This window comes from Odocoileus virginianus, chromosome 5 (genome assembly GCF_023699985.2).
Source record: "Odocoileus virginianus isolate 20LAN1187 ecotype Illinois chromosome 5, Ovbor_1.2, whole genome shotgun sequence".
NCBI lineage: Eukaryota > Metazoa > Chordata > Mammalia > Artiodactyla > Cervidae > Odocoileus > Odocoileus virginianus.
The window spans coordinates 88319445-88460575 of record NC_069678.1 but is presented as its reverse complement, the minus strand read 5'-3'; the positions used below and the strand labels follow the sequence as shown (position 1 = coordinate 88460575).

At 50.0% G+C, this 141131-nt stretch overlaps 4 protein-coding genes across 5 annotated transcripts; 1 reads left to right on the top strand and 3 right to left on the bottom strand.

Annotated features, from left to right (window-relative positions):
* Positions 1–1963: 1963 nt before the first annotated feature.
* RSPO1 (R-spondin 1) lies at positions 1964–23395 on the bottom strand. The gene is made up of 6 exons (XM_070467172.1): positions 23087–23395; positions 18054–18450; positions 5955–6146; positions 3880–4029; positions 3423–3611; positions 1964–2712 (listed from the first exon to the last, which is right to left on the bottom strand). The coding sequence occupies exons 2-6, from the start codon at positions 18145–18147 to the stop codon at positions 2552–2554; spliced, it is 786 nt and encodes a 261-aa protein (XP_070323273.1). The 5' UTR covers positions 18148–18450; positions 23087–23395; the 3' UTR covers positions 1964–2551.
* A 44761-nt stretch (positions 23396–68156) lies between these two features.
* Positions 68157–76412, bottom strand: AIRIM (AFG2 interacting ribosome maturation factor). Of its 2 annotated transcripts, XM_070468384.1 has the most exons (6): positions 76113–76412; positions 75649–75926; positions 73742–73757; positions 73578–73651; positions 71412–71530; positions 68157–71242 (listed from the first exon to the last, which is right to left on the bottom strand). In XM_070468384.1, exons 2-6 carry the CDS (start codon positions 75921–75923, stop codon positions 71205–71207), a joined length of 522 nt encoding a protein of 173 aa, XP_070324485.1. In that variant the 5' UTR covers positions 75924–75926; positions 76113–76412; the 3' UTR covers positions 68157–71204. The 2 variants fall into 2 exon arrangements, with proteins under 2 accessions (XP_070324485.1, XP_020735916.2); XM_020880257.2 differs by having other exon boundaries at positions 73578–73757; positions 76113–76410.
* A 112-nt stretch (positions 76413–76524) lies between these two features.
* On the top strand, positions 76525–92484 carry CDCA8 (cell division cycle associated 8). Its single transcript, XM_020880255.2, has 11 exons — positions 76525–76634; positions 76787–76899; positions 77039–77167; positions 79787–79827; positions 81851–81923; positions 84181–84263; positions 86898–86962; positions 87831–87926; positions 89035–89161; positions 89925–90011; positions 91232–92484. Exons 2-11 carry the CDS (start codon positions 76803–76805, stop codon positions 91274–91276), a joined length of 843 nt encoding a protein of 280 aa, XP_020735914.2. The 5' UTR covers positions 76525–76634; positions 76787–76802; the 3' UTR covers positions 91277–92484.
* Positions 92485–94543: 2059 nt separating this feature from the next.
* EPHA10 (EPH receptor A10) lies at positions 94544–140603 on the bottom strand. Its single transcript, XM_070468382.1, has 17 exons — positions 140202–140603; positions 138005–138069; positions 136633–137311; positions 130307–130462; positions 129391–129741; positions 112002–112135; positions 109441–109612; positions 105188–105296; positions 101614–101675; positions 100929–101054; positions 99697–99882; positions 99180–99241; positions 98742–98945; positions 98357–98506; positions 97917–98110; positions 97137–97292; positions 94544–96960 (listed from the first exon to the last, which is right to left on the bottom strand). The coding sequence occupies exons 1-17, from the start codon at positions 140305–140307 to the stop codon at positions 96846–96848; spliced, it is 3027 nt and encodes a 1008-aa protein (XP_070324483.1). The 5' UTR covers positions 140308–140603; the 3' UTR covers positions 94544–96845.
* Between the last annotated feature and the right edge of the window lie 528 nt (positions 140604–141131).

Genomic DNA, 141131 nt, shown 5'->3' with positions numbered 1-141131 from the left:
TTCACCAACAACACGTCACCTGGATGACGAGGGCCTCCCAAACAGCTTTTTGAAAACCTGTCTTCTATACCACAGCCAACATGCTCAGTCTTTCAAAATTTGCAAAACTTCACATCTGATTATGCTGGCTTGCTGCTTAAGTCTTCAGCAGCTTCCTTTGGCTCTGAGAATAGAGTCCCTACTCTAGGTGGACCTTTCTGGAAACATCTCACCTCCCTTGCCCTCCAGGCCTCCCAGCTATATTGGTTTTCTTTCAGTTCATTGAACACCAAGCTCCTTTCTGCCACAGGACATTTGCATGTTCTGTGTCCTCAATATAGGACTATGCTGTCCACTATGGCTAGCAAGCACTTGAAATGTGGCCAGCACAACTGAAGAATGTAATTGTTAATATAATTTCAGTTAGTTAAATTTAAAAATGTTAAATGTATTCAATTCAGCTATCAGAAAATATTAATCTACTCTTTAAACAACTTGGGTATGTGGTAGGTGAATCTACTTTTTAAAAATTTTTTATTTCGGCTGTGTTGGGTCTTTGTTGCAATGCACAGGCTTCTCATTGTGGTGGCTTCTCTTGTTGTGGAGCACAGGCTCTAGGGTGTGAGGGCTTCAGGAGTTGCAGTGCATGGGTTCAGTTGCCCCATGGCATGTGGGATCTTCCTGGAACAGGATTGAAACCATATCCCCTGCATTGGCAGGCAGATTCTCAACCGCTGGACCACTAGGGAAGTCCTGAATCTACTCTTTAATTTGAATTTTTATTCAATCTAAATACATATCATATATTTCTGGTGAAAATTTAGTGTCTGAATTGATATGCTGTAAAGGGTAAATATATACACAGAATGTTGAAGACAGTTTAAAAAAAGAACATAAAGAGCTCACTAATAATTTTTTATGTTGATTACATGTTAAAAAGACAACAGCTTGCATACATTTGGTTAAATATAAGATAAAATGAACTGCACCTGTTTCTTTTTACTCTTTAAATGTGGCTACTAGAAAAGTATTAAATTAGATAAGTGGCTCACTTTGTATTTCTATTAGACAGCACTGGTCTAAACACCATTCCTTGTCTTTGCGTTAACTCCTCTTCATCCTTCAGAGCTTAGCTCAAATGTTACCTCTTCTGAAAAACTTCCCTGAGATAGCTTTTATTTTTATTTATTTTTATTTACTTTCATAGCTATGTGTGTGTTTCAGTGGTTGTCTGCCTTTAACTACACCCATCTATAACTACACATTTATTGGAAGGATTGCTTGATTCACGCCTGTCCCCCACCAACCCCTAAGCTCCATGAGAGCAAGGCTCCTGTCCAGCTCCCCCCTGGAAACCAAACATCCTTCCAGAGCTTGGTGACCAGATGGCTGCCAGTGGACACTTCAGAATGACAAGAAAGGATTCCATCTACTCTTCTGACATCTACCCCACCACTGGGGTCCATTGGTCCCCAGCCATCTCAGGGTCCTGGACACTCCCTCCCACTAAAGTGCCATGATAACCCTTCAGTATATAGATTCTACCACTCCCAGATGGGAAGTCTTCTTTAGAGCTGACCAGGATCTTTCCTGCTGCAATCTGGCCAAGACCTCTATTCCATCCTTCGAGGGAATGAGAGTGGTTCTTCTCAGGCTTGAATGTACATGCCAGTTACCTGGAACCTTGTTAAAATGCAGGCTCTGGTTCATCAGGTCTGGGATGGGACCTGTAAATTCTCATTTCTAACAAGCTGCCTGCTTATAATGTTGATGCTGGTCCGCAGGCCACCCTCTGAGTAACAAAGATGTAAAGAATCTGGTTACTGCCCCGCATATCGCCCCCCCCCCCCCCAATTTTCCTGCTGTTCCAGACCCTCTGTGGAGGAGGCCAGCAGGGGTCTCTTAAAATTCAGCCCTGTCTCTTCTGCTTTCCTACGCACTCCACCAAACCCTGTACCCAGAAAAGAAACATAGTACCTGTGGCTACTGTGGTCAGTTGGTTTTCATTTTTAATTTGAAATAAACCTTTAAGCAGTTTTCAGAGTCAGGAAAGTCCTGATATGAATGTGTAACAGTACTCTCCAAGGATAAAGTCATACAGCTGGAGATGCTGACCAGTCCTCAAGCTTTGGCTGCTGTCTGCCACGCAGGCTGGTCCTAGGAACTCCTCCAGAAGGTTCCACTCTGCAGAGTCTGGGCTTGGATGCTGGTCAACATTCTCTCTGATGCGTCCACTGGTTGCATCACAAACCAAGTGTGTGCCTCTTGGACCTCTGAGGGGCAGAGATGACCCCTCTGCCTCCCCGCCCTGCTCACACAGTGATGTCCGAGGGACAGAAGTGTCTTCCAGTAGCCTCGATGTGTGTGTGCGCGTGCGTGCATGCATGCACACCTTTGCACGTATGTCAGTTACCTGTTTGGACATGGGGTCTGTGTGCATGTGTCTGTGTGTTCCTGTATGTATGGAGAGGGTGTGTATGCATTGCCCCCAGTGCTCAAGTTCAGTGAAGCTCTCATCACACACAGCGGCACTGGACTCCTTCTGCATGGACTGGGAGGCTGAACAGGGTCCCTAGGTGGGCCCCGTGGAGGTGACCGGCCCCACTGTCCCTTGCTGCTGCTGCTGGCCTTTGCGTCTCCGAGTGCCGGCACCCGCCTCCTTGCTCTCCTTGCGGCCGGGGTTCCTGTTGGCGTTCTCCCGCCGGCCCTGGCCGCCCTTCCTCCTCTTCTGCCCTGGAACCCCAACAGCAGGAAGAGTCAACCAAGGGCGTCCTGACCCAGCAGGAGGCCCTGGGCAAGGCCAAGAGCGGGAGGAGGAATGCGGTCAGGAAGTGGGGCAGGGGGGCTGGGGAGGAGGCCCAGAGGCGGTCGGGGTACCCTCCAGGCCTCCTCGGACCAGCGGGCACTGCACCAGGGCTCTACAACATGGGTACTGAGGGGGGTCCCACATGAACCTTTTCACTCTCCACCTGAACAGAACCAGCTCCTCTTTCCTCACGTTTCCTCAGACCTTGGATCCCAATGGCCCGAGGCATCTCCCAACCAGTCACTGCAGCTCTGGGGACAGGCAGGACGGCTCCCCACGCCTCCATCCCACACCACTGCCACATCATTGCCACGGGCGGGCTGTGTGACCTCGGCTAAATCACTGCCCCTCCCTGGGCCTTCGCACTCCACTTCCAAGCTCCCCTTCTAAGGGCCGGTCCGGTGCCAACATCCCCTGAATCAGAAGCAGTGGGGAGGGATGGGACCACACAAGCTTCCCGCCACCCCACGCAGCTGCGGGCATCCCTGTCTGCCTGGCACGGGTTTGCACAGCATGGGGTCCTGAGTTGAGGATGCCTCATCTGGCCCTGGCCCGAGCACTCTTCTGGGTCACAGGTAGGAAACAGAGGCGATCAGACCTCCCGTAGCTGACCCCTGACCCCCAGGCCGCAGCTCACCCTCCGGACAGGGCGTCCTCCGCACCGTGCACCTCCGCGTCTCCTTGGTGTCGGAGCATAAGGCGTGGTCTCCCCCGGGGGCGTGGAGCACCCTCCGTGTCCGCTCCTCCAAGCCCCTCCTGAAGCCACAGAGCTTCTTCTTCTTGGAGCAAGGCCCCCACAGAGACCACTCACTCATTTCACATTGTGCTGGTGGGAGGGGAAGGAAGCAAGGGGAGGAAGGGGTCACGGTTCCTCACCTGGCCCCGGGGTGCGCCCCGGGGAGCCTCTCCCACCTGCTCTCGGTCTCAGCCCCAGGTCAGAGGCACCCTGATAGTCCAGAGGGCGTAAAAGTCCCCAGAGAAACTCAGGGGGTGATGGTCATGAGCTTTCTCTGCGCGGAGCCCAGCCCACGCTCTCCCTGGGGGCCGCTCCCACCCGGGCCGCCCCTTCTCCGGCCCAGACCCCGCCGGCTTACCCGGGCTGCCGCACTCCATGGCGCCGTCCGCAGGCGCAGAGCCCTCGGGACAGGCGGGGTAGCAGCGGCCTTTGTGCAGGTACAAGCTCTCCTGACACTTGGTGCAGAAGTTGTGGCTGAAGCAGGCCTCGCAGTGCTCAATCTTGCATTCTGAGGGGAGGGCCAGACCGGCGTGGGGCGTGGGGTGGGGCTCTGTCTCAGCCCCAGACGGACCCCTCCCCTCATCCCCGTGCCCACCCACCCACACACGGCAGGACAGTGGCCTGGAGCTGCCACTACCGCAGTGGAGTCTTGGCAGGGAGAGAAATGAAAGCAAGAGGCGGGGAGAGAGGAGGCCAAAACAGCCCCTCCTGAGGGCCGGCTGGGACTCTTCCCACCCCCCAGCTGCCCAACCCAGCACCCCCCCTGCAGGCCCGGGAACCCAAGGGGAGGCCCAAGAGAGCTGGATTCAGAGCACAGGAGATTGGTGGGGGCGAGAGGAGGGTCCTAGCATCTCAGGGCACCCTAAGGACCACCTAATCAGAGCCAAACTGAGGGATACAATGACACCCTGAGAGTGACTGTGTGGTCTCCTCTTCCCCTACTGCTGGAAAGCCTGGTTTTCCTCCTGCCCAGGGAAGCAAGAATCTGCCTGGAGGATGGGGAGCCATCCCGGGGAAAATTCCTCTGCCTCTGCAAGGTCGAGTTCCAGGAACCACCTTGGTCAGACTCCTGGGTCCCTCCCTGATGCCCTCCTGCCAGCTCTCCCTCCTGCGGGGAGGTGGGGGGTGAGGGTGGCTGGGCTAGGCTGGAAGCCGGAGGGGTCTTTCACAATCTCTCCCCTCCCGGACTGTGGGCGGAGCTGACTTCCTCCCAGTCTCCTCCCCTGAAGCCCGGGCTGCCAGTTTCCCAGGAGCAGGCATAGCAAGGAATGCCCTACCCAGATCCCCAAGGACCGAGAGGGCAGTCCTGGGGTCCCACCTCCATCCTCATAAGCTCCTCACCCCCACCCCCACCCCCTCCTCTGTGCCTCCTGGCCTCTGAGTCCTGGGTTTGGTGGCAGGCAAAACACAAACAAAAATAAGAATAAGAGCTGCTCCATTTATTTTGTGCCAGACACTCAGGACTGACATACGCCTCTCACAACAGTCCTGGGGGTAAAAACAAACACCCACATTTTGAAGATGAGGTTTGGAGAGGCTACAACTTGCCCAAGGTCACACAGTGAGCAAGCAGCAGAGTTGGGATTCAGAACCCAAGTCGGCTGAACTCCCCTCAGGCATTTCCCTGGGACCTTGATGTTATCAGCTATGAAAAGGGTACCATCACTTAGGTCTGTCTCCCTCACAAGGTGCTCGTGTGGCTGAACTGATAGAAGGTCTGGACATGCATGCTAAACTCCAAGGCTCTGAACAAAATGAGAGGGTCACTGGCATTGTTTACAGGAGAGGGTTCACCACGTGGCCCCCAGCACGTGTGAAACTGTAGCTGGTGTGAGAGAGCAGAGCAGAGTGAGATGGGGGTGGGGAGGATGGGGAGAGAAGGCTGACCGGGGCTTGAATTTCCCTGCAGTCAGTGGAGCCAGCAGCGGTTTTTTTAGGTTATATGTCTCAGAAGCATCTTTCTGGCTGCAGGGCAGAGGGAGGGTCGAAGGGAACCAGATGAGGGTTGGGGGACAGATGGAGGTTATTGCAGTGGTCCAGGGAAGAGGGGATGGGAACCTGGATAGAACAATGGCAGTGAGGATGCAAAGGAGCTGGAGGAGGCCCAGTTTGGTTATTGAATGGCTAAGGTGGGGGCACAGATGAGAGGCTGGCTCTTAGGTCTGTGCCTGGGGTGATGGGTTGGGACACTGAGAGTCACCTGTGGGAACACAAGTCAGTGCAGGTTTGGAGGGAGGAGATACAGCTACGTTACGGGCTAGAAATGTGGGTGGGATGTCTGAGGAAATGTCTGGCCAGTAGTTGGATATTTGAATCAGGAACTCCCCTCCTCAATATCTCCTCCACTCCTCTTGCAGCCCATCAACAGTTCCAAGCACTTCCGCCCCATATCCAGAGTTTCCAGCACCCTTCCCCAGCCCTGCCCACACTCACTGATGCACTTGTTCATGTCAGGGTTGCGGGCATCAAAGTATCCAGGTGGGCAGGACGGCAAGCAGACACCCACTTGGCGGATGTCGTTCCTCTCCAGCAGGATGAACAGCTTGGGCGAGCACTTGAGGCAGCCGTTGACCTCCGAGCAGAGCTCACAGCCTTTGGCACAGGCCTGGCTTCCCTCGGTGCTGACTGCAAGGATGGAGCAAGGGTGAGAGGCAGCTCTGGGAGAGGTCTCTGTCTTTCCCAGGCTCCCACAAGGATGGAAAGTGAGTAGACAGGAGTTTCAGCCTACAGAACGAATGTGCTTCTCAGAAACTGCAGGCCAGGCTAGCAGCTCTCTGCAAGGCTCCTTTATAGACCTTCCCAGCATCTGCTTTCAAGGGAACTAGCACAGCAAGAGCTGCCATCCACCCTAAATGCCCCCTCAGCTCCAGGAGCAACACAGGCTCACCCCCCAGACTTGCTCCACCATCCTCAGAGAAGGTGCTGAAGCCTGAAATTTACACAACCCTGAGAAAATTTTAAGGACAAGAGGGATAATGAGAAAAAGGCCACCTACCCTGAGACAGGAAGACAACTGGAATAACCTATGTCTAGAACAGTGGTCTCAACCAGAGATGAGTCTGCTCCTCAGGGCAGCAGACTTTTTGGCAAAGTCTGGAGGCATTTTGGTGATCACACCGGGGAGGGGGTTGCTAGTGGCCTCTGGGAGACAGAAGCCAGGGATGCTGCTAAACATCCTACAATGTGTGGGGCAGCCCCCACAACAGCAATCTGGTCCAAGATGTCAAAGGTGCTGAGGTTGGAACCATCCTTTGAGCCAGTGAGGTCCCCTACCCCAGGGTTGAGTTTCAGACCTACGATCTCGTTTCCTCCTTCACTTGTTCAACCAACACTCACCTGGCCCCACCCAGGTACCACAAGCGGTGCCAAGTGCTAGGGACATGGAAGCAAAGACCCCTGGCTATCCTGAACTGATCTCTCCAAGGTACAGACAGACCTACAAACAGACACATGCTGGCAGCCACGAGGATCAAGAGAATCCAGAAAGAAGGAAGGAGTCACAGAAGAGGGGCCATTTGGGTCAACTCTTCAAGAATGAATAACAATTTGTCCATCGGCAAGTAGAGACTAGGGTCCTCTAGGGGCAAGACCACAGAGGTGTAAAGTGACCTGAAGGAAACAGGAAGACTGGGGGTACAGGAGAGGTGGGGAGGGGAGTGGTGAAAGATAAGTAGTCTTATTTTTAAGCACCTTTTATGTCATGGCAATGGACTTGAATTCTATCTTGCAGCATTTCCCAAAGAATATTTCTTGGAACAGGATTCCCCTAAATGTTCATAGGAAGATGTGGAGAAAAGGCCATTGCATTAGATATATCTGAGAATATATCTGAGAACCACCGAGTCCAACAAGTCTAAACTGGATTTTTTTTCTACTCCAGGGCTTTTTGCAGCCTTTGTGGATCCCCTGGAGAAGGGAATGGCAACTCACTCCAGTATTCTTGCCTGGAGAATCCCATGGACAGAGGACACTGACTGGCTATGGTCCATGGGATCGCAAAGAGTCGAACACGACTGGGAGTGATTAACATTTCATTTCATTTCATTATGCTTCTGTGACTTTAAGTGACTTTCTAAGAGGGAGACAGCATGAGCTCCACTTCCAAGACATTCTGGCCACAGAACCCTTGTTTCACAATGTTTTAGGGGGACCTTTCTCAGAACTGATGAAATAAAAAAGTCATCAGCAAGTTTTAAGCAGGAGCAAGATCCGGTCTGATTTACAGGTTGGGAAGCACCCTCTGCAGCCTGGGGAGAGACCAGAGACTGGAGGACCACTTGGGAGGAAGCTGAGCGGATCATCCAGGTGAGAAAGATGAGAGAGTCTAAAACCAAGTTCTATTCAGTGCAGATGGAGAGAAAATGATTTGAGAGATACTTAGGAAATACAATCAGTATGGCCATTGTGACCAATCAGAGGCTGGGGTACTTCCCAGGGTTCTGGCTTAGGGGATGGGTGGGACCAGTCATTAAAAGAGGAACCAGGCAGTGAGGAGTTGTACACAGGTTGGAGGCAGACAGCCAGCAGAATCAGAGCAGAGATCACAGAAGATTGTGCAGCAATGGAGGACGCATGGCTTAGACTTCGCTGGTTGGACCTGAAGTCAAATGCCTGGCCTATGACCCTGGGCAAAACTCTGCATCCTGTGGGCCTCTCTTCCCACCACCTAAAAAAAGGGAGATGAAGATGCTTGCTCTGGAGGGCTGTGGGGGAGAGCTCCACCTCTAGGAATGATCCCTGATTTCAGAACAAGAGAATGAGTATGAGATAGGTGAACAGAGGAGAAAAGGGGAATAGCAAACACAATAATGATAAACAACAAAAACAAAATCTTAACCATAACCTCTGTAGCTTACTCCTAAAGGTTGAACACTTATTCTGTTGCAGGCACTGCTCTCAGTGCTTTATAAGTATTAGCTCATTTGATCCTTAAAGCCCATGAAGTGGGTGATACTACTCTTTTTTCCCCCTCTTTTTCACAGATGAGGAAATAAGAAAGGCTGAACTACTTAAACAAGGCTTCACAGCCAGTATGAATTCCAGGCAGTGAGAAAAAGTTTATGAAAACCAGGGGTGACAGGGAAACTGAAGGTTTGACCAGACTGATTTTTCAAATAAAGAACTTATTTACATAGAGTCAGTGTTACCATTTAGCTAATCAACAAATTTAAAACTTAATATCACTCTTGTTGGTTGGGTCATTGTAAGAGGAAAGGACTCCAAATGTGGTATCAGAGTTACGAGGGAGCCTGCTTGGGACTGATTTTCTACTTTGGGCTGTTATTCAGCTATAACATGAATAAGTCACTGTAGATTTTAGGTACCACTTCCACTCCAAAGATATTAAGTTGTCTATGACTCAAGGTTTTTATTCAATATGTGGCTGAAATGAAGGCTCCCTCTAGGTTTTTGGCTTGCCCTGATGCTGGAAAAGATGGAAGGCAGGAGGAGAAGGGGATGACAGAGAATGAGGTGGTTGGATGGCATCTCTGACTCAATGGACATGGGTTTGAGCAAACTCTGGGAGATGGTGAAGGACAGAGAAGCCTGGCATGCTGCAGTCCATGGGGTCACAGAGTCAGACACAAATGAGAAACTGAACAACAACAAGAACCAAAGTCATCCCGGTGTCCCATTTGTAGGTGTCTATGGTTATATTCCCATAACTCATATATTCCTTCCTTATCACTTTAGTGAAGGGCCCATTTGCAAAGGGCCTTCTTAGAATCCTGCTGTCTGCCTCGCACTCAACCAACAACAAATCTCTGTGTGCATTTCCCTGCAGAGGCCTTAATGACACGTAAGAGAAAGTGCAGCCCATGGGGCATCTGAAATTCATTCAGCATGGCTGGTGCGTGGAGTGAGTGGAGAGGAAAGCAGGGGGCAGAGGAGGAAAGGCCTTGCACCCCTAAAAAAAGGAGTACAGATATTATTCCAAAGGCCATAAGGAGTCCCAAGGGGCTTTAAAACAGGAGACAAGGCCAGGGTTCCGTTTTAGAAAGATCCCTCTGTAGTGTGGAGAATGCATTGAACAGATGGCAAACCTGGAGGGAGGGGGACTTCCAGGTTCCAAGAGATGGAGCTGAACCAGGAGGATGGAAAGGTAGAAAGGTATAGACGCACATAAGATATTCAAGCGGTAGAATCAAGGAGACTAGGTGATGGACTGGACATGCGGGTGAGGGCTGGGGGAAAGCACAGGTCAAGGATGATACCCAGATGTTGGGCTTGGATAATGGGATAGCTACTGCTCTTCACCAAGAGAGGGCCCACAGGAGAAGGAGCAGATTCAAGTGGAGGAAATGATGAGTTGGGTTGAGTTTGTGGTTCTTGTGGGATGCCCTTGGGAAGGTATCTAGTAGGCAGCAGAACCTGTGGGTCTGGAACTCAAGAGAAACATTTTGGCTGGAGACTGACACGTGGAGTCCTTAATATAAAACAGTCATCAAAGGCCAGGACATCGACGAGATGGCTAGGGAAGTGGGAGCAGACAGTGAGAAGAGGCATTAGACATTGAAGAGGACAGAAGAAGAAGGGTCAGCTAAGAGGTCGAGGAGAAGCACCCAGACAGGTAGGGACACTCAGAGCATGCTGCATCATGGAAGTCAAGAGAAGAGGACACCCAAGGGAGGAGAGGGGAGCCCAACGCCAGGTGCTGCTGAGATGTCATGTAAGGACCCAGCCACAAACAGGCTGTTGGCATCCCTGGTTGAGGTGGAGAGGGGAGGGCAGTGGTTAAGGAGTAAAGGAAGGGGGAGAACCATCTCATTTAAGAGGCAGGCTGTGGAAAGGGGGAGAGAACTCAGGGATCCATGCTGGGAGCTGTCATTGGGGATTAAATCTGTGGGAGGGGAAAGCATCCTGGGGAAGAAGGGGTGCAGCTTGAGAAGAGGACCAAGAGCTGAGTCCTGGGCAATACTCGCATTCAACACACAAGCAGAGGAAGGGCCTGGAAAGAAGCTGAGAAGGAATTGTTGGGGAGATGGGAGGACACTGAGGTGGGAGATGGAAACTGAGTGGAAGAGGGTGAGATCTGCAGGGCCCAAGGCTGGGAGGAGACCACGGCCAGGACCTCTGGGAAAACCTATGACACATGCAGGAAGAGGTGATTGGGTGACCTCAAGAAGGGCATTTCTGGTGGAGTGGTGGGATGCAGGCCAAACCACAGGGGGCTGAACAGTTAGTGGAGGGGATGGAGGTGAGGGATAAAGTGAGGAGAAGGTCAAAGAACACAGAAAGAGACAGAAAGGAGAGACCTGCTGGGAGCGGGGACTGTGATCACAAGACAGAGGCAGGGAGTGATGGTGAAGACCCAAGGATACGAGAGGGTCAAGACACAGAACTCAGCCAGTAGGACCAACCTTGAGGCTTGAGACTGGGGCCAGGGACAGGGGACTAGAAGCTGAGCTCCGTGAGGTTTGGGGGTTCAGGAAGGAGATGGGGTGCTGAGCAAGGAGGAGGGGGCTCCAGGATGGGCAGGGGCAGTTCAATGAGGAAAGGAACACTTATCTAGAGGGATGGGAATCAAAGAGAGTTCTCAGCTTAGTAAGGCAAAAAGATGAGCAGTGAGGGGGAGAGCCCGAGGGAAGGGGGCTGTGTGTGCTGGGAGAGGGGGTGTCCAAGGAGATGCTGGGTGTGGGCAGAGGTTACATAATGATTCAAAGGGAGAAACTGAGGCTCATTCATTCCACAGACGTTCACTGCACACCTAACGTGTGTCCAGAATTGCTAGGAACTGGGGATGTGGAGGAACAGCAACAGATGCCCACCTAGGGCTGGCTGCACATTTTGGGGAATGGAGGAGCACTGGAGGATGAACCCTTACCAAGCAGGCTAGGTGAAGAGGGTGTGCAGACCAGAGAAATAGCCTGGGCAAAAGCTCTGAGGCCCCAACCATCCTAGTGCATCCGTGAAATGGAAAATAGAGCTTTATTCTAACTGGCAACGAAAGGACCTCAGAAGGGCATGGTTGGCTCACAGTTTGAAACACTCCCTCTGGCTTCTGTGCCTATGATGGGAAGGCGCCTGCCTTGCAGGGCCGGAGCCTGGTTGAGGATGGGTGGGCTCAGTGATGGGGAGGGTGCTCAAAGAGCTCATGGGGCCTCCTTCCAACTTCTTCACAAAACTCACTCATTAAAGTTCTGCTCTTCTTACCCCCCATACTCTCTACTCCTCACTGCCTCCCGCCTCCTAAGCATTCCATGGAGCCCACTGCACTGAGCCAGGAAGTCAAGGATGTGTCTCCTCCATTCCCTGCTGTTTCTTGCCTCCTTCATCCTTGTGCAAACCCCTTTCAAGCTGATTTTTCTGTAATCAGGCATTGCCCCAGGGTGACTCAGCCCTGCCCCTTGAAGAATGGCTTCTGGCCACAGAGCCTCTTCTCTGGGGACTTCACTTGTTTCAAGTCCCCGAATTTCTCATCTTGGATCTTTCCAAAACTCAAATTCATGGTGTTGTGCCCCTGCCTGTTGGTGGTTGGTGGTTTAATCACTAAGTTGTGTCCAGCTCTTTGCAAGCCCAAGGACTGTAGCCTCCCAGGCTCCTCTGTCCATGGGATTCTCCAGGCAAGAATACTGGAGTGGGTTGCAATTTCCTTCTCCAGGGTATCTTCCTGACCCAGGGATCAAACCCAGGTCTCCTGAATTGCAGGCAGATTCTTTACCAACTAAGCTATGAGGGAAGCCCACAACCCATCAATAGCTCCCTATCTGCTGCAGAATTAAGACTCAGCTCTTCCACCTGGCCTAAAAACTTTCATGAGCTGATCCCACCCACTTTATCTCTTAACACTACCTCTAAGCAATAGGGAACTATTTTTGTTTCTCTGAACACATCACACTACTTCACATCTCTGTGTCTTTTTTCTCAAGTTGGTCCTTCTGTCTGGAACACCCTCTATCTCTTCCTAAACCTAACTCTTTCAAGCCTCAGAACTAAAGTCACCTCCTCCAGGAAATCTCCCTTGATCTTGCCTTCTGGTAAAATCTGGATACAGAGTATTTCTCTGTGTTCCCTGCTCCCAGTACTTGAATCCATCAGAGTAGACACTGCCTTGCTTCATTATTATCAGCTAATATGTCTTTTTCTCCCATTGGATAGAGTTTTTGGAGAGTGCAGCCTGCCTTGTTTCTAAATGGGAGCCCAGTAAGGGGTGAGGCTCCACGAAAGGATAGGACTCTTCCAGAATGTAGGGCTGAGGATGTGGCAAGTGAGACAGAGGCTCAGGGAAGTGGCTATATGAGCAGAGCTTACTGGGTGTTTGATAAAGTATGGGGAGTGGGACACGATAGAAATGAGTGGTTGGGGGTTGGGTGAGGATCAACGGCAGAGGAGAGGAAGGCTCCAGGACACCGAGGGCTGACTGTGGTTTAGGGTGGTATCTAGTCTTGGAGGAATTAGTTTCCAGGAGAGACCCCTGAGTTAAGTGGGTGGGGGTGAAGTGAAGTCGGGGATGACAGGACCCAGGGCCTCACTGAGCAGGCAGAGGCCGCATGCTCTCCATTCCTGGTGCCCTGGTGCCCTGGGCACATCCCCCTGGGAAGACTGGCATTCTTCAACTCAACTGTTGAAGAATGAGCTAAGTTTCCCTGCACTTTTTTCTCACCTGAGTCCAAACAGCCTTTAACTGGTCTGTTGGTCTCCCACCTCAAGCTCCCTCCCCTCGCACCATACTACAGCTGGATCAAGCGCTACTCCTCTGATTCAAACCTCTCAGGGGGTGTCCTCATTACCCGCAGCTCAAATCAGGGTCAAGGGCCAACTCCCAGCCTGGCAGGTACCAAGAGCTCCACCCTCTGACCTCTGCCCGTTTCTGCAGCATGGCCCGCAGCACTCCCCCAGCTCCCGGGCAGCTTTCATTGCTCTACCCCCTTGGGTGTTGAGCTTTTTGTTTTAAGAGCACAACCCTTCTTTTCCGTAGACAAGAGCCTCCATGTATAAAGCAAAACAAGCAGAGCAGTTCCAGTGAAAACCCCAGGGCTCCCGAGAACTGCACCCAGAAACCACTTCTCCAGCTCTCCCCGCAGCTACACCCGATTTCCTGCACAGTCCTAGCTCCTCACCTTGGGATACGCTGGTGCTGGTCCACTGCTGCCTGGGTTCCCCGTCACCTCCCCCCACCCCCACTCCCTGGCCTGCAGATCACCCGTGCTGTGCTTAGTCGCTCAGTCGTCTGACTCTTTGTGACCCCATGGGCTGTAGCCCACTGGGCTCCTCTGTCCATGAGGATTCTCCAGGCAAGAATACTGGAGTGGGTTGGCATGCCCTGCTTCAGAGGATCTTCCCAACCCAGGGATCAAACCCAGGTCTCCCACATTTCAGGCAGATTTCTTACTATCTCATCGTTAAAATTACATCTCAAGAGTCACTCTTGGGGCTCTCACAGCACACTAGGTTGAAACTGTCTGCTCCCCATCACCTGTGGGTGCTTCAAGATCCATCTCTGCACCCAGGACCAGGCTCTGTGGGTTCGAAACGGACGCATGAGGAAGGGCCCAAGACATATATACACGACTCCATACAAAATGCATAACTAATGAGAACCTACTTTATACCATAGGAAACTCTATTCAGTGCTCTGTGGTGACCCAGATGGGAAGGAAGTCTAAAGAGGAGGGGATACGTGTATTCAAAAAACCGATTCACTTTGCTGAGTAGCGGAGACTAACACAACAGTGTAAAGCAACTATACTCCAATAGAAATGAATGAAGAGAGGAGTGAATGAGGCTTCAGCCACGGAAGAGAGACTCTACAGACCCTCTTCTGGGGGAGGAGGTGAAGGAGTCAGATGCAGGACCGGGCAGTGAGAAGGAGCCAAAAAAGGGGAGTCCAGAGAAAGACAAATATCATATGATATCATTTATATGTGGAAGCTAAAAACATGGTACAAACGAACTTATTTACAAAACAGAAATAGAGTCACAGATGTAGAAAACAAGCTTATGGTTACCAAGAAGGACAGTGGAGAGGGATAAATTGGGAGGTTGGGACTGACATATACACATGACAATATATAGCACAGATGACGAACAATGACCTACTCTATCGCACAGGAGACTCCATTCAGCGCCCTGCGGTGACCTGTATGGGAAGAGAGTCTGGAAAAGAGTGGATCTACGTATACATGCGGTTGGTGCCCTTTGCTATGCAGCGGAAGCTTACAGCATTGTAGATCAACTATGCTCCAATAAAAGTTAGAGAAACGGGAGAAGAGTCAGGATTCAGTGAAGGAATGCAGGCTTCATGGGGAGGTGGGGGCAGGACTGGGTAAAAAGGCCCAGGAATCAGATGGGAGAAGGGTCTCAGTAGGAGGGGCACTCAGCATGAGGCGTGGTGAGAGCAAGTGGGATCCCCATGAAGGGCAGGAAGTCCAGGGGGAAAGGGGGTCAGGAGAGGACGAGGGGCAGGGAGGGTGAGTGGAGAGAGGGCTCGGGAAGGGGAGGGGTCCTCGTGAGTGGGACGGGGTGGGGAATGCTCTGCCAGGGCTCAGGACTCACCGCTGCACGTCTCACCTCCTGCAGGGACACCATCACTCACAGCTGAGACCATACGCTTCTGGACTCAAAACTGGTGTGTGGTTCTAGATCAGAGCTCTATCAGGTGACTTCTGGTGGTCCCACCAGCATGCAGTCACACAATGACAGAGTCGACAGACCCGAGGCTTGAATATACAGCAAGCGTACCCCTGCCCCCCAGGCTGCCCACTACCCTTGCATGTGGTGGGGACCAGAGCAGCCACACACGCTGTCTCCATCCTTCCATCCCTCCCCTAACTCCCCTGGAAACTCTGGGGCAAAATGGCCCACACGTTGTTTATACAATGACATGCATCTAAAAAAGAATGGATGTATGTACATGTATAACTGATTCATTTTGCTGTACCCCTGAAACTAACCCAACATTGTAAATCAACTATATTCCAATAAAAATTGTTTTAAATGACATGCATCCCACTATAACCCTATATGCAAAACAGAAAAAGAGACTCAGATGTATAGAACAGACTTGTGGACTCTGTGGGAGAAGGCGAGGGTGGGATGTTTCAAGAGAACAGCATCGAAACATGTATATTATCTAGGGTGAAACAGATCACCAGCCCAGGTTGGGTGCATGAGACAAGTGCTCGGACCTGGTGCACTGGGAAGACCCAGAGGGATCGGGTGGAGAGGGAGGTGGGAGGGGGGACCGGGATGGGGAATACATGTAAATCCATGGCTAATTCATTTCAATGTATGACAAGAACTACTGCAATGATGTAAAGTAATTAGCCTCCAACTAATAAAAATAAATGGAAAAAAAAAAATAAAAAAAATAAATAAATGATATGCACCCCAGCCATACAGAGCTTCATATTTCACAAATGTTTCACAGTATGTCTATTATCTCATGTAACCCTCACTGTATTCCTGAACAATCATACTTGCAGTTTTATGGTTACAATTTCACGAGTATTGCCTAGCAACGTCTAGGTTCCCAAGAGCGTTACCAAGAGGGACAGTGGGGAGAGGGATAAATTGGGAGATTGGGATTAACATATACACATGACTATATATAGCATAGATGACAAATTATGACCTACTCTATAGCACAGGGAACTCTATTGAGTGCTCTGTGGTGACCTGTATGGGAACAGAATCTGGAAAAGAGTGGATCTGTGTATACATGTGGTTGGTGCACTTTGCCATGCAGTGGAAGCTTACAGCATTGTAGATCAACTATACTCCAATAAAAATTAATTTAAAGAAAAGAAGAGAAGAGTCACCCCTCTCTGAGCCTCTGTCCATTTTGGACCCCCGTTGCACCCTGAGTCTTACCCACCTCTCCCCCTGTCCTTGCATCTCACCATTAAGGATGTCTGTCACTCATACTGCTTGGTAATAAACACTGGGCTACCTGCTACCAAGGCTGTGGGATGTGGCTGTGCCAAAAGTGGAAACATCGAAATGACTGCATTTGATTGGCTGTTGCTGGGACCGGCCCATTCTGATGGCCAGGCCAGTACTTTTTTTTCCCTAAGTACAAAAGATGAACCCAGGTCTCCTGACCCTCTGGTGTAGGTGAGTGTGTGGCTCAGCAGTGGAAGTGTGACCATTAATGCATATCACATGATGGTGAGTGGCCTCTCTCGTTTTCTCTCTCCTCTCGGAAATAGAGGAGACTGATTATAAATCGCTAAACCGCATCTGGCCGGTGGAGACCAAAATACTGGCCGCAATAGACGAGAAGGGAGGAAAATCAAGGCCTCGCTGCTGATTAAACCTAACCATCTCTAATTGTTTGTTAAGCCGGGGATTTTCAGCTTCACCAGTTCCCTGAGCATCTCTCTCTGGGTTGGATTCTGGCCTCGGCCACTCCCGTGGAGACCCGACAGAACTCCATTGCTTTTCAGCCCTTCCTGGTGGGCCTTGGGCTGAAGGCCTCAGAAGTGAAGCAAGAGGTGGTGGCCAGACGTGAGAGAAGCTGCCCATCTCGGGGCATGACATCTATTCCGGTGGATGCTGAGAGACAGGCAGACTTGGGTCGGGCCTCCACCACACACCCAGGGGCCACTCCCATGACATGATGGCAGGTCCTGAACCTCCATCCCTGAAGGCGCTGAGGGAAGGATGGGGGACCTGCTCTCAGGACGGCCTAGGGCAGGATCCTGGGAGAGACGGCGAGAACGGTGAGGACAGGTAAATACTCGATCAGGCTCTGTTGTCAAGAAGACTGGACTCACAGGAACCAGCAGACCTGGGTTCCAACACTGACTGTGTGTCTTCTAAACTGCCATCTCTTCCCTGTTCGTAGCTTCAGTTTTCCTATTTGCACAATGATGGGATTTGTTTTTAGGCTGTGAGAACCCTCTTCTTCCAATGACACCTCATGTGGAATCTTCCCGAGAGCAAGGAAGAGTGCAGCTGCTCTGGTTTGGAGGGAGGTGGGGCCAGCCTTGTGCCTGCTGCCTCCCCATCACCCCTCAGGGTGGCTTCCTGAATCCCACTGGGCGGGGTTAAAAGCCACAGTGGTGGACAGTCCCACGGACACTCGGCTCCACCGTCCCTGCCCCACGACCTGGGCAGTCTGTTGCCCACTGCCTGTCTGTGTGGGTTTCCTGACCCCCAAGGAGTTGAGGGCTGTATTTCAGACCTCTAAATGAAAGGAACCCTGAACTCCTGTCTGTGAAAGAGGGACACTGAGGATCCCAGGGGCACTGGGCTGGGAAGCATCTCCATGGATACCACACAAAGCTGGTGTGATATCAAAGGGCATAATCCACAAACTGGATCCTCACAGGAGAGGGGTTAATCTAGAAAACAGCGTCTACAAAGGGGAAAACAGACAAAGTGAGTTATCTACAGGATGGGTAATCTCAATAAATTAATCCACAAACTGGATAATCTACTGAGTGACGTACAAAGCTGTAATAGACAAAGCAGAAATCTGCAATGGTCATCACAGAATGAAACAGCCAAAGGTCGCAGTCCCCAGACAGTGCCCTCCCCACCACCACTCCCAAGGGCCACGGTGGTCCAGCCCCATCCGTTACTCACTCCGCCTCTGCCTCTTCCCCTTGATCCCCCGGCTGCCGGCGGCCAAATGCATCCAGCTCAGAACCAGGGCCACCACACACAGTCCAAGCCGCATAGTCACTCGCCGGCTCCAGGCCCCTGGTAGGAGGGGTGGTCTCTGCGGGGGTGGACGGCGCAGGGCTCTTGCTAACGCCTCCGGGGCTGGGTCAGCAGCAGGATGTCCAGGCCTGGGCTGTATCCCAAATCTGCCCTGTATTCCAAATCCACCATAATCTCAGCTGGGGACAGAGAGGGTGTGGGGAGCCTACTTCTCCATCAGCCCATAAAGAGATCCAGAGAGCTTTCCTCAAAGGCACCTCGGGGTGTCACATGGGAAGAACTCTTTGTCACTTCAGCCAGGACACCTCCAAAAACCAACCTGTTGGGGGAGGAGAGAGAAGGGTTAATTCTGGGGTACCAGTGGGCCCCCTTGCCCTCCCATCTGGTGCACTAACCAGGAGACAACTCAGAATGTTTGACCATTACAAGTCACCCACCTGGCACCCCTGTAGAAGAGACTGACTCCTTTTCCTATCTGGCAAAAGTCCCTGATGTGGGATGGGAGTTGGCTACCCAAGTAGTTGGAATATGGTGGACACTCAAATCAAAGTTGTGGATCACTGGAAACTGGCTGCCTGGCTTTCGCCCTGCCCAAAGTGAGCCAGCTCTATCTGGAAGTCCTTCATTAGGTCTAGCCTACAGACTTCATGCTGCAGTAATATCATGACTCTTAAAGAGCAGCTCTCTCTATCCTTCAGCAAGTGACCCCTCAGCCTTCTCTCCCCAGTGCTGAGTCACCCCTGTGCCTTTCACCTGTCTGGAGCTAGAGCAGTGGCCCCCAACAAGCTGGCAGACCCAGCGTGGCCCTCTGGGCTTGGCGGGAGAAAAGGAAGTAAGGCTTCCCCCAGCCACAGAAACTCTGACACAGCAGGCCCGGCGGGCCTGGCCTTTGTGAGAGGATAAAAGAGGCAGCGATGCCCGCCCTGGCCAGAGACACAGAGAATGGGGATAATCCCCCAGCCCAGCGAGAGCCAGGTCTCTGGACCCGCTGGCCCGGGCAATGGGGGCAGGGGAAACCGATCCCTCCCCAGTGAAATGTGTCTGGGAAGTTGGAACCCAACCTGGGAGTCAGGAGATGAAAGCCCACTTCCCACTCACAGCTTGCTTCACACTTTCACAATGAGGCCTGCACATGCACTGGCCTACACGCTTGCTGCACACGCACCCATACTCATACAGGGATGGGAGGAAACAGCAAGTCTTCAGGAAGCTTTGGAGACGCCAGGGCAGCGTCGCTCTCCCACTGGCTGGATAAGATACCTTTGAAAGAATCCTTTAGCCTCTCCATTTCCCCATCTATTAAATGGGGATAAATATGTCTACTTCACAGGTTTGCTCTGAGAGTTGTCTGCCTTTCGGCCTAACTAATGAGAAAGTTGAAATGCTTGAGTGAAAGTGCCCCTCCCAACCGTGTCCCAGTCTTTCCCCCTTCGCCTCCAGGGAGGCCCCAGGGGAGCCCACCTGCATGGGAGATAAATCATTATCCCACGAGGGAGTTCAGCAACCCCTCCTCGGTCTCTCCCACTGGCTTTGAAGGCCAGACACACTCAAGTGGTTAAGCTGCCTGTGAGAAGTGTTTACACGAGACTGATGGATCCCACCTGGAGCCGTGGCCGGAGCCTGTGGAGATGCCCCCAGCCACCCCCCAGTGCCCCGTCAGCTGCCAGCCCCCACCTGCCCCTCTAGTACTCCTTGCGTGACCTGCCAGAACCTTCCCATCTGCCCCAGCCCCCACCACACTCTTCCACCACCCACAGATTACAGACATCCGGCCGAGTGCATCAAACTGGGGTCTTCAGCCCCCAGTCCCAGAGTCTGGCCGTAGACCATGATGGTTAAGGGCGTAAACTTCAGAGTCAGGCTGCCTGGCTTTGAATGTTGCCTCTGCTACTTATTAGCTGTTACTTTAGCCTAGTCGCTTAGCTGGTTTGAGCCTCAGTTTCTTTATCTACAGGAGAGTGGTGGTTGTTTTTATAGCTTAAATGAGTTAATATATGAAACTGCTTAGAAAGGTGCCTGGCACACTAGGACTCAATAAATGTTGCAATTTCTTCGATCAAAACTATATTTTGTGTCTACATTCCAGTGGTCATCTAGAAAGCAATAAGACAGTTTTCATACCATCTGGATACCAATCGTAACACTGAGCACTATGATGCAATTTCCATATTTGCATTTATCTTTATGGTTGATTGCCTTGGCCCCAGGGATTGCTCAGAGTGATACGGTTAACCTCTAATGCTGGCCTTTCTCACACTAAGGTCTGAGGACCCCTGGCAGATACATTCTCAGGGTGCCCTGAGTCTTTCCACCTGACAAACACTGAAGGAGAAGACCACATTGGACAAAGCTGGTGTTAAATCCTGGGTCTGTGAGGCCTTGGTCTCACTGTATGCCTGGGGTCCTGGGCCAGAACAGATCTATGCGTCTCTGCACTCCATGTGCCTTCAGGGCAAGGCGCCTAGCACTTCCGAGTCAATTCAATTGAGTTCAGTTCAGTTGCTCAGTTGTGTCCAACTCTTTGTGACCCCATGGACTGCAGCATGCCAGGCTTCAGGGCTCAGCAAAGGCTAGCACCCTTCCTCCCCTACCCTCTACTTCCCTCTGAATTCCCCCTCAGTCCTCCCCGGTCTTAGCTTTCAGTCTGGCCCCTGCCAGGCCACCCAACCCTTGCCAGGGAGGCTCTTCAGACCCACTCCCACCTGTATCCCCACCTATCTCAGCGGGGAAGTGGAGAGGAGGCTCCAGATCTGAATTCCACTGGAAAAGTGGCTCTGGCCTTCCTCGACCATCACGGGATGGGATGAGTTTCAATACAGAATCAACTCTCCAAAGGGGTTGTGTTCACTCTGTTAGGGATACAAGCAACAGATGGGAGGGACGCAGAGTGTGGAGGGGGCAAACTGGAAGACAAACGCCCCATCTAAAGGGAGCATCTGCTATTCCATTCCAGCTTATTGTTGATGGGCGCAAAGACTGGCTCCACATAACTAGATCTTCTGTTTTTTTTTTAAGTTGAAAACTCTGGATTGCATGTGATATCTGATTTTAAAAGCAGGACAGGTCTCAGACTAGAAACATCGCAGTAGCAAGGCTCAGAAGATCCCAGGTCTGACTCCACGTCCCTCCAGAGAAGAGGTTCCCACCCTCTTCACCCCCACCCACACACGTGCAGTGGTACACACACAGACACCCGCAGCGGGGCCACAGCTGAAAGAGGGGATAGGAGCTAATGACTTTCTTTTAAGCAGCCGGCCTCATTTCTATTGGTTCCTCTGATTGATTTCCTCTGCCCCCTGGGCTACAAGGCACAGGCAGGTTCTTTTGGGAGGCCCATCACTCTACACCGGCAGAGCCAGCAATGGGAACTGCTGGCAGTGATCACGGTCTCAGGCATCCGTGGGGGTGAGGAAGGGCACTTTGTCTCTGCCAGGGTTGGGGTGAGGGATCCACATTCATGGCATGCTTGCACCACCTGCCACGCGGGAGGTTCTCATTGACTCCTCACCACCACGCTAGGAGGAAAGTACAGTTAGTCCCACTTTATGGAGACAGAAAGGTTAGGGTCTCGGGGTGATAAACACAGTCAGTGAGCTGCTCAGGATTTGCTGCTCAGACTGGGACTCTGGAGGGCAGAGCAAGAGGCAGGGAGCTGAGAGGTGTAGGGCATGACCCAGCTTGAGGAAGGAGTGGGAGGCAGGGGCAGAGCTGGGGCCAAGGAGAGAGGCCCGCCTACTAGGTGGTCCAGGAGGGGAGGACACACGGGAGAGGGGGACACAGCCGTGGGGGTGGGGCGCAGGGCGGAGCCTCAATGCCCCCAGAAGTTTGCAATAACTTTCACCTTCTTCCCTGCAACACTATTTGGATAAATTGGTACTCGGTCCGGGGCCGGATACAGACCCAAAAATGTAAACCATTCCGATAATTTCTCATTAGCTTTCCCCGGGATCAGCTGCGGGTGGAGAGGACCGGCCAACGGGGGCAGAAGAATTGCTGGGCTGGGGGCGGGCCCAAGTATGTGCCCGCCCGACATGTCGGGATTCGTGTGTCCGCCAGAGCCTGGCCAGGTGTGGGGGTCGAGCCAACCCCCGCCCCCCAACACCAAGAGGCAGCGGGGAAGGGTTCCTTCACGTCCCTGCAACACGACTCCAAGCGCTCAAAGTCTTCCTCTCTATCATCTAGAGAGGTCCAGCAGGTGCAGGGGGGCGGGGAGGGGGAGGTGGACCTGAAGTCCCCCAGCTGACCCCTCCCCCCCGCCCCAAATCCAAGAGGACTCTCCAATTCTGAGAGGCGGACTTCACTAGAAAACCCTTGCCCCAACCGCGCGACCTAGCCCTCCTGGGAGCCCTGGGTTAACACACAGCGGCCACCTCTCCCCAGCCAAGCAAGACCGTCCCTCGGCGCCCGAACCCTCGGGACAGTGAACCGCGCCGCCTCGCAGCGCCCCGAGGGGCGCAGCACACACTGTCTGCCACGTCGGACCCGGGCCCGGGCTGCGGCACTGGGGGTTATGGGGATGGTAACCGGGAGCCGTGGGATTCGGGGGAGTCCAAGGCGAAGACACCAGGAATCAAGAGCTTCTGCTTCGGGGGTTTGGTGTAGGGGCCGGTGGAGAATAGGTCTGGCGAATTTGGGGGGTTCGGAACTCCGAGCGAGGACGATCGCAGGGGGTTGCGGGGTTGAGGGCAAACCGGTGGCGGCATCGCCAGGAGGCTGCCTCCTAGCTTGAGGGATGCTAAGGGTGGGGGCGGCAGGACTTGCAGAAGGGGCCCCAAAAGGTGCCCTCTTCCGCTCTCGCTGATTCGAGAGCAGTCAGAAGTCCCCTGCCTCTCACGGTCTCCCCCTACCCCGGCACTCATCTCGGCCAAGCCCGGATAAGAGGGCCCAAGGCGCCCCAGGTCCCAGGGGAAGGGGGCGCTAAGGAGGAGGACGGGGCAGCTCCCGGGGGGACTCACCTCCGCGCTGCCAGCCGCGGCGGGGGCAGGCCCGGGAGGGGTGAGGGCGCGGCCGGCTCACCCGCCCGCCGCGGAACTGTCCTGGGCGCCCAGCGCGCTCGCGCTCCGCCCGCCGGTTTCCAAGTTGCTCAATCTGCGGGCGGCTCACGCCCTCCGGGGCCAGCGCCCCACCCGGCGCATCGGTCCTCTGGGGCAGCCCGGTTCGGCCCTCCTCTCCACAGTCCCCAGTCGGGCGATCCGCGCCGGGCTCTCCGCCCGCGCTGGGGCTCTCCGTTGCGCTTCGGCTCCGCCGGAGCTCCCAGCCGGGAGAGGGGCTAGTCCTCCGCGCGCACGAGGGAGGGAATCCCCCCCCTTTTTCAGTCCCACCCCCGAGCCGGCCCCCCTTCCCGGGATCCGCAGCAAAAAACGGACTGGAGCGCCAGGCCTGGGAGTTCGTCGCCCCCCTCCCGCACGCCCTTGCCTCCGCTGGGGCGCTGCGCTCGGAGCGCAGGGCTGGCAATTGCACCCTTGGTCTGGACTCTGGGGCAGAGCCTCTGTCCTCCCTCCTCTCCTTCCCCAACCCTGCATTCCCAGCGATTCCAAGCTGCCAGAGCACTGGCGCTGCTGCAGGCATCCTGGGGTCAGAACAGGCCCGTGAGCCTAGCAAGATCTCAGTTTCCCCATCAGGAACCTGAAAAGTGACAAGAACAGGCTCCGAAGGAGTCTGGGGTCCCGTCCACACTCTCCTCTTAGCAGTCAACTCTTCAGAGCATTTTCCCAGTTCAGACGAAATGTGAGGCTCTAACCTCCAGGGAACCCAGCTGAGGACCCTCCACTGGGAGCTGGTGCAGGATAGCCAGGTAGATCTTGAAGCAAAGCCGAGATACCAAATCCCTGCTCCAACACTTACCAGCTGTGTGGCCATTCCTAAATTACTTAACCTCTCTGAGCTTCAGCGCTCTCATCTGTTTTGAGAGGTGGTGAAATGAAGGATGCAAATGCCAGGTAGAATGGTAGGGACCCTGCTAATGTTTGTGGAATGGGTCTTGAAGGGCAGCTGACACCTGTAGTGACCCAGATGCTGTTGAAGTCAAGCCTGAAGGGGAGAAGGAGGGAGACTCACTTCTTGGGGGTGGCAAACAGCTGTTCTTCAGCGTCACTTCAGATTGGGTAAAGGGAACTGGGCTTAAACTATAGTTAGCAGGAGTTAAGTTAGAGCAGAAAAGCTATACTGATGCGGGGAGTGGGGTGGGGGTGGTGGTGAGTAATCAAGACAGGCTGTGGACTCTCCTTCTCTGGAGAGGAAGGGGGAGCTCTGACTATGGAGACAAGGGCACAGGGCCGTTCACAGTGACAGGGGGATGGATGGAATGACCTCTGGTGTATTATGATGGGCAGAAAGCAGAGATGGTGGATGGATGGCCAGAGAAAGCAGAGCAGTACCAGGGTCTGGGCTCATTCGATCAGATCCTTGCCAACTTTGCAGGGGGCAAACAGCCATTTCTGAGTTTGGTCCTGGGTCCCATCCACCACCACCCCAAGCCCCACGCCCTCCCCCCTACCCTCAGCCTCTCCCCCATCTCACCGGCCCTTGGCCCTGCTCTGTGCCTAATCAAACAGCCCCAAATGCTGAAAACTCAATGTTTATTTTATTTTATTTTTTTACACACTTGCATAACTCCCTGACAAGCCACGCCAGGCGTTGGGCTTTTTGTTTGGTTTTATTTTGTTGCATTTAGGGGGAAAAAAAAGAGAGAGAGAGAGAGAATGAATAACACAAACCACCCAGCCCTAGAAGCTGTCCCAGGCCAGGCAGTGGGTCGGGTTTCCTGCCTGAGGAAAAGTCTGTGGGAGTTGGGGAGGGGGGGCTTGCTACTAGGCTCAGGAATGAGCAAGAAAGGGAAGAAAGCCACCTGGGTCAGAGAAGATAATGAATTAGAACCATGTGACAAAAATGGATGAATAATAAAGACCATTTCTTGTGCACCTAATATATGCCAAGCACTGTGCTTTGCATCTAAATTCTGTTACCTAATTTTGCAACCATTTTACTTTCTTTCTTTTTTATTTTTCTCACAAATGTGAATTCGAAACCTCAGAGACATCAAGTAATTTGCTCAGAGACAAACAGCCTGTAAGTGGCCAGTCCAGTTTTCACTATGTTAAATGACTTGTAATTTCCCTGGAAGTGTCATATTGCCCTGAGTTTGTCTATGCTGGTCTTTGCCTAGAAAGGCCTTCTCTGACCTTTCTCTTACCAGCCTTCAAAATGCCTACGTGAAGTTTCACCCAGCCACCTTGCACGTCCACCTCAGGACCTCACGCAGAGCTTTTCGTCACTCATCACTGGCCTGCAATTATCTCTCTCCCACTGCAGTGTGAGCCCTATAAGGACAAATGTTGCATCTGATTCAGCCTTATGATCCCAGCACCACAAGCATACTTAACTAATGTTTGGTATGGCCATGATTGCATCTTTTACAGTTCCTACAAGCTTATTCAGATGATCTCCCAGGTCATTATTGCTATTAACCCAGGCCAAGGTCATCATTCTTATTAGAAGACCTAAGGTCAGTGGGCTCAGGTTAGGGCAGTAGCTCCTAGAGATTAGTGAAGTTCTTCATAATTCATGTCATCCTCTGCCAGGCAAGAACTGTTCTACCACCTGCAGTGTCGTTATCAATATTCTTTCAGCTACAAGTAATAGACAACCAACTCACAATGTTAGACAGCAGGGTGGTGTATTATCTCATGTATCAGGAAGAGCTGAGGCGGGAATGATCGAGCAGTTGAGGAGCCACACACATCAGATTCTGTCCTCTAGTCTCATTCCACCACCCTCAGTATCTTGGCTACTATCCTCATGATCCCAAGATGGCTGCAGCAGCTCCAGACACTGCATCTTCAGCCAAGTCCAGCAATCACTTAAAGAGTTATGTGGCATTGAAAGTGATTAAAAGGATAATATTTGAGTTGTTTTATCCCAATTAAAAAAAGTTAAAGGAGCTAACTGGATCACATGCCCACCACTGAACCAACCACAGACCAGAGGGATGATTTTACTAACGTTAGCATAGACCCATCAGAATTTACTTGAACTATGAGGAAAACAGTGCTCACAGACAAAAGCAAAACTGACAGCTCTGAAGAAGGGGAGATAGGCTTTTGGGTAGGCAACCAACCTACACAGTGTGATCACACTGTGACTCAAAGAAAAGATGACTTTGTTATTGTCAATTTATTGCAGACTTTCTTGCAAACCTTAGTCTCTGTGACCCCATTGTTCTCCGAGATTGTGTCTTCTGTCTCTCTTTCATGGAAGCAATATAGGATAGTGCTTAAGTGCACAGACACTGGAATTAACCTTATTGGAGTTCAAAACCTACCTCTACCACCAACTAGCCCAATGTCCTTGGGCCAGTCACTTCAACTCCCTGAGCCTCAATGTCCTCATCTGTAAAATGGGTATAGAAACACTATGCCCCATCACAGTTGTTATGGGCCTAATATAAGGTGATGCATTTAAATAAAGAGCTCATGGCAGGACTTCCCAGGTGGCCCAGTGGCTAAGACTCTGCACTCCAAACTAAGACATGGCACAGCCAAATAAATAAATCAGTTCAGTTCAGTTCAGTTGCTCAGTCGTGTCCAACTCTTTGTGACCCCATGGACCACAGCATGCCAGGCCTCCCTGTCTATCACCAACTCCTGGAATTTACCCAAACTCATGTCCATTGAGTCGGTGATGCCATCCAACCATCTCATCCTCTGCCGTCCCCTTCTCCTCCTGCCTTCAATCTTTCCTAGCATCAGAGTCTTTTCCAATAAATTGGCTCTTTGCATCAAGTGGCCAAAGTATTGGAGTTTCAGCTTCAACATCAGTCCTTCCAATGAAGACTCATGACTAATCTCATTTAGGATGGACAGGTTGGATTTCTGCAGTCCAAGGGACTCTCAAGAGTCTTCTCCAATACCACAGTTCAAAAGCATCAATTCTTCGGCACTCAGCTTTCTTTATAGTCCAACTCTCACATTCATACATGTCTACTGGAAAAACCATAGCCTTGACTATACAGAACTTTGTTGGCAAAGTAAGCTCTCTGCTTTTTAATATGCTATCTAGGTTGGTCATAACTTTCCTTCCAAGGAGTAAGCATCTTTTAATTTCATGGCTGCAGTCAATATATAAAATACAGAGCTCACACAATGCTAGGAATCATACTGACTACTTAGTAATGCTAGTTTTTATAATTAGCTGTAATTTTGTCCTGTCATTTATAAGTATTAACTATTTTATCTCAGGCATTGGGCTGGGAATGGAGAACAGATAAATGAAGATCAAGGAATTCCCTGCTGGTCCAGAGATTAGGACTCAGCACTTTCACTACAGTGGTTCCGGGTTCAATCCCTGGTCAGGGAACTAAGATCCCACAATCTGCATGGTGCAACCAAAAAGAGAGAGGGAAACAGGTTTTATACTATCTTTCTAAGGTGCTTCTGGTCTAGTTGGGGATAAATTTATGAGACCAGGTAGATGAGAAAGACAGATGGCACAATGAAAGGGGCAATCGTGACTCCTTGAGGGCGTCAGAGAAGCTTCTCCAAAGAGGAGATTCTTGCTTGAAAGACTTGGCATTTTCTAATCATGTGAGAACGTGAGATTAAAAAGGTGTTCTAGGCAGAGGGAATGGTGTGTGCCAAGGCCCAAAGACCTGATGGATCATGGTGCCCTTAGAGGCATAAGTCATCCTGCTTTGTAGGGATTTAGGGTGAGAGAGGTGAGAAGTAGGGTAGCAGGTAAGATCCTTCCAGAAGGGCCTTGTGTACCAGGCTAAAGAGCAGGGACTTCAGCTCAAGGGCAGTGGGGCTTATGACATGGATAAGAGGCAGGATGGAGTTGTACTTTAGAAGTGCCTGGCAGCTCTTTTGTAAAAAAAAATATTTATTTTTTGGCTGCATGGGTCTTAGTGGCAGCACACAGGATCTATAGTTGTGGCATTCAAATCCTTCGTTGCAGCTTGTGTGATCTAGCTCCTGGCCGGAAATCGAACCTGAGCCCCTTGCATTGGAAGCTCGGAGGCTTAGCCACTGAACCACCAGGGAAGTCTCTGGCAGCTCTGGTGAAGGCTGGATTTGAAGCTGAGAGCCTGGAGGGGGTTAGCAGCCCCAGTGAGAGAGGGTAAGGAGGGAAATGCCCGAGAACACGGCTCTGCTCCTCCTCTTTCCTTGCTCAGCCCTCCCTGCCTGAGGGCCAGTGTGTCCTCTGGAAGCCCGCTCCCAGCACAGGCCCACCCTCCCAGAGTCTCTGACTTGTAGGGAGCTTGGGCTCCCCTAGCAAATCCCTTGGGATGCCGCATCTCTCACCCCTTGGGGTCTGGAAAACCCACTCCTTCATTCTGCCCCTCGGCTGCCCTTTGTGGTCCTCGCTCTACCGTCCTGGGAACTTCCTGCTCTTCATTCTTGCTGTTCTGCCTCCCTCCTCTCCTCACTGGGGTTTCCCGCCCTCCAGTGACATCTTTGGTTACCCAGGACTTTGATGTCTATCTCAAGGTGCTCTTTTTCATCACAGACACAACCAGCATCTCGGGGACCTCATGCTCCATGTCAATGCCACTTTCAACACCTCCCAGACCTCCCAATGTCAATAGTCCCTTCAGCCTCCTGGCCACAGGACCACTCCCTCTTGGCCTCACCAGAACTGCTCCATCTCTGAGATCCTAGACGCCCCCCCCCCCCCACAAGAGGCCCCGAAGAGACCCCCTTCCCCCTAATTCAGATTCCTGACATTTCAAGTACTCGATCATGATTTCTGCCCTGTCCTTGCCTCAACATCTCCCCTGCCCTGCAAACCCTCCATCCGTTCCCACTGAGTTCTGGAGGAGAATCTTCCCAGCTAACCTGCCGCTTCCACTGGGCACACAGCCACAGGTATCCACCCCTCAAGCCACCCAGCCTCATCAAGACAGCTGAGACAGCCAAGAGTGACTCCTTTAATTTCCCGTCCCTAAAACTAAACTCGTGGGACTTCCCTGGTGGTCCAGTGGCTAAGACCTCATGCTCCCAACACAGGGGGCCCAGGTTTGATCCCTGTTCAGAGAACTAGATCCCACATCCCGCAACTAAGAGTTCGCCTGCTGCAGCTGAAAGATTCTGCATGCCACAACTAAGACCCAGCACAGCCAAATAAATAGAATAAATATTTTTTACAAGCACACACATAAAAAATTAAACTCGTGACCCCCTACCTAGAACCTCTTTCTCTGCAGATTTCCCTTTGGTAAATAGCAGTGAACCTGATAAACAGGAAACTGGGAGTTGTTTTTCATTCTTTTCCCTCTCTCACCTCCCATATTCACTCCATCGGCAAATTTTGTCGGTTCTCCCTCCAGACCATTTCCCAAACCCACCTGCTGCTCACCTCTCTCTACCGTTTATGCCATGTTTGCAGCTTACCTGGCCCACACGTACGTATCTCTGACAGCTTCCCCTCTGTCCCCACCCCACCCCCAACACAGCCTTCACACAGTAGCCAGAATAAACTTTAAAAGTTGTAAAGCAGATCCCATCACTCACTCCCCTGCTGAAACCCTCCAGTGATTTTCCATCGCACTTAGAATCAAACCCAAACACCATCCCTTATAAGGCCACATCCCTCAGCTTCATCTATCGCCTCTCTCCTGGCTTCAGTGTTACCAAGCTTCTTTCAGCTTGCTGATCACTCCAAACTCTTTCTTGTCTCAGGGCCTTTGCACAGGCCCCTCGCCAGCTCACAGTTCCCACAGCCCTTCACATGGGCAGCTTCTTTTCTGCCTCCCAATCTCAGTTTAAACATCGTTTTGTTCAAAGGGCCTTTCTTGACCTCTCCATCCAAGTGGTTCCCTTAACAGTATTCCCTACCACAGTTTTCTTTCTGTTTTAGTGGATGCTGTATTTTTAAAATTTATTTAAAAATTTTAATTATCCATTAAAAACATTTTTATTGAAGTCCAGTTGATTTACAATGCTGTGTGAGTTTCTGCTACAGGCTAAAGTGGATCAGTTATATATCCAGTCTTTTTTAGATTCTATTCCCCTTTAGGTCATTACAGAGTATTGAGAAGGTTTCCCTGTGCTATATAATAGGTCCTTGTTTGTTACCTGTTTATACAGTAGTGTATGTGTATCAATCCCAATCTCCCAATTTATTCCACCCTACCCTTCCCTCCTGGGTGTTCACTGGAAGGACTGATGCTGAAGTTCACTGGAAGGACTGATGTTCACTGGAAGGACTGATGCTGAAGTTCACTGGAAGGACTGATGTTCACTGGAAGGACTGATGTTCACTGGAAGGACTGATGTTGAAGGACTGATGCTGAAGAACGCCAATACTTTGGCCACCTGATGCGAAGAGCTGACTCATTGGAAAAGACCTTGATGCTGGGAAAGATTGAGGGCAGGAGGAGACGGGGACGACAGAGGATGAGATGGTTGGATGACATCACCAACTCGATGGACATGGGTTTGGGTGGACTCCGGGAGTTGGTGATGGACAGGGAGGCCTGGCATGCTGTGGTTCATGGGGTCACAAAGAGTTGGACACAACTGAACGACTGAACTGAGCTGACCCTTCCCTCCTAGAAACCATAAGTCTTTCTACATCTGTAACTGTTTCTGTTCTGTAACTTAGTTCATTTGTGCACTTTTTTAGATTCCACATGTAAGCAGTATCTGTCTTTTTCTGACTGACTTCACTCAGTATGACAATCTCTAGTGGACGTTCTATTTTGTAATCATTCACTCGCTGCCTCCCCTGTGGGACCTGAATTCCCATTGCTTGCATGTGAAGAGCCTTCTTCCTTTTGTAATCCTCGCTTTCCCCGCATGACCCATTGCTAAGGTCACCAGCAACCTCCTAATTGCCGAATTCTGTAAGTCCTTTGTCTTCCTTTTCTGTCTTACTGCGACTTTATTTATTTATTTATTTTTGGCCTCACCATGTGGTTTGTGGGCTCTTAGTTTCCTGACCAGGGATCAAACCTGTGCCCCCAGCAGTGGGAGCTCCAAGTCCCAACCACTGGACTTTCCTCTCTGCTACTCTCGTTACCCCCTCTTTCTTAGAAGGTTTCTCTCCAGGTTCCTGGCTCCTGTTCTTTGTCCTTTGCCAACCTTTCTTCCCACGCCTTAAAGGTAATTCCTTGCCCTATGTTCTTCTGTTTGACTAGGAACTGATATAGATAAAAAGCACAATGTGTGATAGTTAGAAAAGTAAGTGTGAGGGTTAATTTTGTGCATCAACTTGGGAAGGCCGTGGTGCAAACATTATTCTAAATATTTTTATGAAGGTATTTTTCATATGAGATAAACATTTAAGACTTTTAGGAAAGCAGATTACCACCATAATGTGGGTGGGTCTCATTCAACCAGTTGAAGGACTTAATAAAATAAAAACTGACCTCTACTGAGCAAGAAGGAATTCTGCTAGCCTTTGGAATTGAACTACAACAGCAACTCTTTTCTAGGTCTGCCTCTAGCCTACCCTGAAGATTTTAGATTTGCCATGTCTCTGCAATCATGTGAGCCAGTTCCTTATAGTATACACACACACAGAGAGAACACATTGGTTCTGCTTCTCTGGAGAGCTCCACTAATAGTGTTAACTAAATGTTAACTAAAACATCTCCCAAACTCTTTTCCTTAGTGAGATCATCCTCATAGGTCCAAACATGTTGCGCCTGAGGGTCAGGGCACCCAGGTTCTAGTTCCGGGTTTCCCACTTTCTGGCTGGGTGACCTTATCCGAGTCCCTTGACACTTCCAAACTTATTTCTCCCATAGCCTTTCCCATATCAATGAACAGCCCCTCCAGAACCCAAGTGCTAAAGGTAAAACCCAAAGCATCCTGGGTTGCCATCTCCTTACTCCCTCCATCTGATCCATCAACAAGCTGTTGCACTTCCACCTCCAGAGGGTGTCTGGATCCAGGCATTGGGCTCCATCTCTCCTCCCATCACCCTGGTCCAGGTACTGTCATCTCCTGCCTGGTGATGTTGGTCTCCCGGCTTCCCTTTTGTCCCCACAATCCACAGCAGCCAGGGTGATTTTTTTTTTTTAAAAATACAAATCAAATAGGGGACTCCCCTAGTGGTCCATCAGCTAACACTCTATGCCCTCAGTGCAAGGGTCCTGAGTTTGATCTCTGGTCAGGGACCTAGATCCCACATGCTGCAACAAAGAGTGCTCATGCCAGAACAAAGACTGAAGATCCTGGGTGCTGCAACCAAGACCTGGTGCAGCCAAATATATAAATGTTTCCTTTTAAAAATCAAATCATAGCACTTGTATGAGTTTCCTATTGCTGCTGTAACAAAGTACCACAACTTCAGTAGCTTAAAGTAACACGAATGCATTATCTTACGGTTCTAGGAATCAGAAGCCCAATATAAGTGGTTAGGGCTTCCTTCCTTCTGGAGGCTCTGTTTCCTTGCCTTTTCATCTTCTAGAGGCCACCCACATTCCTTGGCTCATGGCCCCTTCCGTGCATCACTTTGACCTCTGGTTGCTGTCATCACATTTTGTTCTCTGAGCCTCCTGCTTTCCTTTCATAAGGATCCTTGTGATTATACAGGGCCCACCTGGATGATTCGAGATTATCTCTCCATGTTAATCATAGCTGTGAAATCCCTTTTTCCAGGTCAGGTAACACATTCACAGTTTTGGAGGATTATCAAGTCGGCATCTCTGGGGGGCTGTGTACCACGGCACTCTTAAATCTTCCTACTGCACTCAGAATTAAAGTCAAACATTTCCACCAGAATCCTTGGTGACCTGCCCCTGCTTGCTGACTCTCCCCATGGTGACCTCTTGCTATCCTATGAGAGCCCCAAACCTGATCCTGCTGGACAGTCTTTCTCTTGCTTTTTCTTCTTCCTTGAACATTCTTCTTGCAGTCCACACGTGGCCTACTCTTCTCGTCATTTATGTCTCGGCTCAAATGTCACCTCCTTGGAGAGGCTTTCTCCTGCCTAAAGGAGCTCTGAAAGGCTGTTTTGTATCATTTTATTCAAAGCACTTTATTTCTTTATTTTCTCTTTCTCTCTCTCTCTCTTTTTTTTCCTCTTCCAATGAGTCAGCTCTTTGCATCAGATGGCCAAGGTGTTGGAACTTCAGCTTCAGCATCAGTCCTTCCAGTGATTATTCAGAGTTGATTTCCTTTAGGATTGACTGGTTTGATCTCTTTCCAGGACCTTTAAGGCTTCGTTTTCTCCCACCCAGTCCCTCCCAGACCCCAGAGAACTCTTATCTATCTTCCCTTCCCGCCCACCAGCTAGAATCCCCGGATACATCACTGGACCCAACCTCTTGCCTATGCTCTCAGCATCCTTACTCCTTTGGACGTTCTGCTGCACCAGCTCAGCAAAATCACAACCCACATCTGTCTAGATGTTAACCTTCTTTGCTCCAAACCCAGGCTGACCAGCTTTGCCAGGAGAAGTCACCCAGTCTGGAGACAGGTGCCGCTGGGTATTCCTGGTCTCCAACCTCTCCTGGGTCCTCAGCACTGCCCAGTGAACCCTCCACAATCCCAGTGACCTGTCTGTGATATCCAGTTCCTGGCACGGCCTTAATCCACCATGCATATATTGCTCTGAGACAATTAGAACCTCAGATGCATGGCATTTTATTTCTGCCTGATGGTCTCTTATTTCTTATTTATTTGTTTGTTGTTTGTCTCTCCCATGGGAATATAGGCATCTTCAAAGCCAGCCTTTGTCTCTCCAGTATCCCCAGCATTGGAACTCAACTAGTATTTGTAGAACGCATCTGTTAGCCCCAATTTCCTCATCTTTCCAATGGGTAAAACAGTACATTCTGTCTCATCAGTTTACTTTGAGGAGTAAATGAGATAGTAAAAGCTACCTTTTTTATTGTTGCCAATAATGTGCCAAGCACTACGCTAGGTACTATACACTTAAGACAGAATGTTCTTGTGTTAGTTCAATGTCATTTGGTGGCAAAGAACAGAAACCCTCTAAAGCCAGCACAAGGGAAAGGGGGCTGATCGGAATGCTACCTCCAATAACCTCATGAGGATCCAAGGAGAGGAATAAAATGCAGGAGATACAAGATGTCTCCTGGGAACCAGAGGGTGACGGTCATCACTCTCCCTCTGTCCCTCTATGGGATCACGTGGCCCTTTATTACCTCTTCTGTCTGGGCAGCTGTGTCTTCTTTCTGAAGACTGGCTTCCACAATGCCACTCATGGCCCAACCTGGCCTCAATATTTTCTCTTGGCTGAACCATCTGGCTTGCAGGATACCAGGGGCAGAACCCCCACTCCTGCAAAGAAAGCACTGAGTCCTAACCACTGGACCACCAGGGACTTCTCCAAACTTTGCTAATTTGATAGGCAGAAGTGTTATCATTGCTTTAATTTGCCTTTCTTTGATGATTGATAAGATGGGATATATTTTACAAATGTCTACCACTAAATATGTGTAATTTCCCTCTCTGTGACTTGATAACGTGGCTGCCCAGTATCTACTTCTATCTCCCAGGGTCCCAACCCATTCCAGGGAGAGGTGTTCTTACTGGCCTTCAGTTGGATCTGTGGTTGACCCCTGGTACAAACACCTGTGGGCCGGATGATGAGGTCATGGGGCATGTGTGGCTTCAAGAGGAATTGTAGATAGAGGACAATACTTAAAGGGGTGTGACTGGACAGGCCCCCAGCACCCCAAAACAATACATAGCACATCCTCAGCAAACACTCTCCCTTCCCCAACTGCCCTGCCAGCCTCCTAACCCAGCACCCTGGGGCTCCTCCATATATCTCTCTCCAGCTTGGTCCTCCTATCTTCACATGGGTCAATACGTCCAGCTACCTGCCATCTCTTCGAATCCAGCCTACAAAGAGTCAGATCACTCCTCCGCGAGAAACGAGCTCATGTCCCTAGCGCCCCTGTCTGACTCACCAACCTCTTGCAGGAAGCCCAGCTCCGCATTCCCGTGCCTCCTTTCTCGTGTCTCAGGCCTACGTAAGTAGTATGTGCCTTCCTGTACTTTTCCTGCTGCGGTTAGTCACCTCCCACCTCTGGTCTCCAGCACCAGAGAGTAAATGAGTGTTCGTTTTCTCACAGCATGGCAGGGCAAAGTGGCTAAACCCAGTGTTATGGAGCCAGACTGAACTGGGTTCAAATCTCAACTCTGCCCGGTTAATTTTGTGACTTTGGCAAGTCTCTTGAAGTCGACAACTTCTGTTTCCTCATGTGTAGAATGAAAGTAATTATAGCTCCCCCACTTACAGGGTTGTTGGGAGAAATGATATATAAAGGATGCTTGTAAAGCAGGCAATTATAGTTTCTCAATGACTGATTGATTAGGATCAGCAGTGTGCTAGGAAAACACAGATAAGCAGGAAATAATCCCTGGCTTTTAAGAAGCCTGAAGTTTCTTCATGGATCGGCACTACTCATTGTGATAGCCTTTTGACTCCCTGCCTGACAAGGTCCTTCTGGCAATACACCAACTGTGAATTACAGTATGTAACATTAATTATTTATAACTAGTTCCTGGTTATGAGAGCAATTACGATCATTTAGAAAACAAAGCAGGAGTAGATTCATCCTTAATCACCTCATTGTGATAGAACTCACCTTCTGGGGATGCTGTTTTGCAGCAATTATGTCACTTGTCACGTACCATCAACAGACATTTTGCAAGTATTGGGCTATATCATTAAAGATCTTTTGCTGTACCATTTGCTGTACTACATTTGTGATGTAGTCAATGGAACAACATATATTTGCCCCTCTTCCATTTTTAGACACTTGGGTGGGTATTTCTCCCCATGATAAATAATGCACAGTGGACATCACATGTCCATAGGCTCTGCCACCCGTGGGGAAGTCACTTGAGGTCTGATGTCATACATTTGTTGGCTTTCTTAGTGCTCGACAATGCTGTGAGCTGGATATGATCATCCTCATTGTTGTTTAGTCGCTAAGTCACATCCAACTCTTTTGCGATCCCACGGACCATGGCCTATGAGGTTCCTATGTCCGTAGGATTTCCCAGGCAAGAATATTGGAGCGGGTTGTCATTTCCTTTTCCAGGGGATTTTTCTGACCCAGAGATCGATCCCACATCTCCTGCTTCGGCAAGAGGACTCTTTACCTCTGAGCCACCAGGGAAGCCCATCCTCATTGTACAGACAAGGTCAGGGCTTGGCCACTCAGGCAGCTCTGCTCAGGTGCTACTAACGACACCCAGGTTTGCATCCACCTCTCTGTGACTCAAGACCCGGCTCAGCTGCGTCAGTCAGTGCTGTGGACATGAGTTCTAGCTGCACTGCTGGGGCACCTGCTTTGAAGGATTCTCATTGACACTGTCAGCCTGCTTTCCAGCACCCACCATGTCACATGTGCCTGAGAAGTATTGAATGATGAGTAGACAAAAGGAGGTTGTGTTTGAGGCTGTCTTTCTCATTATGATTTTACCTCCACTGGGTATTCTCTTTATAGGAAAAAAAAAACAACTTTGCTAATTTGATAGGTAGAAGTGTTACCATTGCTTTAATTTGCCTTTCTTTGATGACTGATATGGATGGAATATATTTTACATATGTCTACCACTAAACATTTATAATTTCTCTCCTGTGAATTAAAAAAAATTTTTATTGAGTAATAGTTGATATACAGTATTATATCCTGTCCTGTAAATTTTGTATCTGTATCCCATTAATCTATTGAGGTCTTTGTGGGGAGTTTCCCACTTAGGTTGAATGAGACTGATAGATGGCAAGAATATTCATTATTTGTCATATCCATTGCAACTATTTCCCCCAGCCTGTCATTTGCCCTTTACTTCCAGTTACATTATTTTTTCCTGGCTATGCATCCATCCTCTTGGTTAGATCATGAGTCCCCCAAAATTGGCGGCAACTTTCCCAAATTTCTCAGCTCCTTGTCAGGGGACTGAGCACTAGGCAGGTTTCTAATAAATCCTTCTTGAGGGTCACACAACATTCAGTTAGCTTCACAGACAGTAGCTTCCTTGGATCAGAAGCGTCCCCACAGGGAAGATACTACTGTTTCCAACTTTCTGATGAGGACACTGAGGCACAGAAAGGCTAAGTGCCCTGCCCATGAGTGCTCAAGCCTGGATCTGAACCCAAATCGTCTGACTTGATGGCTGGTGCTTCCTCCCTCACACCGAGATGCTGACAGCAGGTACAGGCCCAAGCCCCTTTTTTCTTGTGAGTGTGTTGTTTTGCCCAATGTCCATGAGAGAGAGAGAGTGTGTGTGTGTGTATGCGTGTTGTATGGGGTGAGGGAAGGGAATGAAATAAGGAAGAAGTTGAGACTGAGACTGGATGGTGGAAGGCCTTGAATGCCAATCCAGGGTCAGAGTTTATTCTTTACAGTAAAGGATATTCAGATTCTCCTCTCATGTCCCTGCCCCTTCCAGAAAACTAGAGCCAGGCCACCCAGACAGCATGGCCCACGATTGGTGGCAGAGCTGGAAAGATGTCAGGAAGCACCTGGCCATCAGCTCCCCTCCACCTCACAGAGGAGGGGACCAGGCCCACTGAGGGGAAGTGACTTGCCCAAGGTCACTTTGTCACTTAGAGATTAGAAGCCAGGTGTCCCAACTCCCAGCTAAAGGCCCCAACTTCTAATCACCCAGCCCCTCCAAGCAAAACCAAGAGTGTCTGGGAGACTGGGCTAAAGCTCTCATTCATTCATTCATTCACTCATTTCATGTATTCAATTAGTATTTATGAAGCACTTACTATATGTCAAGTTCTAAACTAAAACAAGGGCCTCGCAGGTGGCTCAGTGGGTAAAGAATCCATCTGCCAATGCAGGAGACATAAGCGATGTGGGTTTGATCCCTGGGTCAGAAAGATCCTCTGGAGGAGGGCATGCACCTACTCCAGTTTTCTTGCCTGGAGAATCCCATGAACAGAGGAGCCTGGTGGGCTAGAATCCATAGGGTCACAAAGAGTCAGACATGACTGAGCACCCACGCAAACTAAAACAAAACAAACTAGAAAACAATGAAAGATAAGAAAGATTTGGCTCCCGTCCTTGAGGGCAGTCCAGAGGCGGAGAGGAACACGCCAGGCAGCAATTACATTTCAGGGAAAGTGGAGGGTAAGTCATCATCTCAGGCCCAGAGGAAGTAGGAAGTGGCTGTGCACTGTGAGGCTGGTGTAATGACAGATGATGCTCCATAAGCAGCATCAGGTGGTGGGCCTAAGTCTGAGTCCACGGAGGGCTGTCCTCTCTGTGCCAGCCTGCCCCAGGGGGGACTTACACAGAGCAGGCTGGACAGCCAAGGAGTTCAGGTGCTCCGGGCCCTGGACTCTCTGGGGAGCGGACAGACAAAGGAGAGACAGCCCTCACTCAGCCTGCCGAGTGAACACTCAGTTCAGTTCGGCCCGGCTCAGGTGAGCTCAGGGAAAGGAGGGGACGGGCAGAGGGAGAGGGTGAACAGGCCAGGCAGAGGGGTCAGGCAGGAGCTCTTACGATGAGACCGGATCTGCTCGTTGTAGCATGTATGTCTATAGATCTGTGTGCTCATCAGGTGTGTGCGTGTGTGCGTGTGTCTGTGTGCGTAGGAGGCCGAGTCAGTGCGTACGTCCAGGCACATCTGTGCGTCCCGTCTGTGAAGCCATCTGTGTTTGTATGCATGGGAATCAGTGGCTATGGCTGTGTGCTTGTATCAATGTGTGTGTTCGTATGTCTGTGTACATGTGTGTATGTATTCTCACGTAACTCTAGCACTGATGTCCTCCTTTTCTGGGATGGGGGGAGGACAGGGGGAATTTGCTAATCACCAGACCAAGCACTACTCCCCACCCCCCACTCCCCAGGCTCGTGCCCACCCCTACTGCCCGCTCCGTGACGCACTCCCACGCAGTGGCACCAGGCCAAGAGCTGACTTCTTCCAGCTTCTGTGTTCAGCCTTCCCAGGACCTCATGTTGTTTGTGAAGAGCTGAACCCTCAGGTGGGGCAGGCCAGGGTCCCTGAGGCAGAAGCAACTCAGGTTCACATGCATACACACACACACCTGATACACGTGTGCACAGAAATGTCTGCACACACATACACCGGTGCAAGTACAAATATGCACAGGCATTCACATCCTCTGGGCACTGGTCCAAGGGAGACAGGAAGAGCCGGCCAGGTCCAGTGTGCCCCAAGGAGGCCTGGTTGCCCCGTCCAGTGTCTTGTATCATGCATCCCATTTCCAGCTTCAGTGGGTGTCCAGGTACACGGATGCTGGGACAGGTGGAGAGGCAGGTTTCTGCGTGCAGAGCATACAGAGGCGCCCTCACAGGTACCCTGAGGCACCAGAACACACAAGGACGTCTATGTGTGTCCAAGGGACTATAGGAGCAGTGCCCCATGCCAGGGCACCTGTGCACGCAGAGTGACTCTGATCCCCTGCGCCTGCTCACGAACGAAGTGGACAGAGTGAGGGACTGACAGCAAGACAGGCCGTTCTTCTACTTAGTTGGCTGTGTGATCTTGAGCAAGTTGCTTACCCTCTCTGAGCCTCTGGTGAAGATAATGTAACATGGAGATAATAATTGTACCTCCCTCATAGAGTTAGGAGACAGTGACAGGTACACATTCATTCTTTCAATATATATCAAGTGTCTACCCCATGGCACGGCACTGTGCTAGACACTAGGATTGTAACACTGAAAAAAACTAAGATAAAGATCTACCCTTGTGGATTTACTTTCTGGTACATACAGACTAATACATGCATTGCCCTCAGGCAAGGCCTGGCATACAGTAGGGACTCAAAAAATATTTACTTCTTACTCTCTCCTCCCACCTGATGTAATTTCTTGGTGAGGGGCAAGGGAGGAGCCCCTCTGGAGTTCCCCAACCTCTGAAGGAAGTCTCAGGCAGCCCCAGGTGAAAGGAAGATGGCAGGGGATGGGATGAAAGATCAGGATGATGACTCCTCTGTCCAAATGGTCCCCTGGTTGGCACCTCCTGTTCACCAACCCCAACCCCCAGATCTGGGCCATGAACTTGGAAATAAGAATCCCTCTCTCTCTGCCTTCCTATCTATCCCACTTCCCACCGGCTACACGTGGCTTCCATCACAGCTCAGCCAGACCAGACAAGCGGTCCGGTGGGCTTAGCTGACCCCTCCACCAGACCCTTTGGGCCCCACACAGGGGTGGGCATAGGGGTGGACTGCTGTGAGGCAGAGGAGCTCTGATGACCAGAGAGCAAGAAAGGGGGTCTCCAAGGCCCACCTTGCCTCCCCCCACTTTCCACAAGCTGACCCTCCAGCTGTGAACCACAGCCCCTTGCTGACCCAACCCAGACCCCACAGCAGGTGGGAAAAAGGGTCTTCCTTGTTAGACCTCAATGAGCCCAGAGCAGCTAGCACAGCACTTGAGTGTGTTGGGGGGTCTTAGTTGCAGCCCAGCATTGCCACACATCTCCCCGCCCTGCCCACCCTAGGTCCCTAGAGTTGGGTAGGGCTATCCTCCCTTCCCCCCGCAATAGGGCCCCCAGCCTGCCCAGAAGCGGGAGAGATGGACTTCCTCCCTCAGCCTCCACCCCAGATGTCCAGCCTTGGCCCTAGGAACCCAGACCTGCCCCTTCCTAGCTGATCCTGGCTTTTCCACCAGTGTGCCGAGCTGGGTGTGAATGTGTGAATCAGTTGAGAAGGGAATTGTGCCCTGCGGAGAGGGTGGGGGTGACTGTGAGTGTGTAGGGAAGTGTGGGTGTGTTAAGGATTGTGTGGGGAGGTTTTGCTTCTGAGCGCACGTGCCTTTGTTTACCCCTGCACCTGTGTGTGTGTGTGTTGTCCTGGGTTGCTGAGCACTCAGGTACATGCAGCTGTATGCATGTGGAGGCCGAGTGTCAAGAATCACAGGACCTCAAGGTTCCCAGGGACCCTGGAAATCTTTCCATCCCACCCCGTACCTGCGTACTCAGCATAGGAGCAGATCAGTGTGTGGGAGCACGTGTGTGGAGGGAAGTCGGAAGCAGACTCAGTAACAAGGACCCGTGTTCTGATCTGGGAGCCCCAGCTCATTGCCTGGCATCAGGCTGGGTGCTCGTGCAAAATCCGAACCAGCATGATAGCCCTTGAGGTTAGGAAGCAGACAACATCCTTCTATAAACAAGGGAACTGAGGCCCAGAGGATGGGCATAGACTCTGGACTCAGAGAGTCAGCACCTAGACTGGAAGCCGAGACTCGATCCGGGGCCCCCACTCTGGTGCTGTGAGGCTTACCTTTGACCTGGGAGGTGTGCAGACAGTGCAGGACCTGTGGCAGTGGGGGGGGGGGGGGTGGACAAGGGGCAGGTGCAGGGCTGTGTAGGCACGAGTGTGCACACTGGGGTGTGTGTGTCAACTGGGTATGTTGAACATGAGCACAGCTGTGGAAGCCAGGCAAGTGTGAGCAGAGGAGTGGAAGTGAGTGGGATGTGAGTGTGGCAGGGAAGCCGAGGTGGACTGTGCAGGTCTGCCGTGGTGGCAGGGGGCAGGGGGTAATGCCAATCCATGTGCATTTGAGTGAGGGTGTGTGAAACACGTCGAGTTTTCCTTTTTTTCTTTCTCTTCTCTGACTTCAACCAGGAACAGATGTGTGAGCAGGCTAACGAATTGGAACCATCTGAAACAACTGTCCGAGCTGAAGTATAATAAATAGGGCTTTCATCACATTCCCTGGAAGGGGGTGGCTGGGGACAGGCTCCGGGGAGCATTGAGAGGGGTCGGGGGTTGAGAGTGGCTTGAGGATGGATGCGTGGAAGGACAGACAGACGGGCCTCCCTTCCTTTGCCCCGGGAAGATGGGAAGAGAGATCTGCCCCTGGTCCCTCCTAGCATACACAGGGCCTCAGTTTTCTTATCTGTGTAGGGAGCTTGGTATTTTTTCTGGGGTCAGAAACCTGGAAGCCTACGGAATAAGCATTTTTAATTTGGAAACAGGCTGACAGTTGGCCAGGCATGGGGCTGAGGGCCATCAGCCAGGCTTGAGCAGCCCTCAGACAAGCCAGTACCCTGGCCCCCTGGCCCTGCAGTCCTTGGGCCTGGCCCCTGCTCCCCAACACCGCACAGACAAGGCCTCCTCCAGGACTTGAGCTCTCCAAAGGAAGGCACACTGTCTTGCCTGTGCCCAGCCGTGTCTGTTTAAGGGTCTGATAAGAAAAGTGCAGCAGGCCTGGTGCGGGCAGGCAGGGGCTTGGAGAAGGGCACATGCGGTGTCCTGGCAGGCCTCACCCTCACCCCTCACGATGGCTCCTTCCCAGGCTCACATCTGCTGTAGCTGCAGACACAAGTTCCTGAGCACTGCCCGGGGAGCGGAGGCCCAGAGGCCTCGTTCTGACAGGAGCCAGATGCAGCACCCAGGAATTCCAGGGAAGGAGAGATGGGAGGGGTGGGCCCCCGAGCCGGGGTCTCCGGGTCATACCATCAACAGGCTGGGTATGCGAGAGAGTCAGACCACAGGCTCAGGATGGACAAAGGTGGACAGAAATTTGGGCTCCAGGCATTTTGATCTCAGGCCCCAGGGGCTACAGCTCAGCAATGAGGGCCTTGGAGGCCTGCCCCCAGCCTGCCTATTCATGCCTGGGTTTTTGTTCAGGGATCCTCTGCAGTAGCAGCAGAGAAACATCCCCCTGACCCGCCAAAGCCCTCTGAAAGATAAAGCATCCTGAGTCTGTCACTGAGTCACCACTCAACTGTGTGACTTGGGCCACTGATCACATCACTGAAACCGCTGGGCCTCATTGTCTCTCTGTGAAATGGGGTACCTTAGCCCCCATCTTGCAAGGCTGCCACAAAGATTCCATGGAATGAAGTGTGAGTGTCCACTCCAGGGGCTAGAAAAAGATCAGTGCTCCGTTCAACAAGTAACAACCAAGGGTTTACCCTGGGCTAGGCTTGGGACGAAACCCTGGAGTTTATAACTACAATCTAGACATCCTGCCTCCAGGCCTTTGCACAGCTTTCCCTCTGCTTGCAACACCCTTCTTCGGCTCTTTACCTGACTACTCCTCCTCACGCTTCAGGTCTCTCCTTGAACGTCCCTGTCTCAGGAGACCCCTCTCCAACCCTCTGCCCAGGTTAGGACCCAGGTTAGTGACTTGGGCTCCCCTAAGAGCCCGCCTTCCCCTTCAGCATCACTGTGACTACTTGATTAGGATGGCAAAGTTTTGATTGAGCTCTGTGTCCACCTTACCCACTGCTCTCGCCCCAGCTGCAGTGTCTGGTGTGTAGCTCTACATCTTTTTAAGCTGGATTTACATGGCACTTAGAGAAGGAAATGGCAACCCACTCCAGTATGCTTGCTGGGAAACTCCCATGGACAGAGAAGCCTGGTGGGCTACAGTTCATGGGGTCACAAAGAGTCGGACACGACTGAAGTGACTTAGCACGCACATGGCACTTACTCTGTGCCAGGTGATGTTGTGTGAACTTTACATATATAATAACTCACTCAACCTTAGCAATCCTGAGGAGGATGCTATCATTATCCATCTTTCAGAGAAGAAAATGAAGGACTCCATGTTACGCAGCTAATAAAAAATGAATGAATGAATGACATAAAATAAGATCACCATTTCATGAGGGAGACGGGTAACTGGTTACAATACAGAGAGATAAGTTGCAGCCTAGGAGCCATGGGGTGAGCCCAAAGGAAGGCTCTAACCCAGGAACAGAGGGGAGTAATGAATGGAGCAAAGGTGTCTGTCCAGGGGCACAAGCAGTAAAGATCCTGCCTGCCACTGAAGGAGATGCAAGAGACTCAGGTCAATCCCTGGGTCGGGAAGATTCCCCTGGAGGAGGAAATGACAACCCACTCCAGTATTCTTGCCCAGAAAACTCCATGGACAGAGGAGTCTTGCGGGCTATAGTCCATGGGTTCACAAAAAGTCGGACACTACTGAGCACACACACAAAGTCAGGTGACGTGGGACTCAGGTCTCGGGCCCCAGTCAAGGCGAGTCTTATTCCAGATCACTCGTGCTTGTTCCGGTCCCTCTGGCCTCGGACAGGTGGGGCCTCTCTTCCTTTAGAAACCCTGGTCCATTCCCTCCCACTCCCTCAAAGCCTGTACCCTGCCTCTCCACTTCTAGCCATCCTGCCCAGGGTAGGGGTGGGCCGCACCAGCCATCCAGCTCCGGTTTGCTGACCTGCCTCTGCCTGGTCCCCACCCCACACTTGCTGTGTCTGCTGACAGCATCATGAGACAGGGGCCTGGGCTGCTTGCTCCTCCTCCGCCGCCTTTGGTCCAAGCAAACAAACAAGCCCGATGTCCTCAGCTTGGATGGGACAAGGTGTCCTCCCTAATCCAAACCAATGCTTCTCTTTGGCAAGGCCCCCTGTGAATCCTCCTCCCCGCCCACCTCCCACTATAACCCCTTCTTTTTGACAGCAAGCTTCCGGGCTTCAGCACCTGAGGTTTTGAGTTGCCGGAAGTGATTCCCAAAGGACCACACTTCAGATGTCATGAGAACTCCTTGACCTTGGAGCCTAGAGGAAGAGCTGGGTCTCTCCATGGGTGGTACTGTAGACGCTGGGGAGGGCCTGCAGCGTAGGGGTGGGGGCGCTGGGCAGGGCCTTTCCAGAGCTAGAATTCTAGCATTCCTTGCCTGAAATCCTAACCTGAGAATGCCTGCGTGTGTCTGCAAACAGATGGCAGTGTGTGTAGCTGCAAGTGTGCCTATGGACGTGTACATGCCTGAATGTATGTCCCAGAAGTGTGTTTGAGTGTGTAAGTGACTCTAAGCGCCTACACAGGGGGTCTGGGTGTGTGTCCGTGTGTGTGATGGAGGTGCAGACGTCTGTGTGTTGGGGGATCGCGTCTGCGCGTGCGCGTCTGCGTGTGCGCATGGCAGGAATTGGGACTGAGGGTCTCAGTGGGTCTCCATGTGCTCATGTGGCTGGAAAGGCGTGTGTGTGCTGTGGGAAGGGACGGGAGCTCCGGCAGCAGAACAGTCACAGTCTGCCCAGTCCCCCGGCAGTAGGGGGTGGGCAGGGAAGGGGGGCCTGGCTCACACTCACAGAGATTTCGGAACGTTTGAGAAGGCGGCGTCCACGGCCCTTTTGCCATCACCCAGACATATCCGCTGGGTGGGGAGGAAACTGGAGCCTTCGGAGGCTCCCGTGGGCCTAACTCAGTTACATGCTCATTACCCAGCTTCTCCACTGTGAGCCCAGCATTGCGGAACAGGGCGGGGGTGCAGCCCCTTTGCTTCCCTCCTGCTGGGTGTGGGGACAGGCAGCGGAGTGAGCCCCAGGGCTGGGAGACTGTCCTGAGGGGGCCCAGCCCTGCCCTGGGGGAGCCCTAATCAGAGGGGAGGTAACTAGAGGAGCCTGGAGCCGGTTGTCTCTTCCACCCCCCAGTGGATGCAGAGAAGACTGTGGGCCTGGTCTCACCCCCATCGGCCCCTGCTCAAAAGGTTTTCTCTCAGGAAGCCCCTTCCGTGCCCTTCTGGGCTGGCGCTCCATGAGGGCTGGGGCACAGCTGTGTCCAGTGTGTTGGAAGCCCCCCTCTGCAAGAGGTGGGAGAGGCCTGACTGCTCTTCTCACACGAGATGCACACTTACTCACACCCCCAATGCTTCACAATTAGACCGTGCGGTTTGCAAAACCCAACACCAGCCTAATGAGAAGCACATTGCCTCCCAAAAGAAGCTAGGAGGACAGAAGAGGGCAGCTCAGCTCCCGGGCACCCTAGACAGGGCCTCTGAGCCGAGTTGGAGGGAAGAAGGCCAGCCCTGTCCCTCTGCCCACCCCTGCCCTCCCCACTTCCCTGCAGTGGGGTCCCCAGGCCTTTGCCTTCCCTCCTGGGGGGGTTGGTCATTTGGGAGCCAGATGTGGAGCTCCAGCCTCTGCAAGGGAGGGGAGCAGAGGGAGAGGGAGAGAGAGAATGGCCTTGGGAATCAAACAGATGGAGACACTGGAATCTGGGTTCCACCACTTGCACACAGACTGTGTGATCTTGGACAAGTTTCCGAACCTCTCTGAGCCTTCACACCAATGCTTAAGGGTTGTGGAAGATTAAAGTAGATGGTGAAGCAGTGCCCAACACAGGAGATGGGCCATGCTTGGAGACTCTGCAGGGATGGAGAGGAGAGAGACGACACGGGGGTGGGGTGGGGGGCAGGGATTTGTAGGTTAGGCAGCAGCAGGCCCCCATGGGTGGAGTAAACGCTGGGCGCTAGGCGCTGAGAGCTAGGGCTGGCAGGAATCACAGCCCTGCCCCGTGCTCCTGGGGGGCCCAAGGGCAGGTCCTGGACTGTGGAGTGGCTGCTGCGGGGCTGGGGCCCTCAGACCGGGTTCACACAGTCCCAGCTCTGCACTTACTGGGTGTGACCACAGACAGTCCTCCAAGGGGTGGTTTTCTTCTCCCTAAAGCAGAGAGGATAACTCCAGGGTGGTGAAGTGAGAATAAGTTACTACAAAAAGCTCCTGCCTCTGACTGCTGCTGGGTAAGCCTTCAAGGAAATCTCTCTCTCTCTCCTCTTAATCTATTTAAAATGATCTGCTATTCATTGATTTAGTCACTTTACATACACTATTTTATTTAACCCTTCAAATACCCTATCAACAACCCAAGTGGCCATCACCTGGTGGATGAATGGACAACACAGGGTGTACCCGTTAAACAGAAAACTACACAGCAGTTAAAAGAGGGTGAAGGCCTGCTACCTCCTTCGACACAGATGCATCTCAAAACACGATGCTAAGTGAGAGAAGTCATACACCAAAGATCACCCACTATATGATTCTGTTCATAGGAAATATCCAGAAAAGGCAAATCCATAGAGAGAGAAAATAGATTAGTAGGTGCCTGGAGTTCAAAGAGACTTACATAGGCATGAAGGATAATTTGCGGGTGAAGGAAATGTTCTAAAATTGGACTGGGGTGATGGTAGCACAACCCTGTACATTTACTTAAAGATCATTGAGTTGTACACTCAAAGTGAGTGGGTTTTATAAGAGAATTTTAAAAGTCAATTTAAAAAAAAGCCCTAAACATTATTAGCTCTTTGCCCTTAAAAAACTTAATAGTAACTTTCTGGAATTCGATGCCAGGTCTGTTTGCTTCCAGAGCTTTTCATTTGGTAGAGAAAGGAAAACACTCTGAGATGGACGGTCTCCGATTCCAGTTTCCTTCCTGCTTAAGAATCAAGAACTGGTTCAGAGGTGTGAGGTGAGGAGCAAGGAGTGGGTACCAGACCCCTGAACAGTCATTCCCTGGGTGAGGCGTTCTAACACTCCCAGTCCTGCCCCATGGACCTTGGGCGCTTCCCCGGGCACCACCTAGTTCTCTGCCATTGTCCCGCAGCCCATACATACACACAGAACATGCAATATATATAAGGCTGTGTTTTGAGCACCCATTAAGCTCTAGGCTTTGCACTCAGCATTGGACAGATGTTATTTCTATGCTTCAAGGTGATGCTACAAACTAAGTTATTATTTCCATTTTGCAGATGAGATAAGTGAGGCCCAGTGAAGTAAAGAAGCTTGCCCCAGGCCACACAGCTGTGTACAGGTATGACATGAAATGCAGCTGAAAGTTCCAAAGCCTCCGTTCTGCCTCCCACACCAAGCAGCCCTGATCTCTCCATCTATTTCTCTCGGGCTCTCAAGATCTCTGTGCCAACCTCCTTCTGTCTCTGTCTTCCCAGCTCCCTCTTCGATCAGTCTGTCTTTTCTTTGTCTCTCTGCTTGCCTGTCTCTCAGTCTCTCTGTCTCTGTCTCTGTGTGTGTGTCTCTGTCCCTGGCTCATTTATTTTTTAATAACCACAATAATGAGAAAAGCTCCTTTCCGACCCTCCTGGGGAGGGAGACAAAAGGAGGGGAGCCTGGGGAAGAAGGGGAGGGATAACCTCCCCTCTTGCTCCTGAGAAATTTAATAAAGGGCCTGAGAAAGTGCTGGGCTCCAGGGCCGGCCAGTACCCTGGGAAAGGGGGCAGCCCCCTCCCCCAACACAGACACAGCTCTGCACGGGCCTGGGGTCAGGGGAGGGAATGTCTCCGTGCTGAGCCCCCCTCCTCCAGCTCCCAGGCTTTATCTCTCCCCTCCCTGCTGGTGGGAGCAGCTCCCCCAGCTAATCCGCCCCTGAATATGGTCCATACCAGACTCCCTCCCCTTGACCCAGACCTGCCAGCTTTCCCAGGAGAGCTGCTCAGAGGGGAGAGGCGCTCAGGAATTGTAGCCTCTGGGCTCACAGGAGGTCAGGCGGCCCAGCCCTGCTTCTGCTATGTCAGGCCAGCTCCCCCACAAGGCCAAGCCCAGCCCCCCACCAGTGTCTGGCAAGAGGGGGCTGGGCCTGCCCACCCCCATCCTGGCCTGCATGGAACCTGAGGCCAAAGTATTTAGCTGGCCCCAAGACCCTCCCCAAAGGCCCCCAGGCCCTGACCGCAGAGCCCAGGATCCCGGGGTGATAAGATTCAGCCCTCACCTGCTCCCTTGAGGACCAGCATTGGCCAAGACAAGAGACAGCGGGTTACAGGTGGCCCTCAGCCAGTTCCCAGCCCCACTTCACCTGCTCCAAGGGTGACGTGGAGAGGGGCTTAGCAGCTCAGAAGTGGCAGAATGCCCTGGTCCAATCTCGTCCTGCAACTTTTGGAGGATCTGAGGGTGCAAGAGTGGCTGGTTGATGGGCTAGAAGGGACTTCTTACTTCTGATGGGTGGGAAAGGAAGGCCGGGCGCTGCCGTGCCGGTGGCATGGATCCACAGCAAGGAGCAGGGCACCGGTAAGGTGCGCCAACCCGTCAGACAGGACGTTGAGGCCAAGTTCAGTGGTGCAGGTGGGTATATCCAGCTGCCTGTCCAGGAATGAGCCTCAGGGTCCTGTCTGCTGAGAGAGGCCGTGGCCGTGAGGCTTCCTGGGCATAGTCATCCCGCTGCTCCCTGGTGTCTGGAAACCTTTCCGGGGCAAGGGAACCACACTCTGGCAGAGCTGACAGCATCTCTCACCTGGCCAGGAATCAGAAGGAGGGGCCGGGGAGTTGGGGAGCTGGGGCCTGGGACAGGACATTTGCTCACTCCACCCGGCCTGGTTCTGAGTTGCAGGGATGGGAGAAAGTAACTAACAGCTTATTCCTCGGAGGGCTTGCAAAGCGCCAGGTACTCTTGTTAACGCATCATCTCACTAGATCCTCACAGCAAACCAATGTGCTGCCTGCACTTTAAAGATGAGAAAATCAGAGGTACAGAGAAGTCAGGGCCTTTGTCTAAGGCTAAACAACTCATTAAGAAGAGAGCCTCAATTCAAACTCGGCACTGGATGGAGCATGGCTGACTCCAAGGCCTGGGCAACACTCCTTACCTAGGATCACAAGACATCCTCCCTGTCTCACAAAGCTCAAAGACAAGAGAAGTAAAGCAGGACACTTCCCTGGTGGTCCAGTGGTTAAGGCTCCATGCTCCCAATGCAGGCAGCCCGGGTTCGATCCCTGGTCAGGGAACTAGATCCCACATTCTGCAACAAAAAAAGAAAGGAAAAAAGAGCCCACGTGCCACAGCTAAGATCCAGCACCACCAAGCAAATAAATAAATATTAAAAAAAGAAAAAGAGAGACATGAAGCAGGGCTGGGGTACTAGGAGGGATTGGGAGGGGCACTAGAGTGGAAGCCAAGGGACAGAGGGTTTCAGAGATGACTTGAGCCAGACTTAGTCCTAGTTTATTAGAAACAGGAAGGCAGAGCAGTGACCTCACAGGCGTTGCAGACAGATGCCAGCTGCTGACAAGCTCTGCCCAGATGAACAGGGCAGCTTTGTGCCCAGTGGGCAGCCAGAAACAGCTCACACTCTTGCACACCTGGGTTGAAGGGCTGGCCTGACCTCTCCTGGGCCCCCTCCCCTGGGGCCACAGGCAGAGGAGGAGAGAAAGGGGCCAAAAGATAGAAAAAAGAGACAAACACAGCCCCAGCTCCCAGCCTGACTCTGCTCTAGACCAGGGCCCGTCCTGGGCATTGTGGGGGTGTTTGATGAGGTCTCCGGGCAGCTCTCTGCCCCACCTTGAGGAGCTGGTGATCCGGCATCCTAGAATCTTCTCAGAGAGCTCTGGCCACAGGAAGTAGACTGAGGTGTGCACATAGGGAAGGTAGATGAGCCAAAGTCAGACAGTCTGAGCTACCAAAGGCCCACCTTCAGTTATAGGGAAGGCCTGGCCACTTCCTTTTTTAAACCTGTAGGAGCAAAGGTCAGAAAAGTAAAATATTTCCCAAACACCCTACCAGCTGGTAAAGCACTCTGTGACTTTTAAGACCATCCCTTGTTCTCTCAGGAGTCTTCCCTGGTAGCTCAGCTGGTAAAGAATCTGTCTGCAATATGGGAGACCTGGCTTCAATCCCTGGGTTGGGAAGAGCCCCTGGAGAAGGGAAAGGCTACCTACTCCAGTATTCTGGCCTGGAGAATTCCATGGACTGTGTAGTCCATGGGGTCACAAAGAGTCGGACACGACTGAGTGACTTTCACTTCATTTTTTCTCTCAGATTATCTTGGTCCTCCAATCTTGCAAGCCAGGAATTATAGGCTCCCTTTGAAAAAAGGATTTGGGACTTCCCTAATGGTCCGGTGGCTAAGACTCCGAGCTTTCAGTGCAGGGGGGCCAGTTTGATTCCTGATCAGGGAACTAGACCCCGCATGCAGCAACTAAAGTTTCCGCAGGCTGCAGTGAAGATGGAAGGTCCCATGTGCTGCAGCCAGATAAATAAATAAATATAAACAAAAAGAAAAAAAGAACCTGAGGTCCAGAGAGGTAGAAAGCTTTGTTTGAAGATGCACAGCCTCTGAGGAGCAGTGCACAAAAGCTGCAGCATATCTGGTGTGTGTATGTTGAGGGCGGTGGCTGCTATATCCTAAGGTTGGCAGACTCAAAGGTGGAGGAACAGAGCCAGTTCTGACCCACCTCTCTGCAGTGGGCGGCTGCAGGTGGAAGGGCACAGCTCGCACCTGGAGTTTAGCACCAGCCCCATAGCGGCTGGTAGGCAAGCAAGGTTCTTCAGGACACGTGTTTCCACTTTCACTGGAGTTGGGAACTAATAGCAGAAAAACCTGTGAAGCTGTTAATGGGATAATGGAGAAAGTATTTATTTATTTTTCGAAGGAGGCCTGCGAGACTCTGGGGCAGGCGCAGTGTGAGGCCACGGAGGCGGGAGGTCAGCCTGCTGTGAACAGGGATTAAGCAGACACGGTGGAATGAGGGGGTTTCCGGAGCAGAGGCTGGAGGCAGGGTCTGGTCGGGTGTCTCAAAGTCAATCCCCCTGGAGAGGGCAAGGCTAGCCTGAGCACTCGAGTCACTTCTTGGTAGGAGCACTCGTTCTCTGAGCTCTCCCCCACACCTGCTATGTCTACACAAGGTGCCAGCCCCTAGGAGGCCATCAAATTGATCTCCTGACTCCAGGCAGTGTGTCTTCAGCCCCTCCGGAGGAAAGCCTGGGGACTCATCTCCTTCTATGCCTAGCTTCAGGAGGAAGGCAGGTTGTTCTAGTGCTCCATTAGCTGGAGCTGGGACCATCGCAGAAAGCTACTTCTATTTTGTGATCAAAGCACAACGAGCCTAGCCTCCCCCATCTCTGCAGTTGAATTAGTTGTCAACACCTTTCTAGTCAACAGCGCTGCCCTTATACCTCCCAGTCCTAACCCACTTAGGAGCCCCAGTTGAACTCAAGGGCGATAAGTCTCTTAGAGGTCACCTGGTCCTGTGGCTTTCGGTCTTGGGTTTGAGGGAGGCTGAGCAGATGGGACCCCAGACCTTCCCCCACTCCAACTAGACAGTTTTGCTTTTGTGTGCTTTATATATTGATATTCCAACTCAGATTTTTTGGCCAAAATACCCAAGTGTCCATTACTGTAACGAACCAAAAGCATTTAAATATCCTTGCCCTTGGCCACTCTGTGCAGGGAAATAACTCAAGGTCCAGACAGAAGAGACTGGCCCAGGGTCACAGAACGCTGGAAACTGTCTGCAAGTCACCCGCCTCCTGGCCCAGAGCTGTCCCTCCACCTTCCGCTGGAGTAACCGGTGTGACTTTGGGAAAACCAGAGAGAGATGGAAAACAGCCCTTCTGAATGTGAAGGGGCAGGAAGGAGGGTGCGGGTTGGTATTCCCTGGGCCCTGGTGAGGTTTTTGCTTCATCCCTCTGTGCAGCAGAGGTGACAGTGAACACCAGGGTGAGGGCAGAGAGGAGAGGACACAGTGACCTCTCTGAGGTCCTGCTGGGGGGGCCTCTGCCTTTGGGACTGACCTGGACTGAGAATGGGGCTTCCCAGGCAGCGCTAGTGGTAAAGAACCGCCTGCCACTGTAGGAGACATAAAAGACATGGGCTCGATCCCTGGATTGAGAAGATTCCCTGGAGGAAGGCATGGCAACCTACTCCAGTATTCTTATCTAGAGAATCTCAAGGACAGAGGAGCCTGGCAGGCTACAGTCCCTGGGGTCGCAAAGAATCAGACACGACTGAGGCAACTTAGCATGCACCCAAGCATGGATGAGAATAGGCCCCTTCCTTCTTGCAGAGTTACCCCTGCTGTAGGCCCCTTCTCAATGGACTGCTGGGTGGTGGCAAACTGTCCTGGTCCACGCCAGGGAAAACCTGAGTCTATGGAGACGCCCACCCAGGCTCCACTGGGCAGGTGTTCCATGATCTCTGATGCTCCACACCCCAAATGGTGAGAGCTCACTCCTCTTTGTTGCCAGCCCTCTCCGCCAGGAAAGCTCTTAAGATTCTGGTCAGATGCAGGACCCCACTGCCAAGCCCTGCTCACAACTACATCCTATTTCCTCAGGAACATGTGCTTGACATTTGTCAGCCCTGTTTCCAACTCCCACCCCCGTTCGCTTTCCTGTTCTGGTCCCTTGTGCAGTCTTATCCTTCGGGGAGCAAGGAGAGGCGTTCGGGGAGGACACTTGTCCGCCTCCCGAGCTGCCTGGCTCTGGGACAACAGGCTTAAGTTATTCCTAGAGATTTAGGCAGACATGGGGCAGAACCTCCTGATCAACAGGACTTAGCATCTGGAAAGGGAACCAAAGGAAGACAGTGAAATCACTGGCCCTGGAGACATTCTAGGGCCAAGGGGAGGCCAAGGAGCTGTCCAAAGTGGGGATAGGTTACCTCTTAGAGGCCCCAGTCCTACATCTGGCCACAGGCCCAAAGTCCATGCCTCACCCTTCTATTTGACAATTATCTGTCCAGCATCTATCCCACACCGGGCATCCACTAGATTCTGGAGAAGAGCAGAAAGCAAGAGACATAGAGCATGACCTTCTCAGTCATGGACAAAGAACTGGGCAACTTCAAGATATGATAGACAGAGTCTGGAGCTAAGGACAGGCCACGTGATCCAGTCCAGAGGGGAATTAGGACAGCCTTCCTGGAGGAAGAGATTCTCAGCTACCACTAGAAAAAGAGGAAGGCATAAACAGAGGAAGATCCTAGAAAGTAGTCACCCTGGACCCGAGTCCCTTGAAATACCCCCAGAAACTCAGCTAGGGTGGTGTCAAGGAACCTCTTTCCTTTCACTGATGTGTTTTTTTTTTTTTAATGAATAACCCAGTAAAGAGAAAATCACCAGACCACACAAATGACAGAAACCTGTGTAGGCGTTCCTATCAACACCATATTTTTAGCCCAGTGCTTGGCACATAGTAGTACCTCCATAAATATTCATTAAACGAACAGGACATTTGGTCAGTTTGGAACTCAGCCCTCCCACTCCTTGTTTCTCCTCCCAAACTGCAATGTGGCTCAGACTCCACCAAGAAGAGGATTAACCTCCAAAGCACCCTAAATGATGTACTGACCAGACCTTTCCCCTATAAGTATGTCCTACAAAGAAGTAAAAACAATGGCAGCTGACAGCTACTGAATGCCACATGCCAGGCCCCTTTCTAAACACTTTGCACAAGTTACATCATTTAGTCCTCACAGCGGTCATATGAAATGGGCTCTATCATAGTCTCATGTTACATATGAGAAAAGCGAAGCCCAGGGGTTATGTATAGTCACCCAAGTTCACACAGCTAGTTCAGAGCAGGAAAGAAGCACTTTTCTGTGTATCTATAGGGTGTCTGGTGTATAGTCAAGGCCTTTGATTCTTAAAATTAAGAGAAGTAAGTATCATCCCGTTTTGACAAATGAGAAACCAAAGCTCAGAGAGTTAAGTAACTCACCCAACCTGGACTAGTCCTCTGGAATTTGGCTCCTACTGCAGTGGTCTCTCTCCCCTGCACCCCATCAGTTTCCTGGGGTCTTTCCCAAACTGGGGTGCAAACAGCTGCCCCTGGCAAGCTACAGGGAAGAAGCAACTCAAGGAGGAGAGCTGGCCCAGTGACTTGCCAACAGGATTTATGTCCTGTCCAGGGTGGACAGTTTGGCTGCTGAATGAAAGGCTGAGCAGAGCTCAGAGATGGAACTTATTCCCATTAAACGATTGCAAATGTCAGGCAGCACGGCCTCGGGGCTCCTTGTGCACGCACCCAGGCGGCTGGAGGCCAGGCCGCCCATAATAAGCATGCCCGCTGACCTCATGGTTACTCCTAAGGCAATCAGAACCCACTAGAAGACTGTGGGTTCCGACAGCCTGAGCAATGTGCTGTCCGGGGGATACGAGGGCCCCTCCTGCCCGAGAGATGGTGCTGGGACAGTGGGTGTTGTTCTCATTAATTGAATGAGATCTGTTCCAATGCAGATGGATGCAGAAATTACCTGCAGATGTGACTATGCACAACCATCTTAACCGTCCAGGCTGTCACGCAGACGCGGGGAGCCAGGGCCTCTTAGAGCAGGATTCACTTCACGCAGTGAAATGCCTCTGGGCAGGGCAGCCATGGGCCAGCCTGAGTTGATGAGAGATGGCTACCTCTTTCCGGCTTCCCAGCCATCAGTGCTTCTTGGCCCCAGGTTGTCCAGAGACCCAGCTGGCAGGGCTCCTGGTGAATGGCCTCATGGAGAGCTTCTGCAGGCACATCAGGAAGCCAGGAGCTGGTGGTCCCCTGTGCAGGCTCCCAAGAATCCTTTCCACATGCTCTGCAAAGCCCACCTCCTGGGTCTGTGAATCTTTGTGCATTTGGTTGTATAAAACTGAATGACACATTAAGAAAAATAGAGATAACTAGAGCAGTGGTTCCCACACTGATGACACAAGATCCAGGAGAATATTGACTCATTCATTCATTTCGACGCCCATGAGGCTCCAAGCTCTGTTCCTTGCTGGAACATAACAGAGGATCCACCCTGGCCCCTGTCCTGGAGGAGCTCACAGTCCAGGGGAAGGAGACGGATGTAAGAACAGCCTGCTATCACACTTGGGAGGGGCCATGCTACTGGAGTGCAAGGAACTACCGGGACTTAGATGAGGGAGGAGACTCAGCCTAGGTGGTCAACGCCGACTTTACGGAGAAGGTGATGTTTCAGCTGAGCCCTGAAATGTGGAAGAAGGGAACAGGGCTTCCCCCTCAGGAGAACCCCCTCAAAAAAAAGCATGGGGTCAGAGGAGACCCAAGGAGCTCTGGGAGATGGAGTGGGCTTGGTGGGCCAATGAGGGGCCTGGAACACTGTGCTGAAGAGTCTGGGTCTCTACCTAGACACCCTGGGAATCTTTGGTTAGATTTATGCATATTCTAGAACAAGCCTCTTGGCGAGGGTGGACGGGAAGGAGAGGCTGGAGGCAGAGGCCGGCAGTAGTCCCAGCAGTCAGGAAGGAGGGGCAAGGACAGGCTCATGAGAGGCCTGGACAGTGCTACCATCTTGGGGATTGAGATGCTGGAGCCGGGGCAGGGGGAGGGGGACCAGAAGGCAGAAGAGAGGGAGGCATCAAGGCTGATGGTGGGAGGAAGGGAGCCATGAGCGCAGGGAGGAAGGAGGAGGACCGTCAAGTCACTGCTGCCCGATGGTCTGGTCCAAGGAACCAGGATTTCTGCCTTACGATCCTGACTGCTCTCAGAAGTGATTTGAGGGCTTCTCTGCTCTTTCCCCACATCAAGTCAGAATGTTAATTCACACTCCTCTTCTGTTTATTTCCCCTCAATATGGTGAAAATAATTGGGAAACATCTGGGGAAAGACATGAGGAGCTCTTAGAGGGGAACCATTGCTGAGAGCCAACCTATTTGGTGTTTTCTGAGCCCCCTGGGTCCACTCTGGGTGAGGGAAGAGAAGGCTCAAGCCCAGCCTTGCTGCTGAGCCCAGCAGCTTCCTTACCCAGCATCCTTGGTGGCTGTCCAAACTTGCCCTTCCCTCTCCAACCCACCACCTGCCTAATCGTCCCTTCACAAACCTAATCGCAAACCACCTTGCCTGCTGCCTGCCACCCAGATGACCCTCCCTCCACTCGCCACCCTCCCCCCAACTCGCTGTGACTGTTTCTGCCCTTCCCTCCCCAGGTCCTGAACCAGCCTTGCCACCACATCAGGGACTTGGTGCCACGAACTATCCCCTCCCAGCCTACACAAAAAGGTCCTGTCACCTCCATCCTAAAAGACCCCCTCTGCATCTCCTCCAGGCCACTTTCCTCCTTTCCTTCCTGAAAGTCTTTCTGTGTGTATCACTCCCACATCATCTCTTTCCATCCCTCAGCCTTGCTGCAAACTAGCGTTCCTCCCAACCCAAGAAGCTGCTCCTACCAGCCAGCCTCATCCCACATGATGCCTCTGCACTCTTCACAGCCCAGACCGTCCTTCCTTCTTGAAGTGGTCTTCTTTGGCTTCTAGCCCCCAGGACCTTCCAGTTCTCCCCTGACTTGCTCTGACATCAACTTGGGCCATCTCCTGCAGCCTGGGGTTCCCCAGCCAAGCTCCTCAGGTACCTTGTCTCCTCTCGGCACACACTCTCCCAAAGCTTGGTCACTGTAGTCCTGACTCCTCCAGTGACATCCAAACACATCTCTGCTGAAGCCGGAGGGACGTCCCCAACTATATCCTCCACCACCCACCCTAAAACTCATTCAGCTCCTGTGGCTCCTGCCTTCATGAATGGCCATGAAGCCAGAGCCATCCTTCTCTATGCTCTACATTGATTTATCACCAGATCCTGCTGACTCTGGGCTTCCCAGGTGGTGCAAGTGGTAAAGAACCCACCAGCCAATGTAGGAGATGCAGGAGATGTGGGTTCCATCCCTGGGTTGGGAAAATCCCCTGGCAGAGGGCATGGCAACCCACTCCAGTATTCTTGCCTGGAGAATCCTATGGATAGAGGAGCCTGGCGGACTTCAGTCCATAGAGTCTCAAAGAATCAGACACTACTGAACAGCTAACGTAATACCCGTTAACTCCACCTTCCCTCTCTGGAATTAACTTCACTCAGTCTCCATGGCTGTTATCCTGGTTCGATCTTTTATCTCATACCTGGACAGCCTCCCAGTCCTCCTCTGCCTGAAGTATTCCTCCCTCCAGATCCCTGCATGCCTGGTCTCTCTCTCCCTCCAGCCTCATCTCCCAACAACCCCTTCTTTCTTCACCCTAGTTCCCTTGCCTTTCTGTCCTTTCTTGGACATATCAAGCTGGTTCCCATGTCTCAGCACCCTCTGGTAGCCTTGTCCACAGGATCAGCAGTTTTCAAACTTTTTGGTCTCATGGCTCCATCATTGTTGTTGTTGTCCAGTCACTAAAGTCATGTCCGACTCTACAACCTCACGAACTGCAGCACATCAGGCTTCTCTGTCCTTCACCATCTCCTGAAGCTTGCTCAAACTCATGTCCATCGAGTTGGTGATGCCATCCAACCATCTCATTCTCTGTCGCCCCCTTCTCTTTCTGCTCTCCATCTTTCCCAGCATCAGGGTCTTTTCCAATGAGTCAGCTCTTCACATCAGGTGGCCAAAGTATTGGAGCTTCAGCTTCATCATCAGTCCTTCCAAAGAATATTCAGGACGGTTTCCTTTAAGATTGACTGGTTTGATCTCCTTGCTCTCAAGAGCCTTCTCCAACACCACAATTTGAAATCATCAATTCTTCTGCATTCAGCCTTCTTAATGGTCCAACTCTCACATCTGTACATGACTACTGGAAAACCCGTAGCTCTGACTAGACAGATCTTTGTCAGCAAATTGATGTCTCTGCTTTTTAATATGCTGTCTAGGTTTGTCATAGCTTTCCTTCCAAGGAATGAGCATCTTTTAATTTCATGGCTGCAGTCACCATCTGCAGTGATTTTGGAGCCCAAGAAAATAAAATCTGTAACTGTTTCCACTTTTTCCTCATCTATTAGCCATGAAGTGATGGGATTGGATGCCATGATCTTACTTTTTTAAATATTGAGTTTTAAGCAAGCCTTTTCACGCTCCTTTTTCACTTTCATCAAGAGGCTCTTTAGTTCCTCTTCACTTTCTGCCATCTGTGGCATCATCTGCATATCTGAGGTTGTCGATATTTCTCATAGCAATCTTGATTACAGCTTGTGATTCATCCAGCCTGGCACTTTGCATGATGTAGTCTGCACATAAATTAAATAAGCAGGGTAACAATGTATAGCCTTAATGTACTCATTTCCCAGTTTTGAACCAGTCCATTGTTCCATGACCTGTTCAACTGTCGCTTCTTGACCTGCATATAAGTTTCTCAAGAGGCAGGTAAGGTGGTCTTGTAATTTTTCCACAGTTTGCTGTGATCCACACAGTTAATGGCTTTGAAGTAGTCAATGAAGCAGAAGTAGATGTTTTTTTTGAATTCCCTTGCTTTTTCAACAATCTAATGGATGTTGGCATTTGATCACTGGTTCCTCTGTCTTTTCTAAATCCAGCTCATATATCTGGAAGTTCTTGGTTCATGTACTGTTGAAACCTGGCTTGAAGGGTTTTGAGCAATACCTTGCTAGCAAGTGAGATGAGTGCAATAGTATGGTAGTTTGAACATTTTTTGGCATTGCCTTTGTTTGGGATTGGAATGAAAACTGACCTTTTCCAGTCCTGTGGCCATTGCTGAATTTTCCAAATTTGCCGGCATAACAAGTGTGGCACTTAAACAGCATCATATTTTAGGATTTTAAATAGCTCATGACTCAATTACATTCTTAAAATTTGAGGACCCCAAAGAGCTTGTGTTTGTGTTCACATGGCTTGTATCTATCAACATTTGCCAAAACACACATTAAATATAAGAATGTTTCAAAAGAGTGGAACACATAGCTTCAGTAGCTGTCAGAGTGAGAAGGTCATTACACACTCACAGGGTATCTGAAATCTCTGTTGCACACTGGGGAAAGCATGAGAGTAGAAAAGGCGAACAGTATCTTAGTATCATCAACCCTCTGTATCCACAGTTCTGCATCTGCAAAATTAACCAACCGAGGACTGAAAATATTTGGGGGAAAAAATTTAAGAAAGTTCCAAAAAGCAAAACTTGAATTTGTCTCCCTGGCAACTATTTATATACCATTTATGCTGTATCAAGTATTATAAGTAATCTAGAGATGATTTAAAGTGTACATGAGGATGTGAGCAGGTTATATTCAAATAATATGCTGTTTTATATAAGGGACTTGAGTACCTGTGGCTTTTGGTGCCCTCATGGGTCCTGGAATCAATTCCCCATGGGTACCAAGGGACCACTGTGTTATGTTTCCACCTTGCAGATCCCGACAGGGTCTCAGAATCCCCAAACAACACTTTGAGAACTGAAGCCGCAGAGAATACCCATTTCTTTCATTGCATTACTGATCCATGTCCCTTACAGCTCTTATTACCACCTGCCATTATCCACTTGCTCGCTTGCTTATTTGTCTCCCCACTAGAATACAGGACCCATGAGGGCACAGACCCAGACTCTCGTTCACTCAGAGCTTAGCACAATGCATGATACAGGGTGAGACTCAAAAACAAAGTTCTTCAATGAATGAATTGAATCAAAGCAGTTGTTTTCTGCCTTCGCTGCATATTAAAGTCATGGGGAGAGGGTGCTTTTACAATGCTTACATCCAAGCCAATTAAATGAGAATCTGGGGGTGGGCATAGGCATCAGTGCTTTATAAAGCTCCCCAAGTGACCCAGTGGTCTCAATCCCTAGGGAGAGACAGCTTATTCCTCGCTTGGTTGGAGTTACACGGGATCTAAAGCATGGCCACTCCACCTCTTTCCTGTTTCCTTCTGGGTCAGCAGCTAGGCCAAGGGGAACTAGATGGAGGAAGCTACATTAAAGTCCCCTACATACAAATGAGTTCCATTCTGAGAGCATGTTTGTAAGTCCAATTTGTTCATAAGTCCAACAAAGTTAGTCTACATACACAACTAACACAGTTGGCTATATAGAACTGTAGTATAACAGGTTTATAATACTTTTCACACAAATAAATAGATAAAAAACAGACACACAAAATAAACATTTTTAATCTTACAGTACAGCAGTCTTACAGACACGTGAACTAATTTATGTGACTGGACATGCGAACACATGTTCACATCTGAAAGTTTGCAACTTGAAAGGGGGAATTTATGTAGGGGACCTACTGTGCTAGACTGGGGCCCTAGGCTGTGAAGAAGTGCCCTCCCTCCTCAGACCCTGAGCCTTGGATTAGTGCACTGGGGTCCACAACTCACAAGGGAGGTGCTGGTTATTCTCACAAACAGGTCTATGGGGCTTGTCACTAGGTACACTTTCCTCCAAGCAGTGGTGTGGAATTCTGGTGCTTGCATGACTCCTGGTGCGTGATGGAGATTTCAGTGACTAGAGACATAAATGAGGCAGGTCCCAGACCACCCTGGGCAACTGGGTGGCTCACATCCACTGGCCTTGCCTCTTAAGAGTTGCCGAGCGTAGCCAGGAAATGACAAACCTCCCACCTGAGCCAGACTTCCTTCACTGAGCAGTCCCCTGAACCCCTGCCTGCAATGGGGAGTCACAAGCCTTGCTGGGAACCACTGCTGGGGTGGGGTGGGGGGTGCGGGGAAGCAGTCAGCATCCCTCCCGCCCTGCTCTGTACCAGCTCCACTCCACTCCTGGGCTCACTTCCTCCCGGCGCCCGTTAGAGGGACAGAAGGGTCTTCATTTAACAGAGCAGGAAACTGAGGCTCAGAGAAGTCTCGTTGACTGGTCTGAGGGCACTGGCCAGGGCTGTCTCAGATGGCTATGTAGCAAATTGGAACACAGGAGTTCCTCAAGGATTAAACCCCAGATCAGCTATGTGACCTTGGGGATTCAAATCACCTGACCTGTCTAAATCAGTCTCTTTATCTATAAAACCAGGAACATTTATCTACCTCACAGATGGTTGCAATGGATCTGAAAGCACAAGACATAAGTCTGAAGCAGAGAAACTGCTCAGTAAATAGTGATTACAGTATAATCTTGGTGGATTCCCAAATTCCTCTTCCTTCCATCACACCCTGCTGCTCCTCAGAGGAACATCACTTCTATTTGTATACGACTTGAACTTTTGTTACATTTATTAGTCCATCTAGTTCTTTTTTAAAATAAGTACTATTTTTGGCTGCGCTGGGTCTTGGTTGATGCCAGCTAGTTTTCTCTTAGCTGCGGCGAGCGGGGGCTACACTTTGATGCAGTGCATGGGCTTCTCACTGCACTGGCTTCTCTTGCGGTGGAACACCGGCTCCAGGGCATATGGGCTTCAGTAGCTGCAGTGTGTAGGCTCAATAGTTGGCGGCACATGGGCTGAGTTGCTCCACAGCATGTGGGATCTTCCCAGATTAGGGATCGGACTGTGTCTCCCGCATTGGCAGGCAGATTCTTTATCACTGAGCCACCAGGGAAGCCCAGCAGGTGGATTCTTAATCACTGGACCACCCAGGAAATCCAGCCCATTTAATTCTTGCTGCAGCAGAATCCTTGTGAAGTTGAAACTTTTGTCTACCACCCTGCTGTGTTTTTGCTTGTTTGATGGAGACACTGGGGGCCTGAGACGTTGTGTCACCTGCTCGGGGCCCACTGGGGCGAGTGGCAGATGTCCCGACTCCTTGTCCAGGACCTTCTCCACTACACAGCCCCAGAAGCAGCAGCCACAGGGGCCAGAGGCTGACCCCGGCCCCAGGGGGAGACTCCGCCCTGGCTTCTCTGGGAAGGAGAAGGGCGGGGAAGCCTGAGGTGGGAGGGGGTGCAGAAAAGAGGGTGGAGCTGTGTCCTTGATGTGGTGGCCGGGCCCAGTTAGGGCTGTCGCCACAGTCCTGGGGCTTGGCTGCAATAGCAACCACCATACGGCAACCACCGTTTCCGTTGGTGTGGTAATGCCGGGTGGGTCTGGGAACCCAAGCCAGGCAGGGTTGGGAAGGCAGGATGTTTTGCCTCGCCTGGCCTGTGGCTCTGTGTCATTGGGGTGGGGGTCCACTCCTGCCCTGTTTCACGTCCATCAGCAGCCCAGCTCCCAGGCCGGAATAGCCAGGGACCATACCCTCAGCCCAGCTGGTACGCAACAGGAGAAAAGGCCGTGGCCTCAAGTCATTCAGAGGGTGGAGAGGGGGCAGAATAAAACTGACAGTTACTAAGAACCTACTGTGTGCTGGGCCTAATTTCTCTGTGCTTTGAAGAAATAAGCTCAATAGATCCCCTGGAGGAAGGCATGGCAACCCACTCCAGTATTCTTCCCTGGAGAATCCCCACAGACAGAGGAGCCTGGCGGGCTACGGTCCACAGGGTTGCAAAGAGTCAGACATGACTGAAGTGATTTAGCACGCACGCTCTTTTCATAATAGTCTGGTGAGGTGTTATCCTTATTTCACAGAAAGAGAGGTAAAGCCAAGGCCCCAGGGTCCTAGGTGATAGAGCCAGCATTCTGCCAAAGCTCATGATCTTTCCAGGACTCCGTGTCTTTACCAGAGGCCATGGCCACCAGGGGCCGGCCAAGGACCAACAGCCCCACTTCCCGCACCTCCACCCCTGGCCCCCAGGCGTGGTAGGTCCACCTTTTCCAGGTCAGGAAGATGCAAAGGCCTCCCCAGCATTTCTGCCACCCAGTTCAATCCCCAGAGGTGCTGATCCTCTCACTGGGCCGGTACAGATGTAGGATGGATAAAAGACATGAAGTGGTAGACATGAGGAACATGCTGATTGAGGAAGGGTTGTTCTGAGTAGGAGAATATGAAGACACTATGGAGTAGATGGTATTCCAGTTGGGCTTGGAGAAAGAAGGTGGGTTCCCTTTCTCGTGGCAGGGAACTGTATCTTGTCTCCGGGAAGCGGGGGTGGGGGTGAGCAGCCATCTTTTCTATCAGAGGCCTCAGTCCCTCCATCAGAGCAGGCATCTTCCTACTAGCAGTGTGCATGAACCCAAAATCTTTTCTGGAAGGTGATGAGGGGCCAGGAGTAGGTGACGACACTTAATGAGTTAGGCTTGGAAGAGGCCTCTTCCGGGCTTTTAAAGATGCTGTCACAAGACAAGGGAGTGGCTGAAACCAGAAGACTGGGTAATGAGAGCCTTGGGGAGTGGAATATGGCCAGATTCCTCATGGACAGGCACAGAACCTGCTCTCCACAGGCTCAGACTGGGACTTGGGAGGAGAAAGGGGATCTGTCCAAGCCCTGGTGCAGCTCCTTGCAGTAAGACCAGAGAGAAGCGAAGCAGGGCTGGCAATGTCATTAGCAGGGCTCCAGGTGAAATCAAAGTCCCATCTATTATTCAAAAACTATAGGAATTTAAAGAGGGTGATGGCAGAGCATTAGGCTGAGTTGGAGGACCCTTGTAAGCACAGGTCACACACCCAGGTAGCTGCCCTCAAGGGGGGGCCTAGGGAAAGTGAGTCAGAGATGGGGCCACATGAAGGGCAGCCCTGGGGGTCTTCTTTGGGCCTACTGGTCTCCTGACCAAAACCCTGTAAACAGAAAGGTGAGTAATTCTGAGGACGCAACCTGGGGCCACAAGGCATTTTCTAGATAGACAGCCTGCTCTGTGGAGGCAGTTTCCCAAGGATCCAGTCCACCTCAGTCAACCAGCATCCTCAAAGAGGCCAAGTCTTGCCTTATTTGGAGGAGAGAGGGCATCCAAATATCCTGTCTTGGGGGAGCTCTAGAAACACTGGAAAAAGATGTCATGCTTGGAGACCATCTGGGGAAACGGCCTCTGGAGCTGTTCCTTGAATTTACAGATGACAATGGAGGATCAGGGCCTTTGGCAAGCACAAACAGCAATGGCCCAGAAGAGAATCAGAGTATTAATAACGGGCTTGGCTGGTACCATCCGCCAGTCCCCGGCCCTGGGGTTCGTGTGGCTGGGAAGCCTGGTCTCCATTTCAGCAGTGGGATCAAAACCAGCTTTCAGGGCAACACAAGCCAGACGTAATTTTTAGCACAGACGTAACTTTCTAGCTCCTTTTTCCTACTCCTCATTTTTCAGTTGCCTTTAAAAGAGGCCACAGAGAGCTGAAAAACAAACCCAAGTTTAAAGAGACAAGTGCAAAAATGCAAACTGGGCAAGGGGACAGAGCCGCCAGCTGGACAAAATGTGCCTGGAAAACAGCATCCTCTGCTTGGCAGGTGCTGGGGGTTTATGGTTGAGTTTTGCAGCCGTTTCATCGCGTTATGAGCCAGCTCAGGAGACCCTCATAAAACTCTGCTTATATGAAAGAACAAACGAGCTGATAAAAGTCAGCTGCTGCCTATAAACACCGCTGTGGGGATTGCAATTGAGTGGTGGATTTATTAGTCTGGGCTCTCTGTGCAAACTAAGAAGTACTGCACACGTCTGAACCGGGAAGATGTTGCTCCCTGCTTCATATGATGGCGAATGGGCCGGGTCAGCCCCCTCCCTCCCCCATCACTCACTCCATTACAGACCAATGGGAAGCTGAATTTAAGTTGCTGGAGAACATCGCCTGTTCTTAACGCTCACTTTTCCTGCATCCCACAAGAGCCCAGAGAAAGGGTCCATCTCCATTCACTGCATCGCCAGCGCATCTTTGTGATAGCACGTATCACAGCAGCCTTACACATCTGCAGACCTACTGTGTACGTCTCTCTTGCTTATCTTTGTGTCACGGCAGTTTGTTCTGTGCTGGGCATGCAGGGACGCTTCCAAATGAAAGAATACGGATGTGGCAGATAAGGTGTTGTGTACTTACATGACTAGTACCTTGCTCCAAACAGCACATAGGGGTTGGGGGATCAGAGCCGAGGTACCTGTTGGAATTGAGGACCAGCTACAAAAAGGGAAGAGGCAGCGCAATGAGGAAGCTATTAAGGCTGGTTTCTTTCCTCGAGCAGTGCAATCTCTGTGGCCATCCTACCCAGCTCGCTCTCTCTACACTGCTTTTTTCCTAGGCTTAAGGCTATTTCTTCAAGAATGACCCCGCAAGAAAACGAGGGGGTTCTTGATGAAGATCCAGCTACCTTGGCCCTGCCCACACGTGCTGGATGAGAATCTCTGGGGCACCCTCCTACGCTGTACCAGGTACCAGCCTCAGGAAAAGTGACTTTCCTTTGCACCCGGCAGAAACCAAGAAGGCGCCTTCCAGGAACGATGGGGAGGAGGGAGAGTGCCTGGAAGGACTGGCTTCTCCTCCCAGCCCCTGGCATACGGGGCACAAGTGTAAGGCTCTGGCAGCTGGCCCCAGGACACGCTCCAGCCCTCCTGGCTCTGGGATCAGAAGGGAGGTAACTGGCAAGGTTGCAGCGCCCTGAGCCTTGGCCGCCTCGTGTGCCCTGCCAAGCCAGATGGGCGCTGTGCCGCACTCATGGCTGCGTCTGGAGGACTCACGTCCCAGGCGCGGCTGGGCATTCGGGAAACCAACTCTTGTCACAGCTGAGGAAGTGTCAGGGGGTGCTTCTGCCTTCTGTGGCCGAGAGGAAACAGCCGTGTGTAAGGGAGAGACCCCTTTCACCAGAACCAAGAAAACCCTGGTACGAATACTAGCAATGCCACTGGTAAGCTGTGGCTACTTGGGGAATTCACCATCTCATAAAGCATACTCGTATCACCTCTTGTTAAGGGTTGAGGAAGATGTTAAAAGGGCAAAGCCCAAAGCTATGCACTTTTGTTGTTTGTTGTTCAGTCGCTAAGCCCTACCCAACTCTTTGCCATCCCATGGGCTGCGGCACAGCAGGCTTCTCTCTCCTTCACTATCTCCCGGAGTTTGCTCAAACTCACGTCTGTTGAGTCAGTGATGCTATCTAACCATCTCATTCTCTGTCGTCCCCTTCTCCTCCTGCCCTCCTCAATCTTCTCCAGCGTCAGGACCTTTTCCAATAACCCTATGCACTTAGTAGGTGACTAATCAGTTTCAAGTGAATTTCATCCCCCTTCAATGTTCGTAAATTTCCCACAAGCCCTCACTTCTGGGCTTGAGCCTAGCTCGGTAAGGACATACACCATTATTTTATGGCACAGGTGAAGAAGCTGAGACTCAGAGGAGGGGAGACGACTTGCCCAAGATCACCTGGCTGGTCAGAGGCTGACCTGAGCCTTGGTCCGGGCCACCTGAATTCAGCAAGGTTTCCCCTGAGCTGGCTGTCAGCATCCTAGCTTCGTTCCCCACATCCCTGAATCTGCTCCTCCAAATGTGCGCTCTCCCTGCCTTCTGACAGGGAGAAGGAATTTCAAACACCCCAGTGCCTGAACAAGCTAGAGATGGCACCCAGCCCCCATCATCCTGAGGGAAGTCAGGATGCCCTACTCTGCCTGAGGGAAGAGTCTTGAAGTCCATGCTAAAGGTGGATGGGGTAGGGGCAGGAAAGAAACACAAATTCTTCATTCCATCCCAACAGATTGTCTCACCGACAGGGAAGAGGGTTCTGAACACCAAGAGCCTATTTCCCCACCTGAGGGAAACAGAGAAAAGAACTCACATTTGATATCTCAACCAATGAGCCAGTGGCATGGTTGGAGGAGGAGAGCTAAGATTCCCACTATGATGATTCTCCCTAAATTAGTTTACAAATTTAATATGCTTCCAGTAAAAATATCAATTTTTTTTTTTTTTTTTTTTACTGTGGGAGAGTGGATAGGGTATTAGCTAATTGAAAATTCCAGGGGAAAAAACCATGAGCAGTGGTGGGAATGAGAGAGAAGGCTGCCAAAATCTAACAGGTGTTAAGGCTTTGGAAACAACCTAAATGGCCATCAGTATGGGGCTAAATGGGGCTTCCCTGGTGTCTCAGTGGTTAAAAAGAAAAGCACCCCCCCATCCCACTTGCCAATGTATGAGATGCAGGTTCGATCCCTGGGTCAGAAAAATCCCGTGGAGAAGGAAATGGCAACCCATTCCAGTATTCTTGCCTAGGAAATCCCGTGAACAGAGGAGTCTGGCAGGCTATAGTCCATGGGGTCACAAAAGAGTTGGACACAACTCAAGTAACTAACTAACAACAACAAAGGGGCTAAATAATGCTATACTCGCACAACAGAGAACCGTGGAGCTCTTACAAAAAACTGAGGAAGCCCTTTACATATTCATGAAGAATGATCTCTAAGATACAGGAGGTGGAAAAAACAAGGTGTAAAACTTGGATATACAGCATGCTACTATTTGTAGGAAGTTATGGAGAAAATACAACAGTATTTGCTTGTATAAGTCATCTATCACTGTGAAACGAATTACCCCCAAACTCAAATGACTAAAACATCTTGTTTCCATGGGTCAACCCAGCTGAGCTGGGATGCCTTTGGCTTAGGTCCTCACGAGATTACAGTCAGCTGTTAGCTGGGGCTGTGGGCTCATCTAAAGGCTCAACTTGGGGAGAAGGTCTGGCAGGGTTCTGGCAAGCATCAAGCTCTCACATGAGGTCGCCATGGGGCTGCCTCCCAGCCTCACAGTGGACTTCCCCCAAGGGAATGAGGGGCAGCGCCCTCAATGGAAGCCACAGCCTCTCGTTACAACCTACTTCCAGAAATGACATCCCACCACTTGAACCGTTTTTTGTTCATTAGAAGCAAATCTGTAAGGGCAGCCCACACTGAAGGGGGAGGGACTATACAAGGATGTGGGTCCTTGGGATCACTGGGGCTATCTTGGAGGGTACCCACCCCTGTGCTCATAGAGGTGAAGAATATTTTTAGAAGGACACGTGAAACATTTAACATTGGTTGCCTCCAGCGAGGTGGCCTGAGTAATGGGGGAGGGGAACTTTTCACTGAATATGCACCTGTGCCCTTTGAATTTTGTACAATGTGAACATATCACTTACTTAAAAAATTAACCAAATTAATTATAAATTAAAAAAGAACAACTAGAAGGATAGCAATTTAATACCATAAGAATGGCTAAGAAGGAACAATTATACCTAAATAATACATAGTTATTACTTAGCACCATAAACATACTTGTAGCTATTCACAGTCATGATTACTTGTTTAAATGAGGGAGGTTTAACAAGCTCTTCACTATACTCACAGACACACACATACACAGATGAGCAACTCCTATCTGCAAAATACATACTCTTGAGCAAGGTATTCAGGGCTCTTCACAAATTCATTCCAGTCTGCCCTTACAGACCCCTTACCAGCCACTCTTACACCCCACTGTGGACCCCAGTGACTAGTTATACTCAGCTGTCAATGCTTCCAGTTCCAGGGTGTACAAGCCACAAGCACGGTGCCCGCACACAACAAACCCCCAGCAGGTGTCAGCTTCCCTTCTTTCTCAAACACTGCCTGTGATCACACTGTCCCTGGGCGTGGAGCACCCTGCACTCCTCTCCAAGCCTCGCAGCCTGCCTGAGATGTCACGGTCACTGTGCAGCAGTCCCCCGAACAGCTGGTTGTCACCTCTATCCTCCCACAGAACTGTTCTGACTGCAAATACACTTTCACTATTGTATGACAATGTAAATCTCTCCAACTTAAAGTCTGGTCCCTGGATCATCAGCATCACTTGGGACCTTGTTAGAAATGCAGAGTCCAAGGCCCCACCCTGGACCTACAGAGTAGGAAGCTAAATTTTAACAAGATATCAGTGATTTATATGCCATCCAACATCTCATCCTCTGACGTCCCCTTCTCTTCCTGCCTTCAATCTTTCCCAGCATCAGGGCCTGGAAGACAAAGATTACGGCATCCGGTCCCATCACTTCATGGTAAATAGATGGGGAAACAATGGAAACAGTGACAGAGTTTATTTTCTTGGGCTCCAAAATCACTGCAGATGGTGACTGCAGCCATGAAATTAACAGACGCTTGCTCCTTGGAGCAAAAGCTATGACCAACCTAGAGAGCATACTAAAAGGCAGAGACATTACTTTGCTGACAAAAGTCCATCGAGTCAAAGATATGGTTTTTCTGGTAGTCATGTATGGATGTGAGAGTTGGACTATAAAGAAAGCTAAGCACCAAAGAATTGATGCTTTTGAACGGTGGTGTTGGAGAAGACTCTTGAGAGTCCCTTGGACTGCAAGAAGATCAAACCAGTCAATCCTAAAGGAAATCAGTCCTGAATATTCATTGGAAGGACTGATGCTGAAGCTGAAACTCCAATACTTTGGCCACCTGATGGCAAAGAACTGACTCACTGGAAAAGACCCTGATGCTGGGAAAGATTGAAGGCGGGAAGAGAAGGGAATGACAGAGGATGAGATGGTTGGATGGCATCACTGACTCAATGGACATGAGTTTGAGTAAGCTCTGGGAGTTGGTGACGGACAGGGAAGCCTGGCGTGCTGCAGTCCATGGGGTCGCAAAGAGTTGGACATGACTGAGCAATTGAACCAAACTGAACTCAAGCTTGAGAAACACTAAATCTTTCCCTGGTTGAACTATAAATCTTTCTGGGCTCTCCTTTACCTCTGTCCCGAGTACATCATAAGACCTAATACCTAAAGGCCTTAAGATTATTTACAATTATTATATACATGATGGGCTTCCTTGGTGGCTCAGTTATAAAGAATCCACCTGCAATGCAGGAGCCACAAGAGACACGGGTTCAATCCCTGGGTCAGGAAGATCCCCTGGAGGAGGGCATGGCAACCTACTCCAGTATTCTTGCTTAGAGAATCCAATGGACAAAGGAGCCTGGCAGGCTATAGTTCATAGGGTCACAAAGAGTTGGACACGACTGAAGTGACTTAGCATGCACGCACAGGTAGAAAAACATGAAGACTTAAAAAATACATGTAAAACATAAGACTATAATAATCCATAGAATGGTATATATAATTGTGTTGAGCTATATTCAGAGAGATATGAAAAACTAGCCAAACTATATAAAGGTGCTTTTTAAAGACAATTTGAAAAACAGTATGTATCAATGATACCCAAATTGTTTTGTTAAAAAAATTGTGACTATGGATGCTGAAAAGATACATATAAAATATCTGATAGAGTTCGTTTTATGCTTTTCTACATTTTAAATGTCTTCCACAATTTTTCTATAATTTCTTAAAAAGCATATCATCATTTCTGTAACTTAAAAAGTCATTTTCACTTTGACCGAGATTTTTAACCAGCCCAGGAAGCTGACAGGATGGAAGGACCATGACCATTTCAGAGTTGAAGGCACTGGGTCTCAGAAACACAATCCTGATTGCCTGACTCTGGGCTAGTGACCTCCCATCCATGCAGCTACTCCAAGATCAGGGGCCTGTAGCAAATTGGCTGCTGGCTTTGGTAAAAAGAAAACCCTGTTATTTTAAGAGCCCCACTATCCCCAGTTACTTACTGTCAGTAAGAGCAACAAGGAACAGCTCCAAACACAAAACACTCAGAATTCATGCTGCATCACCTCCCCCTGGTGGAAGACTCTAGAAAGTGTCCTGATGATAAGGAGCCGTTGCAACTGGAAAACAATAAGTTTTCCATCAACATCACCTCCATTTCTTTAAATCATCAAAGCCACACTTTTTCCATCAAGGAGTCAGGTACTGACAAAAGGAGAGGAGACGAGGCCCTGGGGTCAACGAGGCTCAGGGCTTTGGATGATGCTGGGGGTGGAGCCCACTCTACCCCGGCCCTTTCCTTCCTCACCACTTCTGTAGCTGTTGCTTCTGTCCCTGGCGTTCTTCTGCACCACCTTTCCTGCATCCTCTCTGCCTCTGTCCACTCTCCTGAGTCTTAGGAAAGGGCAAGGGGTGACCATGTACCCTCACCCCTGACCCAGCATGAAGCAGCCCCAACATCAGGAATGTCCAGCAGAATCCTCTGAAGAGCCAGTCCTCAGGCGCTGGGCACTGACACTTCCAGTAAGTCAGGACGCCGTACTGACATTTCTTTAGACATATCAGAGGGCAGCAATGTCGGTCTTCACCTGTGTCCCCCTAGTCTCCCGATAAACACACGGCTTCTTCACTCTTCCAGGAAGAAGGAAACATTCAAGAGGACATCTAGAACAGGAAGAGAGAGAACATGTGGCATACCAGCTCTCCAGAAAACACAAAACACCAGATTTGTAAAAGCTAGAGGCACCAGGAGAGGGAAATTCTTCATGCTTCCATAGAGGCTAGACACCGAAAGGAGAGGAGCAGACACGAAGGGCTACATGAAAACCAGCACCTCGTACAAGGTCCGGGTGTTCATCTTCTGAGATTCGGTCCCAGGCTCTGGGCAAAGCTTGGATGTTTCCCAAGTCTTCCCACTGGATTGAGGACAGGAGGTACTTCCTCTTCAGGTACTTTCCTGGGAGTTAAGGAAGGTGCTCAAAAAGACAATGAAATATGCTGAAAGAAGAAAATACCCTTGAGAGCATTCCTAGGAGCTAGAAGAGCAAAAGCACAGCTATCATTACACTTACCAGGTGGGCAGGCTCACCTCTGCCGCAGATCTTTACTGAGCCCCTCTATACACAAGGTTCTGGGCTACAGGGAAGGGATGAAACACTGCCCCTGCAAACTGTGATCTCACTATGGTGAGAAAAAGCAAAACAGAAACTGAAAAGACTCTAAATGAGAGGAGATAAAACTCAGCAGAAGTTGAGAGGATAAATTCATCCCTCTTAGAGTAGGGGTCCCCCATCTCTGGTACCCATCTGTGGCCTGTCAGGAACTGAGCCTCACAAGAGGAGGTGAGCGGTGGTCCAGAAAGCGAAGATTCATCTGCCACTCCCCACTGCTCACGTCACCACCTGAACCATCCCTCCCACCCCTGACTGTGGAAAAACTGACTTTCACGAAACCATTCCCTGGTGCCAAGAAGGTTGGGGAACCACTGCTTCAGAGGATAGTAGGAAGATTCCGGCTGGTAGGAAGAGCTTCAACCAAAACAAAGAAGAGGGGAAGCACAGAATGGATTCAGGTCAGTACATCTTCCAACGAGGTGCAGAATGGAATAGCGTGTAGAGGGGCAGGCGAAGCAGCTGAGCAGGCAGGTGGAGGGAGAAAACACAGACCAATGTGGGGGGTCTCACCCTAGGGACACAAAAAGCTAAGGAGAAGTCCTACCCAGTAGGATCAGAACAAGACTTCCTGAAGATAAATCTGTAGAGCGTGGCCACCACCTGGAGGTAGCTTCTTCCTTCTAAGGAAAGAAGCCAGGGTCAGAGAAACCTGCCTAGAGATGGCATGCGACGAAGGGTCCAAGTGAGAGACTATGGCACAGGCAGTGGGGATACAGAAGGAAACTCTGAGATACACCAAGGAACAATGGAAGGATCTGACAGTAGAATGCAAACACCCTTACAACAGCCCCTGGCACACAGTAAGTGCTCCGTGAGGGCAGCTCCAGCTACTGCCCTCACTGCCCACGCTGCTGCTGCCACTGATGCCATTAGCAAACAGTGGCATGGGGGGACAACCCTCAAGTTTACAGACTAGGTGATCAGACAGGGTTGACGCTACAACTGAAGGAAAAGGGAGCTGAATGGGGTGGGGGCGGGGGGTGGGGTGGGGTTGGGTCTCCATCCAATTCTCCATGAGATTTCAATTGGGAGGCAGCTGCAGGAAACTGAAAATCAAAATTAGAGGCAAGAATAAATGAAGGTAGAAACTCCAGCCAGAGAGTAGATGTGACTATCAGGCAAGACTGGAGAGAAAAAGGTAGAGGACTCCAACCAACTGGTCCTTTGCATAGTCTGATCAGATTACTCCTCCTCTACTCAAAACTTTCTACAGTCTCACTCAGAAGAAAAGCCCAAATCCTTCCAAAGACCTTGGAGGCCCTACCAGCCCTAGCCCTGTCTCCTGACAGCATCACCTGTTAGATCAGCCCCCCTTCACTCAGCTCGAGCCCTATTGGCTGCCTTGCTACTTCCTGAACGGACCAAGCTCACTGTCACCTCAGGGCCTTTGCACTTGCTACTCCTTCTACTTGGAACACTCTTCCCCCAATCATCCACATGATTCTTCCCCTCACCTTCTTCACGTCTTTCCTTAGAAACCACTTTCTCAGTGAGGCCTGCCCTGACCACCCTACTTAAAATTACAAGCCCACCCTTAACCTTTGCTTTCCCCATTCCCTGCTTTATTTTTCTTCAGGGCACTTAATATCATCTGACATTGTATACATTTTCCCTTTTTTAATGCCTATCTCCCACCACCTAGAACAAAGCCTGGAAGGTAGCAACTGCTCAATAAATGATTTGAGGAATGACTGTACAAAGGAATGCAGGAATCCAAGTCCAGGAACCAAAGAGAACTGACTTAAACTATGTATTTTTGTGTAATCTGGCGAAAAACTGAAATTAACGACTTCCTGGAACAGCTCTGTGAAACGTGCAAAGGATATGAATTCCGATAATGCCTCTCAATGTCCTGCAACCACTCCAACATTTCAGCCACAGAGGGGCTCGCAGCTGAAGCCTGTAAGACAGCATCGAGGCCAATCGTGTCTGCATGCTGCTCATAGATCTGAAGCACGCGCTCCACGTGGCTGCTGACCACATCACGCACCTTGAGGAGGGTGGTTCTGGGGGGGGAAAGTCTGATATTAGTTAATATGATGAGAAAGGCCTAAGGCCAGGTTCCTCAACCTCGGTACCAAGGACATCTTGGACAAGATGATTCTTTGTGGTGGAGGGTTGCCCTGTGCCTCGTAGGTTGTTCAGCAACAACCTTGCCCTCTATCTATTAGACGACAAGAGCAATCTATGTCCCCACCCATCTCAAGGTGTGACAATCAATAATGTCTCCAGATACTGCCACACATCCCAATGGGAAAAACTGCCTCCGAAGGAGATCTACTGGTCCCAGGTGCCTTGGATGGAGGAGTGGCTTAACAATTAAGAATTGACTTAAAGATGAGGAGGCTGAAGTGATCTCTCTCGAAAGCTGTGTGATGAGCCCAGCTGCCAAAGACAATAAAGACCAAGCAGGCTTTCTAGGACTCCCATAAAGGAGAGGAAAGGTTCACACATAGTCTAATGCCACATATGTGAAAGGAATAAGCAAGAGGGAACTACAGCAATAGAGAAGTACTGTGCTCATGCTATATCATGCCCCAACCTAGTGAATTCTTGAATGGGTAAAATTTGGGCTCTTGACGCACACAGATTATTGTGGATCTTAGGAAAGTTACTTATTTTCAATCACGAACAAAAACAAGTCTCTTTTGTTCACTGTGCATCCTAAGTACCTAAAACACTGAGACTGGTAGACAAAGTAACAAACATTTGTCCAATGAATGAAAAGGACTGTTGTGAAGAGTAAATGCAATAATGCATATTAAGCCATTAGCGAAGTGCCTAGCTTATGGCAAATTTTATTATTTTTATATAATTTATTTTTAAATTATTTAAAAAATTATTATTCCATTGGTGACCCCAAGAGATCCAGCCACCAAGACGAAGGCTACAACTTCGCAAAGGGCAAGGCACTCCCTAGCCTAGAACTGCAGCTTTCAAGTTTGACTGTGACTCACAATTAAAAACTAAGCTAAAAATAACAGCCCAATACCCACATAGAAACATGTAATCAATTGAAATAAAAGTTCACTACCTTAGAATGTATAATGACCTAACTTATTGACTCTCTTACTCAACTTAGGAACTAAGCCGGCCTTACTGCTGTATTCCTAGCACCTGTGTTTTGCATCCCATAGGTTCTTAATAATGTTTTTTGTACAGATAAATACAAAGAAGGCCCCCATCTTTGAGTTTCCCATCAGTCTATGGCAAACCCTACACACTAGTACCTTCTTTCATCCTGGTTAAGGGAAGGCCATATGTGTCCTGTCTTTTCTCTATCCCCAATTACCTATAACTCTAAGACAGAGGGCCTAACATTGGTGCTCCTCCTGGCACAAACACCAATGTACAGCAGAACAAAGCAGTGGTTAGTAGCTTCTGGCCCCAGTGCCAGAGACAGTTGGGTTAGCATCCCAGCTTTACTATTTACTAACTGCCTGAGCACAGGCAATTTGTGTGAGCCTCAGTTTCCTTACCTGAAAAATGGGATTAAGTGAGGTTAAGTCACAGAGTTGCTGAAAAGATTTTATGAGCTAATATATGTAGAATCCTTACTGCTGGCACCTACTAAGTTTACAGTGTAACTCCTGCTGTTTTCTACCTAAGGAAAACTACAGTGGAGGGCCAATAAGCTTTCTCCACTGCTTTTCTGTTCTGCTTTGATAACTTTTACTAAGTCCACCACTGTCATGCCTAGCTAAGAGAAGCACCAGAAAATGGCTTTTTGACAGAGAGAGGTCCCACTGCAACAGATGGAAAGAGGGTAAGGTTGACACATCCCCAAATACCATTCTCTTAAGTAAGGAAAAAAACCCCCTTCTCACTGATCCTAGATTATTAAATATCCAGTGTTAACATCTCTAGGCCAAGAAAGAGCGCCACTGTGCCTCTTACAGCCTCTCTCCTAGCTTGTCCAGGATAGTGTCACCAGCCGCCAGCTGCTTGCGCCTCAGCCGCTCCTTTAAGTCCGGGAAGGCCCGAAGTGAGGGCACATCCTCAAATCGCAGGTTCTGTGCGGCTTGCAGCTGCTCTGCCAGGTTGCTAAGAGAGGCCAGGAGGGGCGGGCACTCTCTCAGAGCACTCTGCCACAGGCCCTGCTGCTCCTCCACCACGGGAAAGCACTTCCTCAGGGCCTCCTGCACGGCAAGCAAAGTCTGATCTTCAGTCATCTTCTATTGTGGGGGTGAAAAAAAAAAAAACAGGAAAAAACACATATCATTAGGGTCCCAAGTCGATTGGGAAAGGACCGAGTCAAGGGTGGGAGTTACTTCCGTTCTCAGGGGAGGTCCAGCGAAACAAAGTTTCCTCATATAGGGCCGTCTATCCCTCCCGACAGGTGTTTCGAGCGCGAGTCTTACCTTCAGCCAGGCTCTCGGAAGGCAGAACCTTCGTTTCCCACCTCGAGAAGGCTTTTCTGACTACTCTTTGGCTTCGGGCAATTTCTGACTGAAGGTTCATCAGGCCAACCCGTGCTTCCGCAACCAGAATCCTGTCTCCTCTACTTGAGGTTTCCGGTCGCTCTTCTAAACCAGCGGGAAAACAAAACTAAAGCAATAAAATTTTAAGGAAATTCCAAGACCCCCGCGTGCCTCAGCTCTTTCTCTGCGCATGCCCAGACGTGGCTACTGAGTCGCGAAAAATAGTCGGTCGTGCCGCAATGCTTTCTGGGTGCTGTAGTTTAAGTGTGGACTGGCTGCCCGATTGCGCAGCTTCTCTGTGATTGGCTGTTATGAGACCCTCCTAAGACGGCGGCTTTTTATTGGTCAGCCTTTGGCAGTTTGAATTTGGTGGCGGCGGTCTCACGTCGCGTTCTTCCCGAGCCGCTCCTTCTCAGCTAAAGAAACCAGGTTTTTCCTCAGCCCGGGTATCAGAACCTGCAGGTGGGTGCCTCGCGAATCCTTTATGCCCGGACCCGGAAGGGCAGGGGCCCCCATTCAAACCCCGTGGGGGGGCCTTTCCCGCCCCCTGCGGCCCCCTCTCCTTCACCATCTCGCCGCTGACGCCTTGTGCCTCCGCCCGTCGCTCCCTGCAGCCTCCATCGAAGCGCCATGGCTCCGTCTAGAAAGGGTGGCAGTCGGGTGGCCAAGACCAACGCGCTGCGGAACCGAAAGCTCGCCTCCTTTCTTAAGGACTTCGACCGTGAAGGTAAGGGGCGAAGCCCGGGTGGTCGCGGTCACCTGGGGCAGTCGCGGGGTGCTGGAGGATTGGGACGCGGGCGGCAGGGATTCCGGGAACCTTTTGCCCGCTGGGTGACCCATACCATGTCCTCTCTGCCCTCTCGCAGTGCAAATGCGATCCAAGCAAATTCAGTCAGACAGGCAGAACCTCCTCAAAGAGTTGGATAACTTGTACAACATTGAGATCCTGCGACTCCCCAAGGCGCTGCGCGAGATGAACTGGCTCGAATACTTCGGTAAGAGCTCCTGGTCTTTCCCCAGGCTTCGGCCTGGAGCCCTTCTGTGGTTACCATGGCAGCTTTTATCTTCTCAGTGAGGTCTTCCAAGATCACCTTAGGAGGAAATTGCAGTCCTACTCTTCCCCAATCCCTGTCTCACCTCCCTGCTTTTCTTCTTAGCACTTTCCCTCATCTTCCTCTGCAGGCAGGCAAATGTTTTCTCTAAAGGAGAAGATAATAACTATTTTAGGCTTTGTAGGCCAGAAGGTTCTCTGTCCAAACTACTCAACTTTGCTGTTATATAGTTCCAAAACAGCTGTAATGAATGGACATAGCTGTTTTCCAACAGAAATCGATTTGTGGAAACACTGAAATGTGAATTTGACAGATTTCAGATTTCATGTGTCATGAAATACTCTTTTTTTGAGGGGGGTGGTATTTTATCTATCCATTTGAAAGTGAATGAATGAATAGTTTGTTACCAGAGCTCAGTGGAAGGATAACTCCAACCAACTCTTTCTGCAGCTTATGGAAATCACCAATTTATAAATGGGCAAACAAATTGCGAAGTGCAAGGACTCAAAGAGTTTTCCTGGCCAGAGGAAAACCCCAGCCCGTTCCCTACCCTACCGCCTGGTTAAATGTACAAGGAAATGCAAGTTCAGTTCAGTTCAGTTCAGTCGCTCAGTCGTGTCAGACTCTTTGCAACCCCATGAACCACAGCACGCCAGGCCTCCCTGTCCATCGCCATCTCCCGGAGTCCACCCAAACCCATGTCCATTGAGTCGGTGATGCCATCCAGCCATCTCATCCTCTGTCGTCCCCTTCTTTTGCCCACAATCTTTCCCAGCATCAGGGTCTTTTCCACTGAGTCAGCTCTTCATATCAGGTGGCCAAAGTATTGGAGTTTCAGCTTCAACGTGAGCAACCAGGATTGATCTCCTTTAGGATAGACTGGTTGGATCTCCTTGCAGTCCAAGGGACTCTCAAGAGTCTTCTCAACACCACAGTTCAAAAGGATCAATTCTTCAGCGCTCAGCTTTCTTTATAGTCCAACTCTCACATCCATACATGACCACTGGAAAAACATAGCCTTGACTAGATGGACCTTTGTTGGCAAAGTAATGTCTTTGCTTTTTAATATGCTGTCTAGGTTGGTCATAACTTTCCTTCCAAGGAGTAAGTGTCTTTTAATTTTGTGGCTGCAGTCGCCATCTTCAGTGATTTTGGAGCCCAGAAAAATAAAGTCAGGTGCTGTTTCTACTGTTTCCCCATCTATTTGCCATGAAATGCAAGAGGCTGTCCTTTTGTTGGATTACCCTTACTTTTACTTTTTTCTTATGATTAATTACCCACGAGGTAGCCTGCTGGCAACCCACTCCAGTATTCTTGCCTGGAAAATCTCATGGACGGAGTAGCCTGGTAGGCTATAGTCAGTCCATGGGGTTGCAAAGAGTCAGACACGACTGAGCGACTTCACTTTCACTTTCAGGTAGCCTGTTACCTGGATAGAAATGCACATTCTGCTCACATAAATGTCATTTAATGATCCTTTTGGACTTTCTCTTTTATTTATTAATCTATTTGTGCATTTCTGTAAATATTCATTGAGCATGTGTTAGTCACAATATTGGTGCTGAAGATACATTGGGAAATAAAACAGACATTATCCTTGCCTCCAGGAACTTATAAGTTAATAGAGAAGAATTGTTCTAAAAATTTGGACATGATTATATATTTAAATTTATAAGTACTTCAGAAGAGAAGTAGTGGTCAGTAAGCACATTTATATAGTGCTTTCTATGCCAGACAGGCATTGTGTTTTCCAATGTTAACTGAAAAACCAAGTGTTTTCCATATATTAATGATTTCATCCTCATAACAAACATTAGTTGTTGATTTTATTCCTGCTTTGTAGATGACAAGATTAAAGCACAGAGATTGTTTACTTTGCTCAAAGTCTCATTAGCCAATTAGTGACAGATTTGAATGTAAGCATTCTGCTTCCAAAGTCCTTAACTGTTAAACAGGATACTACCAACATTTCCAGCAGGAGGACTCTAACCTAAGTTTTTATTCTACATCTAAATCTTGCAAAGATCTCTTCATTCAATACACATTTACACCATACATACTGATGACATATTTTTCGCCAGAGGCTGTGGATATTATTTTTGTCCTCGAGTTCAGTTCAAGGCAGGGTTGGGTACTTCTACAGCTTTGAGTAGTTGTTGGATATGATGATAGTGAGCAACTAACTCAACACATCACAGCAATCTGCTGTGAGAGAAAAATAAGCAGAGTTTTGGGTTTGAGCTGGGTTTTGAAAGATGAATTCCAAATTTGTAGAGTGCAGGGGATTATTTCAGGCAGGAGAAATAACTATCGGAACACTGAGTCATGAGAGACAGTGGCACATTTGGGAAATAACAGTCACTTTGGTGTAGTGGAACTTGTAGTAAGTCATGAAGGGAACAGTCAAGCTTGGAGAAAGATTAGACTAGGTTGTAGAGGCTCCTGAATGTTGGACCAAGGACTTAATCTGGTCCAGTGTAAGATAAGTGGTCATATTAGGGAAGATAGTTTGTTGATTAAATTATTAAAATCTAGTAACCAAGCAAATTGTTCTTTTCAAAGCCCTTGGAGGAAACAAGCAGGCCCTGGAAGAAGCAGCAACAGTAAGTGACTTCTATTTTTGAACTCTTGGTTAGTTTTTTTAGTCCGTCCACAAAATTCAGTTGTGGGTGCTGACTATGGAACAGGTTCCAGAGGGGACATTACTGATGTCAACTAAAAGATTATAGTTGTTGAATGCTGAGTACATGAAGGCCAAGTAGTTCCAATGTTTATAGAGAAATAGTCCTGTTTTGGGCAGGTTCCTTGCAACTCTTTGCCCTGACCTTTGCAGGTGAAGTAGAAAGCCAAGTTCCTTTAAACCCCTGGCCTGCTAGGGAACAGAGAGACTGTTGCCTTTTCGCATCATACTCTAGAAGCTGTGCTCTTGCTTGGGATTCTCAGGATTCCCCACTCCTTCTCACTTCCTTCCTCCTGGCATGATTGCTAGGACTGAAGGCAGTATGATGGTGAGGCAGAGTAGAGTTTAGATCAGTACTATCTGTTACAATAGCCACCAGCCACGTGTAACTTTAATTTAAATTAATAAAATATTCAGTTCCTCAGACACACTAACCATGAGTCATATGTTCAGTAGCCACTATGACTACCAAATCATCCTCCATTTCAGACACCGCTCATCTCTAGCACAGCATAGCTTCTTGCTAAGCCCCAACAGCCTTAGAATCCTTGTCTGAGTACTCCATGTAGTCTCTACCAATCCAGAGATGAAACTGTGCCACTCCTTGTCTGTAATGGCTATTCTGATACTTAATGTGCCCCACAAGAAAAGGCTTGTGCTATTCCCATACATATAGATAGTTATCACTGGGAATAAACTTAATTAGAATGGCGACTGGAAGCCTTTTTGAAGGGTACAGGAGCATAGCAGAAAAACATTTGGCCCTCTAGACTTAAAAAAAAATTCTTTTAAGGTAACTGTGTGATGGGTGCATTAATTAACTTGATTGTGATAATTATTTCACAGTGTGTATGTGTAACACTTTTTTATATATGTAGGCATTTTTTTAAATTTATTTTTTAATTGAAGGATAATTGCTTTCAGAATTTTGTTGTTTTCTGTCAAACCTTAACATGAATCAGCCATAGGTATACATATATCCCCTTCCTCTTGAACGTCCCTCCTATTTTCCTCCCCATCCCATACCTTTAGTTTGGTACAGAGCCCCTGTTTGAGTTCCCTAGGACATACAACTAATTTCCATTGGCTATCTGTTTTACATATGGTAGTGTAAGTTTCCGTGTTACTCTCTCCATACATCTCACCCTCGTAACACTTTAAATGTGTTAGAATCATATTTGTAAATTATACCTCAATAAAGCTGGGGATGGAATGAGAAGACTGACATAGCATCAAGTGTTGTAGAGAATATGGGTTATTTGAAACTTTTACTGTTTGCTCCTGGCATGTAAACAAGTACAATCACTTTGGAAAACAATTTTGCAAAGTATTAAGCCTGAACACCTGTGTACCCTGCAATTCTCTGATGCCCTATCCCTAAGTATACAGCCAGGAGTAAGCCTGGACATGTGTGCATCAGACACAGCTATAAGACAGTTCAAAGTAGCAGTGTTTGTAATAGCAAAATACTATTGACAGGAGACTGGACAAATCCATTGTGACAGGTATTACATAGTAGTAATCTGTAATTTGTAGAACAAATCAACTAGAATCACAAATAGTGGTCAAAAGCAGAACCAAGCAAAATATTGTTTAAGCACATAGACACTTGTGGCAAAATATACATACGCCCACACTTTCTTTCAGGCAAATGGAATGATAGTGGTTATCTCTAAGGAATGACAGAATTAGGACACTAGTCACCTTCTGAGGAGAGGCAAAGAAATAGCACAGGGAGAAGTACATAGCTAGAAGCAAGTAATTGGCAGTGTTTTTGGGTCTTTGGTTGTATGGTGGATTTATGGGAGTTCAGTATTTTGTGTTATGAGTAACATAATCTTTTGTATATATCAAAGAATATGGTTTTTTAAGTTGCTTTTAATATTAAAATATTGTTCCTCACATTTGATGGAATATACCTGGTGTTTCCTGACTGTTTGGCACAGGCTGACTTGGATATCACAGAAATAAACAAATTAACAGCAGAAGCTACTCGGACACCCCTGAAACCTGCCAAAAGTGAGTACTTTGCAAGTTCCCTTGTTGCAGTGAGAGTGAAGGCCCAGTGTAGTTGGCTGGCTGCTCGGAGAGGCCTCCTTGGAGGAGTCTCTTCCCTCTAATGCCCGGTCCTCAGTCTTGAAAATCCAAAAATTTGATTTTGTCCTCTGCATTCAGTTAATTATATGCAGGACTTATAACTAACCAAACTCTTCAGACCAATTTGTGAGCTAAAGTAAAAGAAGAAAAACAAAAGGCTGTGCTGGAAACCAAACACTGTTGCCTGCTTCCTTCCCTGAGAGAGAGGCGAGCAAGGTTTGGAGAGGTGTGACAAGACGTAGTAGTGCTGGCCAAGACTCCCTGACGTGAGCAGAAGAGTTGAGAGAGAATTGTGAAAGGACCAACTTGCTCAGCGTGTCACTCCATGCTATTCAGTTCAGTGACCCGTCCATGTAAAATTCTCTCCCATACACTCCCCACACTCAGAGAAACACTATCTTAGAGGGAAAGTTTGATTGTAAGCTGATTGTAATTAGTGAGCATAGATTCAAGCCAGGATGAGCTCTCTAATGGATGTGCTGCCACTGACCTTAAGCTCCGGATTTCAGGCTGCCCATCAGGCAGCACCTTCTCTACCGGGCCAGACCTAAAATACCACCCAGTGCTTACTCCAGCTTACCTTTTCCTTTTTAAAGGTAAATATATTTGTCTTCTTATTTGTGTCAGGGAGAAAAAAGCTTAAAATTCATTGAGTCTGAAGTCTTTCCCCATGGTTAAATTTCTCTATGGAATCCCTGCTTAGGATTTTCTAGCCTGTGGTTGTATGTATTTAGCAATGAGGCACGAATGGTTAGAACATTTTTTTCTAATTTTGAACCAAAGTTTCCTTGTGGTATCTACATACTGATACTGCTTCTGTTCTTTGAGGTCCCATAGAGCTGCCTTCCATATGACAACCCCTTAAATATTAAAAACTGGTATTTCCTCTTGAATCATCCATCTTAAATATCCTTCATATTCCTTTCCCATCTAAAATGAAAATTGTAATAATTTATTATTTATAAATAGTATTTTATTATAATAAATAGTAATAACATTAAAAAAAACTAAGGTCATGGCATCCAGTCCCATCACTTCATGGCAATTAGAAGGGGAAAAAGTAGAAGCAGTGACAGACTTTATTTTCTTGGGCTCCAAAATCACTGTGGATGCTTACTTCAACCTTGAAATTAAAAGATACTTACTCCTTGGAAGGAAAGCTATGACTAACCTAGACAGTATGTTAAAAAGTAAAGACATCGCTTTGCCAACAAAGATCCATATAGTCAAAGCTATGGTTTTTCCAGTAGTCATGTACAGATGTGAGAGCTGGACCATAAAGAAAGCTGAACACTGAAGAATTGATGCTTTAGAATTGTGGTGTTGGGGAAGACTCGAGAATTCCGTGGACAGCAAGGAGATCAAACCAGTCAATCCTAAAGGAAATCAACCCTGAATATTTACTGGAAGGCCTGAGCTGAAGCTGAAGTTCCAGTATTTTGGCCACCTGATGCGAAGAGCTAGCTAACTCATTAGAAAAGACCCTGATACTGGGAAGGATTGAAGAAGAGGGCTACAGAGGATGAGATGGTTAGATAGCATCACTGACTCAATGGATGTGAATTTGAGCAATCTTGAAAGATAGTGAAGGACCAGGAAGCCTGGCATACAGCAGTCCCTGGGGTCGAAAAGAATTGGACATGACTTAGCGACTAAAGAACATTAATACTTATGATGTGTACAGTATCACTCAAGGGACTTTACATTCCTTCATCCCACAAATATTTAATAAGCACTTGTAGGCACAATTCTAGAGCTTGGGATGAATAACAAAGACGCCATTTTTGTTGAGCACACATTCCATGTCTCATATCCCCATGAAGTGTCTCCTCCCTTTTATAGAAGAAGAAATTGAGGATTGTGGCGAAAACCATGTGACATAGTCAGAGGCAGGATTAGGCCTCACACTCAAGGCTGTCTGACTCTGGGGTCTGCATTCTTAATCAAAATGCTGGGCTGCCCATACAAAGCACGATATAGGGTTTTTTAATCACTCTGAGACGTGTGTGTGTGTGTGTGTGTGTGTGTGTGGCTAAATTCTCTTTTTTAATCATCTTTATATTGGATCTATTTCTTAATTACAACCTAAAATTGCTTAAGTTTTATTTCCTATAAGAAATGTGAATGCATAAAAGTTTATTCCCATGAGAAATATCACTCTGTTAAAACTTTCTTATAGCACGAAAGGTAATGCAGGTGGATGAGATGATAATGGAAGAAGAAGAGGAAGAAAATAACAATAAGAATCGTCAAACTGCAAGAGTAAGTATGCATTCAGATTTGGGGCGGGAGCCTGTCAGCAGACAAGGAAATACTTAAAATATAGTATGCCTCTTTTATCACTCCCTTACCCCACTGCCACTGGAAGTTTTACCATTCCTCTTAGGACACAGCCTTAAAATGAGTGAAATTTCACTAGCTGGAGAAGAAAAGGAAGGGAATTCCAGGAAGAGGTATGAAAGTGCCCTTTGAGGAACAGGAAGCAGTTTGGTGTGGTGGCAAGGACATAAGCTGTGAGAGTAATCTGGGAAAAGCAGGAGTCTTGTGAGCCAGGCTTAGAGGTTGTGATTTCATGAGGTAAATGACATGATGGATAGGTATTTCAGAAGAGCATTCAGGACAAACAAGAGAGAGAAAATTAGAGACAAGGGAACCAGTTGGGAAGCTTTATTATTTTGTTTAATTGAAGTATAGCTGATTTACAATGCTGTGCAGATCTCCACTGTATAGCAGTGTGACTCAGTTATATACTATAGGCATTCTTTTTTAAGTATTCTTTCCATTATGATTGGTCACAGGGTATTGAATATAGTTCCCTGTGCTATACACTAGGACCTTGTTCATCCATCTTATATATGAGTTTACATATGCTAATCCCAAACTCCCGGTCCTTCTGTCCTCCGCCCGCCTCCCCTTTGGCAACCACAGTTCAGTTCTCTGCGTCTGTGAGTCTGTTTCTGTTTCATAGATATGTTCGTTTCTGCCGTATTTTAGATACCACATGTGATACATGGTATCCACATGTGATATATATGTGGTCTTTCTCTGACTTATTCACTTAGTATGATAATCTCTAGTTGCATCCATGTTGCTGCAGATGGCATTGTTTTGTTCTTTCTAACGGCCAAATAGTATTCCATTGTGTATATACCACATCTTCCTCCTCCATTCATTTGTCAGTGGACATTTAGGTTGCTTCCATGTCTTGGCTATTGTGAATAGTGCTGCTGTGAACATAGGGGTGCATGTGTGTTTTTGAATTATAATTTTGTCCAGGTGTGTGCCCAGGAGTGGGATTGCTGCATCATAATGTAATTCTGTTTTTAGTTTTCTAAGGAACCTCACACTGTTTTCCATAATGGCTGCACCAACTTACATTCCCACCAGCAGTGTAGAAGGGTTCCCCTTTCTCCATACTCTCTCCAGCATTTATTATTTGTAGACTTCTAACGGTGGTCATTCTGATTAGTGTGAGGAGGTACCTTATAGTTCTGATTTGCATATCTCTAATAATTAGTGATGATGAGCATCTTTTCATGTGCCTACTGGCCATCTGTATGTCCTCTTTGGAGAAATGTCTGTTAAGGTCTTAAGGTTCTGCCCATTTTTCTATTGGGTTGTTTGTTTTTTTGTGAATTGAGTTGTATGAGCTGTTTGTACATTTTGGAAATTAAGCCCTTATCTGTGATATCATTTGCAAATATTTTCTTCCATTCTGTAGGTTTGCTTTTTTTTTATGTTTTCTTTGCTGTGCAAAATTTGTAAGTCCCAGAGTTCAGTCCCATTTGCTTATTTTTGTTTTTATTTCTATTGCCTTGGGAGACTGACCTAAGAAAACATTGGTACAATTTATGTCAGAGAATATTTTGCCTTTGCTGTCTTCTAAGAGTTTTATGGTGTCATGTCTTATGTTTATCTTTAAGTCATTTTGCATTTATTTTTTTGCATGGTGTGAGAGTGTGTTCTAGCTTTATTGATTTACATGCAGGGGCTGCTGTAATTCTTGAACTGAGGCCCTGACCCTGTAAAAAGAGAAGGGATACGTTTTACAAAGGAGAGTGGGCAAGGTTGGTGGAGAGAAGGAGTGACCTGAGATGACCAGGTGGTTCCTGGCTTAGGGAACTGCCCTCTGGTGGAAATGGAGCATGGGAGGAGGAGTGCTGGGTCAGGGCAAAGGGAAGCAGTTAGTCTGTCAGTCCTTCAACCTGCTGAGTGTAATACTTCACCAGCATGTCTAGCCCTGACAGAAATCTCAGCCTGGAGCTCAGGCAGAAGAAAGAGACTGAGCGACACCGACTCCCAGATCTTTAGGTGGTTGTCCCAGCATGGGGGTCACTGAGGTTGTGCGGGGAGAATGTGGAGGGGAGGCCGAGGGTGGACCCTGGAGGGAAGGTAGAAAGAGGGGCTTGTGAGGCAGCCTGCAGAGAGAAGGCCAGCCCGAACAGCAGAGTGGTCCCACTGCCCTTGTTCAATCTTCTGAACAAGGGAGGATCATCAGAAGGTAAAAACTGATTCTTGTCAGGCACTTCCAAGGACTCGGCGAGGGTGAGGGCTGCTGAGGGTTCCTTGTGTCGGGCACCTGGGTGCCCTTAGCGACTGTCACAGCAGTGCTGTATGAGGGGGTGGAAGCAGGGTAGGGGAACCAGCCAAGCTGCACTCAGTTCAGCGGGCGCTGACCTTTCATCCTGGTCAGAGTTCTCTAATTGGAAGACTCGGGCAGTATGATTCTTAGTTGATCAGTTCTGCTCTGAATTATTTAAGTCACTGTGAGTTCTGTAAGGTATACCTTCTGACATTCAGATACTCACTTCTTTTCCAGAGCTGGTATCCTTCTCCCTAACCTTTCCCCTTTGTGGGGCTTTTTGTAACCTCAGTTTCATTTGTTTGTGACTTCAGGTTAAGAGGTGTCCTCCATCCAAGAAGAGAACCCAGTCCATACAAGGAAAAGGCAAAAATAAAAGGTAACAGGTTTTCCAGATTCAGATGTGCTTTTGGTTTTATTGGAGAGCCACATTCATCATGGCAGGAATGGGCGGTAAAAGGGCTTTTGTGACTTGTGTTCAAGTAGAGCTTCACATCATCGAACCCGCCAGTATCTGAGCTTGGGGGACCTCTAGAAACCATCTGACCCAACACCTTCTCTGGCTCTTCAGCCCATGTTCTGTCTTCCCCCACCTTTTTTTTTTTTTTTTTTAATGCAAACAGGGAGATGAATAAGACACAGATACAGTAAGCACTGTATATTTTGTTCAGTTTCCGGACAGTCCGTGTATAGAGCTACCTACATGGTCAGTCACAAAGTGGCTATCACCTACCTGTGGTTAGTTTCTTAAAAAATTCCTCCTGGTCCTGCTAAGTAATGAATCACCATGGACTTCAATTTCTTATGCTGGGAGGGTGGGGGAGGGGGCTGCCTTTTAACAAGCTCAGGAATGGAGTCACTGGGGCATGTCTGTGAAGAGTGAGCTCCTCTCTCTTCTCCCTGGGCAGTGGGAGCTTCCTGGAAAGAGGACAGGAGCTCCAACTAGAGGGCCTGCAGGGTGCAGAGGGGCTGTCTCCTTCCTCTCGTTCCCTTAGCTTGATTGAGAAGTCAGATTCTGGAGGCAGACTGCCTGGGTTCAGGGTTCTGGCTCTGCCCTCATATCCCTGAGTTTCTGCATCTGGAAATGAGGATAATGGTGCCTCTCACAGGGTGGTGAGGAGGCTACACAAGCTAATGTGTGGAAGGCTCCCAGGACAGGCTCTGACACGCTCAGTGTCACCTGCCTCTATGGCTGCAGTCACTGGACCTGACAGTTGGTGCACCTAATGGCCGTGTCTCTCCCGTAGGTCAAGCCATTATGCCACCGTTACCCCGTCTGTGGGCCGACTGGAGCTGTCTCTGGTGAAACCAACTCCGGGCCTGACACCCAGGTTTGACTCACGGTGAGTGCTGGCAGAACTTGGATTTCGGTGGGAGCCCAGGGCTTGGCATTTGTCGGAGAGGACGGGGATTTAAGAAAATACTGGAAAGCCTCTCTCGGGAGCGTTTCCTAACGTTTGCCTCTCCCCTGAGAGTAGGTTCGCCTGTTTTCAGTGACAAAATGATTGTTTATCTGATGGAAGGGAGGAGACCAGTCTGTCCCTGATGACTTGGAGGCCTCTAGTGACTATTTTGATCTTTTCTGATTCTGATTAAGTTTATTTTAAGTTGGGAGGTACTCTTCCCATACCCTTGATAGGAGTGAAAATTAACACCACTTTTGGGAGACCAATATAAATACAGATGTTCTTACAGCATAAATTAATCCCTTCTACAGTGCTGGTCAACTGGATAGGAGATGCTGTGTAGCCATTAAAAAATAAGTGGCTCTGCATGTGCTGATGGGAAGAGCTTCATGGTCAGGAGCCTCTCCAAACAGGTGGCAGAGCAGCATGACCTAGGTGATCCCATTTGATAGTTTCTGGAAGGATGGATAAGGAAGAGCATGCTTATCTCTGGAGTGGGAGAGTGAGGAAGACTCACCTTCTATTTCTAATTCTCACTCCTCCTTAACTTTTTTTTTTTTTTGGCATGAGTATATAGCAAAGGACATTTAGGGAAAAAGAAATGGAAGCACTTTAAAGATCTCAAGAAAGTCAGTTTGGGAATTAATATAATGGTGTCATCACTGAACCATCCTCCTTTGACCCTGAAAAATTTCTCCTGATGGAAGCACATAGGCACTCTTGGAAATATATTAGCCACTGTTTATTTCTGGCTTTGTGGGTGGATGGATGGATGGGTGACTGCTCTCCATATGGAGCTTTGGACCTAAAATTTACATGGATAAGAATTGACTTTCGCTAGATGTATGTTTGATAATTACCTCCTCCTTTCTCCAGCTGTGTTGAGTCATTACTGTGTTTTAACCCTAAATTTAGAACGCTTCTTCTTAGAAATGTGTGATTTGAAAACTGCAGCTTGAGGCCAGATGGGATTTGGAAGGGCTCGTAGCGCCTGGTGTCATTCAATCTGCCAAGCCATCTTTACAGAGATTTTCCCACTTTATAGGATCTTCAAGACCCCGGGCCTGCGTACTCCAGCGGCCAGAGAGCGGATTTACAATGTGTCTGTGAATGGCAGCCCTCTTGCTGACAGCAAAGAGGTATTCCTCACTGTGCCGGTGGGAGGCGGAGAGGTAAGTGTTCTGGGAAGGGGTGGGTCAAGCCACAGTGTGCTGCTTACTCACCATTTCTTTCTCTTGTCCATCACCCATTTCTCTCCTGGAACCCAAAGTCCTTTGGTTGCCTGGCTCGTCATCTCCGCACTTCTGTAGAACTCAGAACCATTTCCTCTCCCAGGTTAGAGCTCCAGACTGAGAAGATTCTTGCCCAGCTCTGGGTTCCGTTTGTTCATCAGCTAACATAGGCCCATGTATCTTGTATTAATAGCAGGTTCAAGATGTGGAAGACATTCCTGCCCTTGAGTAGCAGTCAGTAGTCAAGCTGGGCTCCCAGTTAACAATAACATAACATATGATGTGTGCAGTAAAGGAGATTTAAAGGGTGTGCAAAGGAGGGCACTGTCAGGGTGCATGCTTAGTCTAGAGAGGGGAGCTCGAGAGTCTTCCACTTTGTGTAACTTTGAGGAGTCTGAAGCGGGCAGAGCAGAGCAAGTTGCTGACCTCCGCTCGGGGACAGAGGGGATGGTTTATCTCACATGAGGTCTGCAGGGCATTTCTAAGCTAACGTGCACCCCTTGTCTTCTGCTGATCCAGCCACTGGCCCAGTGATAAATGCCAACATCACTGTCTCCTTGGGACCAACACCCCTCCTGCCTGCCTTGCCACCACCACCGACAAGTGCAGGACATCAAGGGGACCCCCCCAGGGCACCCTGGGCTGCTGGCAGAGGTTCCTGCTCTGAGGGACCTGCCACTTTAATCCTCTCCCCTTTCCACAGAGCATGCGGTTATTGGCCAGTGACTTGCAAAGGATTGATATTGCACAGCTGGATCCAGAGGCCCTGGGAAACATTAAGAAGCTCTCCGTAAGTCTCATGCTCCTCTCCACACACAGGGTGGAGCCTTCTGGGTTTAGCCATTCTTAAGATTGCCTTTTGGGTCTGGGCTGGTGCTTTACACTTACAACTGTTTCCCCCAAGGAATTTTGACACTACGTTCTCCGGCTTACCTAGCAACAATTCTGTCCCTAAACTGATGTTGAGTTTTGGTCCAACCCAGAGTGCCTACCACAGAAGTTCCACAAGAAAATAAAAAATTCTGCCTCATTCAGGCAGTTGGTGCCTTTATGTTACGGCACAGCAGTTGACCTCTGGGAACTGAAGCTTCCTCACAGCAGTTCAGGAACAGGGTGAGGAACTTGTTACAAGGAATCCCACAGAATCGAAAAGAGTGCTGACCAGCGAGGCCCTCCGGGTGGTGGGACCACAATGCCAGGGGTTGATGGGACTCTGCTCTGCTGTATCAGCTCCTTTAGCACCTCTGTCTCTGGGGCCCAAGCTCTCATTTCTCCTGCACCTGTCCTTCCTCCCTAAGCAGAATATCACCTTCTCCATGAGGCCCTTGGTTCCCCGCCCCCTTACCTTGGGTCTGAGTGCGGCTCTGCGTAGTTGCACTCCCTACACCATTGCCCAGCGTGGGCTGTCCAGGGTTAGTCCTCATTTAAATTCTCAAGAGGAAGAACTGACAATTCCATTCTCAGCTTTGGTCAGACGGGCCACCCTGGTCCTGTCGGCTGGATTTAGTGTGGTGGACGGGAACATGTAGCACAAACGTGGCTGCTTTTGGCCCCCCTTCTGGGTGTGGGGTGAGGTAGGGTCAGTGAAGGGCATGTCCAGGGAGCAGATGAGGGCAGAGCTGCTTTCTCAACCGTGTCATTTGGAACAGACCAGTGCTGAGACTGGGCACATGCCAGCCACCCGAACCTGGTGACATCCCTCATCAGCTGGACCTCCAGCATTGCTGTTCCCAAATGATACCTTCACTGTCTCACCTGAGACGGCATTTTGCTGCTTCGTTCAGATGAGAAACAGAGATGCAGAAAGTTTAGTTCAGTGTGCGTTGGTGGTCTAGTGGTGAGCATAGCCTCCCAGAAGGGTTAGTTCGTTCATGTCCAAATAAAGGATGGAGAGCTGAGAGTCAGCCAGACCGGCCCAGCCCCAGAGTCAGTGCTCCGTGAGTAGACTAAGGGGCGGGTGGGCACTCCTGCCGGCACCACCCACTGAACAACCTCCCCTTTTCCTTTCAGAGCCGTCTTGCTCAAATCTGTGGCACCATACGAACTCAAAAATGAAGCTGCTATTCCAAGATGGGACAGGATGGGCCTTCTGTGGGCACTTCTGGAACCCTGAAGAGACCTCTTCCTTTTGGCTTACTGTTTGTTTGTGAAGTTCCAGAGCAGGGGGTTTTGTTCCTCTTGGAGAACTCAGGAAGCTTTGCTTTTGGCACCTCCAAATCCAGGTGACAAAGACACTGCCTCTGCATCCATACAGTCCAAACTTCCGGCCCTTCTCTGAACTGAATTCTCCTTCCTGCTCTTAGAGTGGCCGCTTCTGCTCTTTGCCCTGCCCCAACTCGGAGGAATCTCGTGTTCTCAGGAGGAATGTCAGTCACCCTCACCAGGGAGCCCTGTGCAGCTGGGCTCCCAGGCTGGGAGCTGTAAGCTCCAAGAAGCAGCTCTGAAGCTGGAAGGGACTGTGCGGACGGGGCCAGGACCAGCCACAGCTGTGACCCCAGCAGGACACATCTCCCCTCCCGTGCCCATCCGCCCCCCTGCGGTGGGTACTGCTGGGGCTCTGCAGTCTTACACCTGCCATGCCCACCAGGAGTCTCGTCTCCAGTTGATTTGTGGACTAGCATTGTGTATTGTCCCTGTTCACCAAAGACCAAAGCTTGGTTTGAGGGCAGTTTCCACGTCCTGCTCCTCTACCTCTCCACTTAGCTCAGTTAGTGGGAATCTGGATAAGGGAACTGTAGGGTTTAGATTAGTGTGGGGTTTTTACATGACTGGTTGCAATCGAACTCAAAGCTTTCTAGTCTCTGCCAGTTCTGTAGACTTTCCGAGAGCACTTCTCTCTTCTTAGGCTCATGGGGGAGCGAGTGTAGCTGGTCTGGGGGCCCCATTCCGTGCGTTTGGCCTCTGCCCTGGTGTGGGCTGTCCCGTGGGCACGGAGACCCCTGCGCCCCAGCCAGCCCTGCTGCCCCGAAGAATCATGGGACGTGGTCCAAGAACGTGGGAGCCGAGAGTTCCTGCCCCGCGCTCGGGAGCACAGTGGTGTGTGTGGTTCTTTGTTGTGCTTTGTACTATTTTGCTACATGACCATCCTAGTAATCCAGTCCTGTGCAAGATATGTTCTTTTCAAGTTGTCTTATTCTCCCTTTCCTGAGACTTTTGTACATATTGTTTTCCTGAGTCGTGGTATCTGTAAGCTGATTTATTCTGATCAGAGCTACCGAAAGGTACCGGTTTTCAATAAAGTATGGATTTGGATTTGTTTCTAACTGATACTCCACCTGCCTGTCATCTCCAAAATGTGCTACCTGGACTAAAGACAGTTTGGGGGCTGAAGCTATTAGAGCAGAGGGTCCGCAAACAGCTACTTCCCACAGACGTGAAAGCCTTTACTTCAGGCAGAATCTCTTTGATACCCGAAGAGGGGGCCCTCTCCCAAGCAGGGCATGGTAATCTAGCCCAGGAAGTTTTTCCCAACGCCTTCTTTCCACGAACTAGAAATTTACATCTTGGGGGCACAACAATCCAGGGCATCTATAGTTTACCTGTGTAGCAAGTCTCATCAGCCAGGGACAAAGCAGGGGCCCAAGTGATTCAGTGATGGGGCTTCTCACGTCCCAAGCTTTAGGCTCTGGCAGATCTGCCTTCCTGGAATTTTTACTGAAATGATCGAGGTGGGGCTCACAGTGGAAGAGAAGACAGACTCGGGCCACAGTTTAGGAGGTCCGTGGTGTTGACAGTTTCCGGGGAAGGCCCTTCGGTCAGTGACAGCATTCCGAGTAGCAGTTACTCATTTCAAGAGATCAGGTCACCAAAGCTGAGGCTTCTACCTTTTCCCACATCATCGGGTGCAGGGTTAAGTACAGCTTGACATCAAGGAAACACAGGATCCAACAGTCTTTACTCACGGCCACCTCACCCTGCTGCTGCTGCTAAGTAACTTTAGTCACGTCCGACTCTGTGCAACCCCATAGATGTCAGCCCACCAGGCTCCCCCATCCCTGGGATTCTCCAGGCAAGAACACTGGCGTGGGTCCACCTCACCCTAGTTCACCCCATTTGCACCACTGCCTAGACCCAATTGCAGGGAATGTGTAGTATGTAACAGGTGCCAAGTAAATACCAGTCATAGACAAAGAGGGAGCAGTCCATCCCATGTGAGGGTTGGAGATGAGAACGAGCTAGCTTCCCTTCCCAGGATTTAAAGCAAGGGCTGAACTGTCACCAGGCTGGGATGCTGCAAAGAAAAGTCAGTCTTACTGCCAGACCCCAGATCAAAGAGGTCCGGCAAACATATTCTCACAGTTTTGGTTTTTTTTTTCAAATTGCTAACAATTTAAAAATTGTGAGCTTTCACAAAAATGTTCACTAGCCACCAAAAATAAGATTCAGCAACAGGGGCCACAGTCAACAGGAGCTGTGTAGCAGTTTTCCTTGATCCTCCGAGTCTTCTTCCCATTCAGGGGGATTCGTACCTCATCCTTGTGGGCAGTTTACTTTGTAGCCTCTGCTGTGTGTATGAAGAAAGCAGAGCTTCTCTGGGCTGAGGGAGGAGGAGAAGGTGGCAGCCTGGCATCCTCCCCATCACCAGGGGAGTTTCAAAGAATCCTAGGGTTCCAATGAACAGCAAGTGTCAAGCTTTACCATTACAGACCCCCTGATCTTTCTAGAAGACCTACTTGGGACTTACTGTTGGAAGAAGTGCAAACGTATTGCCTTATGAAGGGTTGTGTGTATGCGTGCTAAGTCGCTTCCATTGTGTCCGACTCTTTGTGACCCCATGGACTGTAGCCCGCCAGGCTCCTGTATCCGTGGGATTCTCCAGGCAAGAACACTGGAGTGGGTTGCCATTTCCTCCTCCAGGGGATTTTCCCGACCCACGATCGAACCCGTGTCTCTTACATCTCCTGCATTGGTTTGTGGATTCTTCCCCACTAGCGCCACCTGGGAAGGCCCTATGAAGGGTTAGGTTAAGTTATTCATGTGAGGAGCTAGTTCTTGGGGAGCGTGTGATAGGACATCACCCTGGCATCATTTATTCACAGTATCGGATGTACATTTTAGCTTGTCCAAAACCAAGCTCCCTCCACATACCTTATCCACCTGCTCCCCTCCCTTTAAGTCTTTTCCACCTCAGGGAATGGCACCTTGGAGTGCTGCCTCCTCCGGGAAGCCATCCAGTACTCACCCCTATGGTAGCCCCAATCACACTGCCCTATCTCCTAAATGTGTCTCTCGCTGAGACCGCAAACACTTCGTGGGGGAGTGGTGGTGTAAAACCCTCCCACACAAGCTTAATGTTTAAGCAATTGTCACTGACAGGCACCATACCACAGACAGGTTTTTATTACTGTGTCCTGCATATAGATCCCAAGAAATATAAAAACATCTCCAGAATTAGTCAAAGGAACCACTCTCCCCACCCCCAACCAGCCCCTTCCCTCCCTGGCTGGGCTCAGATACGGGTGCTGGGAGCAGGTTGCAGGCCAACTCTCTCTATCCATTGAATAAGTTCCATATAAAAATAGATCTGTACAGGGCTCCCAGGAAGCCGTCAGCCCACATCACACCAGCAACCTGTGTGGGGCTGAGGCCTGGGACCCGTCAGGATGCTGGGACCTCACTCCTCACAGGAACGGAGGTCTACCCTGGACACCGAAGTCCTGCCAACACAGCCAGGGGACTCTGCAGAACAGCTGGTGGAGGGGGGGACACCCTGGCCTCCAGAGCATGGCTGATGCAGCTGTAGGTGGGGTGAGGCTCCCTCCACCAAGACGGGGTGCTGGTGTGTCCTTTCCTGGCTCTCCTGGGGGCAGTGGGGGCAGAGTCTGGAGGGCACTGGCAAGGGACCCTCCAGCTCTGTCAAAGGTAGAAGCAGTGTCTCAGCCTCTCCTGGCACCCCCAGGACACTGAGCCGAGGCAGGTGCTCAGGAGATGGAGAGCGGGGCTGGGGGACTCCTGCCCTGCTGGCAGGATGAGGCTAAAGGCACTGTTGGGAGGCTCCGCCCCCACCACGGAGCAATCCCAGGGATGTGCTGCCTCTTCCCCTCTCCAGGATCCTCTGCAGGACCCTCTGCTTGGACTCCTTCTGTCCCAGGCCCTCCATCAACCCTAAGTAAAGAGTCCTCCTCTGGCTCCTCCAAGGTCCCATTCAATGGATGCATCAGACTCAGCCAGGGAACTTTCCCAGACACCCTTCCATGTACATACATCAAGACTGCCCATCTGCCCCTCTGGCCCACCAACCCTCAGGCCCCAAGGTCTGCCACTGGGGGCGTGCAGTACTACCTGGAGCCTGAGCTCATCTCCCTGCCTCGTCTGGGCCCTCCAAGGGCTGGCTGTGTCTCCTTCACCCCCTCCTGTAGCCCTTGAACCCTTCCCACCTCATCCCATCCCACCCACACATAGCCATACCCCAGAGCAGGTGTATGTCAGGGGTGACCCTATCCAGGGCCAGTCGCCTTCCTTCTGTCCTACAAAAGCCCTGGCCTCATGATCACCCCCACCTCCAGGAAGCCCTCCTGGATGAGGAGCTCTGGAGCCAGCTCAGTGCAACCACTCCTCAGCACAAGCCCCACAGAAGAGGACCCAGAGTGAGGAGGCATTTCACGGGGGCTGGGTGGTACAGGGGATGAACCTTGCAAGAGGGGTCACCTCAGTGCCCCTGGGCTGCCTCAGGGAAGAGTGCTGGTGGCACACGGAGGACCAAGCAGTCTCTCCAGAGCCAGTCTCACTCCAGATCAGGAGTTGGGCCCGTGGGCTCAAGCCCAGCTCTGGCCCGGACTCCTCACTGAGCCTCGGTCTTCCCTCTGGTACAGTAAGGACTGAACTGGCCCGTTGGAGAAGCTCCTTCTCTGAGAGTCACATCTTCACGATCCCCAGGGCTGGGAGCAAAGCTCTCGGAGTCCCAGGCAGAAAACCTCTCTCCTCATGTTCCCCTCAGATGTCCTGCCCGGTGAGTTTATAAAAGGAACGCAAAGTAGCAGGGGACGCCTAGCGGGACCTCAGGGGAGCACCGGGACCCTCACCCAGGATGGTCGGCCCAAGGGTGGGGGATGCAGAAATCAGCTCCTGAGTCCGGGGTCCTCAGGGCCCTCAGCACCACCTCTGCCTGCCTGGGTCTCAGGACAGGGCCTAGCTGGACCACAGGGAGCTGAGGAGCCATGGCCCACGAGGACAGGTATCCTTGCTAGGTCCCAGAGCGGCCCATCCCTCGGGGACCCAGGCTGCCCGCTGCTCTGAGGAAAAGTGTGGCACCCTTTGGGGTGGGCCCCAGACTCCAGTGGGTGCAGAAGACAGATGGGCATGAATCAGGGCATTTAAAGCTAGGTCCTCCTCCCTGCCCCTGCCCACCTGGGTCTCTGTGACCCTGCATTTCCTCCCACTGTATCTCAGAGGTCCTCCCCAGGATTTGAACCTTTTTTCTATGGGAGGGCGGGAGGGGAGGCTGAGTCAGCCAAGGTGCTCAGACCGGGGGCAGTGAGAACAGGCAGGGAGGTGGGAAAGACTGCGGCTCCACTCAAGCTCTGGGCTCTCCCTTCCGCACAGGTGGAACGCAGCCAGCAGGGGCCCTGGGTGGGGCTGGGGGCTGGGACCCCCCCTGGGGTCCTGGCCAGGAGAGTGGGGCTGCTCACACCTGCACCCCCCGGCCCTGCAGCTGGAGCACCCGGGCCCGCAGAGCGCCAATCCCGCTGAGGAGGTCCTCCCGGTGTTCCGCCGACGAGATGCCCAGGCTCACCAGGTCCCTGGGGAGAAGGCTGGTCAGATCTAGCTGGCTCATCCCCACTGTCTTCTCTCCCTCCCACCTCCCCATCTTCTCTCCCTTCCACCTTCCCCCCCCGCCCCGGGAAAGACCCAGAATGAGGACAGGCGGGGCCTCCCATGCAGGCAGGGGCAGGGCCCCCGGGTTCCTCAGACTCACTGGGCAGTCATGGCGGCCACAGCCTCTAGGCTCCCATAGCCCGCAGCAGCGAAGCTGTCTTTGTAGCGACCCAGGTCCAGGGCCTCCAGCCACGCGCCCACAGAGCCAAAGGAGGGGAAGGTGGAGAAGGCACGATCTGCCAGGGGCGTGGGAGGCCTGGGTTGGGGGGTGGAGGAGCTGTGGTCAGTCAACAGTAGGGACTTGGGGCCCAGACCCAGTCACTCTGAGAAAGGACAGGCGATGTCATCTGAGGAGATAACGGATGGGTCATCTGAGGACAGGATATCCGAGGAGATGACCGAGTCCCAGGGCAGGCCTGGCTCACACTGGGTTCCAGGCGTTCTCAGAGCCAAGCAGGGGCTCATGACACCAGGGGAGGCAGAGAGGGGGCTGCACAGGAGCCAGCTAAAGGCACCGGGAGTGTCTGGCACGGTCTGGGGTAGGATATACGCAGGCAGGTTGGGGAGGTGACCTGTATTATCTGAACTACAGATTTGTTAGGACTATCACCACATTTACTTACATGGTCACTGTACCCGGAATACGTCGGGCAAAACCCAGGGCAAGCAGAAATGACTGAGATGAAAAGCTGTATGTGCCTAAGGCGGTGGGAGTATTAGGTCTGCCTGGGGCACCTGAGCAAGCAGTCGTATCTGCACAGGTGGGGTAGGACAGGGGCGTGGCTGTACGTGGGGTGGGAGGGCATGCACGGACAGGTCAGAGTTCAGCGGTATTGGCACAGTGGGGAAGGCACCTGGGACAGGTGAGGGGACACCGTACCTGGCACAGGTGGTGTCGGCACACCTCGGGGGCTCCGGGTCCTGCATCATCTTGCTCAGGAGGCCGTGGATCTGGGAGAACCTGGGCCGCTCGCCCGGGTCCTTCTGCCAGCAGTCAAGCATCAGCCGGTGCAGTGGGGAGGGGCAGTTCCTGGGGGGTGGCAGCCGGAAGCCATCCTCCACGGCCTTGATCACCTAGGCCGTGTGGCGGGGGGCAGCAGTGGGCAGACAGGAGGTTTTAGGTTCCCCAGTACACACACTTACCCCATCCCCAGGAAGACTCAAATGGTGACCAGGCAGGGACTGGAAACAACAGACAGTGAAGAGGGGCCTGGGGCTAAGAGGTCAAGGGTTCGTGGGCAGAGGTCAGGGAGCCAGGGCCTGAGGTCAGAGGGCAACAGGATCGGAAGGCAAGGAGCTGGAGCCACTCCGGTCACTCACATCTTGGCCAGACATGTCCCAGTAGGGCCGCTCCCCGAAGGCCATCACCTCCCACATGACGACACCGAAGCTCCACACGTCGCTGGCGGAGCTGAAGTGGCCAAACTGAAGCGTCTCAGGGGCGGCCCACAGCGCCGGGCTCCGGCCACTCTGTGGGCAGGCGGGCCAGCCGGTCAGGGGCAGGGGGGCCGGAGTCGCAGCCCGCATTCCTCACCCGCAGAGTGCCACGGGACCCACCCCACCTGCCGTGCCCCCAGCTGCTCATCTAAGGGAGAACCCACAGGGGGACCGCAGGCAAGGCCATGCTGGCGCGGACAGCGGGAGGGAGGGGCGGGAGTGACCCTACCACAGCCTGGAAGCGGGGCGCGGGGGAGGGCTCCCTCACCATGGTGGTGTAGACCGCCTCTGCTCGGTCCCGGGGGCCCCGGCCGAAGCCAGAGATCTTGCAGATGAGCTCGCTGCTGACCAGCACCCGGCGTGCCGCCAGGCCCCGGTGGACGTAGCCCATTTCCGACAGGTACTTCATGGCCGACGCCAGGCCGGGCAGCAGCCCCATCAGCTGCGCAGCCACCAGCTGGCCCTCATGCCGCTGGGAGGGAGGAGACGGAGGCCTGGCTGCACCCTCGCTTCCCTGGTGCTGTGTGACCCCAGAGAACTCACTGGCCTGCTCTGGGCTTCGGTCAGGCCGCGTCACCTGCCAGGTCAGCCTGGCCAGAGGGTATCTCTACAGAGGATGAGGCCGACCCCAAGTCCCACCAAAGGGAAAAGTGAGGGACCAAGAGAACCACAGTCATCGGTACCCCCTGGGGCCCAGGCCACTCACCCTGAGGAAGCCATCCAGGGCCCCATGGCTCATGTATTCGGTGACAATCATCAAGGTACTTCCTGTGGTCAGGGAGGGGGACACACACACTCAGGTGCCTGCTGCCCTCTGTGAGCACACATGCTCCCCACTCCCCGCCCCGCGCCAAGGTGGCCAGGACCGAGGCCCAGCTCCCTGAGTCTCACCACCTCCTGCCTGCCCCCGTCTGCTAAACAGCCGGAGAGGTGGCGTCTGGGGGGGACAAAGGCCAAGGTGAGGATGTGCAGCAAGTAAACCAGGGGACATCACCGGGGATGCACCCCCAGAGTGTCACCATGCATCCAGAGATCACGCAGGGTCAGAGGCCACGTGAGTCAGTGACGGAGACCTCAGCTCCTCTCCCCATGCTGGGCTGCGTCGGGGCGCCCTCCCATGACTGAGCAGAGAGGGCCTGGGGGCGCGGCGCACCCCACCTCCCACACCACGGGCTCCTCCCCCACCCACCCACCCACCCATGCTGGTGGAGCACCAGCCCTACCTCGGGTGACCACGCCCTCCAGTCGTACCACATGGCTGTGGTCAAACTGGCCCAGGGTGAGGGCTTCGGCCAGGAAGCTGAGCCTCTGCGAGTCGGAGCAGCCCTCCCTCAGCGTGTGCACAGCCACGGGGAGCTCCTGGCGGCCTGGGAGCTGCAGGCAGCCACAGCACAGCTCCCCAAACCGCCCTGGGGGAGAACAGCACCTCAGACACCCCCCGGAGGCCGCTGCCTCGGCCAACCCAGGCAGGGTGAGCAGCTTCTGGCTCACGGGCCTTTTCTGGCCTGGGACTGGGGCCTTCTGAGTTCAATCCTGGTGAACTGAGTACTGACTGCCTGATGTGGACTTCTGCTCTGCTCCTCTTCTGGCCTCAGTTTTCTCCTCTGTGAAATGGGAAGTCCTCCTTGCCTCCCTCGGTGGGAAATTTCAAATCCTCCAAAAGAGGACTATGCACGTGCCCGCACATCAAAGGCGTACTGGGTGACCATGACATCTATTCCACCACGCTGCCCCTTTCTGGCCTCTGCCCAGTGAATCTGCCGACAGTGCTGGGATAGAGTGTTGGGCTCCTGGTGAAAGCGCTGCCATCTCAGCACAGGGGCGGAGGGCTTGCAGATGTGAAGCAAGGAAGCCAGGGCACTGATCGTGAGAGAGCACGCACCCGCTAGGAGCCAGGCCCTGGGCTGAGTGCTGGGACGCTCCCACAACAGCTCTGAGGCAGATATCACGCCCATTTAACAGATGAGAAACTGAGGCTCAGAGCAGAAGATGGATGAGCCCGTCCGTCATGAAGCAGTGGCAGAGCCAGGGCTAGAACTCAGGTATGCCTGGACCCCAAGCTTGCAAACGCCCCTCCCCATTGGGCCTTGAAAGCCCGGGACCAAACTTCAGCCAGTGGCAGTCTGCAGAGCCAGCCCTGAAAGGGCCTGAAGGGAGAGAGTTCTGACCTTGGGGGCAGGCAAAGGGGAGGAAGGCAGGGTCACAGATTCCTCTGCCACCTCCCTCCCTGGACCCTGTGGGCAGAGGCCCAGCTTGATGTGGAGGCGGGAGCTTCCTGGACAGCATGGGGACCGGATGAAGGCCAGGCCTGCAGAGATGGGGACAGGACTTGGGGTGGAGGCAGGCTAACAGGATAGAGGTGGGGTGGGGTGGAGGAGGGGCTTCCAGGGAGGGCTGGCAGGGGGTGGAGGCAGGGCTTCCCCACAGACAAGGCTTCCCCGGGTGCCCAGTTTGCCTGTTCCAAGGCTCTTCTCCAGCGTGACGCTTTTTGCATCCAGCTCCTTGGCAAACAGATGCACGGCCTGCAGTGGGTCCCCACAGCTCTGGGGATCCACGAATGTGCGGCGAGTTGGGACTTTGACTGGCAATGAAGAGAAAGAGATGGGAGTGAGGAAAAGGGCCTCTGCGGTTGGAGCAGTGGGGGGTGGTGGGGGGGAGGTATGCAAGGACTGAGCACCAAAGAATTGATGCTTTTGAACTGTGGTGTTGGAGGAGACTCTTGAGAGGCCCTTGGACTGCAAGGAGATCCAACCAGTCCATCCTAAAGGAAATCAGTCCTGAATATTCATTGGAAGGACTGATGCTGAAGCTGAAACTCCAATACTTTGGCCACATGATGCAAAAAACTGACTCATTAAAAGACCCTGATACTAGGAAAGATTGAAGGCAGGAGGAGAAGAGGACAATAGGATAAGATGGTTGGATGGCATCACCGACTCAATATACATGAGTTTGAGTAAACTCTGGGAGTTGGTGATGGGCAGGGAAGCCTGGTGTGCTGCAGTCCATGGGGTCGCAGAGTCGGACATGACTGAGTGACTGAACTGAACTGAACTGAAGCAAGGGGAGTCAGGAAGAGGACTGAGGAAGTAAGGTGAGGTGGTGCCCGCCCCGCCCCGGGCCAGGCCCAGACAACTCACAGTGGAAATACAGCTCCTCCTCATCGTGGGCGTCCCGACCTCCTTTGCCATAGCTGCAGGGTCTGGGGTAGGGGATGGGAGTGAGGGTGTCCACAGTCATCCTTTGAGCCAGGCTGTCCCAGCCCTTCCCATCTCACCAGCATCCAGGGCAGCACCTCTTTGTCCCAAAAGGACAGGGTCTGTGCCCCAGGGGAGGGACTTTCTCGTCCTGCGGGTCTGGAAGCTTCTCCCCCCAGCACACATGTAACCCCAGCCCCAGACCTAACCACTCACCCCCTCCGCATTCCTAGTTACTTTCACTTTGAGACTCCATGAATTCTTGCAAATTCAGAGACTTCAAGCCCAAGCCCTGACTTCAGCCCAAGCTGCCTCCCTGCCTACAGCTGAACACAACAGGCAGGCCTTGAGCCCACAGGCAGCTTCCAGTCTAGTCAAGAAAACAGACCTTGAGAAGGAACGACAAGCCCACTCACGGGTCCAAGCAAAGGAGAAGGGCAGTGCACTGTGGGATCATGTAGCTGAGACAGGGCTGAGACCATCAAGGACGGCTTCCCGAGAGAGAGGCCACCGCGGGCCAAAGGACTGCATCACCATCAACAAAGCCATGGGCTGGCATCCGGGGCTCCCTGAGGCAGGGTCCTGCAGGCCCACATAAAGACTGTGGTTTTATTCTGGGGGTGGGGAAGAGGAGAGCCTCCGGGGGAGGCGGGTTTGAGCAGGGGGATGCCACGGTTCAATTCGCACTTTAGAAAGATCATCCCAGCTGCTGCTACTGTCCCCGCGGGAGATGGCAGGAGATGGCTCAGGCTATGGGGTGACCATGGATGGAGAAAAGTAAGAGTGACACTGAGGTGACAGGGCCACAGGGCTTGGGGAAGGCTAGAGGTCAGAAAAGGAGAGGGGAAAGGTAGGAACCACAGTAGTGTTCCGGCTTGCCCAGTGAAGTCAGGCGGGTACCATTTACCAAGATGGAACGACGACAAGTTCCTGTCTAGATATTTGAGTTCACAGCACCTCTGGGATAAGCAGGGCTGATCAGTGAGCAGGGAGTTAGCTATGTGTGGCGGGGATGGGGGTGGCGGGGGCCATTTAGAAGGGTCTGCTCTGGAGATACAAGTTCTGGAGCTGGGGGCATTGTCCAGCGAGAGGAGGGAACCTGAGAAGTGGGAAAGGTGACAAGTCTGAGGACCCCCACCATCTAGAGATAGGGAAGAGGAGAGGAGGGCTCCCCTGGTGGCTCAGATGGTAAAGAATCTGCCTGCAACTGCAGGAGACCCGGGTTCCATCTCTGGGTCAGGAAGATCCCCTGGAGAAGGGAACGATTACCCACTCCAGTATTCTTGCCTGGAGAATCCCATGGACAGAGGAGCCTGGTGGGCTACAGTCCATGCGGTTGCAAAGAACTGGACTGAGTGACTAACAGCACAACAGAGAAGGAAGCCACTGAGGAGACTGTGAAAGAACCACCAGAGAAACTGGAGGGAAATAGGACGGAAATGGGGGGTGGCAGGGAGGCAGCGATGTCACAGGAAGCAAGGAAGGAAACAGCATCAGAAGAGCAAGGTCATGTGAAGACTCAAGGAGGAGAGGTGAGGGAAACTCAACAGAAATGGCCACGTGTCGATACCAGCGGAAGCGATCATGCAGGGTGGTGTGGTCATGACGGCGGTCCCCCGCATGGGCTCTGGAATCTGATGGCATGGACCAGCTCCTAGGACCTTCCCTCGCTGTTTGCAGACCAGATGGCTGGTTTTCTCTTTAATAAGATGAGGATCAAGACAGCCCTGCCTGATCACACTGGCGCCAAGAGCTTACTAAGCACTCAACAAATGTCGGCCAGCATACAGGGAAGAAGTGGACGTGATCAACAGTAAGAGCTCCTGAGAAGGTAGGAAGGGGTGGTTACAGCCTCAGGTAGGAGGACTGATCCCAGCTGGGAGGATGGCACTTCCTCTAGAGAAATGGAGGGAGAGGACAGATGCAGAGATAGGCAGGTGTGCAGACTCAGCGGTGCAGGTAAAGAGCAGGTGCAACAGACACGGCTGAGAGAGCGAGCCACGAGGACCGGCAGCCTGCAGGACACAAGCAGAACTGGGGTGATGGCCCAGGAGACAGGAGAGAGGGCCTGTGGAAAAGAAGTCAAAGGCCCAGAGGCCAAGGGCTGGGGCAGGTTGTCCAATGGCTAGTGAGGTCATCCAGCGTGGGAACAGGACTTCCACGAACATCCGGGAGAGCTGGGGAGGGGTGCAAGGGGCAAGGCCGGGTGGCTGGAGAAGTGGCAGAGAAAGCGAGACAGTTCCACCTGATGATGGCACCCCCTGGTGAGAACTGGGGTGAGCCAGGATCGACTGGGAGGGCAAGTGGAGGTGAGGAGCCCACTATACAGAGCTGGGTACTGCAGAGATGGGGAGCAGAAGAGATGGGCGAGGAACGCTGGGACATGTGTGTTGGAGATGTGTGATTCCCATGTTGGTGCCATTTGATTTTGAGTAGGTTTTGAAATCCACGCCTGGCCTGCCCCACCTGCTCTAGTGCAGCGGTCTCCGAAGTGCTCCTGGGCAGCTGCTCCTGTCTTGCAGCCTCTGGCCAAAGATGCCCTTCTGGCTTACCTCTCCCTCATCCTCTCCTGAGCTCACAGTCAAAACAAGCTGCTCCCAGCTCCTGTCCATTACCGCTTTTCTAACGGGTCTCATCTATGGACCTTTAAGCTCCGTGATCAAGGATATTCTACTCTTGTCCTGCTTTCCTGACTCACCTGGCCAGGGCAGAGCTGGCTCCCAGATCCTCTCCTCCTCAGTCACTTTCAGTGCCTCACTTAAGGCCAAGCAAATAATCCCATCTGAGCCAGATGAAAGCTCGCTGCCCCTCCGGCCTGCAGGCAGTTCCAGGATGCTGACGTGTAGCTCCCAGACCAGCTCATGCCTCTTCTCTTCTCCCCCTACTCCAGCCTGTCACATGCAGCCTTCCCAACCCCTCCAGTCTGCCGACCTCAGCCCCAGCCTGGAACCCACCTGGGGTGCCTCTGCCAGAGGGACTCTATCTTTGCTGAGCCAGACCCAAGCCCCATATCTTTCCCCCTCTGCCCATCCCCTTTCTCTGCCCACTCTCCTGCCAGCTTCCTTCCTCTGGGGCTTGGGGGTTTCTGGCATATGAGTTCCCCGCCCTGCTCTCCCTGCTCCCACACACATACACACACACACAGCTTCTGCCTTTCTTCCCTCTGCCTGTGTTCAAGGGCCTCCAGATCCCTTGGGGGCAGGGGGGGGCTGGGGGCCTCTGAGCGCCTCAGGAGGCTCCCAATCACACCGGAGCAGCCGGAGCTTGATTCCCTCTGCAGCGATGCCTTCTGACATTTAATGAGGGAAGAAGCTAAATCCCCTTCATCCCACAGCAGCTGAGCAGGAGCAGGCCGTGGGGGGAGGAGCCAGGACAGCACCAGTCAGGCCTGTCTCTACATGGCGGTATGCTCCCACGGTGCAAATCCGCACGTGTGCAAATGCAGATACAGGTACAGGTGCCTGAGGGCAGGGACACAGCCCGCCAGGGGACAGTCAGGCTGGGACCAGTCACCTACCTCCTCCAAATGGCCAGCACACTCATCACAGAGCCCAGGACGAGGAGGGCTGAGATGGTCACCACGGTGACGACGACCGCGGGGCTCTGGTCCTTGGACCCGGAGGTGGCTGGGAGGAAAACCACGAGGTTGAGAGAGGCAGAGGACCAGGCTCCCAGGTAAGCCCCAGAACAGATGCCTGTCCTCACCCCATAGCAGGATTTCCACAGCACCTCCACCCTCGGCCCGGCCTCCCAGCGGCCAGGGACCAAGGCTGCCCCCACCAACCGCAGTGGTACCTGGAGCTTCGTCCTTTCCCAGGGCGGGGCACTCCTACTGCAGCCCAGCTCTGAGACAGAGGAGCGGGCGTCCAGACAGGCAGACTCGGGCCTTCCTTTTTGCCTTATAGATGCACAAGGACAGTGGCTCTGCAGGGGCGTGGCCTTTTCTCCAAGCTCCCCAACCCCAATCCAGAACTGCCATCAACAATTTTTGTTGTTGTTCAGTTGCTAGTCATGTCCGACTCTTTACAACCCCATGGCTGTAGCACACCCAGGCTCCCCTGTCCTCCACTATCTCCTGGAGTTTGCTCAAATTCATGTCCATTGAGCCAGTGAAGCTACCTAACCACCTCATCCTCTCTAACAACAATAATGATGAATTAACATTTAATGCACACTTATATGACATAACTAAACAATCCTGTTTCATCATCACAAGAAGCCAGGAAAGTGAACTGTCCCCATTTTACAGCTGAGAAAACTGACATCGAGAAAAGTTGTGTAATTTGCCCAAGGTCACAAAGCCAATAAACAGTGACCCTAAGATTCAAGCCTGATTCGCAAAGCCTCTGCACTGAACTATTTCTCCAGCAGAGGAGCCAAGAGGACCCCAGGCCCTCAGCCCCATCCACTCATCCATCCATCCAACACATGTGCCAGGCTGGCAGTGGTCCTGGGGAGTCAGCAATGGATGAGCCAGAATCCCTGCCCTGGAGGGGTGTACCAACCAGCAGGGGAGACAGAAATGAAAAATCAATGGGAAAAAAGAAACGGAAACAGGAGCAGAGCTGAGCAGAGGCACAATCACTTCTTCCTAAAGCCAATGGGGAAGGCTTTGCAGAAGAGGCATCATCTGCACTGGACCTGGAAGATGGACAGGGTTGTTGATGATGCTTAGATGCACTTGCTGGGTCTGGAAAAACAACAGGGAATCCCATGTGGCTGGAAAGCAGGCTGCACGGAGGCAGAAATGCAAGATATGAAGAGATAAAGCTGGAAGGCAGGAAGATGAAGGGAACTGGGGGAGGAAACAGAACCAGAACGGCCTTGATTGCTAGGCCAGGAGGGTGAGCTTTATCTTGAGAGTATCAGGGAGCCCAGAGCAGTGGACAGAGTTCCTTCCCACAAGGAGAGGAATGAGGGAATCTGCTGGGTCAGGAGTGGGGAGGGAGAGGGGGTGCTTGGAAGAGATAAAGGTTTGGGATAACTGTCAGGAATGGGAAAGATGCTACACAGCCCTGACAAATAAACTGGGATTAGAAAAAGACACTTTAAAAATACAAATAATAAAAAAGAAAAAGACACTTTAGCAGGCAGCCTTGGCAAGGGATGATAGAGGAGACAGTGGGGTGGGTGCAAAATAATGTCTGGGGAATGGGAGCCAGCAGGGCTGAAGAGCGCTTCAGCCAGGAGAGTCCACAGAGGCTAGGGAGAGATGATCGTGGGGCCAGGAGGGGCTGGGAGCCCGACAGATGCGGTCAGATGCCAACAGCGGCTATTAGGACGCCACACAGCAAGTGAGGAAGAGCGATAGGAGAGAAAGGGAGGGTCAGAGGCCAACAAGGTCAGGGTCAAAGAACAGATTTCAGAGATGGGGAATAGGGTCCCGGGCCTGGCTGGTGGCAGAAGACGGAGCAGTTGCCAAGGACTGTTTGAAATGAGCTGCCCTGGTGGACAAGGAATTGGAGGATGCAGAGAAAATCGGTGTGGCCAGCAGCCTCTGAGATGGCCCTGCAGGATTCTCCACACCCTGGTGTTCCTTCCCCCATGAGCATGGGCTGAACACAGTCATTCACTTCTAATGAACAGAATACAGCACAAGTGATGGGATGTCACCACCATGATTAGGTTACAAGAAATCAGCTTCTGTCTTGGGCGCCCTCTTGCTCCCTCTCTCTCTCACAGTCTCTACAAGAATCTAGTTGCTGGGTTATAAGCAGCTCTTGGAGAAGCCTAGGAATCTTGTGCCTGCCTCCATCAAGCAGCCAGCAAGAGCCCAACTAGGGAAGCACACACTCCTTCCCTCAAGTCCCCTCCACTCCGCCCCAGTTAAGCCTGGAGATGATCGCAGCCCTAGAGGACACCTGGACTGCAGTGAGGGGCCTTACCCAAGGGGCACGCAGCTATGCCATGCGTATATTTCTGACCCACAGAAACCATGAGATGATGAATGAAGGTTGTTTTTGGCTGCTGAGTTTGAGGGTAATTTGCTGCACAACAGTGGTTTAACTAGTACAGCGGTGCAGCATGGTCCTCCTCGTGATCTTGACTTGGGGTCACAGCTCACTGGAAAAAGGGCTCTGCGATTGGGGAACTGCTCTCTGTAGCCAGGGCCACAGCAGAGGAGGCCAGGCGCTGAGCAGCATGTGTACTCAGCCAACTCTGACTCTGACAGCCGACTCGGTGCTCTACCAACTGTGTGCGCCCAGTAGCTCATTTGGGTCCGACTCTTTGTGGCCCCATGGACTGCAGCCCGCCAAGCTCCTCTGTCCAAGGGATTTCCCAGGCAAGAATACTGGAGTGGGCTGCCATTTCCTTCTCCAGGGGATCTTCCAGACCCAGGGATCCACTGACAGAGAAGCACCAGATTAACAGAACTCATCAGTCCTCTTCAACTACCGGCCCCCAGCGTCCACCCTCCACCACATCCACTCCAGCCCAGCTCACGAGCCTCTGTTCTGATGCCTCTCACGCTCCAAGATGCCTTCCCGGCCCACCTCCCCACGAAGAACTCCAACGTTCCCCAGCCTTCAAGACCCAGCTCTAATCCCCTCTCACCAGCACCTGGCTGGGGTCTGGCACAGACAGGCATTCGAGCAAGAAATGCTGTCTCCTTCCCAGAAGGCAAACTCCTTCAACACTTTATCTCCACCTCCCTCTGGGCTCAGAACTCTTTCTATCTTGGATTCGACTAGTGTAGCAGGTTGGAAAGAATTATTATCTTGACAGCTGGTGCCAGGATGCCTCTTACGGCAAACTGCCTTTTGTCCAGGAAAAATACTTTCATGAGCTGCTCGGGGTAGATAGGGGTGAGATCCTGAGGGCTGGGTTAGTGGTAGGAGACCAAAAGAAAGCACTAGATGCTCTGTGCACATCAGGAAGGGTCCTGGGGGGTTGGGGAGTTGGGGGGGTGGGGGGGAGGAGGAACCAGGGCAGGGAAACCAGGGGAGGAGGGGTGGTACCGCACCATGGCCAAGAGCTGGAACTGTTTTAGGATCAGGAATATCTGATGTTCAGTTCTTGTTTTGCTTTGTTTTGATAACAACTTTATTGAGAAATTATTCTCACACCATACAATTTGCCCATTGAAAATGTGCAGTTCTCCTGGTGTTTTGTTGGTTTGTTTGCCTTTGGCCACACCACGCAGCTTGTGGGATCTTAGCTCTCTGACCAGGGATTGAATCAGGCCCTAGCAGTGAAAGCTCGGAGTCTTAACCTCTTCTGGTGTTTCCGTTTGGTTTATTCCTGCAGGTGACACTCCCTTGGTGTGCCCCAACCCTCAGGGAAGGCTGGATGCTGGGGTGATGGACATCAGGGCCTGGCAGTCCAGAGGGTAAGCTGGGCTGACCCCTCGGCTTCACACTCTAAGGCACAGTGGGAAGAGGGACAGTGCCCATGTTTGAGTCTGTGTCACAACAGAGAGAAAGCAGCAGGATGGGAACAAGAATTTAGTGGTCGAGGACAAGAAGTGACCAGGAAAACAAAAGTCCTCCCAAGAAAAGAGAGGAATCTTGGAGAGGCAGAGGATATGTCCTCAAGACATGGGAGGGAGACACCAGCTGAGACCTGGGTTCCAGCTGTTCATGGATCCCTCCTCTTTGAGTTCTTTCAGGACAGGTACCCAATCTAAGCCATAGTTACTGGATTCCAGTCTCATTCATTCGTTAGGTTGTAACCGAACTGTTCTGCAGCTTCCCTTAATTGCACAGATAACCCCTCAATTTGCCTCCCTGCTCCAGCCCCAGGCTGGGTTTTCTCTCCTCTTGCACTTACCCTCCCCTGGGGTCAGCACTTCAATGCTGGGGTTGAAGCTCTGGGTCTCCCAGGAGGGCCCTGGGGAAGCTGCCCGGATCTGAAAGACGTAGCGGGTAGCCGGCTTCAGGTTGGTGACAGTGACCGCAGGCGCCCCTGTCTTCACCGTCGAGTAAGTCTGCTCACTCTGACCCTGGGGAGGGACAGAGACACATGAGGCCCAGACCCAGGGCTGGCCCCATGCTCCTGGGAGAATGTGGGGGGAAGGGGTAGGGAGGTGACAGAGGTACCCTGAGAGGAGGAGCCGGGGCTGCTGGAATAACTTCACTCATCTTGGGGGGAATCACACAGCTTTCTTCCAGAATATCCCCAGCCCCTTTCTCCACCACGAGTTTCCACCTATACTCGGTGGTACCTTAACTGAGAACAGCCCCACCTCCGAGTAAGAAAAGATGCTGGCCTTCTCAGGGATGCTAGGATGAAGGTCCTTGGGGCCTGGCAGTCTAGAGGAGGAGCTACACCTGACCCCTCAGAGGATAGAAGAAGGAAATGAGCCCTGACACCCACCCGGCCCTTGTTGGCTTTCCTTTTCACAATGTCCTGCAAGGTGTGGATTCACAGATAAGGAATTCAGATCAGAGGGGCTGAGAGGCTCACCCACGGCCCCCCACCAAGGGCCCATTTACTGCCCGCCTCTGGGCTAGACCCTATAGGAGCCGACTTCCTCCGGTCCTCACACCAGCATTCCTATCTCCTTGTATAGGAGATGCTCCCATCAGGGAAGGGGCGGGAAGACACCTTCTCAATTCCTTTAGGTCCTGTGCTCTGTGCACTATGTCATCCTGCCCCCAACACATCCAATAATGGTGCGTGCTGGACATGCTGCCATCATTTCATCTCTGCACACACCCCTTGATTAGAGCCCCTGCCACACTCACAGCCCCCAAAGGTGCATCTCCCCTATACCTGTGGCCCCACTTCTACGGTCCCAGTATTCAGGAATCAGGGCAGACTCCTCTGGCCCAAGCTGGGCCAATCAGAATCTCCCTTCTGGGCCCCTGAACATACCATGGAAAGACAGTGAGGCCCTGGCTGCAGAACTTACAAGCAGGCTTGGGGAGGGGAAGGGAAAAGGGGCTGCCAGCCTGGGCGGCTGCAAGGTGCTAGGAACAACCCTCCCTGCAGAGGAGGTGGGGTTGGTATGGAGAGAACTCAGAGATGAGGGGCTGGTGACTCCTGCCACGCTTCTGGTCGTCAGGCTCCATGAGACGCTCCTGAAGCCTTTCAAACACAGCCCCTTTTGTACTGGCTCCTCTTCTCAAGGGTTTTTGTTCCCAGCAAATTCACACTCCCTGTGGGCCAGGGAGCGTCCACCCAGCTCAGCACTCGGACTGCATCTATGCTCTGATCCCCGAGTGTCAGTTCAGTGAGCCCTTTCTAAGCAACTGCTGCCTGCTTGGCTCCTTCCCAGTGACCTTTGCTGTGGTCTCCTTGACGTCAGGGACCCCCAGAACCCTGTCCCAGCCGCTTCTCTCATTCAAGCCCCCCTCCCTTGGCCATCCCCTCAGGTCCTTTGGCTTCAGCTACTATCTCTGGGTTGAAAGCCCCCAACTTCCTCTCTCTCTCTCTCAGTTCACAGCTCTCCAGATTTCTCTTTTCAAAATCTGTTATCTGATTCAGCAAAGAACTCCCCAGAGTCTCTGAGGAGGGAGTGAAATTCTAACACATGCAGTGCTAAACTGAAAGCAAAGTTTTGCTTGAACGAATACAATTGGCACCAGAGTGAGAACAATTTAACTGTAGATTACCTATCAAATTCAAAGACAATAAACTTATGCAGAAAAGAGACAGTGGATCTGGACCTAAGTCCACTTGTTAAACCACCCTTGAGCTGCAACTATAGACTGATCACAGATACAAGAAGTCAGCCAAAATCAAGAAAAAGTGTCCTAGGAGAATCAACTGGCCCTATAGAGTTTACAATAAGGAACACTGTATACTTCCTATTAGTATTTGTAAATGATTGGTTACACAGTCTCCACATCAGTAAAATTAAAATGTGAATGCCTACATTCATTGCTGTGAGAGCTGGCTGTTAATCATTTATCAGTACATTATTTATCAGCATATTATTTATGCTGAGCTCTGGCACACCACCAAGACCTGGCAACATATTCCCACAGTGGTACTTTTCCATAAAATTTGAAACAATATGTCTCTGCGTTCTTTTTCTTAAAAGGGTTGCAAACTATGCACAGAATCCAGCCACAGAAAGTCTGGATCAGCCCCCAGAGGAAGCTTTTTGTCAACTGTAAACACCAGGCATTAGTGGTGAAAATGGACACGATGACGGGTTACTGAAAGACCCGAGGAAAGAGCGAGAGCTGTGTGTCCACGGTGAGGGGCGGTCAGAAAGAAACTCCAGCTGGGGAGGCCGATAGGGGGCCAGTGGAGACGTTTAAGAGACAAAGCAAAGAGGACTTACTTTGGGAGGGGCTTGTAAAGAAAAGGAAGCCGGCAGAAGAGGGGGACAGATCGCAGGTGGCAATACAACCCCAGGTCCCTCCCAGAACCAGACTCACCTTCTCGAAATATCTGATCTCATACTCGGTGCCGTTGGCCCCTGGGGCTCCCGCGGGGATAGGTTCCCGCCACGACAGAGACACACTCTGGGGCTCCACTCGGTCCCTGCGGATCTCATCCTCCTCCCAGGGCGCTGAAAGTTGAATAATTGGAGGTTCTCTTGGGCAGGGGCAGGGGGCTGGAAGGGCAGGGGGGCGGGGGGAGCCAAATGGGGCGGGGCCAAAGGGGCTGTGGGTGGGGCAAGAGGCTCCTGAGGGGCGGGGCCTGAGGGATAGCGTCCTCATGAGGCTAGAGGAAAGCTCGACTCCACAGCTCTTGGCTTCCCTGGTTCCGAGCAGGAAAGCAGCAGGCCACGTGCTGCTTGCCCACCCCCTACACTCCAGCTTCCCTTCAGGTGGCTGGTTCTAATTCCCCCAGGCTATTTCTACACGCTCTGTGGCTTGGAGATATTAGAAAGCACAGCAGGCAGGAAGACAAGCTACTCAACTATTCTAATAGTCTGGTCAAGAGGTAATACACTCAAATAAACTAGGAATAGAAGGAAATTACCTCAATAAAATAAAGGCCATATATGAAAAGCTCCAGCTAACATCATACTCAATGGTGAAGAGCTGAGAGCTTTCCTTTGAAGATTAGGAATCTTGCCACTTCTATTCAACACAGTCCTGGAAGTCCTAGACAGAGCAATTAGGCAGGAAAAAGAAAGAAAAGGCTTCCAGATTGGAATGGAGGAAGTAAAATGATCTCTGTCCACAGATGACATAATCTTATATGTAGAAAACACCAAAGGTTCCACAGAAAAAACTGCTAGCAAAATTGCAGGATACAAAATCAAATCACAGAAAAGCATTTGCGTTTCCACCCATTAAAAATGAACAATATGAAGTGAAAATCAAGAAAGCAATCCCACTTACTTAAGTTTATTCCTAAATATTACAAAATAAAAAAGTCTCCTTAACAAATGGTGGTAGGAAAATTGAACACCCACATGAAAAAGAATGAAGTTGGGCCTTAGTTTACACTACCTAAAGAAATGAACTCGAAATGAATTACAGACATAAATGTAAGACCTGAAACTTATAGAAGAAAATATAGAGGAAAAAAGCTTCATGATACTGAATTTGGCAGATTTCTTGAATATGACACAAAAAGCAAAAAGCATAGACAGCAAATGTAAAAACAACAAATGGCCCTACAAACTTAAAAACATCTGGGCAATAAAGGAAACAATCAACAGAGTGAACAGGCAACCTATGGAATGGGGGAAAATATTTACTAACCGCATATCTGATAAGGGGTTAATGTCCAGAATATAAAAAGAAGGCCTTCAACTCAACAATAACAACACCAAACCCCACAAATAACCCAATTTAAAAGTGGGCAGGGACTTCCCTGGTGGTCCAGTGTTGAGAATCCACCTGTCAGTGCAGCGGACACGGGTTCGATCCCTGCTCCCGGAACACTTCACGTGCTGTGAGGACCGCAGGCCACAACTAGTGAGCATGCGCTCTGGAGTCCACACGCCACGACTAGTGAGCATGCGCTCTGGAGTCCACACGCCACGACTAGTGAGCATGCGCTCTGGAGTCTGCACGCCACAACTAGTGAGCATGCGCTCTAGAGCCCGTGCTCCCCAACAAGAGAAGCCTCCACAGTGAGAAGCCTGCACGCCGCAACAGAGAGGAGTCCCTGCTCTCTTTGACCAGAGAGAGCCCGTGAACAGCAACAAAGACCCAACGGAGCCAAAAATAATAAATAGTAAATTTTTTTTATATGGGCAGAGAACTTGAATAGACATTTCTCCAAAGATGTGCAAATGGCCAATAAGCACATGAAAAGATGTTCAATATCACTAATCATCAGGGAAATGGAAGTCAAAACTATGAGATACCACCTCGTACCTGTTAGGATCAAAAATAAACAAAAAGCCAGAAATAACAAGTGTTAGTGAGGCTGTGGAGAGCCTGGAATCCTGTGCACTGTTGGCGGGAATGTAAATTAGTGCAAACACTATGGAAAACATATGGAGGATCTTTACAAAAAATATAAAACAGGATCCAACTAGAGATAATCATATTAAGTAAGTCAGAAAGAGAAAGACAAATACCACATGATAGTGCTTACATGCGGAATCTAAAATATGACACAAATGAATCTATCTATGAAGCAGAATCTCAGATATGGAAGTCAGACTGGTGGTTGCCAAGGTGGGTGAGAGTCTGGAGAGCAACGGAGTGGGAGGTTAGAGTAGCAGATGTAAGCTTGTATACAGAGAATGGATAAACAACGAAGGTCCTACTGTATAGCACAGGGAACTATAGTCAGTACCCTACGGTAAACCATAATGGAAATGAGTACTTTTTACATGTATATAACTGAATCACTTCGCTGTATAGCAGAAACTAACATTGTGAATCAACTATACTTCAACAAAAATATTGATAAAAAACAAAATAAAGATAGAACTACCATGTGATCTAGCAATCCCTCTTCTTCTTCTTCTTTTTTTTTTTTTTAGCAATCCCTTTTCTGAGTATATAGCCCAAGGAAACAAAATCACAGTCTTGTACAGACTACTGCACTCTCATGTTCATTGCAGCATTATTGACAATAGTCAAGATACAGAAACAATCTAAGTGTCTGCTGACAGATGAGTGGATAAAGACAAATTGTACACATATATATTGAATGATATGTTATTCAGCCATTTAAAAAAAAAGAAATCCTGCCATTAGCAAAAACACAGATGAACCCTGAGGGCATTATGCTAAGCAAAATAAAGCAGAGAGACAAATATTGCCTGATGTCACTTATACATAGAATCTAAAAAAGCCAAACTCAGAGAACAGAGAATAGATTGGATTTTTGCCAAGAGATAGGACATGGGGGAAACAGGGAGATGTTGGTCAAAGATCCAGACTTCCAATTATAAGAAGAATAAAATCTGGGGATCTAGTGTATACCATGAAAGCTGCTAAGACAGATCATCAGTGTTCACACCATGCACAAAATGTAATTATGTGAGAGGATGGATGCGTTAACTAACCTTCTCATGGCAATCATTTCACAATATACACATGCACCAAATCATCACACCTTAGAGTTACAGAGTTTTATGTCAATGATGTTTCAAAAAGGCAACAAGAAAAAAAAGAAAAAGGCATCAAGAAAAAAAGTGATATAGACATACAATGGAATACTACTCAGCTGAAAGAAAGGAAATCCCATCATATGCTACAACATGGATCAACTTTGAGGACATTATGCTGAGTGAAATAAGCCAGTCACAAAGAGACAAATATTGCATGATTCCACTTCTATGTAAGCTATCTAAAGTAACTTAACTCTTAGAAGGTAGAATGTGGTTGCCAGGGTCTGGGAGGATGGGGGAAGAGGAGTTGCTGCTCAAGGAGTATAGAGTGCATTTATTTTAATAGTTTGCATTTTGTAAGATGAAAAAGTCTATAGGGGTCTGTTGTACGATCACATGCATATAGTTAATGCTATTGTACTGTACACTAAAAATGGTTAATTTGGTAAATTTCCTGTTATAAAATTTCCTGTTTTTAACCATAATGAAAAAAAAAGAGTAATGCTCAGGTCACACAACCCAAAGCAATTAAATTGGTTTCTGTGAAGTGGGACTCAGGCATTACTATTTTTTCAAAAAGCTTCTTGGTGATTCCAATGTGTGTTGAACAGAGGGTTTCCCAAGAGAAGACGCTAGGAAAGTGGATGGGTAAGTGGTTCCAAGGGCTTCTCTGATGGCTCAGCTGGTAAAGAATCCATCTGCAGTGCAGGAGACACAGGAGACGCGGGTTCAATTCCTGGGTCGGGAAGATCCCCTGAAGGAGGGCATGAAAACCCACTCCAGCATTCTTGCCTGGAGAATCCCATGTGCAGAGGAGCCTGGCGGGCTACAGTCCCTGTGGTCACAAAGAGTCAGACACAAGCAACTAACCCCACAAGTGGTTCCAAGGCTCACAAGAGGTATCCAGGAGAGAGATGGAGATCTGAGAGCCATTGAAGGAGATTTGATGAAACTGCCCAGGGCAATTGCAGAAAGGGAGAGAAAGCAAAGCTATCAGGAAACAAGCCCAAGAAATGACCACACTTAAGAGGCAGGCAAAGAAAGAGGAGCCAAAGAGAGGAGAGGAAAAACCAGGAACAAACGAGGCTACAGAAACCCAGGAAAAAGAACATTTAGGAAGGTTCCCACTTGATTCTTCCTGTTGTTAGCTCCTGGTCCACAAGCAAGAGCCTCAGTTTCCTTACATGTAGACAGGAAACAATAATGACCTCTTCACCCTTGCTTTGAGAATTTTATGAATTAATAACATATAAAGAGCTTAGCATTATACTTGACATAGAACAAGCACTCAATACCACATTTACCAACAAAAGGAGATGCTGGTTGGCAGTGTCATATGCAGAGCAGACAGGTAACAAAACAATTCAAAGTGCCACTGGATTTAACAATGTGGAGGTTCCTAGTGTCTTCAGGGCATTCAGAGGAAGTAGACAGCAGGAAGTAGTCACAGGACTGGAATAGGTCAGTTTTCATTCCAACCCCAAAGAAGGGAAATGCCAAAAAATGTTCAAACATTCTTTGAATGTACAATTGCACTCATTTCATATGCTAGCAAGGTTATGCTCAAAATCCTTCAGGCTAGGTTTCAGCAGTACGTGAACCAAGAACTTTCAGATGAACAGGCTGGGTTTAGAAAAGGCAGAGGAACCGAGGATCAGATTGCTAACATTTGTTGGATCATGTAGAAAGCAAGGGAATTCCAGAAAAACATCTACTTCTGCTTCATTGACTATGCTAAAGCCTTTGACTGTGAGAATCACAAGAAACTGGAAAACTCTTAAAGAGATGGGAATACCAGACCATCTTATCTGTCTCCTGAGAAACCTGTATTTGGGTCAAGAAGCAACAGTTAGAACCAGACATGGAACAGAACGGTTCAAAATTGGGAGAGGAGTACACCAAGGCTGTATATTGTCATCCTGCTTATTTAACTTCCATGCAGAGTAGTCCAAAACGCTGGGCTGGATCAATCACAAGCTAGGATCAAAATTGACAGAAGAAATATCAACAACCTCAGATATGCAGATGTTGCCACTCTAATGGCAGAAAGTGAAGAGGAACTAAAGAGCCTCTTGATGAGAGTGAAAGAGGAGAGTGAAAAAGCTGGCTTAAAACTCAACATTCAAAAAAAGAAGATCATGGCATCTAGTCCCATAACTTCATGGCAAATAGAAGGGGAAAGAGTGGAAGCAGTGACAGATTTTATTTTCTTGGGCTCCAAAATCGCTGTGGATGGTGATTGCAGCTATGAAATTAAAAGACACCTGCTTCTTGGAAAGAAAGCTATGACAAACAAAGACAGTATATTAAAAAGCAGAGACATCACTTTGCTGACAAAGGTCCATATAGTGAAAGCTATGGTTTTCCCAGTAGTCATGTACAGATGTAAGAGTTGGACTGTAAAGAAGGTTGAGTGCCGAAGAATTGATGCTTTCAAATCGTGGTGCTGGAGACCTGTGAGAGTCCCTTGGACTGCAAGGAGATCAAACCAGTCAATCACAAAGGAAATCAACCCTCAATATTCACTGTAAGGACTGATACTAAAGCTGAATCTCCAGTACTTTGACCACCTGATGCAAAGAGCAAACTCATTGGATCCTGATGCTGGGAAAGACTGAAGGCAAACGGAGAAGGGGTGGTAGAGGATGAGATGGTTAGATAGCACCACCATGTCCAATTCAATGGACATGAATTTGAGCAAACTTTGGGAGATAGCAAAGGACTGAGGAGCCTGGTGTGCTGCAGTCCATGAGGTCACAAAGAGTTGGACACAACTTAGTGACTGAACAAAAACAAAACAGCAGGTAGCAAGGAGTCAAGGAAATGGAGACAAGGGCGTAAGGAGCTGTTTCTGAAAAGCATATAAACATGGCTTCCAGTTTTAAATGGTCACCATCTAACAGCCCCCATTAATTGCTCTCTCTTCCAAATTCTAATTAAAACCCAAATATATGGAAAATGCAGAAATGTCACCATAAACGAGTCTTGACAGCTGATTGCCAGAATGGGGGGATGGGGAGTAGAGTGGCATATTTCCACCTATGATAAAGCCAGTGGGACTGGACTGAAAAATACAATTGTAGTGAACCCCCAGGTTATGCTGCCCACAGAGTGACATTGCCTCCCATCCTAAAAATAACTTGAAAGATCCTTTATCCTTCCTCCCACTGTCTGACCCTTTTTTTTTTTTCTTAAAAAAAGCAAGGTCTTTGTCGACTGGACAATGAGCACACAGCCATCACTTCACTGCGTAGTTGCTTCTGCTGTCCCCTGAGAGGGCCTCTCAGCCTAGATACACTTGGAGATGGCAGCTCCCAGAAAAGATGCAGGCACAAAGGGAAGAGGAGTGATGAGACATCCTAGGAAGGGGTGCAACCTCTTGTAGATACAGATGGAGGGCAGAGATAGGAAAGAGCCAGGAATGCCATTTTTTAAAACTACATCTTCTGAATGTTATCAGATGGCCAGGATATAGAGACAGGAGAAGGTTCCATTTCAGCCCTGCAGAGTGATATTAGATGAAAGCCTGATAAATCCTGAGAACGAAGCTAAAAACAGAGCCCAAGCACCTGCTCTCCCACTGTACATTTGTGATGCGGTTCAGCCAGCACCCAAATGGGGCCAAGAGTCCAGCAGACACTGGCTGTTCAACAGCCATGCCCCACTTTCCTGCTGACCAAGCCCAGTTTTGGATTCAGGTTCTAGTGTCTCCCCTCAGATGACTCGGGTTGATTCTGATTGTCCTAAAACATTCACGTGCACTCATTCCCTTTGCCAATAATTGGATCAAGGTTGGATTCATAATCCAATTCTGGCCAAGAAAAGGAGAAATCAACTAAGAGGAGGAGGGATTCTGGGAAAGGTTACTTAAAAAAAAAAAAAAAGTATTTATCAATTTGTTACAATTTTGCTTCTGCTTTTTTAAGTTTTGGTTTTTTGGTTGCGAGGCATGGGGGATCTTGGCTCCCCAACCCAGGATGGAACCCATATCCCGTGCACTGGAATGCAAAGTCTCAACCACTGCACCACCAGGGAAGTGCCTGGGAAAGCCTTCCTGCTCTTAAAAAGACACCAACAAGGAAGAAACAGTTATTTTTCTGCCCTGCATGGTAAGGATGTGATGTCTGAAGTGGCTATATCCATCCTGCCACCATAAGGGAGCCAGCCTAGGTTAAAAGGATAGAAAACTGCAGAGAAAGAAAGAACCTGGGTCCTTGAGAGCACTGTTCAGTTGCTGAATTAAGCAAGCTCCAATTTTACTCTTCTTAGGTAAGCTAAGAAGTCATTTCAGTCAAAGGTCATTTGCACTGAATTGTATTGTTACTTGCGGCTGAAAGCTTCACAAACCAATCCAAAGGACAATTCATGTGTCGTGGTCTTGGTTTGGTTTTTGGGGTTTTGGGGGCTGATATCAGCTATTTCCTTGTTCAAGAATAAGTAAAGAGAAAAAAAACTAAGAAAATGGGCATATGAAAAAATATTTCTGAATTAGCAAAAAAAAAAAGTATTATTCTGAAAACTCAGGAGGAACAGATCTTGAAGAGTGATTAATATGACAGTTAGAAGAACAAGTAAGGAGACTGTTTGGCATCTTCAAGAAGATGAAAGAAAACACAGCCTCTTGAAATAGAAGCAGAAGGCAATGAAGAGAAAACAGATGGAGAAGAAAAAGAAACAGGATGACATGAGATAAAAGTGGAGAAGGTGAGAAACGCTTGTAGGGAAACTAAAAATGCGTTAGCAAAATCGAAATATTTAAAAGTCATTATAAGTACATGGAATTTAACAAAATCATAAGCAGAATGGGAAACTTAAACTTCTTAGTCTTTGGAACATCAAGTAGACAGCAAGAAGGAAATAGAAAAATCGAATAATATAGTACTTAGTATATATGAGGAGAGAGAGAGGGAGAGAGAGAACACTGCAGTACAAAAAAAAAGCGAAGTATGCATCGCGTCAAAGTAGCCATGGAATAGTTAAAATGGTCACCATATCTTAACCCACAAAGAAAACTCCACCAGCTCCTTTAAAATGTAAACATTGCGGGGAATTCCCTGGCAGTCCAGTGGTTAGGACTTGGTGCTTTCACTGCCAGGGCCTGGGTTCAAACCCTACTTGGGGAATTAAGATCCCACAAACCATGCAGAAAAAAATAAAATAAAATAAAAATGTAAACACTGTACAAACCTCCTTCTCTAAACATGAAGCTGTAAAATCAGAAACAAAAACATAACAAAATAAGCCATCCAGAAGTTAAAATACATTCTCCAAAACACTTTTAGTCAAAATGACAATACTAGAAGAAAACACAGGTACAAATCTTTACTACCTTGATTTAGGCAATGATGCCTTAGATATGAAACCAAAAGCAGAAGCAACTTGAAAAACTAAACTGGACTTCATCAAAATTTAAAATGTTGAGTTTCAAAGGATGGTACTAAGAAAGTGAAGGACAGGGAATCCCCTGATAATCCAATGGTTAGAACTCCATGCTTTTACTGCCAAGGGCTCAGACAAAAAAAGAAAGTGGAAGACAGCTAGTTGCCAGAGGCAGGGGGTGAGAGGTGGGCAAAATGGGTGAAGGTGGTCAAAATGGACAAGTTTACTGTTATAAAATAAATAAGTCCTGGAAATGTAATGTACAGGGTGGTAACTAGTGTGGTGATTACAATTAAAAATACTATATTGTATATTTGAAAATTGCTGAGAGTAGGCCTTAAAAGTTCTCATCATAAGAAAAACAATTCATAACTGTGTGTGGTTATGGACGGTTATGGATGCTCTAGACTTATTGTGGTGGTCGCTCCACGGTATGTACAAATTAAAGTTATATGTCAGTTATGCCTCAATTGCCAAAAAGAAAGTAGGTGACAATCCACAGAGCAAATATTTGCAAATCATGTGTATGATGGCTGTTATGTATGGAATTGTGTTCCCTCAAAAAGATATGTTGAGGTCCTAATGCCCAGTACCTCTAGAATGTGACTTTATTTGGAAATATGGTCTTCACAGAGGTAATCAAGTCAACGTGAAGTCATTTAGGTAGGACTTATCCAGTGTGACTGGTGTCCTTCTGAAAGGGAGGAAGTTCAGACACAGAGGCAGGCACTGATGGAGGGGAGATGACGTGAAGACATATGTGGAAAAGAGGGCCATGAGACTGGAGTGATGCATCTGTGAACCAAGGAAGGCCAAGGACTACCAGCTAATTCCAAGGGCTGGAAGGAGGGAACCCCTCTCCCCTACAACAGTCACACAGAGCATGGCCCTGCTGACACCTTGATTTCAAACTTCTCACTTCCAGAAGTGTGAAACAAGTTTGTTTTAAGCCATCCAACTTTTAGAAATTTTTTACAGCAATCCGAGGAAGTAATACAAAGGTATCCAGAATATATGGATATATTAAACAAACAAACACAAAAAAACAACTCTTATAACTCAATGACGAAAAGAAAACCCAGCACATTGAGAAGAGGTTCAACATCAGCAGTCATTACAGAAAAATAAACTGAAACACCAGTGAGGTAGCACTTCACATTGACTAGGATGGCTGTAATCAGCAAGACAAGCAAGTGTTGGTGAGGATGTGGAGAAACTGGAACCTTTGTACATTGCTGGTGGGAATGTAAAATGGTGCAGTTGCTTTGGAAGACAGTTTGGCAATGCCTCAAAAAGTTAAGCAGCTCCTCAAAAAGATTTTTTCAAAGTTTCCATATATATTGGTCCATGCAGGCTGCCGTAACAAGATACTACAGACTGGGTGGCTTAAACAACAAAAATTTATTTTCTTACAGTTCTAAAGACTAGAAATTCCAGATGATGCTCGCAGATTCATATTTGTACTCTGCTAAGGGCTCTTTTCCTGACTTGCTCCCAGCCACCTTCCTGCTGTATCCTCACCTGTCCTTTCCCCTGTGTATGGATAAAGGGCATAAATGAGTTCTGGTATGTGTTCTTCTTCTTGGAAGGACACCTTGTAAGTCCCTGGGATTCAGGCCTCTCCCTTATGATCTCACTGTCGTTGTTCAGTTGCTAATTCAGTTCAGTTCAGTTCAGTTGCTCAGTCATGTCCGACTCTTTGTGACCCCATGAATCGCAGCACGCCAGGCCTCCCTGTCCATCACCAACTCCCAGAGTCTACCCAAACCCATGTCCATCGAGTTGGTGATGCCATCCAGCCATCTCATCCTCTGTAGTCCCCTTCTCCTCCTGCTCCCAATCCCTCCCAACATCAGGGGCTTTTCCAAAGAGCCAACTCTTTGCATGAGGTGGCCAAAGTATTGGAGTTTCAGCTTCAGCATCAGTCCTTCCAATGAACACCCAGGACTGATCTCCTTTAGGATGGACTGGTTGGATTTCCTTGCAGTCCAAGGGACTCTCAAGAGTCTTCTCCAACACCACAGTTCAAAAGCATCAATTTTTCAGTGCTCAGCTTTCTTCACAGTCCAACTCTCACATCCACACATGACCACTGGAAAAACCATAGCCTTGACTAGATGGACCTTTGTTGGCAAAGTAATGTCTCTGCTTTTTAATATGCTATCTAGGTTGGTCATAACTTTTCTTCCAAGGAGTAAGCGTCTTTTAATTTCATGGCTGCAATCACCATCTGCAGTGATTTTGGAACCCCAAAAAATAAAGTCTGACACTGTTTCCACTGTTTCCCCATCTATTTCCCATGAACTGATGGGACCAGATGCCATGATCTTAGTTTTCTGAATGTTGAGCTTTAAGCCAACTCTTTCACTCTCCTCTTTCACTTTCATCAAGAGGCTTTTTAGTTCCTCTCACTTTCTGCCATAAGAGTGGTGTCATCTGCATATCTGAGGTTATTGATATTTCTCCCAGCAATCTTGATTCCAGCTTGTGCTTCTTCCAGCCCAGCGTTTCTCATGATGTACTCTGCATATAAGTTAAATAAGCAGGGTGACAATATACAGCCTTGACGTACTCCTTTTCCTATCTGGAACCCGTCTGTTGTTCCATGTCCAGTTCTAACTGTTGCTTCCTGACCTTCATGCAGGTTTCTCAAGAGGCAGGTCAGGTGGTCTGGTATGCCTACCTCTTTCAGAATTTTCCACAGTTTATTGTGATCCACACAGTCAAAGGCTCTGGCATAGTCAATAAAGCAGAAATAGATGTTTTTCTGGAACTCTTGCTTTTTCGATGATCCAGAGGATGTTGGCAATTTGATCTCTGGTTCCTCTGCCTTTTCTAAAACCAGCTTGAACATCTGGAAGTTCACAGTTCACGTATTGCTGAAGCCTGGCTTGGAGAATTTTGAGTATTAGTTTACTAGCGTGTGAGATGAGTGGAATTGGGCGGTAGTTTGAGCATTCTTTGGGATTGGAATGAAAACTAACCTTTTTCAGTCCTGTGGCCACTGCTGAGTTTTCCAAATTTGCTGGCATATTGAGTGTGGCACTTTCACAGCAGCATCTTTCAGGATTTGAAATAGCTCAACTGGAATTCCATCGCCTCCACTAGCTTTCTTCGTAATGATGCTTTCTAAGGCCCACCTGACTTCACATTCCAGGATGTCTGGCTCTAGGTGAGTGATCACACCATTGTGATTATCTGGGTCATGAAGATCTTTTTTGTACAGTTCTTCTGTGTATTCTTGCCACCTCTTCTTAATATCTTCTGCTTCTGTTAGGACCATACCATTTCTGTCCTTTATTGAAACTATCTTTGCATGAAATGTTCCCTTGGTATCTCTAATTTTCTTGAAGAGATCTCTAGTCTTTCCCATTCTGTTTTTTTTCTCTATTTCTTTGCATTGATTGCTGAGGAAGGCTTTCTTATCTTTCCTTGCTATTCTTTGGAACTCTGCATCCAAATGGGAATATCTTTCCTTTTCTCCTTTGCTTTTTGCTTCTATTCTTTTCACAGCTATTTGTAAGGCCTCCTCAGACAACCATTTTGCCTTTTTGCATTTCTTTTCCATGGGGATGGTCCTGATCCCTGTCTCCTGTACAATGTCACAAACCTCTGTCCATAGTTCATCAGGCACTCTGTCTATCAGATCTAGCCCCTTAAATCTATTTCTCATTTCCACTGTATAGTCATAAGGGATTTGATTTAGGTCATACCTGAATGGTCTAGTGGTTTTCCCTACTTGCGTCAATTTAAGTCTGAATTTGGCAATAAGGAATTCATGATCTGAGCCACAGTCAGCTCCCGGTCTTGTTTTTGCTGACTGTATAGAGCTTCTCCATCTTTGGCTGCAAAGAATATAATCAATCCAATTTCAGTGTTGACCATCTGGTGATGTCCATGTGTAGAGTCTTCCCTTGTGTTGCTGGAAGGGCGTGTTTGCTATGACCAGTGTGTTCTCTTGGCAAAACTCTATTAGCCTTTGCCCTGCTTCATTCTGTACTGCCAGGCCAAATTTGCCTGTCACTCCAGGTGTTTCTTGACTTCCACTTTTGCATTCTAGTCCCCTATAATGAAAAGGACATCTTTTTTGGGTGTTAGTTCTAAAAGGTCTTGTAGGTCTTCATAGAATCATTCAACTTCAGTTTCTTCAGCGTTACTGGTTGGGGCATAGGCTTGGATTACCGTGATATTGAATGGTTTGCCTTGGAAACGAACAAAGACCATTCTGTCATTTTTGAGATTGCATCCAAGTACTGCACTTTGGACTCTTTTGTTGACCATGATGGCTAATCTATTTCTTCTAGGGGATTCCTGCCCACAGTAGTAGATATAATGAGTTAAATTCACCCATTCCAGTCCATTTTAGTTCGCTGATTCCTAGAAGGTAGACATTCACTCTTGCCATCTCCTGTTTGACCACTTCCAATTTGCCTTGATTCATGGACCTAACATTCCAGGTTCCTATGCAATATTGCTCTTTACAGCATCGGACCTTGCTTCTATCACCAGTCACATCCACAACTTGGTGTTGTTTTTGCTTTGGCTCCATCCCTTCCTTCTTTCTGGAGTTATTTCTCCACTGATCTCCAGTAGCATCTTGGGCACCTACAGACCTGGGGAGTTCATCTTTCAGTGTCCTATCTTTTTGCCTTTTCATACTGTTCATGGGGTTCTCAAGGCAAGAATATTGAAGTGGTTTGCCATTCCCTTCTCCAGTGGACCACATTCTGTCAGACCTCTCCACCATGACCCGACCATCTTGGGTGGCCCCACATGGCATGGCTTAGTTTCATTGAGTTAGACAAGACTGTGGTCCTGTGATCAGATTGGCTAGTTTTCTGTGATTATGGTTTCAGGGTGTCTGCCCTCTCACAACACCTACCATCTTACTTGAGTTTCTCTTACCTTGGACGTGGGGTATCTCTTTACAGCTGCTCCAGCAAAGCAGAGCAACTCCTCCTTACCTTGGACAACGGGTATCTCCTCAGGCCGCCCCTCCTGACCTTGAATGTGGAGTAGCTCCTCTCAGTCCTCCTGCACGCGTGCAGCTGCCACTCTTTGGATGTGGGGTTGCTCCTCTCGGCCGCCACCCCTGACCTCGGGCGTGGGGTAGCTCATCTCGGTCGTGGCCCCTGACCTTGGATGAGGGGTAGCTCCTCACAGCCACACTTCTGCGCAGTCCATCGCAGCCAGAGTTGCTAAGCCATGTCCAACTTTTTGCGACCCCATGAACTGCAGCACACCAGGCTTCCCTGTCCTTCACCATCTCCCTGAGTTTGCTCAAACTCATGTCCATTGAGTCAGTGATTCCATCCAACCATCTCATCCTCTGTTGCCCACTTCTCCTCTTGCCTTCAGTCTTTTCCAGCATGAGGGTCTTTTCCAAAGAGTCAGCTCTTCCCATCAGGAGGCCAAAGGTGGGCTCATTACCATTAATTATTTCCTTAAAGGCCCTGTCTCCAAATACAGTCACACTGGGGGTTAAGGCTTCAATATATGAATTTGGGGGAGATAATTCAATCTATGACACCATATGACCTAGCAATTCCACTCCTAAGTTTATTCCCAAGAGAACTGAAAACTTATGTTTCCACAAAACTTGTACGTGAATGTTCATAGCAGCATTACTCTAATAGCCAAAAAGCAGAAAAAGTCCAAATCCCACAAACTGATAAATGAATAGACAAACTTGTGGTATATCCATACAATGGAATATTACCCATAAAAAGGAATGCAATACTGATACATGCTACAACATGAACAAGCCTTGAAAACATTATTCTAAGTGAAAAAAAGCCAGACACAAACGTCTAGACATTGTATAATTCCATGTATATAAAATGATCAGAATAGGAAAATCCGTAGAAACAGAAAATGGATTAGTGGTTATTAGGGGCTAGAGTGTGTGGGAGGAATCGGGAGTGACTGTTAATGGGGTTTCTTTTGGGGGTGATGAAAATGTTCTGGAATTAGAGAGTCTGTGATAGTTGTATAGGAAAAAATGACTGAATTGCACACTTTAAAAGGTATGTGAAATTTTATGGTATGTGAATTATATCTAGAAAGAAAATGACAATATGAACAACGTGCTGTGTATAAAAACATACTAGATGTGACCAAAGCTATTCTCAGAGGAAATTTCTTAGACTTAAAATATTAAAACTATAATATAACAACTAAGCACTGAACTTACCTAGAAAAAGACCTCAGGAAAGCAGGAGGATGGTATTAAGAAAGATAATATCATAAAATAATTGACAGAAGTAAAGAGCAGTGAAATTGATGAGTTCAAGAGCTGGTTATCTGTCATAACCAATAAAATAAATTCCTTCCAAGAATGATTTTTTAAAAAGAAATCACAGGGCACAATACAAAGAAAGAGAAAGTAAACTCTAGATACTACAGAAAGTTTTTAAATAAACATTTCTGGGCTAATAAGTTAGAAAAAGATCATCAAAAGATGTTCTGTGGAAGTACAGATTAACAAAACTGATTCAGAAGGAAGTTACAGAAAAGACTGGGCCATCAGCAAACTTTCTCACTAAGATAGTTTCCCAGGCAGTTCTGCCTGTCTCCAAAGAATGATAACTATGCTATTTAAACCATTCCAGAGTAGAGAAAAAGAAAAGGTTATCCCTGATGCCTTTTTCAAAGCCAGCATTACCAAAATGCTAAAACTCGACAAAGAACACAAAAACTAATCTTTTTTATAAATGTAGATGGGAAATATTAAAATATAAGCAAATTAATTCAGCAAATATTAAAAGAATAAGACATTCATCTGCAGTAGGGTATAATCTAGGAATGCAGAAAATCACATTGTAAAATCCATTAGCAGAATTCATCATATCAAAAGTTCAAAGGAGAAAATACATGTGGTCATCTTGAAAGATGCTTAAGAAGCATTCTGTAAAATTAACATCCATTGCTGACTTTTTTTAAGCAGAAGCATTATATGGCCAAGGAGCTAAAAGCAGGGCTTTGGTAATAGACAGACCTGCGCTCTGGCTGACTTTGGATAATTCACTTGGCCTCTCAGACTTCAGTTTTATCATCTGAAAGATGATTATAATTCAATTTAAATGAATTAATGTAAAAAATCATATTGCATGGTACCCAACACAGAGCAGCCCTCAGTCAGTGGAAGCTTAGTGTTTTTATTAATAAAATGGGAGCAGAAGTTTATTTCCTTAACATGATTTTTAAATCCATCTATATCATAATACAATTGGTATCAGGAAATACTAGATAAAAATTTGCGTTACATATATTATGCAAAGAGGGATTTATAGTAGATAATTCTAGGTATGGATATAAATATAGAAAAAATTGTGGAAGGATATACTCCAAGATATGAGTAGTTGTGTTTATCTCTGGATAACAGGATTCTGGGTGCTTTCTTTCATTTTCTATACTGAATTTTTTAAATGTAAATGCAGGACTTTCCTGAAGGCCCATGCCAATACAGGGGACACAGATGTGATTCCTGGTCTGGGAAGATCCCACTTGCCATGGGGCAACGAAGCTCTTGCGCCACAACTGCTGAAGCTTGAGGGCCCTAAAGCCCTGCCTGCCACAGCAAGAGAAGCCACCACAGGGAAAAGTAGCCCCTGCTCTCCGCAACTAGGGAAAGCCCACACACAGCAATGAAGACTCAGGGCAGCCAAAAAAAAAAGGAGACAGAAAAAAAAATTGTTGAATGTAAATGCAATAGCAAATGTTAGATAGGGATAATTAAAAACAAAAACCTGTTCTTCCAGAAAACCAGACAAGTTGGGAACCCTCTCCTAAAAGGCAGAGGAAATGAACTGAGAGCTGAAAATGACAAAGGAAGTGACAAGATTTGAGAATCAGAAAAATGGACGTACAATTCAAGGCTTAGGAAGATTCTTGGAGAGACTGGCGTTATCAGAGGTTCTAGTCAAAGTAATAACTGAAAAAAACTTTCAGAAATAAAAAGAGGTACGCAGATTGAAAGTTTTACGATGTTATAGCCAAACTCAATGAAAAGAAGTCAGTATTGGTTAGATTTAATTTTCACCAGTAGGCTAAAGAATTATACAAACATCCATGTGTGTACACCTTTGTACCCAAGTTACCTACAAAACAACGAAAATTACCCTGGCCTTAGACTTCTCTGCAACACAGCTGCCATGAGACAAGGAAGCAAAGTCACAAAAGGATCGTATCTTTTCAGACATGAAAAGACTCAGAAATCATACACTCATTTCTTGCAAAGGATACCTGGAGGATTACTTGAAGCTGTACCCCAGCTGAGTAAGACAAATCAAAAGTATTAATAAAAGTCAAGAATGAGGAAGGTGTGATATTAAAGGAGTGCAGGTCTTCACTTACTCATCTAAATTCCAGACTCCCAAAAGGGACTGTTATGTGTTGGCCAGTGAATTCTATTGCCGCTACCCTCCGACCCTCCGTGCTTCCTTGCTCTTTTCCAGGGCCAGGAAAGAGGGTGAGGCAGTAGAATCCTTGTAGAGGCCAAGGGACACACAGGGTCCCTCTTTCTGAGGAAGGAAATAGGGAGGCATGATTTGGCTTCCCACTGAAATTTTTGGACAGAGAGGGCAAAAGATTGCAGAATCTTCCACCTCTTTTTTCCGGGAACTGCAGAGCTGGGTGTGGGGCAAAGGCTCACTCCAGGTCAGGAAAGAGGAGCGCGCACTGGCTCCCGCAGACGCGCTGAACACTCATAACCTTTGTGGCCCCGAGGCACAGAATCATCCGCATCTTCAGTCCCTCCCGCGTGGCCTTCGGGAAGGGGGCTGACCTCGGTGGGGGTCGCCGGGGTCGGGGATCTCTGTGTAAGACCAGCGATCGCAGTTTATCTGGGGTGGTTGCGGGCTGTGGGGATGCTCGCGGTGGGTGGGACAGGGGAGCGCGCGGGGTGCGGAAGATCTTACCCCCGGGCCCGGTGGAGACAGTGACCTGCGCGTAGGTGGCTCCCGCGGCGGCCGCCGGGCCAGACACGCCGTTGAGCGCGGCCACGCGCACGGTGTAGCGCGCGCCGGGCCGCAGGTGCAGCAGCGTGGCGGCGCGCTCCCGCAGCCCCACCTGGCGCGGCACGAAGGCCACGCGCGGCCCGCACGGCTCGCACGCGCCCGCCGGGCCCTCGCGGCCGCAGCGCAGGCACAGCAGCGAGTACGTGACGTCCGAGCGGCCGCCCGAGTCGGCCGGCGGCAGCCAGCGCAGCCGCAGCGCCAGCGGCGAGCGGCTCAGGCTGTACTGCAGGTCCCGCGGCGCTGACGGCGGCCCTGGGGGAGACGGGTGGGCGCAGTCAGGGGTGGGGGTGGGCGGCCGCGTAGCAGAGGAGGGAGGGGGCGGGGAATGGGCGGGGCTTGACCAGTAAAGGGCGGGTCCGGGTGGGAGGGGAGGGGCGTGGGCTAGTGAGGGGCGGGGCGTGGGCGGTGAGGGGCGGGATGTGGGAGGGGGGCGCGGTCAGTGATGGGGTGGGTGGACGTTAGTGAGGGGATGAAGTTACTGGATCTGGGGACCCAACAGAGTGTAAGGGACGGGAGTCACCCTCCTGACTGGAGAGTTATGAGAGGTGAGGGCGGGAGCGGTGGCCGGTGGCCCACAGGGTGACCGCCCAACAAGCCTAACCTCATCCTTTCTCCTGGACTCTCTGTTGTCCTGGTTCTTCCATCCCCAGCCTGCGGTCACCACCCCTCCCTCCACTCTGCCGTCTGGGGGCAGGCCCGCACGTGCGCCCTGGCGCTCCCCAGTGTGGAACCCCTGCCCTCACCACGCCTCGATTCTGCCTTTACAGACTGCCCCCCACCCCCTGCCCGTGGTAAGGCATTCAGGAGCCGGACTCACGGGTGCAGGACGCTGAGGGCGGGTCGGTGGGCGAGCGTGCGTAGCTGTCCTGGCACACGCAGAACGTGGACGCGTTTTCCAGGGCCCGGCTGTGCTCTGGGCACGGCGAGCAGAAAGGCCGCCTCGGGGACACCTTGTAAAACCCTGGGGGACAGGCTGCGGGGAAGAACTACGTGAGCAAGGGGCTACACCACAGCCTCTCTCTTCTCCACTTTCCCGGTTGGGGTGGAGCTGCGTTGCTGCTTTTAGTAATTCACTGAATGCTCATAACAACCTGTAAGATCTGCACTTTATCCTCATTTTAAAAATGAGGGAACTAAGGCTCAGAGAAGTTAAGTAACTTGCCAGATGTCCCACAGCTAGTAAATGGAGGGATTCCAACTGCAGCCAACTGGTTCACAGCCCACACCACACTGCCCTAAGGCCCACTGGAAGAAAAGGAGCCAGGCTTTCCAGTTTCGATGTGAGGACAGAAGGGAGAGGCCTCTGAGGGCTGTTCCCCAGTTACTCCAGGACAGACACCCACACACTCCCAGTTAGAAACATTGTCACACACAAACACACACACACTTGTCAGAGCTCTTCCTCCCACCTCCACTGTTTGAGGGTTAATGCATCATAAATCCTCCACTGACGCACTTGGTCCCCATTTAAGAGTGGAGCCAGCCACTCAAGTGGAGTGAGAAGAGGGACCATGCAAGCTCCTTGGTTCTGACACCTCCTCAGTTACTTGGCTGCTCTCACTTCCCTCGCCTCCCCTAGAAGTCAGTGGTTGAAAGCACAGGCTTTTCTGTCTACCTGGGTTTGCAGCTGAATTGCATGACTTATTTGCTGCGTGGCCTTGGGCAAGTTGGTCCACTTCTCTGAGCCTTGCATAGAATACCTACCTCATAAAGGTGGTTGGAGGATTGAGATAAAAGATGCAAACCGCTGAGCCCAGTACAGACAACATTTGCACACTAATGCTAGTAATTACTCTTCCTCCAGCACAGCCTTAAAGTGGAAACAGCTCAACACCCACTTTAAAAAATTTCTCACCAGCTGGGCCAGAGAGGGAGGCAATGGCTTCTGGCCCTCCTCTCAGAGCTTGGGTGGTCCTCACCTGGTTCCCTGACCCTGCCAGGATTTCTTTATCCCTCTCCTCTGGTTTAGCTTTTTGTGGAAGGCTGGCGGCTCTCCAGCCCCAAGAAGACATAGTACAACAGAAAGGATGTAGACTAGCCCTTGGGAAGAACTTCCAGCTGTATGGGAGAAGAGGGCAGGGGGCTGAGAGTTCTCATTATCTGGAAGCTTAGGTCTGGCAATGGGTCCCTGTTGCCTAGAGCCCTGGGCTTTGGGCAGCTTTGGGCGGGGCCTCCAAAGCTCAGGAGTCTTTGGGAGTTCCTGCCTTTGAAACAAAGCATGGGGCTCGCAAACATCTGGTCTGGGCAACAGCAGTCAGGCTGGGACTCCGGAGGCCTGGGTTCCAGTGTTAGCCTTGCTACTTCCTATGCCTCTCTGGCTTCAACAAACCAGACAAATGCAAACACTAGGCATGGCCTGCCCACCTCCATTGGGAAGTAAGAGAGGGATGTGTTTGCAGGATCGCACAGCAGGAGAGAAAGAATGTGGGAAGCTCCTTTCTCCGTGTGTCTGTGTGTCTGGGGTCCCAGAGGTGGGTGGTCCAATCAGAGACAGCATTGCTTATGTCTACTTTGAGAGGCTCTGTTTAGAAAAGGTTGTATTGAGGGGCAGACTCAGGAAGGGACTCCTGAGTACCGGCCCCCTCCCTCTCTTCCTCACGGTCAGAGTCAGAATTTCAGGGGTGCTCTAGTTGAACACCCTCTGGCCTATCTTGCAGCAGCTTTCCTAGCTGGAGCCACAGTCTTTGCTCAGATACCTGGTAATGGGACCCCACCTCCTTCTGAGGTGGCCTCTGCTGAACAATGCTGGCAGTTTGAAAGTGCTTCCATTTAAATTTCACATCAGCCCCCTAGGGTACTTTCCCCCAGCTCTGAGAAGAAAGGGGAGTCTAGAGAGACTGAGTAACTTCTCACAGCCCCTCAGTACTAGGCGGAGCTGGGATCTGAGTGCAGGCCTCTGCCCCCTGTAGGGGGAGGTGTGGGGGAGTGGGAATAGCAAGTCACAGCTGTTAGGTTGCCACCTGGTTCACACTGGCGTTCAGTAAGCAGGTGATGGGGCTTCCCAGGTTCAGTAGTAAAGAATCCACCTGCAATGCAGAAGACACAGGTTCGATCCCTGGGTCAGGAAGATCCCCTGGAGAAGGAAATGACAACCTGCTCCAGTATTTTTTGCCTGGAAAATTCCATGAACAGAGAAGCTTGGCGGGCTACACTCCTTGGCGTCGCAAAGAATTGGACATAACGTAGCAACTTGGCGACTGAGCACTCTGCCTTCATGCTGAGCCCAAATCAACCTCCCTGCTTGTAACCCGCCTCATGCCTCTCTGTCACAGGGACTTGAGGTACCCTGTGGAGCCTCAGCATGTCTGCTTGAGTCCCTCTTCTCCAGGGCAGTACAGAGATTTGAAGACATGAGTCATACACTCTGACTTTTTTCCCCAAGGGAAACCCCACATGTTTCAATAATTCCTCTGGTGGCTGGGAGAGGAGCAAGAATCATGGTCATTAAAGAGAGATGCCTCCTTGTGTGTCTGCCTTCAGAGAGGGCTCTATAACAGCTGCAGAGAACACTTGCAAGGCCTCCCCTTTCTAAATACAAACCTGACCGTTTCATTTCCCTTTATAAAAACCCTCCAACAGCTCCCCAATGCCAACCCCACCCATGCCATCCTGAACTTTTCCTTTTCCACCTCTGCGTCTTGTCCCGTAATGTCTCATGTAACTTCTCTCCTGGCAAACGCCTATGTTTCTCCAAATCCTAGTTCAAAATAATACCTCCCTGTGAAGCTTTACCTGGCATCCTCCCCATGTCCTTGCTCCCTAAGGCAGAGCTGATGCCATTACAAATGGCCTTTGTCTGGTCTCAGCCAAAGTCAGAAGTGGGATTGGGTTCCTGAGCCTGTGTGTGTGTGTGTGTGTGTGTGTGTGTGTGTGTGTGTGTGTGTGTGTGTGTGATTGCCTAGAATGTATATATAAATCCCTTCCTCCAGTCCCTGATCCATTCATTCAACAATTTTTAGCATCAGCTATGAGCCAGGTGCTGTTCTAGGCTCTGGAGCTGCAGCGGTGAGTAAAGCAGAGTAAGATTCCCCTATCCACTGGTACAGGTGCCCCCTCCTAACCCACAGGGAGAAGAGAGGCCATCGGTTGGTTAATTCTCTTCTCTATCAGCTCTTTCCGGTAACAGTACAGGGAGTGGAGCCATAAAAGAGGTCCATTTAAGGTATGGGCAGCAGGGCACTGTATTTAAAAACAATAAAACTGACTAAAATGTGGCCTGCTTTTTGTTAGCAGCATGCATCAGCAATTCTGATCCACATCAGTAATAAAATACTTCTTCCCTGGAGGTCGACTGCCCCCCCACACTTGGTAACCCTTTGGCTCCTCACCTCCTGTATAAACAAGGCTCCCTCTCATCTATAGTAAAAAAAAAAAAAAAAAATTCCTTTCTCCACCCAATGTCCTCCTTAAGACATCATGCCCTCTTCTCTCCTTTCAAGCCCAGCCTCCAGAGAGTGTTTACATTCCCTGCCTTTAGCTCTTCAATTTCCGTCATCCTCCTACCTGCTGCAGCCGGTAAGACCTCCATCACTCAGCTGAAACTGCTCTCACCAGGGCCACTAGGCAGACATTGACCAATCCTCGTGTTCCCTATGGCTCACCAACACTGCAGGCATCCTCTCCTGGAACCTCCATCACTCTTGTTGTTGTTTAGCTGCTAAATAACGTCTGACTCTTTTTTGACTCCATGGACTGTAGCCCACCAGGCTCCTCTGTCCATGGGATTTTCCAGGCAAGAATCCTGGAGTGGATTGCCATTTACTTCTCCAGGGGGTCAGCCTGACCCAGGGAACAAACCCAGGTTTCCCAATTGGCAGGCAGATTCTTTACCACTGAGCCACCCAGAAAGCCCTCCATCATCCTTGGCTGCCGTGAAATCACACTCTCCTCCAGCCTCTGATCACTGCCTTGCAGTCTTCTTTATAGCTCCCCTTTGTATATTGGGGTCCTGTGAGACTTCATCATTGACCACCTTGCTTCTTACCCCACACATTCTCCCTGGTGTGTCCCAACCAAACCTATAGCTTCAAGCAGCATCTGTCTCTCTGTTGCTGAACTCCAGACCCACTTTCTGGCTACCTCTATTTGAGTGCATCATGGACACCATCAAGTCTTTTTGTGCATTCAAGACCTTGTTCTCTACTCCACTGAATTAGCATCTGTGCATTCCATCCTCTGGATGCAGGTGAGTCAAAAAGGACTCCTTCCTCTAAATCAATGGTCACCAAGTGCTGTGGAGATCTTGTTATTACATCCATCCTTGTCACTCAGCTCTGCTTCTGCCTTGGTTCAGAACTTGTGCTCTTTCTCCTGGACTATTACATCATCTTTCTTCCTCAACTTCTGGCCTCTAATCCTTCCTTCTCCAGCTTTTTCATTGTAATTGCAGCTCAAGTGATCTTTTGAAAACACAAATCTGAATTTGTCAGATCTCTGCTTCAAACTCTCCCTAATGGTCTAAAGCATGAAGTCTAAGCTCTTTATCCCTTCTTTATCCCCACTCAAGGCCCTTCATGAATTGCCTCTCCTCTTCTCCAGCCCCATCACCCTTACATCCCTAAATGCCCTCTTCTGTATCCATGCTGACTTGCTGAGCCCCAAGCATGCCCTGTTCTCTCCCTCCTCCATGCTTCTACAGACACAATCTCTTACCTCAGAATTCTCTTGGCTGCCTGGAAGAAAGGCCTTATCAGCATCTCTCTCTCCACTTAGAATTGGGTTCTCCTGTCTCCAGGATTCCTCAGATTTCTATTGATATGTATCACCCTTTATGCTAACTTCTCACTCACCCAGTACATTTCCATTGAGCACTTACCATATGTCCCATTATGGACACTGGAGCTGCTAAGATAATACAACCCATTTGTCTGAGCTCAAGAAGTTCCTAGTCAAGTGATAGAAACACTAGAGGTCACTGCAGACCATGGGGTAAATAGACCATGTACAAATAGAGGTTTGGAGAGCCCAGAAGTGGATCCCAACCTTACCTGAAGAGCCCAGGAAAGTTTTACTCTCCAAGTCTGTTACTGAACCACAAGAGCCCCAGGGAAAAGATGGTGACATTCATTTATAAACATATCATACACCCTCAATAAATGCAGGTGAGGTGTTCTCAACTCATGTTGAATGGATGACTGAACAAAGAAATGAGAGCAAGTTTAGTCACTTCTCCCGCTGTCTTCCCACCACTGTATCAATCTCTCTGTTAGCTCATACATCATCCTGTTGTGACTTTTAAATGTTTACATCTTTCCACCTAGACTATGAATTTCTCAAGAGTTGAGATTATGCCTGATTCATCTCTGCTCCCCTGGCACCCAAAGAAGGACCTGGCTTAGAAAAAGTCTCACTTGGTCTTTCTTCATTAAGTGCACATGGTCCACACCCCATTCTTACCCTCAGTCCTCAGAGCTACAGATAGGGAAGGAGAGACCTGTTCCTGGTGCCCCCACAGACCAGAGAGTCTAACAGAACCCTCAATATGAAGGATCTGCCCCGGGGGCACAGTGACTCTAGTTCAGAGAGTTGGGTGGGATCTTAGTAGTCACCTAGTGCAACTTCTCAATCTCTCTCTCCAGCTCAAGAATCCTCCTGCCAGCCTCTGACTTGTATATTGTTGGTGACAGGGAGTTCACTCCCTCTAATGTAACCAATCCCAGCAGCCTCTAGCTAATAGAGTTGGGCTATTGTAGAGTTCTTTCTTTCCTATGCACAGGGGAGGCAGCATGGTGTAGTAGAAAGAACCTGAGAGTTGGGCAAATCTGGATTTAAAACTCAGTTCCTGTTTCTTAACTGCAAGCGAGGTGTTAACCTCTCTGAGCCTCTGTTCCTTATCTGAAAAACAGGGGAAAAGGTGATTTTATTGCTGTCAATAAATGAGAAGGCCTGGGTGAGGTGTTTATCATGGTGCCTGAAATACAGGTCCCTGATGCCCCCTTGTATGGAGTCAAATCCATCTCTCATTAACTTCACTTACTGGTCCTGGCTGCACCCACTGGAAGCACCACAAAAAGTCAGGACTCCCGGCTCCATACCCCGTGACTTCCCCACTCCCCCTCCTGCCTCTTTCATCTAGGACACACTCTCTCCCAACTGCCACCTGCGGGCTACACTCCCACACCACACTCCCAGGGCGCTGGATACCTTCACAGATGTCACCGCGTTCTTGGAATCCCGCACTGCAGCTGCACCGGCCCACGGGCACCAGCCACTCGCCATCGGCGCCGCAGTGCATGCGCGGGGGGCTGCCGGGCTCCCCTTCTGAGTGTGCCACGCACGTTCCGGTCACCTCCACCAGCGTGGAGAAGGCGCTCTCGGCTGCGGTGGCTGGGAATGCCGCCAAACCCCGCACCGTGGCGCGGCACTGCTTGTAGTAGACGCGCACAGAGACTAGAGCCACGCATGCGCCCACGTCCTGGAAGGCCAAGTGGAAACCCCGCCGGCTGAGCGGACCGATCTCGCGCACCTCCGTGTTCAGCTTCATCTTGCGCTCACCCAGGTCGCCCTGAGTGAAGCTCTCGTCTGCCGCGATCGTGTCGATCTTGCGGGGCCGGCTGCCACCTGGGCGGGTACGCCCGCGGCCCAAATCGGCCTCTGTTTCCAGGTAGTAGACATTGAAAGTCTCCTTGCAGGTGCCCGCGGCTCCGGGGATGCTGCTGCAGTCACGCAGTGTGAACTGCAGCTCCACGAAGATGCGCTGCCCGCGCCCGCGGCTGATCCAGCCAGTCTGCAGCCAGTTGTCCTGGTTGGGCTCCAGCACGTTGCACACCTGGTATGTGCGGATGGGACGGTCGTGCTCGTCCACGCCGCTGATCTCCTCCCACTGGCGAAGAGAACAAATATGTGGGCATCTCAGAGCCAAGGCGCTCCCAAGAGGTCGAGCCCTGGCGTTAACTGGGGCTGAAGCCCCACTTCCCCATCATTTTGCATCCTCTTCTCTCCTCATTCCTCATACACACCCCTGAAATTATAAGACTCAGAGCTGGGAAAAACCTTGGAGACGACTGAGGTCCAGTTAACAGGGAAACAGGCTCGAGAGAGGGGTAACTTGAGTGGATAGACACGTCCTCTAATGGCAGAAGTAGGGAGTCTCCTGGCTGTCCACCCCCTGCTCTTTCCACAACACCAAGCTGCTGTCACACCATCACATCTCCCCCCATTACCCCAAGTTTCCAAGCCTCTTTTAGGATTCCAAGTCTTGCTTGTCCTGTCAGTCCATCAATTAACAACATTGCTTAGTAGACCTACTGGGTGCAAGGCACCATCCAGCATTGGCTCCATCCAAATGCTGTGTCTGTTCCTAGACACACCCAGTTCTCTTATCACTTTTTTTTTTTTTTTCAGTCTGACTGAAGAGTCAACATTTTCTAATAGGCCACTCTGGCTTGAAGCCAGGGCTGCTGGAGACTACAATCTCAGGAGCATTTTGATCTGATATAGCCATGGGGAGATGAAGGGGCTGAGTCCTGGACCACCAGGGGCTCCTTGGGACAGAGAGGGAAAGGTTTACACTTACCCCATTACTTGGCAGTGCAGTCCAGCCCAGCTCAGCTTGGGAAGCTTTGGAATCCAAGAGGATGACTAGAGAGAGGGAAGAACAGAAATATCAGAAAGTTCGGGGCAGAGGGGCAGTGAGAACCTTTGGTGAGTTCACTTTAAATTTGCTGACTGAGAAAACAGAGAATGTGGTGAAGGGTACAGACAAGTTTTTCCCACTTCATATGTCCCCATGAGAAGGCGTGAGTAGATCTAGTCTAAAGAAAGGTAGCCACAATGATTAGGGAGGGAGCCTGTATTAGTTTTCTGTGACTGCTGTAACAAATTGCCACAAATTTAGTAGCTTAAAACAACAAAACTTTATTCTACTACAGTTCTGGAGGTCAGAAGTTGAAAATCAGTTTCACTGGTCTAAAGTCAGGGTGTTGGAAAGACTGGTCCCTTCTGGAGGTTCAAAGGGGAGAATCCATTTCCTTGCCTCCTTCAGCTTCTAGTGGCCACCTGAATTCCTTGACTTCTGGTCCCCTCCTCCATCTTCAAAACACATCCTTCCAGCCTCTGTTTCCTTCTCTAACTCTGACTTCTGTGTTTCTCTTATAAGGACCATTGTGATTGTAATTGGGTGACCCATATAATCCAGTGTAACCTCTCCATCTCAAGATCCTTAGCCACACCTGCAAAGTTTATTGCCATTTACTACAATATTCACAGGTTCTGGGGATTCAGGTATGGAAATATTTGGAGAGTCATTATTCAGGCTGGCGTGGAATCCATGACATGTGTTCTAAGACTGGTTCTAAAATGGGATCAGTGAACCTCCTCCACCTTCCCAGATTCCCCAAGTTATAAGTGAGTGTCAATAAGGGGGAGAAAGTGATCATATCTGAGAATTCTTATACACATTCCTGAATTCACTCATACTCATGGGTTCTTTTGAGGCCTAGGGTCACCAGGGATAGGGGAGACTTGAACTTTTTAGTTTGACTCCCAGGGCCTCTGGGGAAAACGAAGTAGAGAGACCCTGCCAGCAGCAAAAGAAGTAAAAATCTTTATCTCCTCAGCCAGCCCCATTCCCAGGGGCTGTCATCTCCACTGCTTTTGAAAGATTATCAGAATTCCTTTAATGCATAAAGACATGACCCCTTCTAAACCAGAGATGCATGTGGTCACTTTCTTCCCCCATGAGGCGTCTGACCTGCAGTCTGAATTCTGCTGTCAGTATTGGTCCCAGAGAAACACTGGTTAGAACAGCAGAGCAGCAGCTCAGAGCCAGAAGCCCAGGCATCTCCAAATCTTTGAAGATTACTCATCTGGAGCTTAAGCAAGGGGGTGGGGCTCCAAGGTGAGCCCTTTAAGGGGGTTGGCCCCAGAGGTGTCAGCGACAATGGGCAGGATCACTGACAGCTTCCCGATTTCGGTGTAACCGACAGCACATCGAAATTGCATATTGGAAAGCATCAGAGATCTAGCGCCCACAACAACCCCGAGGCCAACGCCTCAGATTCCAGCTCCTCCAGCTCCTGAACCTGGATATTACGCCTCTGGATTTAGCTTAGTGTACAGCTCCCCCAAATTCAGAGTCAGAAGCAGGACGCGGTCGCTGGTACAGCGAGCATCCTCGAACCCGGCAACGCCGATCGCGCTGGTTAGTCTACACTCCAAATTCAGCACTGCGGACAGCTCCCTGATCAGCACGTCGGACAGCTCCAGACTCTTGCCCCAATCCCCAATCCCCGACCCAACGCCCTCTCCGAAACACGCCACCAGACGCCCCCCGCCCCCGTCGCCCCACCAGCGCTCTACCTTCTGTTCGCCACGCAGTCGTCCCCTAGACTCCCCACTGTTCCGGCTCCATCCCGTCTCCTTATACTCCAATCTCACCTCCGCATCTCCCTGCCCCCACACCTCCCACCTCCAATTGCTCGGCCTGTCCGTCTCACCGGCCCCTGAACCGTCGCCTCTGGCTCCCACGGTTCCTGGTCTCTTTCTTCCCCAGCTTCCCAGGTCTCCAGCCTCCGAGCTCCTCAGTGCTCCTGTCTTCTCCGTTGCTTAGCCACCTTTTCCTCTCTCTCCAGTTCTTTGCTTTCTCGTTGTCCGCTTGCTTCAAACCCCAATACAGACTCCAGTCTCTTCATACGACTCCTTCCCCAAGCACCCCAGTTCTTCAGCTTCCTACCTTTTGGCATCCAAGCCTCCCAAACAACCACCAATCTCACCTTCCTCGGCGGTCCCGGGCCTCCCCGGTCCCAAAAGCAAGGCGAGACACAGCGGCATCAGGCAGATGAACAGGCGCAGCGGATGTGGGCAGGCGCCGGTCTCCATGGTCCGCAGACCGAGCTGTCAGTGCGGCGGCGGCTCAAGCCGCGCCAGCCCCAGCACCGCTGAGCAGTGCCCCCAGACCCTAGCGCTGGCTGGGGGGCGGGATCTCGCCGGTGACCATCATCCATGGGCACCAATCCCTATGTACCACCGCGGGAAGTCCACCAATCCCCGCCAGCAGAAGGTGGAGAGGTGGAGTTTCATAGGCCAGGGGCGGAACAGCAAATTGGAGGGGGAGAAGGAAGGGGTCCCGCCAGTCTCCAAACCATGGCGGGTGGGGCAGCGCTGAGACCCGGTTCGGTTCACGGGGAGAGGGATGACCTGGCGTGGGTGGCCCAGAGCGCTGAATCTTAGCCTCTCATTCGTGAGAAATAGGCAGTGTGGGCGTGGCTTAAGGAGGAGCAAACGGCGGGGAGGCAGCGACACCTACAACCTCTGAGCTAACCTGGAAGACCCCTAGTACCCAGGACTTGCAGGAGGTTTTGAAGACTGGGGTCCCGACCTCAAGCTCTGGGAAGCCCCTCTATCTCCTAGCCCTTATCTTCTTCCTGTATCTGCAGCTTTGGGTATCTCGTGGCTCCACCCCGCCCCCTTTTTTTCTCCCCGCCCTCATCTCTCTCTCTCTCTCTCTCTCTCTCTCTCTCTCTCACTCTCTCTCTCACACACACACACACACACACACACACACACACACCCCGGGAAGAAGAGGCCAAGCACGAGCCCAAGAGCTCCACGAGAAAGGAGAGTAAAGTGGCAGACACAGTGCCACCCTACCAGCAGCTCTTCCGAGGCTGGGGAACCATGTGGACGCCAGGATGGGCGATTGA

What these genes read in the sequence shown, in the direction of transcription:
- EPHA10 (XM_070468382.1), bottom strand. Translation starts at nt 140,307, where the DNA reads ATGGAGACCGGCGCCTGCCCACATCCGCTGCGCCTGTTCATCTGCCTG. An exon ending in GTGCTGGCCATTTGGAGGAG is followed by an intron (nt 101,676 to 105,187) that starts GTAGGTGACTGG and finishes CCCCTACCCCAG; the next exon opens with ACCCTGCAGCTATGGCAAAG. An exon ending in GGGACATGTCTGGCCAAGAT is followed by an intron (nt 98,111 to 98,356) that starts GTGAGTGACCGG and finishes CACACGGCCTAG; the next exon opens with GTGATCAAGGCCGTGGAGGA.
- AIRIM (XM_020880257.2), bottom strand. Translation starts at nt 75,923, where the DNA reads ATGACTGAAGATCAGACTTTGCTTGCCGTGCAGGAGGCCCTGAGGAAG. An exon ending in GACAAGCTAGGAGAGAGGCT is followed by an intron (nt 73,758 to 75,648) that starts GTAAGAGGCACA and finishes TTCCCCCCCCAG; the next exon opens with AACCACCCTCCTCAAGGTGC. An exon ending in ACACCCGGACCTTGTACGAG is followed by an intron (nt 71,243 to 71,411) that starts GTGCTGGTTTTC and finishes TTCCTGTTCTAG; the next exon opens with ATGTCCTCTTGAATGTTTCC.
- RSPO1 (XM_070467172.1), bottom strand. Translation starts at nt 18,147, where the DNA reads ATGCGGCTTGGACTGTGTGTGGTGGCCCTGGTTCTGAGCTGGATGCAT. An exon ending in CATGGAGTGCGGCAGCCCGG is followed by an intron (nt 3,612 to 3,879) that starts GTAAGCCGGCGG and finishes CCCTCCCACCAG; the next exon opens with CACAATGTGAAATGAGTGAG. An exon ending in GAGGACGCCCTGTCCGGAGG is followed by an intron (nt 2,713 to 3,422) that starts GTGAGCTGCGGC and finishes TTGGGGTTCCAG; the next exon opens with GGCAGAAGAGGAGGAAGGGC.
- CDCA8 (XM_020880255.2), top strand. Translation starts at nt 76,803, where the DNA reads ATGGCTCCGTCTAGAAAGGGTGGCAGTCGGGTGGCCAAGACCAACGCG. An exon ending in CCCTGGAAGAAGCAGCAACA is followed by an intron (nt 79,828 to 81,850) that starts GTAAGTGACTTC and finishes TGTTTGGCACAG; the next exon opens with GCTGACTTGGATATCACAGA. An exon ending in ACCCCTGAAACCTGCCAAAA is followed by an intron (nt 81,924 to 84,180) that starts GTGAGTACTTTG and finishes ACTTTCTTATAG; the next exon opens with CACGAAAGGTAATGCAGGTG.